General features: G+C 43.2%; 4 protein-coding genes across 8 annotated transcripts in view; 2 read left to right on the top strand and 2 right to left on the bottom strand.

Moving 5' to 3' along the window:
* LOC129820891 (dual specificity calcium/calmodulin-dependent 3',5'-cyclic nucleotide phosphodiesterase 1A-like) overlaps positions 1 to 34,740 on the top strand; it is a 66,114-nt gene extending 31,374 nt beyond the window's left edge. For 2 of the 3 annotated variants that reach the window (XM_055877972.1, XM_055877971.1), the window contains 14 exons: positions 14,196 to 14,309; positions 16,585 to 16,767; positions 18,312 to 18,378; positions 18,824 to 18,940; positions 23,819 to 23,959; positions 24,103 to 24,203; positions 26,078 to 26,203; positions 29,739 to 29,840; positions 31,957 to 32,077; positions 32,372 to 32,453; positions 32,740 to 32,860; positions 33,415 to 33,608; positions 33,770 to 34,051; positions 34,404 to 34,740. In XM_055877972.1, the coding sequence (XP_055733947.1) occupies positions 14,196 to 14,309; positions 16,585 to 16,767; positions 18,312 to 18,378; positions 18,824 to 18,940; positions 23,819 to 23,959; positions 24,103 to 24,203; positions 26,078 to 26,203; positions 29,739 to 29,840; positions 31,957 to 32,077; positions 32,372 to 32,453; positions 32,740 to 32,860; positions 33,415 to 33,608; positions 33,770 to 34,051; positions 34,404 to 34,459 (1,807 nt within the window). In that variant the 3' untranslated portion in view covers positions 34,460 to 34,740. Of the gene's footprint in view, positions 1 to 2,464; positions 2,583 to 14,195; positions 14,310 to 16,584; positions 16,768 to 18,311; positions 18,379 to 18,823; positions 18,941 to 23,818; positions 23,960 to 24,102; positions 24,204 to 26,077; positions 26,204 to 29,738; positions 29,841 to 31,956; positions 32,078 to 32,371; positions 32,454 to 32,739; positions 32,861 to 33,414; positions 33,609 to 33,769; positions 34,052 to 34,403 lie in introns of those variants that run through there. The other variant, XM_055877973.1, reaches the window with a different exon arrangement.
* Positions 34,741 to 35,024: 284 nt separating this feature from the next.
* On the bottom strand, positions 35,025 to 48,466 carry LOC129820892 (protein phosphatase 1 regulatory subunit 1A-like). Its single transcript, XM_055877974.1, has 6 exons — positions 47,987 to 48,466; positions 46,926 to 46,992; positions 39,939 to 39,970; positions 39,632 to 39,698; positions 36,469 to 36,642; positions 35,025 to 35,910 (listed from the first exon to the last, which is right to left on the bottom strand). The coding sequence occupies exons 1-6, from the start codon at positions 48,170 to 48,172 to the stop codon at positions 35,822 to 35,824; spliced, it is 615 nt and encodes a 204-aa protein (XP_055733949.1). The 5' UTR covers positions 48,173 to 48,466; the 3' UTR covers positions 35,025 to 35,821.
* A 1,474-nt stretch (positions 48,467 to 49,940) lies between these two features.
* LOC129820890 (protein ITPRID2-like) lies at positions 49,941 to 115,042 on the bottom strand. 3 transcript variants are annotated; one of them, XM_055877968.1, is made up of 18 exons: positions 114,952 to 115,042; positions 94,300 to 94,574; positions 93,987 to 94,029; positions 89,064 to 89,113; positions 86,434 to 86,487; positions 76,608 to 76,650; positions 76,380 to 76,475; positions 75,809 to 76,017; positions 68,790 to 69,529; positions 68,128 to 68,188; positions 60,022 to 62,375; positions 59,733 to 59,795; positions 59,097 to 59,227; positions 58,347 to 58,491; positions 57,946 to 58,002; positions 55,623 to 56,120; positions 54,516 to 54,649; positions 49,941 to 54,215 (listed from the first exon to the last, which is right to left on the bottom strand). In XM_055877968.1, the coding sequence occupies exons 2-17, from the start codon at positions 94,505 to 94,507 to the stop codon at positions 54,533 to 54,535; spliced, it is 4,869 nt and encodes a 1,622-aa protein (XP_055733943.1). In that variant the 5' UTR covers positions 94,508 to 94,574; positions 114,952 to 115,042; the 3' UTR covers positions 49,941 to 54,215; positions 54,516 to 54,532. The 3 variants fall into 3 exon arrangements, with proteins under 3 accessions (XP_055733943.1, XP_055733944.1, XP_055733945.1); XM_055877969.1 differs by lacking the exon at positions 114,952 to 115,042 and adding an exon at positions 95,015 to 97,597; XM_055877970.1 differs by lacking the exons at positions 89,064 to 89,113; positions 93,987 to 94,029; positions 94,300 to 94,574; positions 114,952 to 115,042 and adding an exon at positions 88,661 to 88,690.
* Positions 115,043 to 122,296: 7,254 nt separating this feature from the next.
* On the top strand, positions 122,297 to 126,757 carry LOC129820889 (neurogenic differentiation factor 1-like). The gene is made up of 2 exons (XM_055877967.1): positions 122,297 to 122,460; positions 123,123 to 126,757. Exon 2 carries the CDS (start codon positions 123,132 to 123,134, stop codon positions 124,194 to 124,196), a length of 1,065 nt encoding a protein of 354 aa, XP_055733942.1. The 5' UTR covers positions 122,297 to 122,460; positions 123,123 to 123,131; the 3' UTR covers positions 124,197 to 126,757.
* Positions 126,758 to 144,179: the final 17,422 nt, after the last annotated feature.

Raw genomic sequence — 144,179 nt, 5'->3', positions numbered from 1 at the left:
TTGTTTCATTTGTGGATTTGCCCTTTAAACAGCTGCATATTATCAAGACATCAAAGTGTGACCAACAAAAAGGTAAACCATTGGCATTTAGCAAATGCAGGTTATGGCATACATTTTTCACATGTAAATTGCACTTTTCAGTGAATAGTACTATACTTTATGCTACTTCAGTGCTCAAAGCATGCCATTCCATGAGCGCAGCATTTATTTTTCATCTCGAATCAACGAGCCCAATCAGTCCTCCATGACAACAAAATCCTAAACAACAGAGTAGGGCTGGCTAATAAGTCCTTAGTTTTGGGGTTATGCTCAGGTAAAACAATACTTCCATATTTAATTGTATTATTATATGTAGTATAAAGCAATGGGTTAGAAGAAGCCTACATAACCAACCCATAAAGTAAAATGTAACATCCATGTATGGCCAGTTATGTATTTTTGTCTTCTTCTAATGCCTCTTAAGGGGAAAGTAATCTAAAAGTAACAGAATGTAATCAGATTACGTTACTGAGTTTGGGTATTCCAAAAGTTACGTTACTGATTTACAATTTTGGACAGGTAACTGTTTTAAAGCGCACCCACTCATTAGAACACCTCGATATGTGTGGGAAATAGTGTTGATTTACCGACTGAGGAATTGTGACAAAATACGTGTTGTTTATGGCCGTGTTGTTTTCAATTTGTAGTGTAAAGTTGATTCACTTGAATGACTTAAATTTTTTGGCATAATCATTTTGGTTTGGCAAGCTCATTTTGAATAGTCAAAATAATATAATCAATCAGTATTTGAGTGACAGACTAGTTGGAACTTGTCTGATTTTGTGCACTACAATGTATTTGTCAATGAGGGTATTTTCCTGAAGTTGAGACTTCTTGTTGGACTGTTGCTTGCTTTTACCCCAAAACCCACATTTCTCTCTCTGTGTGTGTGTGTGTGTGTGTGTGTGTGTGTGTGTGTGTGTGTGTGTGTGTGTGTGTGTGTGTGTGTGTGTGTGTGTGTGTGTGTGTGTATGTGTGTGTGTGTGTGTATGTGTGTGTGTGTGTGTGTGTGTGTGTGTGTGTGTGTGTGTGTGTGTTTGTGTCTGTGTCTGTGTCTGTGTCTGTGTCTGTGTGTGTGTGTGTGTGTGTGTGTGTGTGTGTGTGTCAGGGTTGCCTTCCATCACATGATAGTGTTTGAGTGTTTGTTTCCACCTCCAGGAGGAATGGCATTCCCAGAGTCCCAAATGGCACCATATTCCCTATAGTGCACTACATTTGACCAGGGACCATAGGGCTTTGATCAAATGTATTGCACTATGTAGGGAATAGGGTGCCATTTGGAAACATCCCCACTGTTGGTGATGTTTATCATCAGTTTCCTCCAGCTGGGTTGGGGTGAGAAAGCGTGCCTCAACTTCACATACAGTAAGTTAAACAACCATATCTTCTGTTGATTAAAGCACCGCAGGGCCTCCCGCCGCTCTGTGGTCCCCCCTACACACACACATACATACGGACACACACACTCCAAACTCCCTTACTCTACTCTACTCTACTTTCCTCTACTGTACTTTACGCTACTTTACTATACTTTACGCTACTTTACTTTACGCTATTTTACTTGACTGTACTGTACTTTACGCTACTTTACTCTACTGTACTCTACACTACTTTATTCTACTGTACTTTACACTACTCTACTGTACTTTACTCTGTATTGCACCATCCACACATCATCCTGGCAAAATAAAAGATATTGTGATTTAATGACCACGTCTTGATGTTTAGCCAGCCCCTCTGACCAGCCTCTATCCATCTTCATTAATTTCTATACAGAACATTTGCTTAACAACTTGTTTTAAAAAATCTGCTCACACGGGACACCTTGAAGTTGAGGCAGCGGACCCCAAAACATTCTGTATGTGATGAAGTTCGGTGATAAGGGGGCTGCTGCAGGGTTCTAAATCTCTCGATGGACAGGAGAGATTGTTTGTACTCACACACACACCCACACACACCCACACACACACACACACACTCACACACACACACACACACACACACACACACACACACACACACACACACACACACACACACACACACACACACACACACACACACACACACACACACACACACACACACGAGTCCAGAGGTATCTGTTTGGGATTGTTTGTGGTTATGTTGGATACTTTTGGGTTCTTTTGATGACCTGTTTGTGGTTGTTTGGGATTGTTCCCCTGGCTCTCTACTCCTCTCTGTCTGAGACTAGGAGAGCAACACTGTGATGTGTCCTCTATGGCCTTTCTCATTGGTCTGTTAGAGAGAGCATAGAAAGGGAGTAGAGAAAGGGAAAGAGAGAGGAGAGCGAGAGAGAGGGAGAGGGCAGGACCATGGACTAGGGGGACTAGCAGGGACCAGGCAGGACCAGTTGTCTCAGAGCAGCACAGTGCAACGTGAGGAGAGGAGCAGCTGGGGACAGCCCAGCCTCACACAGAGCTCCCTGCTCCTATCCCCAACCCAGCCCAGCCTGGGCTCACACTTTAAATGGAAGAGTATGTCACGATCAAGAGGAAGCTTCTCCACAGACCCGTCTTCAGGTAAGACAGAAAGAGCAACTGTCCGTCCCCAGGAAACTACTACTAATAGGTCACTACCTACTGTACCTGCCTCTCTTCTGCTTCTCTTTCCTGTGCTGCTCTTGTTGAGGGTGAAGGCTCATATCAATCTACAAGTGTGGTTGGTCTACCTACCTGCCTCTCTCCCTATCCTGCCTGTCTTCTCTGTCTTGCTCCTGCTCCTGCTCCTGTGGAGTGTGAAGGATCATAATAAAGGCTGTTTCACCTGCCTACTCTTTCTGCCTGATGATCCGGACTGTGTCAGTTCCGTTGGTATAACTACACTAGCTATGTTGTTGCAGTAATCATAGTCCTACCTCATGGCTGGATTATAATTCCCAGAGCTCTCTCTCACTGTTATAGCACACTCTCCAATATCTGTGTGTGTGTGTGTGTGTGTGTGTGTTCTAAGGAGTAGGAAGTGGAGTGTACTAACTACTCCTGTCTGTCTCTGTTGTGGTTCGACGGTCATTAAAAGCAGAACATTGTGGCATGGTTCATTGGCCCTGACGGTTATTAGACGCAGGTTGCTAATAGCTTCTTAGCATGTAAAACAGGAGGGAGGGAGGGAGGGAGGAAAGGAGGGAGGGAAGGAGAGAGGGCTGGTAAAGAAATGCAGCGGTGTAACAGGTCCCTCTCTCTGCTCTGCTCTTACAGAGTTAGTTAGGGCACATCAATATTTAGCAGCTACTTCGCTTCATGAACTGCTGTTTTAAAGATGTTTTAAAGCACTTGTTTCTCAGGGGTAGGAAGTGTTCTCACATTGTTCAGAATTAATCTGCGCTGAGTCTGACATAGTCTGACAAAATGAAAGCACGTGTTTCTCTGGACTATGAGGGGAGGCGTTGTCACATTGTTCAGGATGGATGCCTCTGCTCTGTCAGTCAGGACTGGGTTTGGAAAAAGCTGTCATTTCCCAAGTCACCTCTATGAATAGATTCCACCATGGAAATGAATATAGACTGTAATCTGAGTGGTATTGTTTTGATGTTTCTTCTTCTCCTTGATCTACTGCGGGCGGTCCAGCAGGGTCCTGTGGGGGTGTCCAGTCCTAGTTTGAGAACATCAGTAATTTCCCAAATACTTCTACGTCATGGTCATAATCAAAGTGTATCTGGGTGGTGTTTCTTGGATTGTTGAGTCCTGAGCCCATACTGAACTAGTGACCCCATAAGATCGAGGGGGACTCTTTTCCTTAAGTTTTGTGGGGCCTGTGGGTTGCTGTGGGGTCTTGTGGAGTACTGGGGTCCCCTGGAGTCCTGTGGGGTCTTGTGGGTCTCATGGAGTCCTGTGGGGTCTTGTGGGTCCTGTGGGGTCTTGTGGGGTTGTCATGTTCCTTAGTCAACCTATGGTGCTCTAATCCTCCGCTAGCCCCCCGAAACCTTTCCAGGCTTTGATACTGCTGGGAAGACTGTCTGCATGGGAAGACTTGTTTTCTGACTGATACACACATGCACACACACATACACACACACACATATACGCACACATGTTCACACACACACTCTCTTTGAATCAAGCCATGTCTCTGGACTGTAAATGAGGCACACTATCTTATGTTTACAGTATTACAACTGAAAAAGAAAAGGAGATGCGCAGACTCTAGGAGCTCAGATACAATAATTGAATAACCATCGTTTCGACAGACAAGCTGTCTTCATCAGGGTATAATGACAAACACTGCGGGTCACTAGTTCATATATTTTGAAAGGACACACAGGTGTCTGTAATCATGGCTGGGAGTGGCTTGATTTACAGATATAAATAGAACATATAAAAAGCATGAATGGATAACCTACGATCATAGATACAATTTGGCTACATAGGCCTATAAACATTTACAATGAATAGGAAAAGCACAATAATCACAAGAATGGCTTCAGATCAAATTCTACGTTGAGACTGAAGTGAGCAAGGGTCTGTAAATTAAAGATCCAGGCAGCCTCTCGTTTTAACAATAAATTGTCATGGTCACCCCCTCTCCTAGACGATGCTGAAATAGCGAAGGGACAAAATAGAGTGGTTTGCTTCCAAAAAGTGGACCACAACTGGGTATGTCGGGTTATTGCACCTGATGGTGCTACGATGCTCAGAGATCCTTACTTTTAATTCGCGCTTCGTTTTACCCACATACTTTTTACCACAAGGACAAGTTATAAGATAAATAACTGCCTTAGTGGAGCACATGATAACACCTTTTGATTTGGATCTGTTTCCCTGTTTGAGGGTGTTTGAAGGATCTACATTTGTAGGTGCCTTTGCATTGAGCACAGCCATTACACTTGTAGTTTCCATCCGGTAGAGGCGCAAATAGACCTTGTGTGGTGGTATTTTGGTGTGGTAAATCAGAGTTTACCAATTGATCTCTGAGATTTCTGCCAAGTGAGTATAGTACAGTATAACAACTGACATCCCAGGCTGCACTTCAATTCCCAGTGGATAGACAGAAAGAGTAGAGGGACTAGAGGGGCAACATGACATCTGTACTGGATCATCATGGCTGAATATGTGTATCCCAAATGGCACCCTATTCGCTATATAATGCACTAACTTTGACCAGAGACCATAAAAGTAGTGCACTATAAAGGGAGTAGGGTGCCATTTGGGACGTGACCCAGATGAATAAATAACATGATGTTTACTGTGAGACGAGAGGGACCAAACAAACATGTTGGTCAGGATATACACATACACACACACACACACACACACACACACACACACACACACACACACACACACACACACACACACACACACACACACACACACACACACACACACACACACACACACACACACACACACACACACACACACACACACACACACCAAACAGCGGTGACCCTTTGTGACTGCATCCTGGGACTAAAGGGGTGTAGGGTTCAGAGCTACAGAAAACAGTCCACGAGATCGACACTATCTCAAACACCAAGGTAGATAAGCTTGACCAAGATCATATTAAAACTATTTTCTCAGCACAATTCACAAAATTAGAGAAAACAATAGAGTATTGTTTTTTGGCAGGTCTTCAAATCACCCTTTGCTGCAAAACTGTAAAACAACATTGATAATTTTATTGAATTAAGTTTGTTATTAGTTCCTTAATTTATTCAGGGACAGAGCTGAGACTGATATCATTCTTTGGAGATTTGAAAGACGAAGAGCGAATAGTTTCCCCTCTGTGGTTAGAAACGTTCAGTTCAGGCTCCACTTGAGATGATCATGGTTTATGCCTGTACTAAACCTAGCACACACGAAGCACATTTTGCTCTGCTATTGTATAACAGAAAACAGCTGTCTGGTTTCCCCTTGTCGTCAGGCCTTGTGTATCATCTGGGTTGGAAATAAAGTACCAAAGTATATAACAACGCCAACTTCTGACCTACTTCTGCAGCCAGCTGTAACTTCTTGTGAGTCTCGGCTGTGGCTGTGGAATTGCGAGCCAAATATGATCTACATAAATGTACTTCCCTGTCCATCGCAAATGGCTACAGTCTGACCATCACAGTTAGGAGATCTGTGTGTGTGTGTGTGTGTGTGTGTGTGTGTGTGTGTGTGTGTGTGTGTGTGTGTGTGTGTGTGTGTGTGTGTGTGTGTGTGTGTGTGTGTGTGTGTGTGTGTGTGTGTGTGTCTGGTGTTATGATATAATTCACCTCAGCTGTCAGGAAAACGTCTAGCAAACAGTTAAATGACCTCTCTCCATCTCCATCAAAGATGACTACAGAGGGTTTTGAGCCGAGAGAGAGAGGCCTCTGACTTTCCCCAGAGAGAGCATTATCTGTTTTTCATATGGCCGTTTGTGTGTGTGTCAACTCTGAAACCACTGACCCCATGGCCTGCTCTTCGACTTACAGTACAGCCAGCACCCCTCAGAATAGTCATCTGCTATAATGGGATTATGGGGAACTGCTGTTTGTGTGTGTGGGTGTTTGACGTGCCAGGATTTACAGTGTACTTTGCAGTAGGTTATCCTTCATGTAATGAGAGTTTATGGAGTCTTAGCCCTCCCATTACATATAGAACAAAACAGAACAGGAGGTTGATAACACAGAGGTGAGGGAGGGCTGGAGGGAGGAGGAGGGGGAGGGCTGGAGGGAGGGGGAGAACAGGATGATAACAGAGAGATGAGGGAGTCTGATTTATCATGTATCACCCAGGAGACTGGTGTAATTAACCTCTAGTCACACCGACTGAACTAAGATGTCACCATACACCAGAGGTGGAACCAGGGATGGTGAGACTATGGAACCTCTGTTGGCCCTGTGAGAAATTGAAATCTCTGTTGACTTGTAGGATGAGATGTCCAACAGAGATACTGTTCAGAGTGTAGGACTTTGTCTCTGTCTGTTGTGCCAAACTAGGAATAGAACAGACGTGAGATCCATTTAGGGACCACCCAAGAGGCCAGTTTACAATTCAGAATAAACCAGAAGCGTGTTATATGGGTTATATTATCTAAAATGAAGTTATGAAAAATGTGGCAAGCCAGAGAAAATACCCTTTTGTTTAGTTATAACTGCCTGGTCTCATTAGAATGTCAAAATAGTGACATTTAACTATTCTAGCTATATGTCACATAATAGATGCTCCCTCCTCCCTCCATCGCCTCTGACCGTTCTACCTCCATTCTCCTGCCTCCATTCTCCTGCCTTAACCCCCATACTTTTTGATATTGTTCAAATTGTTATATCTAATCTTATTAACTTAAATGTGTTTATTGTATGTGTAGCCTATGTGTTACTGTAATTCAGTCTTTTAGTTGCCAAAGTAGCCAACAAGGTGAAAATATTGTCGGTGTGACCTTGAGCAAGGCACTTAACCCTAATTTACTCCAGGGGTGCTGTACTACTATGGCTGACCCTGTAAAACAACACATTTCACTGCAGCTATCTGGTGTATGTGACAATTAATTTCCTTTAACTTTTTTTTTACACATGAAATAAACCATTATCCTCAAACTGACATATTACTTATCATAACATACTAGTTAGCCTATATGTCACATAGCGTGGATAGGGTTAGAGACAGGTTAATGGTAAGGGTTATGGTTAGGGTCTGCAACATTTGTCTGCAACATACATCGGATGTAAATTGCTTTTTGTCGGCTTGTTTTAAACCCCGTTCCTGTGAACATGTTTGAGTTGAACAGTCCCTGTTTCAGTTAGAGAGTCTGTCTGTCCCTATACTGAAATCTATAGGGCTGTCAAACATACCACTACCAACACCAGATTTCTTTTGTCGGCAAGGTTTTACCAGAGATCCTGTGAACATGTTTGAGTTGGAGAGACCCAGTGTCAGTTAGGAGGCCTGCAGGTCTGTAGAAAGCAGAAAGTAGGCCCAGGCTCAGACCAGTGTTAACACAACACAACAAGGCCCTGTCCTCACCAAGTGTGTTTATAGGCCAGTGAATGACCGTTTTTTAAAAGCTTGAGCATCTGAATTGGAAAGTCACCAAGAGCGCTGGAACCACTCACTTGTCAGAATGATGGAGCCTTGAATGGTAAGCCGGTTGTAAAACTCACCAGCTTACATCGGAGTTTGGTTTGTTTCCCATACAAAGTGTTATTTAAAATGAAATAATTGTACAGCAAAAACATTCCAAAGTATAATGTACTGTAGGTCGTTTGGATTTCATGGATCAACACATTAAATTACACATTAACAAAATTTCTGTTTTGGTAATAGCCTGTATCATACAGGGATGTTATTTTTATTGCCATCAATAGATCCCCTCTGTGAGTCCATGTTGTTGACAATCTGAAAGCATGGGAATTAGTTTATTGAGGAGCCATTAAAGACAACCACCCAAACACAGTGACAGTATCCCAAATGACCCCATAAAGTAGTGCACTAAATAGGGAATAGGGTGCCATTTGGATTTCTTAGCAACATGAAAAGCATTCTCGTTTAGCCTCTGTGTTCCTGGGGCACCACCAGGGTACAGATCTGTTTATTTGTTGAAATAAATGATGCACAAAACCAGTCTAGTTCACAGTCAGACAACATACTGCAGAGAGTCTGGACTTTTTCTGGACTTTTTCTTTTTTCATACATGAAATGTAGTAGCAATCATCCACCGCTGTTTCTTGGAAATGGGTCGTTATCGGGTCATAAAGTAGTCCTGTGGGTGCCATCTTCAGGGGTGAGGAATGATGGATCAGTCTGTCTGAGAGGTTGGCAGAGCAGGCGGCAGAGAGGAGCAGGGCAGGGTGCCCAAACTCTATTCCAGCCCTGTCACTGTGCCTTCTGGGGCCCCAGTCTGGGCCCTGGTGACGGCATCAGCCCCTTCCAAGGAGGAGGACACAGTTAACTCATGGGAAAATGCTCTCTGTAGGTCTGACATGTCCCGTTGGATGCAGCTCAAATCAGACATCCCCCTATGTCTTTGTTTGTACTTCTTGGAGGCCCAGCTCAGAAAGAAGTTCCTGAAGGCGATACAGTTTCACATAAGGCCTATTTTAATCTGACCCTGGCAAATTGTTAACTTTATTCATTTTCATTCTTTAAAAACCTCACACAGGTCCCTAAGGGTCCTCTTACAGTATGTACTGTAGTCTATATAGTTATATGACGAATATACTCAAAATATTTCATAGTCACAGTAAGAGGATAATATATGTCAACACATGGAGTTAGTTTCTCATTATATTGAGCTCTGAGTTGAAATCCTGGACAGCAAAGATAAGGCTATGGTTGTGTACCAAATGGAACCCTATTCCCTTTACAGTGCACTACTTTTGACCAGTGCCATAGGACTGTGGTCAAATGTTGTGCACTGCGTAGGGAATAGGGTGTAATTTGGGATGCATCCTGCAGCTGTAGGATCTTAATTTGATCCAGTTTGCTACAGCAGGAAAATAATCATGCAGCAACAGGAAATGTGAATTATTATGTGCATTTTAATTGATGGGCATTTTTTGTAGGGGTTGATACATTTTACATGTTAGGGCAAATCAAATCTGACATTTTAAAGTGGAAATTACAAACTTTAGAAGCCTTTTTAAACCTTGAATATACTACAAGTTTGCATTTCCTGCTGTACAGGAAAATTCTCATCAACAAAATAGTTCCTACATATTGGTACTGTACAACATCATCTGAGAGTTGTCCAGATGTCTTAGGTTTTCTACTTGACCAAAATGTCAAACAAAGATTCCAAGAGCTCATGTGAACTCTGATAAGCAACCCAGTTGTTGAGAAAGATATGGCACGTGCTTATACAACTGAACTTGTTGTAACATGTTTGACCTGTCTTTAGTCCCTTTACCATTGTAAAGTCCATGTTTTTTCTATTTCTTAAGAAATATCTCAATACTGCTACCTTTGTGGCTGTTTCAACTATTAATATACTGCCACTTTATTCAGAATCTTTTATCATATGCTAACCTATACTGAAACATACTGAAATCACATGAAAAGTAGTTTTCGCTTGCTTCCAAAGACAAGGTTGTGTTATTGTGACCCAGATAGATCCACCAATCAGGGCCACTATTTATATTTATCTGCTGTGTGATTGGTCTAATCCGGGGTGTGTGAGATGGAAGACATCAGGCCAGTGCTGTGGGGAGTGACAGAGGAAAAGGTCATATGATTGATAAACCTACGGCTGAAAACACTGTGGGGGAATAGCCCTGTTGTTATTCCCCCACCCACTACACATGAACTATTCCCATGGTTTCAGTGGTTTCAAACTGTAGTCTAAACGCTGTGTCTGTGACAATATTCACAAAGAGTTTCAGAGTAGGTGTGCTGATCTAGGATCAGTTTAGCCTTTTAGATCATAGTACATATGATTATATAGACAGGGGGGACCTGCCCTAGCACTCCTACTCTGAGACACTTTTTGAAATCAGACCCTGGTCTGTGGAAACCTGTTGCTACTGAATGTGTGATAAGTGAGTTGGAGAGACAGTTGTTTTGAGGGACTGTTGCCAACTCTCACCCTGGCTGCATCTCACTCTCATCCAAAGTGCACCAGATACTATATCAGGCTAAATGCAACAGTAGATGTAATATCACAGGCAGTTGACAATGTGGAAGAGATGTGGAAGAGTGGAAGAGTCTTCAACTCTTCCAATGTGGAAGAGTCTTCAGCTTGATTATGCAAGGCAAATGTTTACTTTCTGCATTCTCATTAGAGTCATGTATTGAAATATTTTGATATTACAGACCACTATTAGGTGCAACAGGTGTCACTATTTACGGTCACGTCAATGTAGGCTGAGTTCACCATGTTTGAGCCGCTCCTAGGTGTTTGTCTTGTTGTAGCTTACAGAACAAGCTAATGCTGGGGGTGACAGTTTGCCAGTAGTAGTCAGTCAGATTTTCAATTAACACTGAGCACAATATAATACACAGGAGGCTGGTGAGGGGAGGACGGATCATAATAATGTTGGAATGGAGTGAATGGAATGGTATCAGCACTAGGAAACCATGTGTTTGATATGTCAATGCCATTCCATTTACTCCATTCCAACCATTTCTATGAGCCTGTCCTCTTCAATTAAGTTGCCGCCTGTGATAGAAAAGTATAGACTTGGCACATGGCTCACTCATCTTGACTGGCAGAGCGGTATCCTGCTGTGTTTCCCCTCTGAAGACAGAAGAAGGAAAGACTAGAGAGAAGGAAGACAAATGACTAGATAAGGCAAACAAGCCCACAGTAAAGGCACCATAAAGTCCAAGGCTTATCAGTCTCTCTACTACATACATTCTGCTCACTTCGTAAATGGCTTTCCCCTGCTCACTTTGTATGCAGATGCGTTGGTTGTTTTCCGTACTGTATTGTGTGTGTGTGAGTTTTCTGTATTGTATCCTGGCTTTCAGTCAGTTGATCCTGTTGTTTTGACAGCTTGGGTTTTAGGATTATGTGTTCATATAAAACCATATGTCAATAACACTTCAATACTTCTGAATCCTCCTCTGTTACAGATTTTCACATAATAACACCTCAGATTGAAAACAGATGCTCCTCTTATGGTCTTGCCTTGCAGCAGGGATCTTACAGTAGGTTTGCATCCCAACTGGCACCCCCTATCCCCTATATAGTGCACTACAGGCCCTCTGGTCAAAAGTAGTGCACTATCTGGGGAATAGGGTGCCCTTTGGGACACATCCCAAGTCATTTTGCTGAGGGTTGGTTGGTCGGTTGGGCGTCTGGTGTTTGGTGATAGTCTGTGTGCCCACCGAGGCGAGCCATGGCACAGTGTCAATCCCCTGTTGTTTTTAATGATGCACTAGTCCCGTGGTAAATATTTAAAGATCTGGGCCTCCCGGGTGGCGCAGTGGTCTAGAGCACTGCATCGCAGTGCTAACTGCGCCACCAGAGTCTCTGGGTTCGCCCCCAGGCTCTGTCGCAGCCGGCCGCGACCGGGAGGTCCGTGGGGCGACGCACAATTGGGCTAGCGTCGTCCGGGTAATGGAGGGTTTGGCCGGTAGGGATTTCCTTGTCTCATCGCGCTCCAGCGACTCCTGTGGCGGGCTGGGCGCAGTGCGTGCTAACCAAGGGGGCCAGGTGCACGGTGTTTCCTCCGACACATTGGTGCGGCTGGCTTCCGGGTTGGAGGCGCGCTGTGTTAAAGAAGCAGTGCGGCTTGGTTGGGTTGTGCTTCGGAGGACGCATGACTTTCGACCTTCGTCTCTCCTGAGCCCGTACGGGAGTTGTAGCGATGAGACAAGATAGTAATTACTAGCGATTGGATACCACGAAAATTGGGGAGAAAAGGGGATAAAAATAAAAATAAAAAATAAAAATATATATATATATATATTTAAAGATCTGTATGAGACCAAAACCAAAGGCTTCACTGACTTTATGGGCTTTGTTGATCAGGCGGTTGGAGTTCAGTGGTGCTATTTCTCTGGATGTCTAACACACACACACACACACACAAATAATGTTTACATACTGTTTTACCCACTTCATATGTATATACTGTGTTCTAGTCGAGGCTCATCCTAAAGGGCCCTTGGTCCTTTGTAGCTCAGTTGGTAGAGCATGGTGCTTGTAACGCCAGAGTTGTGGGTTTGACTCCTGGGATCACCCGCACATATATCTGTGAGTGCTTTGAATAAAAGCATCTGCTAAACATTTTTTTTTTTTTCGAGCCCCACAGTTGAGATGTCATAATACCGATAAAACCTAGCGGTAAAACAGGGAAATTGTTCCAATCGTTTTTAACCATGCATTTTTCCCATGGGAGATTTTAGGAACACTTAAAATAAGGGCTATGTTTCGTGTAGGCTTACCCTGGCCTGACGTTTTGATAACTGTGAATCTTTCTTCGACAAGGTAACTTTTATCAATATATTCAGCCCCATTAACTCTCTATTCAGCCCCATTAACTCTAATTAGCAAATGCTAATTAGCGTCAAAGTAGACATCATGCAAGACTACAAATCCCTGCAAACTCCTGCACGTCATCTCTAGCTGACACCTTTGTTAACAGTTTGTGTCAGTTTAAAACTTGCACAAGACTGATCACAGAATTGTCCATTTAAGCCAATTTATGAATTACTACTTTTAGTTAACATTAGATAGTTAATGCAGAGATTCTTACCTTTGCCTCGATTCGGCAGTCTTGTCCAGATCATCATGGCATTTGTAGTTCTTTATGATAGCCACTTTAGCATTTAATTTTGGGTGGGGGGGTAAATCCAGGTGAATAAATTGATGAAAGTCGCCTTGTCCGAGAGAGATTTACACAATTATCGAAAGGTCACACCAGGTTAAGCCTACATGACACACAGCCCTTATTTTATGTGATTCTAAAATCCCCTATGGGAAAAATGAATGGAACCATTACCCTGTTTGACTGCTAGGATTTATGGGTATTATGACTCATACTGTGGTGCTCTATATAACTAATGCTGTACACACCTTTTCTATAAATGGTATTGTCCATACTGTCTATTTCACACCATTATATACAGTGCAGCAATACTTAACAATGCAAAACAATACACCCCCCCCCCCCCTCCCCCCCAAAAAATAAAAGAAATGTAAGAAATATATACAGTACCAGTCAAAAGTTTGGACACACCTACTCATTCAAAGGTTTTACTTTATTTTGACTATTTTCTTCATTGTAGAATAATAGTGAAGGCATCAAAACTATGAAATAACTTATATGGAATCATGTAGTAAACAAAAAAGTGTTAAACAAATCAAAACATATTTTAGAATCTTTAAAGTAGCCACCCTTTGCCTTGATGACAGCTTTGCACACTCTTGGCATTCTCTCAACCAGCTTCATGAGGTAATCACCTGGAATGCATTTCAATTACAGGTGCGCCTTTGTTAAAAGTTCATTTGTGGAATTTCTTTCCTGCCTATTGCATTTGTAGGGGGATTTGTGTGTATTGTTAGGTATTACTGCACTGTTGGAGCTAAAAACATAAGCATTTAGCTGCACCTGCGATAACATCTGCAAAATATGTGTACGCAACCAATAACGTTTGATTTGACTAGACCAGCTTAGAGACTGTTGAGTTGTATCGACATACAGTACTGTTCTCCGTGTACTATGTATTATCCAGTGTTCATGAGCTCATATATGAAGATGAAATTTGAATCCAACTTCCTCTTTGCAGATTGAGATGCCTGGTGAAGCAGCTAGACAAGGGAGAAGTGAATGTGGTGGACCTGAGGAAGAATATAGAGTATGCAGCCTCTGTTCTAGAGGCAGTCTATATTGATGAAACCAGGTGAGTGCATTTCAGCTGAATTCAATTCTATGACTACATCAAATATTTTGCACTCTGCACCCCTTTAAAGGTATGGGAAATACCTGCACAAATACAACTCACATAAAATATGGTACTCATAGATAGTAAAATATTCTGATGATCAAATTCCTTGACAGATCGAGTGCTGTACAACCAGTAGAGTACCACACGTGCAGTACTATTTGTTTTGGTGCCTTAGCTCAGACAGTTTGAAAATATACTTTTTCTATGCAAACTGTGTCTTTGTGTCTGCTGATCAAAGTCCTTCAGTTCTCTCTGGGTGTCTCACTTCTCTCTGGATGTCTCACTTCTCACTGGATGTCTCACTTCTCTCTGGGTGTCTCACTTCTCTCTGGGTGTCTCACTTCTCTCTGGGTGTCTCACTTCTCTCTAGATGTCTCACTTCTCTCTGGGTGTCTCACTTCTCTCTGGGTGTCTCCCCCGTCATGGGGGAACGTCCGATTACTCAAAGGAGCACTCCATACTTTACTTCTTAAACTCCATGTGTGAAGTTTTCCATCTCTCCATGAGGAGACTATGAAACTAAAGTCTTACTGAGCCACACATCCCTCTCAGTCTGGGTCGTTGTGGCTGTAGTTGTTGATACAGACTGCAGAGTGAGTCAGCTCAGTTGGGCTCTCCAGTGATAAGCAGGTGTTGCATAAAATATGGTACTCATAGATAGTAAAATATTCTGATGATCAAATTCCTTGACAGATCGAGTGCTGTACAACCAGTAGAGTACCACACGTGCAGTACTATTTGTTTTGGTGCCTTAGCTCAGACAGTTTGAAAATATACTTTTTCTATGCAAACTGTGTCTTTGTGTCTGCTGATCAAAGTCCTTCAGTTCTCTCTGGGTGTCTCACTTCTCTCTGGGTGTCTCACTTCTCTCTGGATGTCTCACTTCTCACTGGATGTCTCACTTCTCTCTGGGTGTCTCACTTCTCTCTGGGTGTCTCACTTCTCTCTGGGTGTCTCACTTCTCTCTAGATGTCTCACTTCTCTCTGGGTGTCTCACTTCTCTCTGGGTGTCTCCCCCGTCATGGGGGAACGTCCGATTACTCAAAGGAGCACTCCATACTTTACTTCTTAAACTCCATGTGTGAAGTTTTCCATCTCTCCATGAGGAGACTATGAAACTAAAGTCTTACTGAGCCACACATCCCTCTCAGTCTGGGTCGTTGTGGCTGTAGTTGTTGATACAGACTGCAGAGTGAGTCAGCTCAGTTGGGCTCTCCAGTGATAAGCAGGTGTTGCATAGCCTGTAGTCTGATTGCAGAGCTCATCTCTCTCTCTCTCTCACTTTCTCCCCCCCCCCCCCCCCCCCCCCCCCCCAAATGGCACCTTATTTACTATGTACACTCTTAGGAAAAACCTAAAAGAGTTCTTCAGATGTCCCTGTAGATGAACTCTTTGGTTCCAGGTAGAACCTTTTTGGGTTCAATGTAGAACCCTTCCCCTACATCTGTGCACATGGGCTTTGTGCACTATAAAAAGATTAAGGTGCCATTTTGGATGCAGACTTTGATTGAATCATATTTGTGTAGTAATTGCATTTCCCATCATCATAATATATTATCATTTATTTTCACGGTAGCTCGGTTTTACAATTTCAGAATAATTACTTGCAGAAGGAAGTCCTGCACCCTTATCGTGATTCCGTAAGCCTCATTTCCTTACGTTAGCATCTAACCTAATGTTGACATTCTAAAATCACAACATTCAAAATATCTGTCTCTCTTTTCCTTCATTGGCCACATTTTCTTTCTCATTACAGCTGAGGATCTGTTTTACGGTTAATAATTCACCAAGGCTATTTCCTCAGCTAAACAAATTGCAATGGAAAGAGAGCCTGTCAGTTAACACTTAAGAAGTCCATTCAGACTTCAGAATGACATTTACTGGGGATCACATAGTGAGGATGATGGTTCAGGGGCTCCATACCAGGACAGGTAAACAGGCATTTACAAGACCTGGCCTCTCATCTCATCACATCACAGTCAGCAATGGAAACAAGTTACACTTTAATTAGCTACAGTATTAGCTATTAGTGTAAGTGACATTTCGCATACTTTTGCAGGAAATGTAAGCTATACTACTTATGGGTAAAACGTGAATGACAGGGAATGTGACACTGTTACAGGTGGGTTACAGGTATGTAACAGGTGAATATCAGGTAGTATGGGACTGTTACATTTGTGTGTTCCGAGTGACCTGTAGTATGACTGTCCCTTGTCCCTCCCCCTCACAGGCGTCTTCTGGACACTGAGGATGAGCTCAGTGACATCCAGACGGACTCTGTCCCAATGGAGGTGCGGGATTGGCTGGCCTCGACCTTCACCAGGAAGATGGGCGTGGTCAGGAGACGACCCGAGGAGAAACCACGGTTCAAGAGCATCGTGCATGCCGTGCAGGCTGGCATCTTTGTAGAGAGGTACAAACATATACATAGATACGCACGCACACACACACACACACAACAAACCACAGTCTTCTTCGTCAAGAGGTACTGGAGGATGTACTCTTGTGATATATGGGAAAATAAACAAAGAATTACAGTAGGCTATCTACATTGATAAGTATGCAGATACATTTAAGTATAGATAAGTAAAAAAAAAACATACCATCAAACCATTAACACTTTTGTTAGAAGCTCCTATGAATTACTTCTTATGTTGCTCTTAAAATAAACACGTAACTGTCATTCTGCCTTAGAACAATTGTTATTTTTAAAAACCTTCCAGTAAGTGTGCACAAACATGAATACATAAATAATATTGAGCAATGTGCTTCCCTCAATTGCTTTCGCTTGTAGTCTAATAGTATTAATTGTCATTCTGCCAGTCAATAAAAATGGTCAATAGTGAATTCTTACTTACAGTGGGCACTAACATGAATACATAAACATCATATTCAGCAATGTGTCTCAAGTCTTCTCAAGAGCTGTTGCTATAGCCTGTGTCTCACTTTTATTTCCATGGCAACTACTAGGCTACAGTATCTCCTGAAATGAATATTCCAAAATGGAATCCACAATGCAGGCATTCTCAGTTCGACAGTTGGAATGTACATTGCTTAGTTTATTATTCAAATTTGTCAAACAACAGGTTTGGATGGTTTCTTCTTTTGTGGACAACATTAGAATTTGAGTTATAAAATGTGTGTCCATATTCCATAGTAAGATCTGTCTTTACAGTTGTTGTTTTTTGTCTTTACACATACAATATGTCTGTGTCAGAGAGTATCGTCTCTTCAGACCAGATTCCCCTGAGAAAAATGAACTGGTCTATGACTGAAAACACTCTCAGAGGAGACGAGAGAAGAGAATACAGTCAAAGCCCATTCTGGCAGATTCTCCTTCTCTTTTATAAACTAGATGTAGGATGCATCCCAAATTGCAACCTATTCCCTATATAGTGCACTATTCTTGACCAAGGCCCACTTAAAGAACAGAGATAACTTGGCTGGGTTTCCGACATGTCACACCTTTCTTTGTTGTTGTTGCCAAAGCCCAAATACAGTCTTTCTTTGGCCTTATTTAACAGCCCTGTCTCATCCCTTCCCTCACCCCTTTCAACATCCAGCCTTTGGTTCGGTTCTGTCCAGTGCCAAAATATTCGTAATCTGCAAAGAATGCCTGCTCAAAAGCCTTTAATCTTTTTTAAAATTCAATTACTGTTGATCCCATTACTGGTAATCGTTGAAAACTGAGGCATTGTGGCATTATGTGACTGTAGCATTTTGATACCATAATGGGAAGAATACAATTGAAATCATCAGCATGGGGTTTGTTGTCTGTGTGTACAGTTTTCTATGTATACAAAGTACATGTACAGGAGCTGCCCCAGTGGGCAAAACTCATTGAAATGAAATCATTACAAGCAGTGTTCATCATAACATTATTTCAACCCGTTTTGCCCGCTGGGAGCATCGCAGTTCTATTGTCTAACCACCTAATGGTTGTGTACCTATCTTCAGGATGTACAGACGGACATCTAACATGGCTGGATTGACGTACCCTCCAGCTGCCATCGCTGCTTTGAAGGTACATATTACTATTACTATAGTATTACTATTACTATTATACATCATACACTAGGGACTGGTTTCCCAGATACAGATTCAGCCTAGTCCTGGACAAAAAAATCTTGCTCAATGGGGAATCTCTTGTCTTGCTTAATCTGTGTCTGGGAAACTGGATTTATGAGAAATGAAAGATGATATCAGTCAAGCTACACTTTGAGATAGGAATGATGACATCCTAAAACATTAAATAGATAAACTGTCATATCATGCATAATCATTGCAGAATAAAGGCTTTATACATCTGTACAAGATGTACCCGATTTTACAACTATTTTAGACTTCATCATAACATCATATTCTGACATTCATAGCGATGATAATCAATATGTGTTTTATTATAGAACACAATGTGTGTTCTATTTAATTCTGTGCTGTCATCATCCCTGACATCTTATTGTTTACAGGATGTAGATAACTGGTCCTTTGATGTGTTTGTGCTCCACGAGGCCAGCAGTGAACACGCATTAAAGTTCCTGGTCTACGAACTGCTCACCCGATATGACCTGATCAACCGCTTCAGGGTTAGTCTCTATTCAGTCTCTCACTCTAACATCAGGGTGTGTGAGTTTGTTTGTTGACTAAGTGTTCTTCCTAATCACCCCCTCAGCCTGTTCTATACCCTAAGCCTGTGTGTGTGTGTGTGTGTGCGTGTGTGTTACTCTGTCCTCTGTTCTACACCACAGGCCTCTGGTCTGGGTACCTCAGAGGAAGACATATGCACTCAACCTCACACTGTTTCTGTTCTGTTCTCTGTCCTCATCTCTTTGTCTGGTTTTATACCTGAGTTTCTACATGTCCTCTGTTAGATGAGTGGTGAGATTATCACAAACACATACAGTTACTGTGCTTTGATCTGAATGTCAGGATTATATTTTAATCCTATGATAATATGGTTACACTTTACTTGAAGGGCTACATTCACTCTTAGAAAAAAGGGTTCCGAAAGGGTTCTTCGGCGGTCCCCATAGGAGAACCCTTTTTGGTTCCAGGCAGAACCCTTTTGAGAGGGAACCTAAAAGGGTTCTTCCTATGAGGACAGCCAAATAACCTTTTTAGGTTCTAGATACACATTTAGAAAAAAAGGTGCTAAGACTACGTAACATGACATAACATAAGTGTTTTGCAAATTTTATACGATTCAACAAATTATGCCATGGATAGAGAGAAAATGTTACAGTTTTAATGCTATATTCCTTGCCGTTCCACACATTTTGCCATGATTTATGCCATGTTCATGTAATATCTGAGTGGGAGTGTCTAACAAAATCAATGGGGCCCCCTGGAGGTCAGAGCCCCTAGGCATGTGCCCTGTGTGCCCGGTCAACTCAATCGTCACGTTTGCAGACGACACAACAGTAATAGGCCTGTTTAACAACAATGACAAGACAGCCTACAGGAAGGACGTGAGGGCTCTGGGAGTGTGGTGCTAGGAATATAACCTCTCACTCAACATCAACAAAACAAAGGAGCTGATCATGGACTTCAGGAAACAGCAGAGGGAGCACCCCCCTATTCACTACGGGATCACAGTGGAGAAGGTGGAAAGCTTCAAGTTCCTCTGCGTACACATCACTGATAAACTGAAATGGCCCACCCACAAAGACAGTGTGGTGAAGAAGGCGCAACAGCGCCTCTTCAACCTCAGGAGGCTGAAGAAATTTGGCTTGGCGCCTAAAACCCTCACAAACTTTGAGGCACAATTGAGAGCATCCTGTCGGGCTGTATCAGCGCCTGATACGACAACTGCACCGCCCGCAACCGCAGGGCTCTCCAGAGGTTGGTGCAGTCTGCCCAACGCATCACCGGGGGCAAACTACCTGCCCTCCAGCCCACCAACTACCCGAGCCATTGCCTGTTCAATCTATCTGTCACGTTCCTGACCTGTTTTCCTTGTTTTTGTATGTGTTTAGTTGATCAGGGCGTGATTTGGGGTGGGCATTCTATGTTTTGTGTTTCTATGTTGGGTTAAATGTGTTGCCTGATATGGTTCTCAATTAGAGGCAGGTGTTTGACGTTTCCTCTGATTGAGAACCATATTAAGGTAGGCTGTTCTCACTGTTTGTTTGTGGGTGATTGTTCCTGTGTCTGTGTCTGTTGCACCACACGGGACTGTTTCGTTTGTTCGTTCGTTTGGCTAGTCTTTCCTGTTCGTGCGTTCTTCGTGTCTATATGTAAGTGCTCAAGTTCAGGTCTGTCTACGTTGTTTGTTGTTTTGTAGTTTGTGTAAGAGTTTTCGTGTTTCGTCTTTCTTTAATAAATATCCATTATGTCTGCATACAACGCTGCGTTTTGGTCCGACCCTTACTCCTCCTCCTCCTCATCCGAGGAGGAGGCATTAGACAGCCGTTACACTATCATCCAGAAGGCGAGGTCAGTACAGGTACATCAAAGCTGGGACAGAGAGACTGAAAAACAGCTTCTATCTCAAGGCCCTCAGACTGTTAAATAGCCATCACTAGCACATTAGAGGATGCTGCCCTTTATACATAGACTTTCAAATCACTGGCCACTTTAATAATGGAACTCTGGTCACTTTAATAACGTTTACATATTTTGCATTACTCATCTCATGTTTATACTATATTCTATCTTAGTCTATGCCTCTCTGACATTGCTCGTCCAAATATTTATATATTCTTAATTCCATTCCTTTGCTTTAGATTTGTGTGTATTGTTGTGAAATTGTTACATATTACTGCACTGTTGTAGGTAGAAACACAAGCATTTCACTATACTCGCAATAACATCTGCTAAACACGTGTATGTGACCAATAAAATGTGATTTGATTCTAATTCGGACATGATTACTACTGTACAGTGTTCAGATAGCTGGCTTGTAATGTATATGCTGGGAGTCAGGAAGCATGTCCAGAAGGTGAGTTTAATAATAAGAATCTTGAAGATAAACAAAACAGGAGAGGCGTACAGAATGTGAACAAAACTGCCTAATGACTGAGGCTACTGAGGGCTAAAGAAAGGGAGAGTAATCAAGGTGATGATGAGGTCCAGGTGTCGTAACGATGGTGAGCAGGTGTGAGTAATGATGATTGCCAGGACCGGTGGTTAGTAGACTGGCGACGTTGACCGTCGAAACGGGAGTAGGTGTGACATGGCTAGACTAACTTACCTAGCAATCTATAAAATGTTAGCTGACATGGGCTAATTGATTGACTGTCAGTGACTGACATAACAGGAGGAAAACTGCTGAAGTTCTACCAAATTGCCAAGATTGTGTATACGAGCCAGCTGCGTAACACCCTGCATTGCACTGCTGGCTTGCCTATGAAGCAGAGCAGGGTTAGTCCTGGTCGGTCCTTGGATGGGAGACCAGATGTAAGTGGTGTTGGAGGGCCAGGAGGTCCCAATGTCCCATGGCAGTGAAGGGGACATTGCCCTGCGTAGGGTGCGATCATTCGGATGGGACGTTAAACGGGTGTCCTGACTCTGTGTGGTCATTAAAAATCCCAAGAGTAAGGGTATTAACCCTGGTGTCATGGCTAAATTTCCAACATGGCCCCTAATCATCCCCCTCCTTCCTAATTGGCATATATCCCTCTCTAGCTGATGTGTGATTAGTGTTCTGGCACAAAAATGGTCGCCATGCATCACCAATGGTTGGTGCTACACATTGGTGATGCATGAAGTGGTTCCGACTACTATGTAAAGCGCTTTGAGTACCTCAGTTGGTAGAAAAGTGCTATATAAATCCAATCACTTGTTATTCTTCCATGCTATCGCTCAACAGTCAGTTGGAAGGCCCTGGCCTTGTCACGTGTGCATTTTGTCATTCACAGCCATACTGTTCCTAGAATCAATGTGACAGCTAGGCTTTAAATGGACACTCAAATATCCGGAGGAGCTCAGCTCTTTCATTGTGAATGTGAACGTGTGTGACGCATGATGCTCATATTTTGATTTAGGAAGAGCGGTGTTCTGGGCCCTACTCTGCTCTTAGTCTGATTAAACTAAAGGAGTTAAGCTTACACATAAGCTACAGTACACATGAAGCCCCCCACACGTGTCTCTCTCGGTCTCTCCAACTTCATTGGAGAAAAGATAACTCCGGCACACAGGACAATTTGGACAATAAACAATGTGCCAGATGTAATATCTTGCAGGAGTGTGCAGGAGTTATCTTTTCTCTAATGAAGTCAACTCTGGGGATGTAATTCCCTGCACTACAAAATGAGAAAATAATTTGGTGTGTGTGATAGCATTTCACAATTTGCATACCGCCCCAACAGATCCACAGGTGATGCATTCTCTATTGCACTCCACACTGCCCTTTCCCACCTGGACAAAAGGAACACCTATGTGAGAATGCTATTCATTGACTACAGCTCAGCGTTCAACACCATAGTGCCCTCAAAGCTCATCAATAAGCTAAGAACCCTGGGACTAAACACCTATCTCTGCAACTGGATCCTGGACTTCCTGATGGGCTGCCCCCAGGGGGTGAGGGTAGGTAACAACACAGCCGCCACGCTGATCCTCATCACAGGGGCCCCTCAGGGTTGTGTGCTCAGTCCCCTCCTGTACTCCCTGTTCACTCATGACTGCACGGCCAGGCACGACTCCAACACCATCATTAAGTTTGCTGATGACACAACAGTGGTAGGCCTGATCACCTACAATGACGAGACAGCCTATAGGGAGGAGGTCAGAGACCTGGCCGTGTGGTGCCAGGACAACAACCTCTCCCTCAACGTGATCAAGACAAATGAGATGATTGTGGACTACAGGAAAAAGAGGACCGAGCACACCCCATTCTCATCGATGGGGCTGCAGTGGAGCAGGTTGAGAGCTTCAAGTTCCTTGGTGTCCACATCACCAACAAACTAACATGGTCCAAGCACACCAAGACAGTTGTGAAGAGGGCACGACAAAACCTATAAAAAAATAAATATAAAATAAAAAAGCGGTACCGGAGCGCCAAGTCTAGTTCCAAGAGGCTTCTAAACAGTTTCTACTCCCAAGCCATAAGACTCCTGAACACCTAATCAAGTGGCTACCCAGACTATTTGCATTGCCCCCCCCTCTCTTTTACATCACTGCTACTCTCTGCTGTTATCATCTATGCGTAGTCACTTTAAGAACTCTACCTACATGTACATATTACCTCAACTAACCGGTGCCCCCGCACATTGACTCTGTACCAGTACCCCCCCCCCCCCCCCCCCCCCCGTATATAGTCTCACTATTGTTATTTTACTGCTGTTCTTTAATTACTTGTTACTTTTATTTCTTATTTTTTTAAACTGCATTGCTGGTTAGGGGCTCGTAAGTAAGCATTTCACTGTAAGGTCTATACCTATTGTATTCGGCGCATGTGACTAATACGATTTGATTTGAGATACCAGTGTCATCTCTGATGTTCTAACCGCCCTGTTTTTCCCCAGATACCAGTGTCATCTCTGGTGTCCTTCGTAGAGGCTCTAGAGTTGGGCTACAGCAAACACAGAAACCCCTACCATAACCTGATCCACGCTGCCGACGTCACACAGACAGCACACTATCTGATGCTCCACACTGGCATCATGGTGAGTCTCACATGCACACACATGCAGGTTGGTGCAATAGGGATGCAATGAATCCCCCCCCCCCCCCCCCAGCATAATAGACAGATCAAAGGACAGAGGATTCTGATTGTGTTTCTTGTTACATTTACTCTCTGTCTCTCTAGCACTGGCTCACTGAACTGGACATCCTAGCCATGGTGTTTGCTGCAGCTATCCATGACTTTGAACACACTGGGACAACCAACAACTTTCACATTCAGACCAGGTGTGTGTCAGTATTATTCCTGAAGTTTCCTACGGACGGTGCAAACTTCTGCTTCTTTCAGTAGCCATTTTTATTCCTGAAGTTTGACACAACACTTAGCTACTGTACCTAATGGACATATTATTTATTTCCATTTTCATTTATTCCATCCTACCAATACTAATGTTAAACTGAAGATGTCCTTGTATTGTACAGCTTTTGCCTCCTAGACAGACAGACAGACAGTTCAGTCAGTCTGACCCTGACTAATGAATGCCAATGGAGCCTTAAGAAGGGAACATGGCCATATAAAGAGCCCATTTAAGTGAAGGCACCCATTTAAAGAACCCATTAAAATGAATTGCACAATGAGAATAATCAAAATTGCAGCACTGACCTCAGTGATGAGAGAGAAAGAAAGAGAGGGAGAGAGAGAGAGAGAGAGAGAGAGTGAGAGAGAGAGTCCTTTAGTTTAAACCCTTCATTACCTCCGCATGACTCTCTAGTCTAATAAAAATTGATCAGAAAGGCTACTCGTATTTTAGAAATGAGGGGTTGTTGTGAAATGGACAATGAAGGTATTTAGTAAACTTTCCCTCTCTGATTACTTTCAATCTCCAAACTGTCCTAGCACTGAAATAAAGTACTACAAACTGCACAAGCACTGGAGTAAAGTACTACAAACTGCCCTAGCACTGGAGTAAAGTACTACAAACTGCCCTAGCACTGGAGTAAAGTACTACAAACTGCCCTAGCACTGGAGTAAAGTACTACAAACTGTCCTAGCACTGGAATAAAGTACTACAAACTGCCCTAGCACTGGAGTAAAGTACTACAAACTGCCCTAGCACTGGAGTAAAGTACTACAAACTGCCCTAGCACTGGAGTAAAGTACTAGTAACTGTCTCATTTATTTTTTTCTCATTTTACTTATAATAAAATGTAGAAAATTAAATAAAATATTATTTGTCGGGGTCTCCCTAATGGCACAGTGGTCTAAGGCACTACTTCGCAGTGCTAGCTGTGCCACCAGAGACTCTGCCACCAGAGACTCTGGTTCGAGCCCAGGCTCTGTCGCAGCCGGCCGTGACCGGGAGGTCCATGGGGCGACGCACAATTGGCCTAGCGTCGTCCGGGTTAGGAGGGTTTGGCCGGTATGGATATCCTTGTCTCATCGCGCACTAGAGACTCCTGTGGCGGGCCGGGCGCAGTGCACACTGATCAGGTCGCTAGGTGTACGGTGTTTCCTCCGACACATTGGTGTGGCTGGCTTCCGGGTTGGATGCGCGCTGTGTTAAGAAGCAGTGCGGCTTGGTTGGGTTGTGTTTCGGAGGAAGCATGGCTCTCGACCTTCGTCTCTCCCGAGCCCGTACGGGATTGTAGCGATGAGACAAGACAGTAACTACTAACAATTGGATACCACGAAATTGGGGGTAAAAAAATATATATATATATTATTTGTCTCAGAACAAATACTTTCTGATGTGGCCCTGTTCTGCATTAGGAAAATCTGGAATTCTCATTTCGCTCCCATCACATTTACATTTTAGTCATCTAGAGTGACCTACAGGAGCAATTAGGGTAAAGTGCTTTCCTCAAGGGCACATCAACAGAATTTGCACCTTGTCGGCTCGGGGATTCAAACAAGCAACATTTCGCTAGGCTACCTGCCACCCCATCTCAAATATCTACCATCACTATCGTATCATAATTTCTGTTGTAATTTCTAAACTGGTTGAAATTAAATCATTTCAACCAGTTTTGCCTGCTAGTTACTGTTGCTATACAGGATGGCTACCTGGTAAAGTAATCTCGCCTGGTAACCGCCATGCAGCACAATGACTAATCACACGGTGATCCACACCTTCTCTTCCCCCTTCTCTTCCTCTCTCCAGGTCAGAGGTGGCCATCCTGTACAACGACCGGTCAGTCCTGGAGAACCACCATGTCAGTGCTGCGTACAGACTTATGCAAGAGGATGAGATGAACATACTGGTCAACCTGTCAAAAGATGACTGGCGGTGAGTTAAGAAAGTCAAAAGTGCTTTATAATATACATTTGATTAAGAGATTGAGATCACCACTTCAAAGAACGAAGGGGCTAGTACTGTAACATAACCTAGATACTTAGCCTTGACTTTAGGATTGGATACGAATGTGGTGTGGTGTGGCATGTCAGGCCTAAATCCCTGTCATTTGCGTGACGAGAAGATGGAGAAAAAGAGGACAGAGGTCGGGCTGCCTTCTGAGAATTCGTAGGTGATCAAATAAACCCCCACTGCCTTCAGTCCTACTAGCTAACATCCAATCATTGGAAAATAAAATCGACAACCTACACGGAAGATTAAACTACCAACGAGACATTAAAAACTGTAATATTTTATGCTTCACGGGAGTCGTGGCTGAAAGACATTATCAACATACTCTGTATCGGCAGGATAGAACAGCGATGTCTGGTAAGACAAGGGGGGGGGGGGGGGGTGGACTAAGTATATTTGTAAACAACAGCTGGTGCATGATATCTAAGGAAGTGTTGAGGTTTTGCTCGCCTGAGGTAGAGTATTTCATGATATGCTGTAGACCACACTGTCTACCTAGAGATTATCTGTATTTTTTGTAGCTGTCTACATACCACCACAGACCGATGCTGGCACTAAGACCGCAATGAGCTGTATTCCGTCATAAGCAAACAGGAAAACGCTCATCCAGAGGCGGCGCTCCTAGTGGCAGGGGACTTTAATGCAGGGAAACTTAAATCCGTTTTACCAAATTTCTATCAGCATGTTAAATGTGTCACCAGAGCGAAAAAAAACTCTAGACCACCTTTACTCCACACGGAGACATTTACAAAGCTTTGACTCGCCCTGCATTTGGCAAATCTGACCATAATTATATTCTCCTGATTCCTGCTTACAAGCCAAAATTATAGCAGGAAGCACCAGTGACTTGGTCAATAAAAATGTGGTCAGATGTAGCAGATGCTAAGCTACAGGCCTGTTTTTCTAGCACAGACTGGAATATGTTCCGGGATTCTTCCGATGGCATTGGGGAGTACACCACATCAGTCATTGGCTTCATCAATAAGTGCATTGATGACGTCGTCCCCATAGTGACCGTACGTACATACCCCAACCAGAAGCAGGATTACAGGCAACATCCGCACAGAGCTAAAGGCTAGAGCTGCCGCTTTCAAGGAGTGGGACTTTAACACGGAAGCTTATAAGAAATCCCACTATGCACTCCGACGAACAATCAAACAGGCAAAGCATCAATACAGGACTAAGATCGAATCGTACTACACCGGCTCCGACGCTCGTCGGATGTGTCAGGTCTTACAAACCATTTCAGACTAAAAAGGGAAGTACAGCCGAGAGCTGCCCAGTGACACGAGCCTACCAGACGAGCTAAACTACTTCTAGGTTCGCTTCGAAGCAAATAACACTGAAACATGGATGAGAGCACCAGCTGTTCCGGACGACTGTGTGATCACGCTCTCCGCAGCCGATGTGAGTAAGACTTTAAACAGGTCAACATTCACAAGGCCGCAGGGCCAGACGGATTACCAGGACGTGTACTGCAAGCATGTGCTGACCTACTGGCAAGTGTCTTCACTGACATTTTCAACCTCTCCCTGTCCGAGTCTGTAATACCAACATGTTTTAAGCAGACCACCATTGTCCCTGTGCACAATAACGCTGAGGTAACCTGCCTAAATGAATACTGACCCGTAGCACTCACATCTGTAGCCATGACGTGCTTTGAAAGGCTGGTGATGGCTCACATCCACACCATTATCCCAGAAACCCTAGCCCCACTCCAATTTGCATACCGCTCTAACAGATCCACAGATGATGCAGTCTCTATTGCACTCCACACTGCCCTTTCCCACCTGGACAAAAGGAACACCTATGTGGGAATGTTATTCTTTGACTACAGCTCAGTGTTCAACACCATAGTGCCCTCAAAGCTCATCAATAAGCTAAGGACCCTGGGACTAAACACCTCCCTCTGCAACTGGATCCTGGACTTCCTGATGTGCTGTCCCCAGTTGGTAAGGGTAGGTAGCAACACAGCCGCCACGCTGATCCTCCCTACAGGGGCCCCTCAAGGTTGCGTGCTCAGTCCCCTCCTGTACTCCCTGTTCACTTATGACTGCACGGCCAGGCACGACTCCAACACCATCATTAAGTTTGCCGATGACACAACAGTGGTAGGCCTGATTACCGACAACGTCGAGACAGCCTATAGGGAGGAGGTCAGAGACCTGGCCGTGTGGTGCCACGACAACAACCTCTCCCTCAACGTGATCAAGACAAAGGAGATGATTGTGGACTGCAGGAAACCGAGCACGCACCAATCTCATCGATGGGGCTGCAGTGGAGCAGGTTGAGAGCTTCAAGCTCCTTGGTGTCCACATCACCAACAAACTAACACGGTCTAAGCACACCAAGACAGTTGTGAAGAGGGCACGACAAAACCTATTCCCCCTTCAGGAGACTGAAAAGCTGCACCATCGAGAGCATCCTGACTGGTTGCTTCTCTGCCTGGTATGGCAACTGCTCGGCCTCCAAGACTGCAAGGCACTACAGAGGGTAGTACGTACGGCCCAGTACATCACTGGGACCAAGCTTCCTGCCATCAAGGACCTCTATACCAGGCAGTGTCAGAGGAAGGCCCTAAAAATTGTCATAGAGTGTTCTCTCTGCTACCGCACGGCAAGCGGTACCGGAGTGCCAAGTCTAGGTCCAAGAGGCTTCTAAACAGGGTTTACCCCCAAGCCATAAGACTCCTGAACATCTAATCAAGTGGCTACCCAGACTATTTGCATTGCCCCCCCCCCCCCCCCTCTTTCACACCGCTGCTACTCTCTGTTATTATCTATGCATAGTCACTTTAATAACCTACATGTACATATTACCTCAATTATCTCGACTAACCGGTGCCCCCACACATTGACTCTGTACCGGTACCTCCTGTATATAGTCTCGCTATTGTTATTTTACTGCTGCTCTTTAATTACTTGTTCTTTTTCTTATTCATATTTTTTAAACTGTGTTGTTGGTTAGGGGCTTGTAAGTTAACATTCACTGTAAGGTCTACACCTGTTGTTTTCGGCGTATGTGACTAATACAATTGGATGTCAACGCAAGACTATTATATAAACTATTTCACATTCACTCTATCAGTGATTATGGAAAGTTCCACAGGCTCACACCCATCATTAGGTACTGTAAAGAAATGCAATGCTTGATGTTGTTGGAAGTGGAAGTGGTGCTAGACATCACACTGTGTTCTTGTCTTGGAGAATCCAAGACCAGCTGGAGTGGAGGCTAGGTGGAAACGGACTTTTTTTTGTTTTTTGTTTTCACTTTTCCTGTGTTTTCAGAGAGGTGTGGACCCTGGTGATTGAGATGGTGATGAGTACAGACATCCTGCCATTTCTCTCTAACCTGTCTGTCTGTGTCTGTCAGAGAGCTACAGACCCTGGTGATTGAGATGGTGATGAATACAGACGTCCTGCCATCTCTCTAACCTGTCTGTGTCTGTATCTGTCAGAGAGCTGCGGACCCTGGTGATTGAGATGGTGATGAGTACAGACATGTCCTGCCATTTCCAGCAGATCAAAAGCATGAGGAACGCCCTGCAGCAGCCTGAGGGGTGAGTGGACTGTCTCTGGACCCTGACCTATGACCCCTAACCCCTGAACCCTTACCCCTAACCCTGGCTCTCTGGACCATGCCTTTCTTTCAAGTTTTTATGTCACATGCACAAGTACAGTGAAATGCCTTTCTAGCAAACTCAAAGCCCAACAATGCAATACTCATAAACAATGTAATACTAGAAAAAACTAACATGAGAAATAAGAAATATAAAGTAAGCATACTATATACAGTACAGGAAATATTTTAAAAGTCAGTTCCTATACCATAGTGTATGTTCATGTTTTTTGTATTGAACCTTTATTTAACTAGGCAAGTCAGTTAATTAAGAACAAATTCTTATTTATAATGACGGCCTAACCCGGACGACGCTGGGACAATTGTGCGCCGCCCTATGGGACTCCCAATCACGGTCGGTTGTGATACAGCCTGGAATCAAACCAGGGTGTCTGTAGTGACACTTCTAGCACTGAGATGCAGTGCCTTAGACCGCTGTGCCACTCGGGAGCCCATGTGTAGGGATACAGGTGTGATGGAGGTAGATATGTATAGGGGTAAGGAGACTAGGCAACAGGATATAAGAAAATGGTTAGCAGCAGCTTGCATGTGAGTGGATGTGTAGAGTCAGTATAATGTATGTGCATATTATGTGTGAGTGAGTAAATTATGGAGTGAGTGTTTGTGTGTGTGTGTTTGAGTGACAGTGTGAGTGTGTAGGGCCCTGTCAGTGTGCAAAGCTCAATATAGATATAAGGTAAACTCGGTCTGTGTAGCTATTTTGTTTGCTATTTATCAGTCGTATTGATTGGGGATAGAAGCTGTTCAAAGGCCTGTTGGTGTCAGTACCTCTTGCCATGCGGCAGCAGAGAAAATTGTCTATGGCTTGGGTGATTGGGGTCTTTGACAATTTCCGGGCCTTCTTTTCACACTGCCTGATATAGAGGTTCTGGATAGCAGAGAGCTCGGGCCCAGTGATGTACTGGGCTGTCCGCACAACCCTCTGTAGCGCCATGCGATCGATGGGCGGTGCTATTGCCATACCAAGCAGTGATGCAGCCAGTCAATATGCTCTCAATGGTGCAGCTTTAGAACCTTTTCAGGATTTGAGGGCCCATTCCAAACTTTTTCAACCTCCTGAGTGGGAAAAGGCACTGTCACGCCTTCTTCACAACTGTGCGCGTGTGTTTGGACCATTTTAAGTCTTTAGTGATTTGGACACCAGGGAACTTGAAGCTGTCTACATGCTCCACTGCCGCCCCGTCGATGTGGATGGGAGCGTGCTCGTCCCCCCGTTTCCTGTAGTCCACAATCACCTCCTTGGTTTTGGTGACGTTGAGGGAGAGGTTGTTGCTTCAACACAACACTGTCAGGTCACTGACCTCTTCCCTGTAGGCCTACCAACGTCGTGTCGAAAGCAAACTTGATAATGGTGTTGGAGTTATTCGTGGGTGAAAGGGGAGTACAGGAGAGGACTAAGCACACACCCTTGTGGCGCCCCTGTGTTAAGGCTCAGCGTGGTGGAGGTGATGTTGACTACCCTCCCCATCTGGGATCGGCCCATCAGAAAGTCCAGGATCCAGTTGCAGAGGGAGGCGTTCAGACCCAGAGTACTAAGCTTGGTGACGAGCTTGGAGGGGATAATGGTGTTGAACACTGAACACTGAGTCAATAAACAGCCTTCTCACATAGGTATTCCCCTTATCTAGGTGGGTGAGGGCAATGTGGAGAGAAATTGAGATTGCGTCAATGGATCTGTTGGGGCGGTATGCAAATTGGAGTGGGTCTAGGGTGTCTGGGATGGTGGAGTTAATGTGGGCCATAACCAGCCTCTCAAAGCACTTCATGATTACAGATGTGAGAGCTAGAGGGCGGTAAACCTTAGAGTTCTTCGGAACAGGGATGACTGTGGTCATCTTAAAACATGTGTGGATTACAGACAGGGACAAGAAGAGGTTGAACATTACAGTGAATATGCCTGCCAGCTGTTCTGCGCATGCTCTGAGACCGTGCCCTGGAACGTGCCCTCAATCCTATATGTTTGTGTGTGTGTGAGTGTGTCACTCTTTCTCAGTGTATAATTCTGTGTGTTACCTGATGTACCATTGTATCTACAGAGTAGACAAGGCTAAAGCCCTATCTCTGATGCTGCATGCAGCTGACATCAGCCACCCAGCCAAGGCCTGGAAGCTGCACTACCGATGGACACAGGCCCTGATGGAGGAGTTCTTCAGACAGGTACAGTACCAACATAGTCTCACCACTACAGTGTATAGTCACTGACAGAAACCATGGAAGAGGGAAACTTGAGTGTTTCAGCACTGTTTTCTGTATGTATCTCACCTAATGAAACTTGTATTATTAAGGAGATGGGACACCATTCTGATAGCTTCAGTAATATCTTCACTTGGATGAACTGGTTATGTTATACAGAGCATTATGGGTATTGTAGTACACAATACTACAGTATACAGTAACCTGCCATTCTACATTGGTATGGTTACCAAGGCTGGTGTTGTTGATTTCTTACAGGGCGATAAAGAGGTTGAGTTAGGGCTGCCATTCTCTCCTCTGTGTGATCGTAAAGCTACCATGATCGCACAGTCACAAATAGGTGAGCATCACACCCTGTTATTGGCCTCACTGTGAGTGGTTTCATTCAGGATGGGTTTGTAATCTCCGACAGGCCATAGCTCAAATGGGCCACCATGTGGACATTTGAGAAAGTATTTAATATTTTTCCCTTGATATGATAAAGCATGGGAATCTACACTGCCTGTCCTCATAAATTATTGTGACATCACACACACATTTTTTTCTCCTGTTTCTCTGAAAACTATAATCGTCAGTGTGAGCGAGTCATGCCTGTTTTTCTTCTCAAATGTTTGTCTGTCTCGCAGGGTTCATTGACTTCATAGTGGAACCCACATTCTCTGTGTTGGTGGACACGACCGAGAAGATCATTACCCCTCTAATAGAGGATACCTTAAAGTCACATGACACTGGCGTCCGCAGGTCAAGGTATGACACATTCCTAATATTATACACACTATGACCCTGCTGGTCATCTATGAACATTTGAACATCTTGGCTATGTTCTGTTATAATCTCCACCCGGCACGGCCAGAAGAGGACTGGCCCCCCCTCATAGCCTGGTTCCTATCTAGGTTTCTTCCTAGGTTCTGGCCTTTCTAGGGAGCTTTTCCTAGCCACCCTGCTTCTACACCTGCATTGCTTGCTGTTTGGGGTTTTAGGCTGGGTTTCTGTACAGCACTTTGTGACATCAGCTGATGTAAGAAGGGCTTTATAAATACATTTGGTTGATTGATTTGAAATCACAGTTTTCCCAGTTTAACATGTCTGACAGAATCAACATGCCTACCAGTATCATCAGTAGGCTTACCACTTTCCTGATGTTCAGTCTCTATGGTCGATCGAAGTTGTGGAATAAGCAACCAAGTCTTACTCCAGTATGTTCTGTTCTATTTAATTGATGTCCATATTAGGACAGCCTCACAAGGAGTCGTGTCATATATTTGACAGAATAGACCGTGTTTATATTCTATGTTGCTCAGTTTGACGGGTAGTGGGTCGGTGACGGTGGTGGAGTCAGTCCAGAAACATAGTGGTCGAGGATCCAGCCAGGGGGTTGACCAGGGCCTTACTACAGACTATAGCCTGACTGGCATCGACCTGAAACGGGTCAGACACACACTGGCAGAGGTCATCCAACACAACAAAGACCGATGGAAGGAGCTCTCTGTACAAGGTATAGTTGTCTTTTTGTTGTTGCTCTTCTTCGTCTTTTTCTTCCTTGTCTTCTTCAGTCTCCTGAATACCTTTCCTTCTTTCAGTGTTATGTTCTTTCCATTGTCAGAAGTCTATGTATGACATTAGATGTTCTTTTTGCTTGTGTTCTTGTTTCCTCAGAGTTGGCGAGTAAAGAGCGAGCTGAGTTGAACACTGACCCAGAGGAGATGGAGGAGTCCCAGATGAAAACAGAGGTTACGTTGACTCACACCAGCCCTGAGAGACACAGCCAGGAGCTCCAATCAGAGCCCTTCAATGAACTGATGAACAACACACACTCCAATAACTCTTCCCAGGAGGACTCAGAGCTGGACCACCATCCTCACAGTTCTCTGTCCCCGTGTGAGGATAAAGAGACAACATCACCTGGCTCCATCTCTCCTGAATGCCTACCATGGAACGGTAGGAATGTTAGCTAGCGATATGATGTGGTACAATATGATATGATATACAATAAGGTATATGACACTATATACAACACGATGTACAATACGATACAACAACGCAAAAATAATGTAGTGCACCGTAACAGAACAGTACAATATCACAGTGAAACCTATCAATGTCATGTCTTTTTATAATTCTGTGTCCTGTCAGTAGGCTATAGCTATGTAGTATTTCTCTCATCTCTATAATCGTATTGTCAGTCACGACGATCTGTGACCAAGTGTCCAAGAGATAACTGCGGAGTGGGGGTTGTCAAGGTTACAACTGTGTGATGCTGTGTTGTCATGGTAACTGTTGTTGCTTACAGGAGCAGGCCCTGGGGCAGTCCTTGAGTCAGGGGAGGAGTCTCTTCAGAGCCCTTGATTCTGATAAGCTACCCAACAACGCTGCCACTTCCTGATTTTTATTCTACTTTACCTTTATTTAACTAGTCAAGTCAGTTAAGAACAAATTCTTATTTACAATGATGGCCTATCCCTGCCAGCCCCTAACGACACTGGGCCAATTGTGTGTCGCCCCTGATTCACCATATTTGTTTGTTAGCTTTTTTTATTGTATTTGTTCTGATTGATTTTATTTCCAGTCTATTATTGTATTGTTATTTATTAAATATGGGGATCTTCTTGCTCCTCTTTGCACCGCAAGTAGTTTTTGTCTATATTCATTCTCTCTTCTCTTTCAGATGGGTTTGTATGGTACACTAGGACGATCACGGTACTTAATTGCAACAGTGTGTGTTCTCTCTTGATTTCATGCTAGACAAACATATTTTACCCTAGAGTAGTACTGGAATGGTTGCCGACAGATACCCACACTATGAGTATGATTGGTTGTGCAGTGCCTAATATTACCCACTTGGGGGTGCTGTTTTATTCATTTCTTATTGCAATGTAGTTAATGTAGACACAATAAATACACTGACTACATGTAGGAGTAAAATGTTTTATTTTGTGTTATGAAATCTTTCCACGATTAATTTGAGATAACAATTAGCCTACTAAAATAATGCTGCCTGAAATTGAGAGGAGAGGGTTTGGCATTATTTGCAGGTGATGTTTCTCTGCTACATTATATGTCCACAATGCGTTAGACATCTGAAATGTTCAGGTTTTGCCAACAGTTCATTCAATAATGAACTTTATATTTGGTCACATGTGCAATGCATCAGCCTAGGACTCAGACACTCCAAACACCAGTGAGTGAAAAAAATGTAATAAATGGTAGGACTCCTTTGTTTGTGCAGTACCGTAGAGTGGTAAACAAGTCTAACAATTCTTACTTAGCCCAGTTTCTGTATAAAATACTACAAAAATATCAAGTCAATCTATGTGAAATATGTTTTTACATGATGAGACTGACACAATGAGATGCATTATGATATTTTCTGTTTAAAGAACACAAAAACCAGTATATTTCCAGATATAATTTCACTGCATAACAGCCAGTATTGCTGTTCAACTTTCTCATATATACTCTCTTATTACAATATCTAACAACAATTAACCATACATAACCAACTAAGAGTTTGAGATACAGTACAGACAAATGAATGACATTGTCCTTTCTTGATCTCAACAACGCATGGCTGAATAAAATGGATTCCCAGGTTAGAAATGATAACCTGATAGTTTAGCATCATCTCTTACCAAGAGTTCATTACCCATTCATGTGTTTGAATGAAACATGGCCAACAGTTTGTCTGCTCCTCACGCTTCACTTTGGATCCTACTTCTTGGTATCTTCTTCCTCCTCCACCTCCTTCTCTTCCTCCTCAGGAAAGGAGATCTTTGATTTGCTCTTGAGCAGCTTGACCCCTGGGAATTGGACAGACAGAGTGCTGTAGGGTCATATCAGAGAGATCAATAACTAAGAAACAGTCGTAGTATGTTCTAACAGCTCCTGACACAGACACACACTGTGTCCTGTTCTAATACGCTACAAAGGATGATGATGTGTGTGTGTGCAAGTATGATGCTGTTTGTGTCAGCACAGTGGTCAAATGTAATCTGTCCTGTGACCAGACCATCTGTTAAGGTGTCTGGAACACTCCTCCCTGCAGCTAAGCAACAGCACAGAGAAGACGTCCATGTGTATGGAGATCTTTAAACGCTTTAGTCTATATCCGTTAACTATGACCAACATCAAGCCATTGACAGTAGTGTGACCAACTAGATTTGACAGTGTGAACTGATTCGCCCTCACAACCTAAACCACAGTGGTGAGCTGTATCTGTAGCTTTACATGTTCTGTAAAGGAAACAGCACCACCCTGAGCCAGGCCCACATTATTTGACTGTAGCCTTCCACATAAGCTACAGTCCAGTTCGACTAGACTTTCATATCAGGTACAGTGTGTTGCTGTGAGGGCCTTACCTGGAGTGAAGGGAGGCTGGTGCTGGTAGGGGGTGTCTTTGCGCCTCGGTGTGTCTGCCAGTCGTGGCAGGGCCCCTGATAGCTCCTCTGCTAGGGCCAGCGTGTCTGTGTGAGACTTGGCCAGTCTGGTAGGAGGCAGGCTGTCTCTGTCCTCATCATGGCCTCTAAAGCAGTCTGTGTACACACAGTATGGAACCATAATAAATGGTGCTATAATACTTAACTTTAAAAAGTCCAATGCAGCCATTTTTATCTCAATATCAGATCATTTCTAGGTAACCATACTGTAATAATTTTCAATTCAAATCGTAAAAACAAACAAAAAATCTTTTTAGCAAAGAGCAATTTCTCAAACAAGAATTTTGCTAAGACTGTCGGAGGGTTTGTGTGGGGAGGGGAAAACAGAAAATGAGCTGTTATTGGCAGACAGGTCTGGAACTCTCTTATTAGTGGATTTAACTAATTTAGCACATGGTGAGGTCACCATGGAAGGCCTAAACTCCCTGCCACCAAAACCGGCAGAAATTTCAGGCGGTTTTTCAATCTCCAAAGCCGATGTGAGTAAGACCTTTAAACAGGTTAACATTCACAAGGATTACCAGAACGCTTACTCAGAGCTTGCGCTGACCAGCTGGCAAGTGTCTTCCCTGACATTTTCAACCTCTCCCTGACCCAGTCTTTAATACCTACATGTTTCAAGCAGACCACCATAATCCCTGTGCCCAAGAAGCCAATGCTTTGAAAGGCTGGTCATGGTTCACATCAACACCAACATACCAGACACCCTGGACCAACTCCAATTTGCATACCCCCCTAACAGATCCACAGATGACACAATGTATATTGCACTCCACACTGCCCTCTCCCACTTGGACTAGATGAACACCTATGACTAAAGCTCAGGGTTCAACATAATAGTGCCCTCCAAGCTCATCACTCAGGTACCTGGGACTGAACACCTCCATCTACAACTGGATCCTGGACTTCCTGACGGGTCGCCCCAAGGTGGGGATGGTAGTCAACAACACATCCGCCACGCTGACCCTCAACACGGGGCCCCTCAGAGGTGCGTGCTTAGTCCCCTCCTGTACTTCCTGTTCACAACTGCATGACTCCAACACCATCATTAAGTTTGTTGATGACACAACGGTGGTAGGCCTAATACGATGATGAGACTGCCTATAGAGAGGAGGTCAGAGACCTGGCAGTGTGGTGCCAGGACAACAACCTCTTCCTCAATGTCAGCAAGACAAAGGAGCTGATCATGGACTACAGGAAATGGAGGGCCAAGCACGCCCCCACTCACATCAACGTTCCTCGGTGTCCTTATAACTAAGGATCTATCATGGTCCAAACACACCAACATAGCCGTAAAGAGGGCACGACAACGCCTCTTCCCCCTCAGGAGGCTGATAAGATTTGGCTCGGGCCCTCAGATCCTCAAACATTTCTACAGCTGCACCATTGAGAGCATCTTGACTAGCTGCATCACTACTTGGCATGGCAACTGCTTGGCATCCGATCGCAAGACGCTACAGAGGGTAGTGCGAATTGCCCAGTACATCACAGGGGCCGAGCTCTCTGCCATCCAGGACCTCTATACCAGGCGGTGTCAGAGGAAGGCCCTAAAAATTGTCAGACTCCAGCCACCCAAGTCATAGACTGTTTTCTCTGCTACCACACGGCAAGCAGTACAGGTGCACCAAGTCTGGAACAAACAGGATTCTGACAGCGTCTACCACCAAGCCATAAGACTGCTAAATAGTTAGTTAAATTGTTAACCAAATAGCTACCCAGACTATAATGATCTTTAAAAAAAACAACATTTTATTAATTTAGCAGACACTTATCCAGAGTGACTTACAGGAGTAATTAGGGTTAAGTGCCTTGCGTAAGGGCACATCGACAGATATTTCACCCAGTCGGCTCAGCGATCCGAACCAGTGACCATCCCAACGCTCTTAACTGCAAGGCTATCTGCTGCCCTATCTGCATTAACCCTTTTTGCACTAACTCTTTTGACTCATCACATACGCTGCTGCTACTGTTTATCTATCCTGTTGCCTAGTCACTTTATTCCTAGTTATATGTACAGTACATATCTACCTCAATTACCTCATACCCCTGCACATCGACTCAGTACTGATACCCGTTGTATATAGCCAGGTTATCTTTACTCATTGTGTATCTATTATTACTTTATTATTATACTTTATTATTACATGTTATTACTTTTCTGTTATCTTCTCTGCATTGTTGGGAAGGTCCCATAAGTAAGCATTTCACTGTTAGTCTCTACACCTGTTGTTTACAAAGCATTTGACTAATATAATTTGACTTGATGATTTGAACAGCTTTTACACTAAAATGGCATTATCATAATTTTCACAATTTCATAGTATTATTCCAACCTCATAGTATGGAAATATAGAAAATATAGAAAATCATGTTTTTGACTGGACTGGGGCTTTAATTTATTTGACCATCTGTTACAACAGAACATGGTCTTCTGCTGTGCTCTGAACTGGAGCATATTCAGCATTCAACTGAATTCAAGGCCATTGAGCCTAAAGGCTTTTGGCCATTGGATATTGTTTGGCCATGTTGTTGTTAAAGGGCGGTGAGCCATGTTGGATATATTCTAATCCACACCCTAATTAACAAGCGAAATGTGTAATGAAAACTGCAATAATTACTACAATAATATAGTTGCTATCTAATTGGACCAAGAATAGGCTGCTGTGTTCAAATTAGTTTATTCTGTGCCCATAGTCCTTGTTGCACCACCTGACTAGTGATTATCCATTTGAGAGATGGGATGGTGTAGCTCTCTTTGTGCATTATCTGACTATCCATTTGTGAGACTTATAACAGGAGGATGATATAACTCTCAGTCAATCAATATCTAATGAAGATGTATAGTGAGTGGCCATGGCCTTTCCAGGAATTAGCTACCTCTATGAGCCAGCAAGCATGGTCAGTCACTCTGTCACACGCTTCACTAGGCTCTGTTTAAATATAATGCTGACCACAGACAATACACCCAGTGTTTCCTACTCTCCAGAATAAAAGGAGAATATGAACCAATGGCACCTGTGCTGTCATGACGCAGAGTTTGTGAATGCAACTGTTTGTGTTGAAAAAATGGTATGACGACCTGTACCTTTCATGGTGGGCGGAGTGTAGACGCTGTGTTTTCTCTGAGCGGGAGATGCCGCTGCACTCTGGGTCTGGTGTAGAGAGATGGAGGGGGAAAAAAAGAACCGCATGAGAACCAACAAGCAGAGATCCCATTTCACTGAAGCTATTTCAGGAGCCAGGCCATCTCAGGTAATCAATGACAACTGCATCAGATAGACATGCTACCTCATAGAACCATAGACTGCTGCTAAGGAGCATCCTGATAATGTTGTTCTTTTGACTTTTATTTCTGCTTTTAAACAGAGCAAGGTAAACAGAGTGTGAACTACCTCTCCTGGATGACTTGTAGTCTGCTTGTCATCTGTGTGAGAGAAAAGCAGAAATTAGTTATAGTACATTTGTCAGTTTAGCTAAAATTGTCAGCCTAAAAAAAAGGAAAGGGGGAAACCTAGTCAGCTGTACAACTGAATGCATTCAACTCAAATGTGTCTTCCGCATTTAACCCTCTGAATCAGAGAGGTGCGGGGCGCTGCCTTGCTCAGGGGCAGAATGACACATTTTTACCTCAGCTTGGGGATTCGATCCAGCAACCTTTCGGTTACTGAACCAGCGCTCTAACCACTAGGCTACCTGTCGCCCCAAAAAAGAGCTATTACTCAACCCCCGGTTAGAATCTGTGTGCTGAGGTTCTGCTGGAACATTGTATTTCACCTGTGTGATGTGACTACAGTGGGAGAGCTGTACTGTTTATCACGATGAGCTCATGGCTGAGAGAGTGTATGGTTCAGTGTCCAGATCACTGCTAACCTCCGGCTGTAATGGCTGACTGGTTTGCTCTAACTTCTCCTCCATTAACATTTCTCTGAATTGAAATTGATCTTAGAAACGACAACCAGGGGTGATTCATATCACCATGAACATCACAGCTGGAGAAAAACACCAATAAATTATTGAATGAATGGCACTGGACAACAGACGTAGCCTGAAAATCCAGACTGAATTCAGCTCCATCACGTCTGTAGTGCATTAACGGAAGATAGCACAAACATGTGAACCACATTAACGTTACTATTTTGTTGAAAGGATAGCATGGGGCAACACACGAGCCCTGTATTATACAGATGCTGGATCACTCTTTTGCTGCTAAGAATTTTCCTGCACCTCAGGAAATGCAGATGAGCTTTGTGATTTACATAAGCTCACTGAAAACCCACACTAACACATGGTTATGTTAAGAGTATTGCATTTTTGTGTATCCTACCTTTGACCAGCTAATAGCCTAACCACCGATCAAGCAACATTCTCGACTAAATGTTCAAATCCTGTTGCTGTAGGATTGTTTTGCCGTGACAATATACAGTACCAGTCAAAAGTTTGGACACACCTACTCATCATTCCAGGGTTTTTCTTTATTTTTAATATTTTCAACATTGTAGAAAAATAGTGAAGACATCACAACTATGAAATAGCACATATGGAATCCTGCAGTAATGAAAAAAAGTGTTAAACAAATCTAAATAAACATTACCGTTCAAAAGTTTGGGGTCACTTATAAATATCTTTGTTTTTTGAAAGAAAAGCAAATTTTTTGTCCATTAAAATAACATTGATCAGAAATACATAATTAGAGAACCCTTTTGCAATTATTTTACCACAGCTGAAAACTGTTGTGCACATTAAAGAAGCAATAAAACTGTCCTTTAGTCCTAGTTGAGTATCTGGAGCATCAGCATTTGTGGGTTTGTCCTTTCCTTTGAGCTTGTAATCAAACCTGTGCTAACATAATTGCAAAAGGGTTTTCTAATGATCAATTAGCCTTTTAAAATGATAAACTTGGATTAGCTAACACAACGTGTCGTTGAAACACAGGAGTGATGGTTGCTGATAATGGGCCTCTGTACGCCTATCTAGATATTTCATAGAAAATCAGCTGTTTCCAGCTACAATAGTCATTTACAACATTAACAATGTCTACACTGTTTTTCTAATCAATTTCATGTTATTTTAATATTTTAATGGACAAAAAAAAGGTTTTCTTTAAAAAAATACAAGAATTTATAAGTGACCCCAAATCTTTTAACGGTACTGTATTTTATACTTGAGATTCTTCAAAGTAGCCAGCCTTTGCCTTGAGGACAGATTTTCACATTCTCAACCAGCTTCATGAGGTAGTCACCTGGAATGCATTCAATTAACAAGTGTGCCTTGTAAATTTGTGGAATTTCTTTCCTTCTTAATGCGTTCGAGCCAATCAGTTGTGTTGTGACAAGGTAGGGGTGGTATACGGAGAGACCCTATTTGGTAAAAGACCAAATCCATATTATGGCAAAAACAGCTCAAATAAGCAAAGAGAAATGACAGTCCATCATTACTTCACGACATGAAGGTCAGTCAATACGGAAAATTTCAAGAACTTTGAAAGTTTCTTCAAGTGCAGTCGCAAAAACCATCAAGTGCTATGATGAAACTGGCTCTCATGAGGACCGCCACAGGATAGGGAGACAGATTTACCTCTGTTGCAGGGGATAAGTTCATTAGTTACCCGCCTCATAAATTACAGCCAGAATAAATGTTTCAGAGTTCAAGTAACAGACACATCTCAAAATCAACTGTTCAGAGGAGACTGCGTGAATCAGGCCTTCATGGTTGAATTGCTGCAAAGAAACCACTACTAAAGGACACCAATAATAAGAAGAGACTTGCTTGGGCCAAGAAGCATGAGCAATGGACATTAGACCGGTGGAAATCTGTCCTTTGGTCTGATTAGTCCAAATGTGAGATTTTTGGTTCCAACCGCCGTGTCTTTGTGAGACACAGAGTAGGTGAACGGATGATCTCTGCATGTGTGGTTCCCACCATGAAGCATGGAAGAGGAGGTTTGATGGTGTGGGGGTACTTTGCTGGTGACACTGTCAATAATTTATTTAAAATTCAAGGCACACTTAACCAGCATGGTTACCACAGCATTCTGCAGCTATACGCCATCCCATCGGGTTTGTGCTTAGTCGGTCTATAATTTGTTTTTCAACAGAACAATGACCCAAAACACACTTCCAGGCTGTGGAAGGGCTATTTGACCAAGAAAGAGAGTGATGGAGTGCTACTTTAGATGACCTGGCCTCCACAATCACCCGACCTCAACCCAATTGAGATGGTTTGGGATGAGTTGGACTACAGAGTGAAGGAAAAGCAGCCAATAAGTGCTCAGCATATGTGGGAAGTCCTTCAAGACTGTTTGAAAAACATTCCAGGTGGAGCTGGTTGAGAGTATGCCAAGAGTGTGCAAAGCTGTCATCAAGGCAAAGGGTGGATACTAAAATAAAACATATATTTGGATTTGTTTAATTAACACTTTTCTGGTTACTACATGATTCCATGTGTGTTATTTCATAGTTTTGATGTCTTCACTATTATTCTACAATGTAGAAAATAGTTTAAAAAATTAAGAAAACCCCTTGAATGAGTAGGTGTGTCTAAACTTTTGACTGGGACTGTAGGTTAAATTAAGATCCTACATCTGTATGTAGTTCTCTGTGGCCAACACTGTACATGAACTGACATGAACGTACATCAAAACATGTGGAGCACATTAACATGACCAAGGGTGTTGTATGAATGGCATGGAACAACAGACAAGCATTGGATGTGACTACAAACATCTACACATGCAGAGCACATGATATGTATTGGACAAAAATGCAACCTTGTACTGTAGGCCTATGTTGTATTCTAAGGCCAACACAGTGCATGAACTAAAGGCAGCAGCAAAACATGTGAACCACATTATCAGCATGTTACTACCATATAACACATCACCTCACAACAATAGCTGAATGAAGTCAGTGTGTCTCGGACCATCAAGCCTACGGGCATGGGAGGGTGATGATGTCATAGTCTCCGCTGTAGTGGGCAGGGGAAAAGACTGGCATTCCCTGGGGTCATGTAAGGCTGCTATGACACTTTACAATGCATCTATAACACTATACATCCTCTGTGACACCCTTCAATCCAGCCACTGTTATAGGACACCAGCCATACTACTGGTTCTGCGTCCAAGGAAAATGACCAGCTGTTTTTACACAAGAGGAGAGAGTTGAAGAGCTGATGGCAAATCAGCAGTGAACCTTATAAAAAGCTAAAATGGCCAGAGGGAGAGTCTTATATTAGCTATCTCCAGGTCCATGGGTTTCACACATTATCTCTGTTAGGGAGAGTGTTAAATTAAAGCCATGGGCACTGCAGCTCAAAATATCTTGATAGCACCTCTGGTTCTCAATGATAAAATTCTAATTCAGAACACCCGATAATCCAGAGACACAATACACAACACTAAGTAAGATCCAGTATTAACCTTCAGAAGTGGCCTCTCTCCAAGAGACATAGTTTGGATGACATTCACAGGGAAATATCAGCAAGACAAAGATCTGCTTGTAGCTGAAATAATGGCTGTGAATGAATAGGGTCCCACGCACACCACCTACAGTATGCAGCTCACATACACAGACAGAGTTGAGCAAAATAAGTTTCACTCGACTACACCATCCATTCTCCTTCACAGCACACAGTCAGTAGCTCCCAATGGGATCTCTCAGGATAATGTAATGGTAAAAGGCCAGATAGCATAAACACTATCAACTAAGCAAAGAGTTTGACAAGACAACTAGGCTGGAGGAAACTGTCCATACGCCCATGGAGACATATAGAATAGAGGGATAGAGGAATGGAGAGATGGAAGGAGGGATGGAACCAGGGTCATGGTGGGAACAGAGCTGTCACATTGGCAGTGGTTACCTACGCCTGCCATAAAACACAGACCTGGCACTGAGGAGACAGAAATACATGCACCCAGCCAAGGATAAAGAAATCAATGTATAAAAAGAAAGGGTGGGTCTGTGATGTAAAACACACACATTCATACATTCTGACAATGTAATGCCTCTAAGCTGGCTCCTGGATGAAGATCCTGCGACTGGCTTCTGTCAGACAATTTAATTGCCACCCAGTAGATTTGGGTTAGCTGGTTTGTCACAAACAAGAACGTCCCAAATAGCACCCTACATGGTGCACTACATTTGACCAGATCCTTGATCCTTATGGGCCCTGGTCAATAGTAGTGCACTATAAGGGAATAGGGTGCTATTTGGGACGCAGCCAAGAACACCCCCTACTCTCTGCCAAAAACTCTCTCTGAGGAGAATATGGGCCAGCACACCCTCCATCAATTAACAGTAACAACCCTTTCCCTTCCTCTGCACAATGGGATAAATCAAACCTGTACGTTCATACTGATGAATCAGTACAATGGGTTAAATAAAACCTGTACATTCATACTGATGATTCAGTACAATGGTTAAATAAAATCTGTACATTCATACTGATGATTCAGTACAATGGTTAAATAAAATCTGTACATTCAAACTGATGATTCAGTACAATGGTTAAATAAAATCTGTACATTCATACTGATGATTCAGTACAATGGTTAAATAAAATCTGTACATTCATACTGATGATTCAGTACAATGGGTAGAAATTCACCCTGTACATACTGATTATCTATCAAACCTCTCTTTCCAGACATGCACATACGCGCGTGCAAGGCCTGCAAAAATCCACCCAGACACAAACACACTGTTCAGGCCGCACCCCACCTCACAGAACACACACATGCTCACATGCACACAAATACACACGCACACACAAACGGATGATTTATCAAACCCTGTGTGCTGTAAGATATGTGGCCAGCCAGGCTGTGCCAGGTTATGACATGAGGAACAGCGGTCAGATACAACAACACTATCTCATGTCATGACATAACGGTAATGATAACCATTCACATCCTGTTCCCCTCAGTGATGTGATGTTGAGTATGACCGTGATGCCTGACTGCTTGCATGACTTTCTGTTCTGTACTGGGCAGCCTGAACAGTGTGTGTTTGTGTGTCTGGGTGGGTTTTTGCATGCCTTCTGTACTGGGCTGTACAGCAGGCTGGGACGTGGTGGGCAGCTGGGCGATGCGTGTGGAGATGTATGTTTGTCCATGATCACAGAGTCAAGTCACATGGGGTAAAGGTCAAGGTCACCAACAGGGTGTTGATGAGGCTAATGAACCAAGCTTTACCCTGGAGGCCAGAAATATCTGATCTCACTGCATTCCAGACGCAACATAAGGAAATGGTTGATAGATTGGTGTGTGTCATGTGGTTGAAGGTTGAATCTCTGCTATCTATCAGGTTTGAACTGTAAAACGTACCAGTGTTTGATTACAGACAGATACTGTACTCTCTTTTACAGACCAACCATCTCTTATTTGGTCCTGCTGGTCTCTTCTCACTGTCTCAGAGTCATCCACAGCTATACCTGTGGAACTTTCTTTGGCACAGGTTCTCCCAGTCTTACTCTATAATGACCTTTCAAAAGCAGTGGGGAGGAAGGCCAGAGTGTGGACAAGGCAGCCTTTGCTATGACTGTGCTGCAGCCTGCTAGGGTATGGGCTGTGACTGTGGCTTGGTAGCAGGCTGTGCTGGAGGCTGAGCTGTAAGCTGTGGCTGTGTTGTGACTATAGCTGTGCAGTGTTGCAGTCTCCATATGCTGACGCCACAGGGAAGGTATTTGTGCTGATATCACATTGTGACCCTCCATGTTCTGGATCTCTCACTCAAGGTTAGATTCCACTCTCACTCTTTCATGATGACACAACAAAGATAAAAACACACGCCTTGCCGCCTCCTTTTTAACACTCTTCTCGTTACTCCCATTCTCCAGGGCTGATATCACCCTTCGATCCATCATTCCCCCCTTAGACATCTTGTAGTTTAACACTCCATTTTGTGTAGCCCACAAGAATAGTCTTCGAGCCCTCATTCAACCCATGTTTACGTAACTCCTTTATATCCCACAGCTCTTCATTAAATGTCAACAGACAGATCTGAAAGAAAGCACTTAGATGATTTACATAAATGAGAGCGAGCCAAATCTCGTTTGTGTTTCTCATTATCAATAATGAGCAAGTTGGGAACAAACAAAAAGTCTCCAAATTCAAACGACCCTCAAAAACCAGCATAACAAATCAAAAACCAAACAATTGTCATATGAAGACACACATACTTTCCATGACAGTTTAGAGTCATGTTGAGTGTAGCTTGGCAACATCCAGACCACACATTCCATTTCAATACAGGAAACTACCGAAATTCCATTTTCACTGCTTTTCATTGAGGGCAATTGGAATTGGAATGTCTATTTCCTGAATTGAATGAGATTAAATTTAAATTGACCCCAACCCTGTTTCTCACACAGGAGAAGTATCTTACTTGCTGCAGTTAGGTCTGGTGGAAGATAGATGGCATGAGTGGCTGGTGTAGGTCTCCTCTTACGGATCTGTTTGGGAGAGACAGGACAGGGCGGGATAGGATAGGGGCGCAGGTCGGGACAGGACAGGGTAGAGCAGGACAGGGCAGAGAGACAGGACAGGGCGGGATAGGATAGGGGCGCAGGTCGGGACAGGACAGGGTAGAGCAGGACAGGGAAAAGTGGTGTTAAAGTGTGGCGCTGAGGATAGCTGGAGACAGACAACAAGCACCAGTCACTGCTGTGTGTGCATGTTTTACAAAGTGATAGACTAGAGTTCAGTGTCAATAAAATCACGAGTATAGGTTAGGGAGAGGGGTGGGTGTGGAGGTGGTGGGTGGAGTGGGAGAGTTTGGCCAAAGCTTTGGATGAAGCTATTTTTCTATAACCACTATGGTGACAAATAAGGATACAATGGAAATAGTTTAGTCTGGCACTATACTTTTCCCCAAGCAATATTCACTTAAGGCACTAAGACATTGCAATAAAGTCTAGAAAACTAAGATTGTGACAAATAATTGCAGAAAGTGGAGGGGGAAAACAAGCCTTCACTCATCTTACAAGGAGTTCACCATCATCCATGACATAAAACAGGTTTCCCACACATGCATAACATGATCAAAGTAAAGCTTCTTCTGCCAGTCAGTGTCAAGAGGAGCTAGTCCTTTTAACTCTGTGAGATTCCCTGGTTGCAAAAATGCAACAGGTCCTAAACTCATGTCTAACACTACATAGAAATACATCTTAGTCTACGGAGATGAACTAAGTAGCATTTGTTGTGTGTCCTGTCTTCTCTACGATGTGATTATGTAGAAGAAAAAATAAATTGAGAAAACATTCTGAGCAAGAGCAGGAGGAATTTCATAAGTGTTGCAATTTTTGGGGGGCAAAAATGCTTTGGTCTCACAGGGATAAGCCCCACACTCTTTCAGTGAGCCCACCATCACAATATCATTCCATTACCATGTCATAATGGTAATCACATTTATTAACATATCATGTAGAAGTGGATGTTTTTACTTACATGCTCCGATGCCTGAGGGTCCAGCTGACTCTGTCGGACAGGTACAGAAAACTGGATCTTCTTAGGACTGTTGGGCTCCATGTTGGGCTCCATGTTGTGAGAAGATAGAGAGAAAGAAAGATCGAGGAGAGAGGGAAAGTAAGAGAAAGAGAGGAAGAGGGGACTGTGTTGGGAGCAGCTGCACATACTGTCGCAGCAGCAGCCTCTTTTCTCTTCTGTTCCTCCCCCCTTCCTTATGAGCCCTGTGATAGCTTTAGTGCACAGCCCAGCCTGCCTCTCCCCTGCCCCCGTCAGAGAAAACGAGAGAGAAAAAGAGAGATGCACTCCACCTCACACACTCCTCTAATGTCCAGTCCACTATAGCAGCCACAGCCAGTCTCCCTTGTCCCCCAGCCCTCAACTCAGACAGACCAACAGCATGCTCTTTAGCCTCTGCTGGGTCAAGTGTTCTATCTTTGATGAAAGCCAAAGGCCAGTCTGAGTCTCCGATATCTCTCTCCCCCTCCCTCCATCTCTCTCTCTGAGTATCATGACATCACGGCCCAGAAGTGCAATATAATCCCCCGAAGGGACCAGGCAGGCACAATGTTAAATATTGATAACCCAAGTTCAGGAAACCACTGCCCCCTGCTCTCTCTATCTTCCTCCATACTTCTTTCTCTCATAGACCTCGTGGTTGCTTACTCCCCTCTCGCTCCCTCTCCTTTCCTGAGTGGTATGTGAACCTTCAGACAGTGGATTTGTCTGAAAAATGACTAATATGCTCAACCCCGCAGGCATGTCGTAGTTTATAAATTAGTATCATTTAGATTTTCTCACTGATCTATATATACACACACTACCATTCAAATATTCGGGGTCACTTACAAATGTCCTTGTTTTTTAAAAGAAAAGCTAATTTTTTGTCCATTAAAATAACATCAAATTGATCAGAAATACAGTGTAGACATTGTTAATGACTATTGTAGCTGGAAACGGCAGATTTTTTATGAAATATCTACATAGGCGTACAGAGGCCCATTATCAGCAACCATCACTCCTGTGTTCCAATGGCACGTTGTGTTAGGTAATCCAAGTTAATCATTTTAAAAGGCTAATTGATCATTAGAAAAGCATTTTGCAATTATGTTAGCACAGCTGAAAAGTGTTGTTCTGATTTAAGAAGCAATAAAACTGGCCTTCTTTAGACTAGTTGAGTATCTGGAGCATCAGCATTTGTGGGTTCGATTACAGGCTCAAAATGGCCAGAAACAAAGTCCTTTCTTCTGAAACTCGTCAGTCTGTTCTTGTTCTGAGAAATGAAGGCTTTTCCATGTGAGAAATTGCCAAGAAACTGAAGATCTCGTACAAAACTAGATGTTGAATTGACGTCTGTGCCCAGTGGGCAACTTTTATAGTATTTTGTTTTGTCGCAATTTGGAAAATTGACCAATAAATGTGTTATTTCCACCAGGCCTGTTGATTTTTTTTCTTCAATATGTAGTTTAATCGCATAAAGTTTGGCTGGAAACCTGGTTCATGTTAAAGAAATGTATTTGTGCATATCGGGTCAGAGTGGGAAAACCCTGTGTCCATTTCGGAATGGGATACTGACTCCCATCACCATATATCCTCATATTTCAGATCAGGGGGTTGCGCTAGCTTCCAAATTCAAAAGTCTGCATTTTCAAACCACAGACCCTCCAAAAATCTGCGTTCTAACTAAACAGAGATTTTTAATTCATCGTTCCACTCAGTGCTCTAGTCTAGAATGCAGGAAAATACAGGTCAGTTCAAGAGGTTGCCATGTTAAAACAGTTTTCTTTACCCCACATTTTTATAAAATCACATACAATAGTTATTACATTAATCCAAACGATATTATAGCCTTATATGCTTGAATTGGACAGCGTTGATGAAATACCAACGCTATAATAGGTGTGTTGGAAAAACGACCAGCTTCCGACACCCATAATTCATGAATTAGATTTATTTGATTTCATTCATCATTAATGTAACCACAATGTTCAAATACATACAAATAAATAACATGTTTATTTGTGGATGATGCAAGGACTGACCAAAACTTCAATTTAAGTGAAGTGGCAAAACAACAACATTCTGACATGCAGTCCTCAATGAGGACTTTGATGACCCATAAATAGCCCATAAATTACCCATAAATGACCCATTTCTCTGTGTCTGGCATCTGTCTAGGAATGGCAGATGATCCAAGCTAGAATGAGAAAACAAAACACAGTACGCTGATGTAATGTTCACAATGTGTCAACGTGCTGTACACAGAGAAACCATAATAAACAATATAAAGGAGCGCTTTAGAGAAAAGTAATAACCTCAGCAACACAGACCTGTTATTTACACCACGCCAAGTCAAACTGAGTGACACACAAACAGGCCCACAGTCCCAGTGCCCATGGTTGGGGCAGTTCTGCGTCTCAAATGGCACTTTATTCCCTACTGCACTACTTTTGACCCTGGTTAAAAGTAGTGCACTATGTAGGGAATAGGATGCCATTTGAGACGCAACCAGTGTGTTTTCGCCTTGCCATCAATGGTGCCCATTTATGCTTGGGGATCATTCTGTGCCTCTAAACACGTACGACCTAGGAACACCTAATACCTCTGGAGGAAATACCAGAGAATTAGAGGCAGGGGCTGGAGGTGTGGAGCGGGCCAGACAAGCGACTGGGTGTCACCTCAGGGGTGATAAACAGTTCAGAAAATAGGGGAAAAGAGATGTTATAAGTTGCATGTTTGTCTGTGCTTGACCATTAGTAAGTACAAGTAAGCTACAGGTAAGTACAGATCAGCTATGTAGTAAGTGGGTCATTCCACGAAATTAGTCCCTTTTGCATTCCTTCAATATTTTAGGTGCACCAATATTTAATTTTAACATAAACATTATGTACATAATTTGTCCAAACTGGAAACGACAAGTTTAATTGGATTGCATCAACTACTGCTTTTGAAAAGCACCACTTTAATGTATGCATTATATTCATTTCACACCTTTGTCCTGGGTTGTGTTCATTAGGGTAACACTGGAAAACGTCATTTCAAAAAAAATCTACAGAAAGTAAGTCCAGTTAGTCCCTCCACGATTCAATCAATTTTCCTCCGTTTGGGGCCTAATGAATACGACCCAGATGCGTGTTTTCGTTAGTGTCTCATATTAAAAACAAACAAAAATTCATACCTGTATTTCTTATCTTAAATAGACGTTAAAACCACTAAATGTATTTGTCCTGAGATATTTTCTTTAAAGGGGTAATAAAAAAGAGAGATAGAGACAGACAGGTGGCCTGAACTGGAGAGTAGAAACACAGTAGAATTAACAGTATCTTGTCTGATAGAGCTCTATATAGTCTTTCTACTAAGGATATTTTAGGTTTTGGCCTTTCTAGGGAGTTTTTCCTAGCCACCGTGCTTCTACACCTGCATTACTAGCTGTTTGGGGTTTTAGGCTGGGTTTCTGTACAGCACTTCGAGATATTAGCTGATGTACGAAGGGCTATATAAAATAAAATTGATTGATTGATTGATTGATTGATATTTTCAAGTTCAGAGACAGTGAAATGTATTGCATAGTTAGTTCCAGACCTGAGTTCAAATACTTTATCTGACCTTGCCTGGCTTAATGAGCCATTAGAATAGTCCCAAAACGGTAAACCCTGCCCACCTGGCACTACAGGCAAGCTGAGCAAACAATCAAAGTATTTAAAAGACTTTGCTCTGATTAATTCCTCATAGAGATGGCATTAGAAGAGGGCATGGTAATTTACAGCTGACACTAAATTTACATACAACCATAATCATCTTCTAACTCTATTTTTCAACTTTAGGACAAGAGACGCACCCTGATCCACATCTATGTGCTTAAATACAACCCATACACAACGTCAGGATCATATCATAACATAATAACAATGTCACCAACAACCAGAGATGGAATTGGAGAAAAGTCACTCTGGGAACTCACTGATCCTAGAATTTACCTTAAAGTAACTACCCAGTGAAAATCGAACTTTTAAAAGTTCATATTCTGTTAACTCATATCCCCCAAAAATAGTTGACTCTTGACTCATATGTTGCCAGCATTAATTGAAAAAAATAAAACACAAAAATGCTTGCCATTTCCGCATAGAACATGATGTCATCTCCATGAGGAGGAGGAGGAGATAGCCAATCAGCGGTCTACTAGCATTAATATTTTTAAATACCGGGTATATGCCCACACCATTCTGTTGTTGGGGTACACCTATAACATTCCAACACAGAAAAACAGCTTTTTAACACACTTACTAAAAAATAAAAATAAATACAAGGAAAACTATTTAGCTCATATTGTAAGTAATTATAGGTCATGTTTCACAGAAATCTGGAAACACTGGGGAGTTACTTAAACACATTTTGTACATGTCAAAATAATTTTACTTTGCGAACTCTAGTTCCCCTCCAATTCCACCCCTGTGGACAACACGAGTAATGCAGTAGTTAGTCATTCTGAGTGTTTGAAATAGGACGGTTAAGACAGAGAACAAGACAGTTCACTATAACAGCAAGTATACAGCAGCATTAGTGTCTCCAAGGAACACAGCATACAGGTCTAAAGATACAAGGGAACTCATTTATAAACCTTTGGCAGGAACAAAATATATCCCAAAAAATGTGTGGGCCAATTTTCACGCAAAAGTTGGCATTTATAAAAACTGAACCTGATGTAAAAACGTGCTCGCCTTCTCGCAGACTTTAGACAATGCTTATGCAGATTCTAGTGGTTGAAATATTGTATTGCAAGCAGGCAAGTACATTTATATTTTGTGCAAATGGAGGATATGGACATGCATATGCATAACAATAAACAGGTTAATAACAAGATGCAATCATTTTCCCTTAGTGAGTAAAGCCAAAATATATTTAGTTTATCCTTGGATTTAAAAATATTTAGACAATCATCTATATCCCTGGCTATTATATATTATTTATTTCCATGATCATTGCATAATAAATTCCTCACCTTTTCTGTGATGGTGTCATACTCACGAGGTAGCCTATATAAGGCAACAACAAGGACACCATTCATCTCAGGTCTCCTTTAATTGGACCCACTTCACAGTAGTAAATAGATAAGCTATATCAAGTATTTTGCTCTATGCCATCCGATCCAGAGCGCAGTTGTATTAACGGTGGAACAGACGGGTTGCAGGTTACTTCTGTAGCCGACATCTGAATACTGTAATTTAACATTTCTTGAGTAGACAATATTGCATTTATACACAATACATCTTTTCACAACTAATTCTTCACCTTTTCTGGACATTATTGGTCCAAATTTCTGAAGTAATCATAGCCTAAAACAAATTACCATGCACATCATTCATTTAATTAAGCCTATTAGATAAGCTATTATTTCAAGTATTTTGCTCTATGCATCAGAAAGGAAGCAGGTTAATAACTAAATTAAAATTTACCAGGTGAACAGGTGCATTGTAGTGTGCATTTCTACCACTTTAAGTATAGAAGGTTTCAGAATTCGAGGGCAGTGCACCATCGTTTCGAGAAAAAGCCAATGCAAAACATTAGGCCCAATTAAAATCAAACGGTCTGCTTACAGCTCAACAGCAATTTGCAATAGTTGTTGTCTTTCATAAACTTTTTGTCTATCAGTTAGCCTAGGCCTACAGCAAATGTCATTGCAAAAGTATAACATTCTGCAATCACCTCCAAAGACATTTGATCAAGTTCGCTATTGCCATTTCCTTTAGAAAACTGCTCGAATACTTCCAAAGTATACGTTTTTTTTTGTCACCATAAAAGGTGAATGATGGGCGTTTTTCAGACAGAGTACTGATGCTCTTTCACTCACGCAGTTTCAGGATGGGTGTATGGTGTGTGCCAAGTTTATAAATCTCAATATTTTTGTATGTATGCAGTCTTTTCAGAAATGGCACACGCAGATATTCAGATATTTAGTGTGAAATTTACACAACGGTTATAAATGAGGCTCCAGAGTATCTGTCAGTCAGCAGATTACTCCGGAGAAGAAACCATAGAAATAAAAAAACTCTACCTATATGGTTGAAAACACAGTGTTAAGGTATCTGCCATCATCAGACTCTCTGGAAATAGTAGAAACAGTGGTACAAAGGTTGTTGGGCTGTTCAGTGTATGGTTTCACCAGTGTTCAGGTTGAGTAGAATTGGTAGACTTCACCAGTGGTTATCTTCAACTGCAGGAGAAAACAACAACACTCTTTACACATTGAGAAATAGGGGTGCTAGCCGAAAGCTATGGAGGTGCCAGCGGATGGCTGAATCGCAACAGGTCTATATGGCTCGAAGAACCAATTTGTACAAGTGTATGAAATGAGCTGAGCTCCGCTGGATCAGGTATGGTGGATTGCTACAGGGATTCTGGTTACGGCAGGGTGTAGATAACATGAAAGGATCTTTATGGCTTAGTGAAGAAATAGAGATTACTTTCAGTATGAACAGATAGCGTCTCTACCCACAGAATGACAGACACTCACCTCAGATGTAGGACCTGTCAACAGTCTAACAGGGGGTGTTCTCTGGCCAACACAGGTGATCGTCGTGGAGATACGGCCGCCAGGAGCTCGCTGGCTATCTCCTGTCGGATCTCATCAGCAAGGCTCTCTTTGATCTGAGGTAGAGGACAGAAGTTACACAGAGAGACTAATCAATTAATCAATCAATCAATCGTCTCTTTGATAGGAAGGGACATAATAACTCATTGACTACACTCAAACAGAAGGAAATGCTCAGAAACTGAGTGAAACAAGGAGGTGCTACAGTATCAGAACTCGCCCAATAAGAAATGCTGGTTTTTCGTTGCATAACGTTTTGCCACAGAGTGCTCTAATGAACACAACCCAGGATTGGCAGTACACCCTGTTCTATTGGTGTAATAAGGGCTTCATAAATAGTTGATTTTAAACTTAGATCTCTCATCCCTCAAAATAACTAAAGCTGGAATCCTTAATGGTGAAACTGCTATTTTCCTTTGCAACATTACAACAACAAGTTACTCCACACAACGAATGCTGTTTTTTCTCCTCGGACATCAATTTTCGCACAATAAAAGAGCACAATATATACAGAATTTGTTTTACCATGCAGCACAACGCTCCTCAGCCTGGCAAAATAAACAATAACAACGGCAGTCGGCAGGCCAGTGGTGTCGTTTCCCCTTACTTCAGATTCCATCTTTAAAGCCCTGCCAAACACTGACATCAGGCCACTGACTAAGAAGTAGTCCTAAGTTATATCCATAGGTTCCTGTGGAATCCCAATTTCCTTTTGAAGCTTCAAAATGTGGTCCATGCCAAGCGCTTAAATCAGCTCAGTGAATGATTTTTCCTGAGCGGAATCGTCTTTCAATATGGATGTAGTAACCTTGTCCGTTAGCCAAGGACATAATAAAACATGTCCTGGGCGATATTGGCATTGTTATTGCACCTCAAACACAAATACTGGCAGGCACCGGGCATGGTCCAATTTGAGCACTCATAGTTCAGTGAAGGACAAATCTTAATGTTGTCCCGTATTCTAAAATACAATCTCAATGTTGACCTTTATTCTAAAATAGAATCCTAGAACACACTGAGCTCACTTACCTCCTTGATGAGCTGCTGTAGCTGGGGGTTGTTTGCCCTTCCTACACCTAATCTTCCTCCTCTTCCTCCCTCCCTACCCCTCTCCTCTAGCAGGTGAGGGTCTACAGCTGCCCCTCTTCCTCCTCTGCCCTCTTCCTCTCCTTGCGCTCGATCTTCTGGATGTTGCTCTCCTGTCAGTGCCTGGTCTATGGCATGGTCCTGGGCATCTAGAGGACTGATCTGGCCCTGGGAGAACCCTGTGGAGGCACCAGGCCGTGGAGGGGGGGCTGGGGTGAGGGAGATGGACGCTCGGTACACCTCTGTCTTCTGGGGGCCTGGGAGGGGCAGCTCTGGGGTGTGGGAGGAGCCTGGGTGACATCCGGAGGACCTCATTGGACTGGCTGACCTGGAGGAGCGGCCTGAGCTCGGGGTGGGTGCCATGCTTGGTCTGCTCTCTGCCCCACCCTCGTAGCCCAGCTCTGTCTGCAGGTACAGCGGTTCCATCAGCAGGTTCGACATCTGGAGGGAGAAACCACACAAACCACAAGCATGACACATAGTGAAGTGCGACAAGTAAAACAGTCGGAAAGTATTTAGACCCTTTCCCTTTATTTTTCATTTTCTCACGTTACAGTCTTATTCTAAAATGGATTAAATTTTAAAAAATCCTCAACAATCTACACACAACACCCCACAACGACAAAGCCAAAACAGTTATTTTTTTACATTTTTGCAAATGTATTAAAAATAAGTATTCAGACCCTTTGCTATGAGACTTAAAATTGAGCTCAGGTGCATCCTGTTTACATTGGTCATCCTTGAGATGTTTCAACAACTTGAATGGAGTCCACCTGTGGTAAATTAAATTGATTGGATATGATTTGGAAAGGCTCGCACCTGTCTATATAAGGTCCCACAGATGACAGTGCATATCAGAGTAAAAACCAAGCTATGAGGTTGAAGGAATTGTCCGTAGAGCTCCGAGACAGGATTGTATCAAGGCACAGATCTGGGGAAAGGTACCTAAACATTTTTGCAGCATTGAAGGTCCCCAAGAACCCCTCCATCATTCTTAAATGGAAGAAGTTTGGAACTACCAAGACGAAGACTGACCGCATGGCTAAACTGAGCAATCGGGGGAGAAGGGCCTTGGTCAGGGAGGTGACCAAAAACCTGATGGTCACTCTGACAGAGCTCCAGAGTTCCTCTGTGGAGATGGGAGAACCTTCCATAAGGACAACCATCTCTGCAGCACTCCATCAATCAGGCCTAAGTAGTAGAGTGGCCAGACGGAAGCCACTCCTCAGTAAAAGGCACATGACAGCCCGCTTGGAGTTTTCCAAAAGGCCCCTAAAGAACTCTCAGACCATGAGAAACAGGATTCTCTGGTCTGATGAAACCAAGATTGAAATCTTCAGCCTGAATGCCAAGCATCAAATCTGGAGGAAACCTGGCACCATCATGTCTGGAGGAAACCTGGCACCATCCCTACAGTGAAGCATGGTGGTAGCAGCATCATGCTGTGGGGATGTTTTTCAGTGGCAGGGACTGGGAGACTAATCAGGATCCAGGGTAAGATGAACGGAGCAAAGTACAGAGAGATCCTTGATGAAAACCTGCTCCAGAGCACTCAGGACCTCAGACTAGGTCGAAGGTTCACCTTCCAACAAGACAATGACCCTAAGCACACAGCCAAGACAACGCAGGAGTGGTTTTGGGATGTCCTTGAGTGGCTCTGCCAAAGCCTGGACTTGAACCGGATTGAACATCTCTGGAGAGACCTGAAAATAGCTGTGCAGCGAAGCTCCCCATCCAACCTGACAGAGCTTGAGAGGATCTGCAGAGAAGAATGGGAGAAACTCCCCAGGTATGCCAAGCTTGTAGCGTCCTACCCAAGAAGACTCGAGGCTGTAATCGCTGCCAAAGGTTCTTCAACAAAGTACTGAGTAAAGGGTCTGAATACTTATGTAAATGTGATATTTCAGTTTTTTCTATTTTATCAAATGTGCCCAAAAAACCCCAACCTGTTTTTGCTTTGTCATTATGGGGTATTGTGTGTAGATTGATGAGGGGAAAAAACATTTAAATCAATTTTAGAATAAGGCTGCAAAGTAACAAAATGTGGAAAAAGTCAAGGGGTCCGAATGCACTGTAGAATTAGAATTCCAAGAACAGACATTCCTATTCATGTGAATGCTCTGTGACGGTTGGACGTGCAGCCATATTGACGATAACAATACAAGGAAGTGAAAGCAAGTTCATTATATTTCTATTAATAGAACACACACCATTACAGGAGGAACAACCTAGAAAATAAAAGCCCAGACCCACTGCAGGTACTCACCGGCTCCATAGCTCTCAGAGCAGAACTGTTAGACAGGCTGTACATGCTGTGACCGCTCTTCATACCGTACAGGAGAAAGGAGAGATAAATATCAACCACACTAATGTTACATTAAAGAAGAGGTACGGGATGATATGATGGGTGGCTAAACAACAAACACAAGAGTAGTGATGTACATGCAGCCTGATGTCATGTCAAATGAGAAGAACCCAGAGGAACCACAGTAGGTGCCATGAGCAAACTGAGTTATGACAAACCATTTATCCAACATGTTTAGGAGTTATGAGTGAGAGAAAGTGCGAGAGAGTATCAGTCGGTCCGGTCTGTGTGTGTGTGTGTGTGTGTGTGTGTGTGTGTGTGTGTGTGTGTGTGTGTTTCCAGGTGTAGTTTCAGGTACCGACCATGCGGTGGCGGTAGAGACTGTGGTAGCTGGCAGAGCGGAGCTGTTCGTTCAAGGTCAGCAGCCGATCCTCCAGCTGGAGCTCTAGTTCCTTCAGCTCCTGTCTCACTGCTGACCGCAGGCCCTGCAGCTGCTCCGCCTCCTGCCTGGCAATCACATACAGAAAGAGACCACTGTTACCATGTGTGTACAGGTAACTGGCAAAATAATGGAAAAACTTAAGTGAGGGATACAAAGTATATTGAAAGTAAGTGCTTCCACACAGGTGTGATCCCCAAGTCAATTAAGCAATTAACATCCCATCAGGCTTAGGGTCATGTATAAAAATGCTGGACAGGCCATTAATTTTGCTACCATGGCTATGCCTGTATAGGATGACAATGCCCCCATCCACAGGACACGAGTGGTCACTGAATGGTTTGATGAGCATGAAAATGATGTAAACCATATGCAATGACCGCCTCAATCACCAGATCTCAACCCAATTGAACACTAATGGGAGATTCTGGAGCGGCGCCTGAGACAGCGTTTTCCACCATCATTAACAAAACACCAAATGATGGAATTTCTTGTGGAAGAATGGTGTCGCATTTGTCCAATATAGTTCCAGACACTTGTAGAATCTTTGCCAAGGAGCAGTGAAGCTGTTCTGGTTCGTGGTGGCCCAACGCCCAATTAAGACACTTGCATGTATGCATGTCTGTCTGTCACAGACTCTGCTAACATCCGTGTCCGAGGGCCTCTAGCCTACCTCTCGTCGTGACTGAGGTGCTGGTAGACTAACGCCTGTTGTTTCATCAGGGACACTTCTAGATCCATCATCTGGGTCCGGAACACATTCAGACTCCTTCTCTTAGCCTGCAGCTCCTTCTGGAGAGAGGTCTGAGGATAGGAGGGGGGGGGGAGAACAACGAAGAAGATTACTTTATTGTCTATTGTCACAGAGACACAGGGAGATTTTCATTTGGGCAAAAAACTGTCTTCTGTAGTCTCTCCTCCGCGACCCAGAAACAGATAAGTGGTCGACGAGTGTCACACGAACGGAAGACTGTCCTCCCCTCTTCGATAGCCACCTTCCATCAAGGACAGTAATATGTAATCTACCTGAGTCCTTCATGGAAGAGTTTTGATATCTGCCACGCCCCCTTTGAATCAGCTTTCATTTTGTCAGAGGAGAAAAGCATGCACAGGTTTAGAAACAATATGCTACTTATAATTGTATCTATTATATGTCTTGCACAACTAACCTCATTTGATTTTATCACTTTACACATTTACTTTGGGATCCACTCCTGTAAACATGTGCCTTATGAAGTGCGAATGGAGAATGAGAGTCATTTCATACAAGTGCATTTCTTTAAGAGTGGCAGGTCAGGTGAGTGAATACCTCAAACAGTGGCTGGGCAGATCTCTGAGGATTGAAAATGTCTGCTCTGCATTCTGATGAATTCTGTTGAGGGCAGAGAAACCACAGATCAAATACTTAGTCACTGATAAACTAGCGTGCAAATGTCTCTGCTTGCATTATGGGTGGGATGGCTAGTGTTAGTTGTTAAAACTCCATAGAGCCTTGCAGAAAGTTATAGAACAAATATGTACTACTATACTATATTTGCCATTTAGCAGATGCTTTTCTCCAAAGCAACTTACAGTAGTGTGTAGTTGTTTTGTCTCACCTGAGCCAAGTTCTGTACACTTCCTCTGATGTCATGAAGGACCCGTCTGAGCTGCATCTCAGTGGTAGACAGGGCTGGTGGAAGGTGGGAATTAGGGGCTGCCCCCATAGGATCAACTCCATGGGGGTAAGGAAACAGATGACGGTGGCCAGGGAATGGAGTACTGTATGGTTCTCCATAGGGGGCAGTAGAGAGATGTGGAGGCAGTTTGGAAGGTGTGTGTGATGGGTTAGAGTAAGAGCTATGGGCAGTATAATGAGTGTTGCTGTGTAGGTAGCTGTAGGACCCACTATATGGGTTACCGTGGTAGTTATAGTAAGGTGAACTGAAAGGGTCGCTATGGGGCGGGGTATTATAGGAGGAGCTGTACGGGGAAAAGGGGTAGTGTGTGCTGTGTGGAAGGGTGTTGCCCATGTTGTTAGTGTAAGCAGGACTCTGGTGAGCATGGTTAGGGGCCATATGATGGGGTAAGTTGGGGGCTGTGTGCTGTGGGAGGTTAGGGTTATTGTGTTGGGCTAGGTTGTGTTGTGTGAGGTTAGAGTTAGGGTTACTGTGCTGGGTGAGGTTAGGGTAATTGAAGTGCGCCAGGTTAGGGTTGCTGTGCTGGGTGAGGTTGAAGTCAGGGTTGCTGTGCTGGGTGAGGTTGAAATCAGGGTTGCTGTGCTGGGTGAGGTTGAAATCAGGGTTTCTGTGCTGAGTGAGGTTGAAATCAGGGTTTCTGTGCTGGGTGAGGTTGAAATCAGGGTTTCTGTGCTGGGTGAGGTTGAAATCAGGGTTGCTGTGCTGGGTGAGGTTGAAATCAGGGTTGCTGTGCTGGGTGAGGTTGAAATCAGGGTTTCTGTGCTGAGTGAGGTTGAAATCAGGGTTTCTGTGCTGAGTGAGGTTGAAATCAGGGTTTCTGTGCTGGGTGAGGTTGAAATCAGGGTTGCTGTGCTGGGTGAGGTTGAAATCAGGGTTTCTGTGCTGGGTGAGGTTGAAGTTAGGGTTGCTGTGCTGGGTGAGGTTGAAGTCAGGGTTGCTGTGCTGAGTGAGGTTTAAGTTAGGGTTGCTGTGCTGAGTGAGGTTATGGTTATTGAAGTGGTTCAGGTTAGGGTGGTTATGCTGTGCCAGGTTACGTTGGGTGAGGTTAGGTACGCTGCAGGTGCTCCAGGCACGGTGGTGCTCCACCAGAGGTCTCTCTCCCCACTCAGGAGTGGGGCTGTGCAGTGAGATGGTTGAGCGGGTCAGGTGGCGGGGGATGGCCAGGGGGTAAGGGGGAACTCTGCCTTGAAGCTTTCTCAGATCCCCATCTCTCTGTAGCCCGGGGCCCTGAGATCGCTCGGCCTCTCTGTTGATAATTAAAATAGAGCAAAAGCTGCCTCTCCTCTGAACCCCCTCCTCCGCAACCTCCTCTTCCACAATGGACCCCACCTCCAGCTCCACCTGCTCCTCCACCTGCTCCTCCTCCTCCACCTGCTCCTCCTCCTCCACTTCTGGGGTGTATTGGTAGGAAAAGACCGTCCGAGTGCAGTGCCTGACTGTCTCCTGGCCAAACTGGATCCTGACAGAGGAGACCGCACGGGAAGGGCTGAGGAGCGAGGTAGGCAGGGATCGGGACCTTGTCAGGGGGGCTCTTCTCCTGAACAGATCCCTCACTGTCACCTTCCCCTCCATGCAGGCGCCCTGGAGGCCTGGGGACATGGCCCTCTGCTGGGCCCTGTAGAGGGCCCCGTGGACCCTGGCTGAGGCATTGAGGATGGGGCAGCTGGGGCTAGGGCTGGAGAGCCTGGCTTCCATCTCCACCCTGTCAGGCACACCCTCCCTGGCTGGGGCACCAGAGGAGCTGCAGTCAGGGGCCAGGATGGAGCCATGGTCTTCTGTAGGACCAGGCACTGTAGCCGTATCAAGCTCAGCCTCAACAGTATGGCAAGTCTCAGGAGTCTCAGAGGCAGGATAAGAAGCAGCTTCCTCAGCAGTGCTATGCTGTTGGTCCTGCTCCAAGTCTTGGGCCACTCCTCTATCTCCTGGTTTAGGTAACTGGTGGAAGGTGTACTGTGGCACCTCCTGCCGCTGCTCCTCCTCCCCAATAGGGCTCTTGCTCCCCCTCCCGTCCTCCTCAAGGTGTTTCTGTAGGACAGAGGGTGTCTGCACATCCTCCTCCTCCTGTTCCTCCTTTAACTGCAGCCTCTCAAAGGCAGGGTGTTCAAGGGCTAGAGGAGTGGTCACCTCCCCAGCGTAGGACATCAGCATGGTCTCACAATCACAGCTGTCAGCGCTCTCCTGTACCTTTAAATTGTTAGCTGAGCCATCAGTAGAGGGGCCCTCTGCAAAACCACTACTGTCTGACTGCTGGCTGGTTGTTCTCAGTTGTTGTTCTGTAATGGAGATAGGGAGAGAGAGATCAAACAGGCAAAGCGTCAATACAGGACTAAGATTGAATCGCACTACATCGGCTCCGACGCTCATCGGATGTGGCAGGGCTAGTGCGTACGGCCCAGTACATCAATGGGGCCAAGCTTCCTGCCATCCGGGACCTCTATACCAGGCAGTGTCAGAGGAAGGCCCTAAAAATTGCCAAAGACTTCAGCCACCTTAGTCATAGACTGTTCTCTCTGCTACCGCGCGGGCTGCCCAATTGCAGGACTCCCGACTGTAGACTAACAAGGCCTATGCGCTCATAAATGTGACAAAACACAATCTACAGCTATTTTTTATGAATAAGCTATTGATCCTCTGTGGCTAAATTATGCTGGTGTAGTATTTTCATTCATGTCATTTATTTATAGAGACAAGAGTAATTGTATAATTTGGCAAATGTATTTCAATTCATCTGCAGCACTTCCAGCACCCCTTCCTGCAGCACTGTTTTCTTACATTCGTTGTGCTCTCGCCAAGGCCAAATAATCAACACTATTATTAATTAAATTGATTGTGGTCAGTAACCCCTTTAGAATGGCTTACTGGTGCTCTTCCATGCCGTCCCTAGGAGGGGTGCGTCACTTGAGTGGGTTGAGTCACTGACAAGGTCTTCCTGTCTGGGTTGGCGGAGATCTTTGTGGGCTATACTCGGCCTTGTCTCAGGATGGTAAGTTGGTGGTTGAAGATATCCCTCTAGTGGTGTGGGGGCTGTGCTTTGGCAAAGTGGGTGGGGTTATATCCTGCCTGTTTGACACTGTCCGGGGGTATCATTGGATGGGGCCACAGTGTCTACTGACCCCTCCTGTCTCAGCCTCCAGTATTTATGTTGCAGTAGTTTATGTGTCGGGGGGCTAGGGTCAGTCTGTTATATCTGGAGTATTTCTCCTGTCTTATCCGGTGTCCTGTGTGAATTTAAGTATGCTCTCTCTAATTAATTATCTTTCTCTCTTTTGGAGGACCTGAGCCCTAGGACCATGCCTCAGGACTACCTGGCATGATGACTCCTTGCTGTCCCCAGTCCACCTGGCTGTGCTGCTGCTCCAGTTTCAACTGTTCTGCCTGCGGCTATGGAACCCTGACCTGTTCACCGGACGTGCTACCTGTCCCAGACCTGCTGTTTTCAACTCTCTAGAGACAGCAGGAGCGGTAGAGATACTCTCAATGATCGGCTATGAAAAGCCAACTGACATTTACTCCTGAGGTGCTGACCTGTTGCACCCTCGACAACTACTGTGATTATTATTATTTGACCATGCTGGTCATTTATGAACATTTGAACATCTTGGCCATGTTTTGTTATAATCTCCACCCAGCACAGCCAGAAGAGAACTGGCCACCCCTCATAGCCTGGTTCCTCTCTAGGTTTCTTCCTAGGTTCTGGCCTTTCTAGGGAGTTTTTCCTAGCCACCGTGCTTCTACACCTGCATTGCTTGCTGTTTGGGGTTTTAGGCTGGGCTTCTTTACAGCACTTTGAGATATCAGCTGATCTAAGAAGGGCTTTATAAATACATTTGATTTGATTTAGAGCTTATGGTGTAGGAGGCCTACTGTTACTATAATATTTTAAATTATCAGCAAGTAACCTAGCCTACAATTACAAAAGAGTAAATTCAGTAAATCAATGAATCCAATAGTTGTTTCAGCTATATTGTTATTGAAACAATGTAGGCCTTATGACCTTTGATGACTTGTATTCGCATCAGTAGGCTAAGTGTCTGAAATGCATCAGAAAAGTATTGGAAAGTTCAGGAAATATCAGGGAAGCTCATCAGCTAGGCAATAGGCCTAATTATGTGTGTGTAGAGAAAATCTGCATTGCTTTCATTTGCTTAACTAATGATCATGAGCACTCACCTCAATGTAGCTAACATTTGCCAGCCTAATTGTGACCAAATATCCAAACAGAGATTCACTGAAAACAAAAATCTGTCCGTGATTGATTTATCAAGATGAGTTTCCATGCTTGTCGCAAAGCAGCACCATGACGCTGTCCCAATTATCAGTTGACCACACATGTCAATTGCTTTACATTTATTATAACCAGTGGTGTAGTGCTGTTTGTTTAGGTAGCCTACGGGAACGGCGTTTTATTATTATTATTATTAAACTAGCATTTCTGAATGAAAGTTGGTACTGACATGAAGCCTATTGTTGAAATTATTTTAGAATATACAGTACCAGTCAAAAGTTTGGACACATCTACTCATTCAAAATTTTTCTTTATTTTTACTATTTTCTACATTGTAGAATAATAGTGAAGACATCAAAACTAAATTTCGTTCCTTCTTAATGCGTTTGAGACAATCAGTTGTGTTCTGACAAGGTAGGGGTGGTATATAGAAGATAGCCCTATTTGGTAAAAGACCAAGTCCATATTATGGCAAGAACAGCTCAAATAAGCAAAGAGAAACGACAGTCCATCATTACTTTAAGACATGAAGGTCAGTCAATACGGAAAATTTCAATAACTTTATGATGAAACTGTCTCTCATGAGGACCGACACAGGAAAGTAAGATCCAGAGTTACCTCTACTGCAGAGGATAAGTTCATTAGAGTTACCCGCCTCAGAAATTACAGCCCAAAAAATGCTTCACAGTTCAAGTAACAGACACATCTCAACATCAACTGTTCAGAGGAGACTGTGTGAAATCAGGCTTTCATGGTTGAATTGTTGCAAAGAAACCACTACTAAAGGACACCAATAGAAGAACAGACTTGCTTGGGCCAAGAAACATGAGCAATGGACATTAGACCGGTGGAAATCTGTCCTTTGGTTTGATTAGTCAAAATTTGAGATTTTTGGTTCCAACCTCCGTGCCTTTGTGAGACGCAGAGTAGGTGAACGGATGATCTCCACATGTGTGGTTCACACCGTGAAGCATGGAGGATGAGGTGTGATGGTGCTTTGCTGGTGACACTGTCAGTGATTTATTTAGAATTCAAGGCACACTTAACCAGCATGGCTACCACAGCATTCTGCAGCGATACGCCATCCCATCTGCTTTGCGCTTAATGGGACTATCCAGGCTGTGTAAGGGCTATATGACCAAGGAGTAGAGTGATGGAGTGCTGCATGAGATGACCTGGCCTCCACAATCACCCGACCTCAACCCAATTGAGATGGTTTGGGATGAGTTGGACCGCAGAGTGAAGGAAAAGCTGCCAACAAGTGCTCAGCATATATGGGAACTCCTTCAAAACTGTTGGAAAAGCATTCCAGGTGAAGCTGGTTGAGAGAATGTCAAGTGTGTGCAAAGCTGTCATCAAGGCAAAGGGTGGCTACTTTGAAGAATCTAAAATATATTTTGATTTGTTTAACTTTTTTGGTTACTACATGATTCCATATGTGTTATTTAATAGTTTTTATATCGTCACTATTATTCTACAATGTAGAAAATTGTAAAAATAAAGACAAAACCCTTGAATTTGTAGGTGTGTCCAAACTTTTGACTGGTACTGTACATACAATGCATCATCCAAATTGCATGATTGCCAATGCCTACACATACTGTAAATGGCTAAAGGAAAATGTAAATGTAAAAAAATCTAAAACACCAAATTAGGCCTACCTTATCATATATAATGCCATCATTAATGTAAATCGTGAATCCTAATTCTTCACGTTTTACAGGTGAAACGGCCATGCTGCATGCATGCCAACCAACCATTTGATCCCAACCAGTTTCATGGGAATATGCATTTGGATCTTCTTGAATGGCGCAAGGGTGGCTACCCAGCCGAACTAATCACATTTTAGAGCAGATGGAGTTAAACACAGCTCCGCATGAGAAAAAAATCAACATTTCAGCACAATCATCCTAAATTGTCATAAGAAATGACATGGTGTTTTGGTATAACAGTAGCCTGACATTATGCTAGCATATTCGGTGTGTTATGTAGATGACTAATTCATCATTAAGTGATCTTGCTAGACAGCACCATTCTGAGAAGTGCTGCGCTCCAGCAGCACTACAACCCTGATCATAACGGCTGGATGACTTCGGGAGATTCATTTAACCACAGCTCTATGAATTAAGTGGCGCATTAAGTTCAGTATATATATATTTTTACACCTTTGTGTAACAGTTCAACTTTAGTCCGTCCCCTCGCCCCGGGCTCGAACCAGGGATCCTCTGCACACATCAACAACAGTCACCCACGAAGCATCGTTACCCATCGCTCCACAAAATCCGCGACCCTTGCAGAGCAAGGGGAACCACTACTTCAAGGTCTCAAAGCGAGTGACGTCACCGATTGAAACGCTATTAGCGCGCACCACTGCTAACTAGCTAGCCATTTCACATCGGTTACAATTGCAGCAGCGCAAAATATTCGGGGCTGACCAAAAATCGTAGCCAGGTCCCGGTGACGTCCATGAGGACCATCAATCTGGGTTTAAACAAAATAAGTAATCAACATTGTCATAGGAATTACGAGACACATTGTACTGAGTAAAAAAAATCTGTGTTCCATTGGTATCTTTGCAACACAGGGATATGACACACTTGCATTGCATCTACAATAGACGGGTTTGCTGACAACGCCATGAAAACTATGCGCACGTGTCAATGGGGCTGAAGGCCGTGTGTTGTTATGGTTCTGTATGGACAGATAGCTAGCTAGCAACAATCACAAGAAACGGCCATGTGGTGAACCATAAGGGGCTCGTTTGATCTTGTTCTTGATACCATGTCTTGTTTTGAGATGTTCTGACTGATGTCATGTCTATGCTAATATGGCTAAAATGTGCTAGCCTGCGAACCACCTAACCAACAACTGTAACGACTGTAACGATGTATTTGAGATGTATTTGAGACAAGTGCTCATTCTGCAACTTTATGTTTTCAACATGTTATCAACAATCTAAGCCAACCCCGTCTGTTTTGCCCCCATAGTGGCGCAAGTGTCTGTTTTGTTGCTAAACAACCAACCCATCTCTACAACTTGTATTATACACACATTTAAAAAAGTACAGAGTTACCCACCAGAGGGCAGACGTCATCCATTTAGTTAACTTCAGCTCCATGTATTTTGGGTTATAGTGATTCCCTGAAGAGCACATCCCTAAGGCTCCATGTTCTAATATATCATGGTCAGTAGGAAAATAAATATACTGAGTCATTATATAAGGTTTTATCTAATAAAACATGTATAAGTTCCAGAGGAAAGCGGCCAATTGTTTTAGATGGGTCACTCAATTATAATGGATTGTCACGGGTCCATGTGTTCTAAGTAGCAATTTTCTTAGAAATAATAGATAAATTAAACCATTCGATCACTATCCTCAAAATGCTCCCTAAATATCTGCTCTCTTCTTCCCTGACATCGCTAATCTAAAACCTGTGCAACAATTAGTTGACGGTCGACAAAACTGTCCAGGATATACCTGTGTCTTTTTTGTCTAAAAGGCCAATATGGAAAATTCCATCAGAGTACACCACAGTAGTATTTAAATACTTTGTATAAGACAACAAAATGTTAGTGAATATTTGAGAGATGGTGATTATGCCAGTTAACTAATTTTACTGATCAACAACAGAACATATGGTTTTGTAACGTAATAAAGTGATTGATCATATTAGTGGATATCCACGTTGGAAAGTTTGGTAACACCTTACATCCATCTGAAAAGTATTATGACTTGTTATAAGCATGTATGAGCCTTTATAATGTCTTATAAAGGTGTATAACATGCAGGCCAGACTCACCACTGCCAGCTCTAGAGAGGCTGCAAGTTCCAGGTAGAGCGTCATCCTCATTACTCTGGACCTGAGAGGATAGATAAACATTTTACTTTTTACTTACTTAATCCTCTTCATTCCTACAGTATGTGGAACATAAGGCTTCCACAGTTACTTCTATTGTGTGGTGAAACAAAGCCAAACAGAAAAACACTTGGGGCAACTTCTACACTGACACAATTCTGATGCATACAGCCCCCTCCCTCCAGTTACTGTAACTATTACCCCATTCTGCTAGATCTGGAGAGAGAGGAGGGACAAACTGCAGATGGAGTCACAATAATAACTTGGTCTCCAGGGTCCTCCATATGCTCTCTCTTACTGTTCTTACTTATTTATAGACGCAAGATTGTGACCTTAGCTTTTCACAATATCTGCTAAGACAGCTAAAACCAGGGTTTTAAAAAAACAGCCCAGTGTGAGAACCAGGAGATGAAGATAAGAAGAAAACTGTATATTGAACTGGGAAGGCAGTATAGCGAAACTCAGTCAAGAATTGAACCCCTCTCCACAACTCTGTTTCTACGGACGGTCCTACCTCCATCTCAAACTGGAGGGAGTAGTGCAACAGTACAACTAAGCCAAGATTTGAACCCCCCTCAACCCGTGTGTGAGTATGGTCCTCCTACCTCTTCCATCTCAAAAGAATCCTTGGCCTGCGTGTGGTGGTGGGCGATGTGAAGGTTGGGCATCAGGCTGTAGTTAGGTTCCTCGCCTGGGGTTGATCGGATGGCCCTCTGGCCCATCTGATGGATTTCCTGGTGCTTTTTCTCCAGGTCAGCCTCGCTGCACAGGCTCAGGTCACCCTCCTGGGCCTCCTCAGGGACAACACTGACAGTGAACGAGATGTGATTTTCTCCACTTCCTGTCAACGCCAGGCCATTTCCATTTAGCTTGGGACTGTCTCCATTCACTCCAGGGTGGTGTCCGTTGATGCTCAGGGGGGCTTCAGTGCTGCCTCTAGAGTGGCTGTCCTCAGTCAACATAGCCGGAGAAGTAGATTCCTTCTTCATGAAGGCCTTCTGCTTGAGCTCCCCCTTGTGGTTGGAGTCAATAGTGATGGCGCTGTCCCCTGTACCTGGACTCAATTGGTCTGCTTGTTTCTCTATGGTAGTAGACAGGGCTGTGGGGCTATGAGAGACTTCCTCTGCTGCCCCACCGAAAAGGTTATGCTTGGTGATGGTCTTCTTTAGGATCTTGGCTGCGTTCAGGGCTGAGTTGTTCCTCTTCAGAGGAGAAGGAGTGACGATGGTAAGGGGTTCCCCATCCAGGCTGCAGATCTTTTGGACGGGCTGGCCCGACACCTGGGAGTAGAGATGGAATAATTCGTTGGCCACTGTGGTCAGGACCGCGATCTGACGGAAACGACCTTTAGGGGGAAAGAAAGAGAGAGGAAACTGGAATTAAAATACAACTTTTAGTTTAGGGGAAGAAAGAGGGAGTAAACTTGATAAACTAAGAATCAAAATAGAAACAATGAGCTCCTGAGTTCTTTGACCCAAGGCTCTAGCTAGCTAGTCTACAGAAAGCCTGTTTATATTTGTCTCTCTTAGCAGCAGATTCAGCCCTCATGGGTGCAGTTCATTTGGAGGATGATGAAAGCGAAAGCTGCATCATAACAATAAAATCAGCTTTCCAGCCACAGAAAGGCACAGGCTGTCACAGCTCACAGGGCAACCATAATTCCAATGATCAGTATGCTGTACATTAAATCAACACGGTTATGAAACAGAAACAGCAAGACCTTCAGTTAGTGGTGGGGCTGCTGCAAATCAACAACAACTCAAAAGGAAGACAAAACCTCTCACAAACTTAACTGGGAGGAGTGAAACTTCAAAAGGGATTTATGAGAGAGTCTCATCTCTCCCTTTAACGTGCTAATCTAGACCAGATCAAGATAAAACTGACTCGAGAGCTGCTACAACACAGCATTTCTTACTGGGCCTCGGTCCAGCAGTTTACAGACAACAGGCCATGTTCCACACACACCTCTCTCTGTCCTTTCCTGTTCTTCTCTGGCTGGCCAGCCATTGTGTCCCTTCCTGTTCCTCTCTGGCTGGCCAGCCATTGTGTCCCTTCCTGTTCTTCTCTGGCTGGCCAGCCATTGTGTCCCTTCCTGTTCCTCTCTGGCTGGCCAGCCATTGTGTCCCTTCCTGTTCTTCTCTGGCTGGCCAGCCATTGTGTCCCTTCCTGTTCCTCTCTGGCTGGCCAGCCATTGTGTCCCTTCCTGTTCCTCTCTGGCTGGCCAGCCATTGTGTCCCTTCTTGTTCCTCTCTGGCTGGCCAGCCATTGTGTCCCTTCCTGTTCCTCTCTGGCTGGCCAGCCATTGTATCCCTTCCTGTTCCGCTCTGGCTGGCCAGCCATTGTGTCCCTTCCTGTTCTTCTCTGGCTGGCCAGCCATTGTGTCCCTTCCTGTTCCTCTCTGGCTGGCCAGCCAATGTGTGGTGTGTCATCCATTATTACACCACCTACAAGACTACCACATCTTAACCTACCCCTACCCCACCACCACATCATACCCCACCCTCACATCCTACCCCACCACCATATCCTACCCAGCAACCACAATCTACCCAAAAGCCACCACCATATACTACCCCGCCACCACATCCTACCCCTACCCGCGACATCCTACCCCACCACCATATCCTACCCCTACCCCACCACCACCGCAGCCTACCCCTAAGCCACCACCACATCCTACCCCTAACCACCACCACCACATCCTACCCCAAACCATCACCACATCCTACCCCAAACCACCACCACATCCTACCCCTAACCACCACCACATCCTACCCATAACCACCACCACCACATCCTACCCCTAACCACCACCACCACATCCTACCCCAAACCACCACCACCACATCCTACCCCAAACCACCACCACCACATCCTACCCCAAACCACCACTACATCCTACCCCTAACCACCACCACCACATCCTACCCCTAACCACCACCACCACATCCTACCCCTAACCACCACCACCACATCCTACCCCTAACCACCACCACATCCTACCCCAAACCACCACCACATCCTACCCCAAACCACCACCACATCCTACCCCAAACCACCACCACATCCTACCCCAAACCACCACCACATCCTACCCCAAACCACCACCACATCCTACCCCAAACCACCACCACATCCTACCCCAAACCACCACCACATCCTACCCCAAACCACCACCACATCCTACCCCTAACCACCACCACATCCTACCCCAAACCACCACCACCACATCCTACCCCAAACCACCACCACCACATCCTACCCCAAACCACCACCACCACCACATCCTACCCCAAACCACCACCACCACATCCTACCCCAAACCACCACCACCACATCCTACCCCAAACCACCACCACCACATCCTACCCCAAACCACCACCACCACATCCTACCCCAAACCACCACTACATCCTACCCCTAACCACCACTACATCCTACCCCTAACCACCACTACATCCTACCCCTAACCACCACCACATCCTACCCCTAACCACCACCACATCCTACCCCTAACCACCACCACATCCTACCCCTAACCACCACCACATCCTACCCCTAACCACCACCACCACATCCTACCCCTAACCACCACCACCACATCCTACCCCAAACCACCACCACATCCTACCCCTAACCACCACCACCACATCCTACCCCTAACCACCACCACCACATCCTACCCCTAACCACCACCACCACATCCTACCCCTAACCACCACCACCACATCCTACCCCAAACCACCACCACATCCTACCCCTAACCACCACCACCACATCCTACCCCTAACCACCACCACCACATCCTACCCCAAACCATCACCACATCCTACCCCAAACCATCACCACATCCTACCCCAAACCACCACCACATCCTACCCCTAACCACCACCACATCCTACCCATAACCACCACCACCACATCCTACCCCTAACCACCACCACCACATCCTACCCCAAACCATCACCACATCCTACCCCAAACCACCACTACATCCTACCCCTAACCACCACCACCACATCCTACCCCTAACCACCACCACCACATCCTACCCCTAACCACCACCACCACATCCTACCCCAAACCATCACCACCACATCCTACCCCAAACCATCACCACATCCTACCCCAAACCACCACCACATCCTACCCCTAACCACCACCACCACATCCTACCCCTAACCACCACCACCACATCCTACCCCAAACCATCACCACATCCTACCCCAAACCACCACCACATCCTACCCCTAACCACCACCACATCCTACCCATAACCACCACCACCACATCCTACCCCTAACCACCACCACCACATCCTACCCCAAACCACCACCACATCCTACCCCTAACCACCACCACCACATCCTACCCCTAACCACCACCACCACATCCTACCCCTAACCACCACCACCACATCCTACCCCAAACCATCACCACATCCTACCCCAAACCACCACCACATCCTACCCCTAACCACCACCACCACATCCTAACCACCACCACCACATCCTACCCCAAACCATCACCACATCCTACCCCAAACCACCACCACATCCTACCCCTAACCACCACCACATCCTACCCATAACCACCACCACCACATCCTACCCCTAACCACCACCACCACATCCTACCCCAAACCATCACCACATCCTACCCCAAACCATCACCACATCCTACCCCAAACCACCACTACATCCTACCCCTAACCACCACCACCACATCCTACCCCTAACCACCACCACCACATCCTACCCCTAACCACCACCACCACATCCTACCCCAAACCACCACCACATCCTACCCCTAACCACCACCACCACATCCTACCCCTAACCACCACCACCACATCCTACCCCAAACCACCACTACATCCTACCCCTAACCACCACTACATCCTACCCCTAACCACCACTACATCCTACCCCTAACCACCACTACATCCTACCCCAAACCACCACCACCACATCCTACCCCAAACCACCACCACCACATCCTACCCCAAACCACCACCACCACATCCTACCCCAAACCACCACCACCACATCCTACCCCAAACCACCACCACATCCTACCCCAAACCACCACTACATCCTACCCCTAACCACCACTACATCCTACCCCTAACCACCACTACATCCTACCCCTAACCACCACTACATCCTACCCCAAACCACCACCACCACATCCTACCCCAAACCACCACCACCACATCCTACCCCAAACCACCACCACCACATCCTACCCCAAACCACCACCACCACATCCTACCCCAAACCACCACCACCACATCCTACCCCAAACCACCACCACCACATCCTACCCCAAACCACCACCACATCCTACCCCAAACCACCACTACATCCTACCCCTAACCACCACTACATCCTACCCCTAACCACCACCACATCCTACCCCTAACCACCACCACATCCTACCCCTAACCACCACCACATCCTACCCCTAACCACCACCACATCCTACCCCTAACCACCACCACATCCTACCCCTAACCACCACCACATCCTACCCCAAACCACCACTACATCCTACCCCTAACCACCACCACCACATCCTACCCCAAACCACCACCACATCCTACCCCAAACCACCACCACATCCTACCCCTAACCACCACCACCACATCCTACCCCTAACCACCACCACCACATCCTACCCCTAACCACCACCACCACATCCTACCCCTAACCACCACCACCACATCCTACCCCTAACCACCACCATATACTACCGCTACCCCACCACCACATCCTACCCCGCCCCCGCCACCATATCCTACCCCTAACCACCACATCATACCCCTAACCACCACATCCTACCCCTAACCACCACCACATCCTACCCCTAACCACCACCACATCCTACCCCTAACCACCACCACATCCTACCCCTAACCACCACCACATCCTACCCCTAACCACCACCACATCCTACCCCAAACCACAACTACATCCTACCCCTAACCACCACCACCACATCCTACCCCAAACCACCACCACATCCTACCCCTAACCACCACCACCACATCCTACCCCTAACCACCACCACCACATCCTACCCCTAACCACCACCACCACATCCTACCCCAAACCATCACCACATCCTACCCCAAACCACCACCACATCCTACCCCTAACCACCACCACCACATCCTACCCCTAACCACCACCACCACATCCTACCCCAAACCATCACCACATCCTACCCCAAACCACCACCACATCCTACCCCAAACCACCACCACATCCTACCCATAACCACCACCACCACATCCTACCCCTAACCACCACCACCACATCCTACCCCAAACCATCACCACATCCTACCCCAAACCACCACTACATCCTACCCCTAACCACCACCACCACATCCTACCCCTAACCACCACCACCACATCCTACCCCAAACCACCACCACCACATCCTACCCCAAACCACCACCACATCCTACCCCTAACCACCACCACCACATCCTACCCCTAACCACCACCACCACATCCTACCCCAAACCACCACTACATCCTACCCCTAACCACCACTACATCCTACCCCTAACCACCACTACATCCTACCCCAAACCACCACCACCACATCCTACCCCAAACCACCACCACCACATCCTACCCCAAACCACCACCACCACATCCTACCGCAAACCACCACCACCACATCCTACCCCAAACCACCACCACATCCTACCCCAAACCACCACTACATCCTACCCCTAACCACCACTACATCCTACCCCTAACCACCACTACATCCTACCCCTAACCACCACTACATCCTACCCCTAACCACCACCACATCCTACCCCTAACCACCACCACATCCTACCCCTAACCACCACCACATCCTACCCCTAACCACCACCACATCCTACCCCAAACCACCACCACATCCTACCCCTAACCACCACCACCACATCCTACCCCAAACCACCACCACATCCTACCCCAAACCACCACCACATCCTACCCCTAACCACCACCACCACATCCTACCCCTAACCACCACCACCACATCCTACCCCTAACCACCACCACCACATCCTACCCCTAACCACCACCATATACTACCGCTACCCCACCACCACATCCTACCCCGCCCCCGCCACCATATCCTACCCCTAACCACCACATCATACCCCTAACCACCACATCCTACCCCTAACCACCACATCCTAACCCCAACCCCCCACCAGCACCCCACTCCAACCACAACCCTACCACCATTTTGCATTACACCACCTACCATCCCCACCATACCACCTATCCCACTGCTACTCTGCACTCCAGGTGACACTCAGAACCACAACTCATTATTTTCATCACTACCTGTACGTCTGCATGTATGTACATGCCAGCACATGGCTGTATGTCTGGACCATTTTATGACAGCGAACAGTGATACGATCAGTGTTTCCAGGCCATACAGTGTTTTCACAGCTCGAAGGAAGAGGGTGGGATGGAAAAAAGAGAGTGCGAAACCAAGGGAAAGAGAGCGAGATAGAGAGAGAGAGAGCCAATGCATGCATGAACAAGAGAGCAATAGAAAGACAAAGCAAGACAGTTGGAGGCAAACAGAGAGTGTTAACATACTTGTCAGGGCATAGTTGGGTTTTTCCATCTCTGTGCGTTGTAGATGGGCTTCCAGGTAGACCTTGAGATCGATGCCCTTAGCACAAGAGGGGCTGTTAAAGAAGCGCAAGGGGATCTTTGAGGCGATATCCAGCTCCTCCCGGCCAAACCCCAGGTTATACAGGATCTCTTCTGGATCCTCTTCATATAGGTCCAACAACTCAGACACACTGGAGACAAAGTGAATGCATGAATGCATAGAAAATACACTGTTGAAATAATGCAGTGCTGAACCATCAATGAAACAATGAAAAGTCTGAGATAAAACAGAGATACTTCCAAACTTCTTGGCTAACTAACTTCAGAAACAGTATTTTATTAAACTTGATATAAATGTACCAGCCTTTAGCTCTTTCTTGGGACCTGAAATGTTCTGGTTACCATACTAATAATGAAGTGCTGTAATATATGAATGAACCAGAGCACTCTAAACCTTATTTGGCTGGCTTCAGTTCAAACCCAGAAGGGCAGAAACCAACCACAGAGCTTGGCTGAGGCTCAGGGCCTGCCCATCTGAGTGTCTACTACTCACCTGGATACACTGGTGCTGCTCTTCCCTGAGCCTATTGAGTTCATACTCCTGTTCTGTAGGAACTGGCTCCTCTTGTCCTTTGCACATATCCCATAGCTGGGGAGCAGAGTGAGCAAGTATTCACACCACAGCTACAGAGAGTAAGACTACTGCTGGGACTGAACTGAGGGGGTGAGGGGTGGCCAATAGCAGAAGCGGGGGGGGGGGGGGGGGGGGGGGGGGTCTTACCGGGGTGTCTCTGCTTTGGCACTGTTGGGCTGAAGGTGGTTGGCTGCAGGGAGGAGAAAGAAAGAAATTAATACAGGAGCTTTGCACACTGCTCTGTGCTTTGGTAAGCTTGCTCTGTATAAAATAATAATAATCACAAATTTCTCTTCAAAGTCCATCTGTCATAATTAACTTGTTACACTGTAGAAAATACTGATATAGAAAAAACTAAAATTTCTACTTCTGTAAAACATACAATCAAGGTGACTGCTGTCAAGCATTTGTGATCAAGGACAACAGATATGAAACATCACAGAATGGTTTGTTTTTGCAGTGATTCCAAGTCAACCATTTCTAAAAATATGAATCCTTCCCTTTCACACATATAACATAAGCAAAAGAGGCCACTGTCGAAATGAGAATCCCCAGAACCAAATCCTCGTCTTTGAGACAAGAGGAACATAATGACGGAATGATGGTTTGGAAACAGACAGTAAAGAGGGTCCTCCTGAAGTCTGGACTAGCCTCATCTGTCAGGAAAAAAAATCCTGCTCCGAGTCTGATGGCTTCTTCCAGGCCACCTTAGTGACGCAAAGAAAACGTGGATGTCTGACTGTCTCAACCAGGACCTGGGTTCAAATACTATTCTAAATATTATACCATTTTAAATTCCTTATCTGAGCTTAATTGAGCTTTCTTGGCGTGATCGATCAATAGAATAGTCCCAAAACAGTAAACTCCCATCTGGCAGTCCAGCAGGTTAGAGCAAACACAAAGTATTTCAAACACTTTGAATAGTATTTGAACCCAGGTCCTGGTTGAGACAAAGACAGGAGAGTACACAATGTCAGTTGTCTGCCTGGAACTGAACAAACACAAATCAGCCTAACAGGTTCTTTAACCTCAAAAAGCAGGATAATCATCAAAGCATGTGATTCCATTGAATTACTCTTAATTCTCTTGTTGTGTTTGAGCATTAACAGTAGCAATACATGGTGATGTTTTTCTATATGCATCCATCTATCCACATCATTGTCACTCCCTGATGGAGTGGATTGGTGCCAGAAGGGTGAAGGGCCCTCATACAGGTGTCTGTTGAGACTTGTACCTTCTAGATCCGCTAGGCCGGAGATTGAGTAAGATTGACTAATCATGGGGCGTTATGACATGGACACAATGGAACACTGATCTCAGGTTTGACTAGGGCCCCTTGCTTTGCTTCAATGTATGGGTATGTCCCAAATAACACCCTAATACCCAAATTGGCTCTCGTCAAAAGTAGTGCACTTTATAGGGAACAGGGTGCCATGTGGGACACAGCCTGATACAAGTCAGAGCAGACCTTAACAGGAGCCAACCTTAGCACAACACACTAGCTACCACCCACCGTTTCTGGTCTGCACAAACACAATAGTAATGTGTGGAGTGCAACCATGCGTACAAAATCTGACTGACCCCATCTCTCAAAGAGACCAACATACAGTAGCACATCAGAGAGCATGCATCACTACAGCTGTTGAGCTGAGTGGAAGAATGAGAAACATGTAGTTTAGTCACAGCTTTGACAGAACCAACCATGCACTACCAACAATAAACCTCAAAGCCATTCCATACAGGTCTGATGGAAAACTAAGCAACAACAAAAAAACATCCCTTTTTCAGGACCCTTTCTTTCAAAGATCATTCGTAAAAATCCAAATAACTTCACAGATCTTCATTGTAAAGGGTTTAAACACTGTTTCCCATGCTTGTTCAATGAACCATGAACAATTAAGGAACATGCACCTGTGGAACGGTCGTTAAGACAATAACAGCTTTCAGACGGTAGGCAATTAAGGCCACAGTTATGAAAACTTAGGACACAAAGAGACCTTTCTACTGACTCTGAAAAGCACCAAAAAAGAAAGACGCCCAGGGTCCCTGCTCATCTGCGTGAACGTGCCTTAGGCATGCTGCAAGGAGGCATGAGGACTGCAGATGTGGCCAGGGCAATAAATTGCAATGTCCGTACTGTGACGCCTAAGACAGCGCTACAGGGAGACAGGACGGACAGCTGATCATCCTTGCAGTGGCAGAACACATGTAACAACACCTGCACAGGATCGGTACATCCGAACATCACACTTACGGGACAGGTACAGGATGGCAACAACAACTGCCTGAGTTACACCAGGAACGCACAATCCCTCCATCAGTGCTCAGACTGTCTGCAATAGGCTGAGAGAGGCTGGACTGAGGGCTTGTAAGCCTGTTGTAAGGCAGGTCCTCACCAGACATCACCAGCAACAACGTCGCCTATAGACACAAACCCACTGTCGCTGGACCAGACAGGAATGGCAAAAAGTGCTCTTCACTGACGAGTCGCAGTTGTCTCACCAGGGGTGATGGTCGGATTCGCGTTTATCGTCGAAGGAATGAGCGTTACACCGAGGCCTGTACTCTGGAGCGGGATTGATTTGGAGGTGGAGGGTCCGTCAGAGTCTGGGGCGGTGTGTCACAGCATCATCGGACTGAGCTTGTTGTCATTGCAGGCAATCTCAATGCTGTGCGTTACAGGGAAGACATCCTCCTCCCTCATGTGGTACCCTTTCTGCAGGCTCATCCTGACATGACCCTCCAGCATGACAATGCCACCAGCCATACTGCTCGTTCTGTGCGTGATTTCCAGCAAGACCGGAATGTCAGTGTTCTGCCATGGCCAGCGAAGAGCCCGGATCTCAATCCTATTGAGCACGTCTGGGACCTGTTGGATCGGAGGGTGAGGGCTAATGCCATTCCCGCCAGAAATGTCCGGGAACTTGCAGGTGCCTTGGTGGAAGAGTGGGGTAACATCTCACAGCAAGAACTGGCAAATCTGGTGCAGTCCATGAGGAGGAGATGCACTGCAGTACTTAATGCAGCTGGTAGCCACACCAGATACTGACTGTTACTTTTGATTTTGATCCCCCCTTCGTTCAGGGACTCATTATTCCATTTCTGTTAGTCACATGTCTGTGGAACTTGTTCAGTTTATGTCTCAGTTGTTGAATCTTATGTTCATACATATATTTACACATGTTAAGTTTGCTGAAAATAAACGCAGCTGACAGTGAGAGGACATTTATTGTTTTGCTAAGTTTATGAAGGACTCTATTTAGCAAGTATGCAAGTAACTACCCTCTTTGATATTATTGACATTTCAAAATAACGAATACCAAAACACACTTCCTATGAACAACCTGGGCAAAATCATTTAAAATACTTTAGTTGGCCTTGATTGAGCTCACCTGGTGCAATGCAACCAACATGTAAAGTGTTGGTCCCATTTTTTATGAGCTGAAATAAAAGATCCCAGAAATGTTCCATATGCACAAAAATAGTATTTCTCTAAAATATTGTGCACAATAACATCCCTGTTAGTGAGCATTTCTCCTTTGTCAAGATAATCCATCCACCTGACAGGTGTGGCATATCAATAAGCTGTTTAAACAGCATGACAGCTTGTGCTGGGGACAATAAAAGGCCTCTCTAAATTGTGCAGTTTTGCCACAAATGTCTCAAGTTTTGAGGGAGCATGCAATTGTCCAACAGAGCTGTTGCCAGAGAATGTAATGTTAATTTCTCTGCCATAAGCCTCCAATGTCATTTTAGAGAATTTGGCAGTGCGTCCAACCGGCCTCACAATCACAGACCACGTGTAACCAGGCCAGCCCAGGACCTCCACATCCAGCTTCTTCACCTGAGGAATCGTCTGCGACCAGCCTCCCAAACAGCTGTTGAAACTGAGGAGTATTTCTGTCTGTAATAAAGTCCCTTTGTGGGGAAAAACACATTCTGATTGGGTGGGCCTATGCCCTCCCAGTCCCACAAATGGCTGCGCTCCTGCTCAGTAATGTGAAATCCATAGATTTCGGCCTACTTTATTTATTTCAATATACTGATTTCCTTATATGAACTGTAACTCAGTAAAATTGTTGAAATTGTTGTATGGTTCTCATCGACGGGGCTGTAGTGGAGCAGGTTGAGAGCTTCAAGTTCCTTGGTGTCCACATCACCAACAAACTAGAATGGTCCAAACACATCAAGACAGTTGTGAAGAGGGCACGACAAAGCCTATTCCCCCTCAGGAAACTAAAATGATTTGGAATGGGGTCCTGAGATCCTCAAAAGGTTCTACAGCTGCAACATCGAGAGCATCCTGACTGGTTGCATCACTGCCTGGTACGACAATTGCTCGGCCTCCGACCGCAAGGCACTACAGAGGGTAGAGCGTACGGCCCAGTACATCACTGGGGCTAAGCTGCTTGCCATCCAGGACCTCTACACCAGGCGGTGTCAGATGAAGGCCCTAAACATTGTCAAAGACCCCAGCCACCCCAGTCATAGACAGTTCACTCTACTACCGCATGGCAAACGGTACCGGAGTGCCAAGTCTAGGACAAAAAGGCTTCAACAGTTTTTACCCCCAAGCCATAAGACTCCTGAACAGGTAATCAAATGGCTACCCGGACTATTTGCATTGTGTGTCCCCCCCAATCCCTATTTTACGCTACTGCTACTCTCTGATGATCATATATGCATAGTCACGTTAACCATATTTACATGTACATACTACCTTAAATCAGCCCGACTAAATCAGCCCGACAGTGCCTGTTATAGCCTCGCTACTGATATTTTTCACTGTCTTTTTACTGTTGTTTTTATTTCTTTAATTACCTATTGTTCACCTAATACCTTTTTTGCACTGTTGTTTTGAGCATGTAAGTAAGCATTTCACTGTATGGTCTACACCTGTTGTATTCAACGCACGTGACAAACACACTTTGACTTGATGTTGCGTTTAGATTTTTGTTCAGCATATTTTGTTCAGTATATTTTTGTTCAGTATAATTGTAGCAAAGGCACAAAGACATCTGGCACTCCAGACTGGCTAAAGCAAATGCAACAAATATTTGAACGATTTAAAAGACCATCTAAACCCAGGTCTGCAAGTGAAACACAACAGGACCTTTGCTATTGTAATACAGTATGGCATGTGTCACTCGTCTTCTCAGTTCGTTGCAGCTAGCACCTGGAACGGGCTGCAACAAACACTCAAACTGGACAGTTTTATCTCAATCTCTTCATTCAAAGAATCAATCATGGACACTCTTACTTACAGTTGTGGCTGCTTTGCATGATGTATTGTTGTCTCTACCTTCTTGCCCTTTGTACGGTTGTCTGTGCCCAATAATGTTTTTACCATGTTTTGTGCTGCTACCAGGTTGTTGTCATGTTGTGTTGCTACCATGCTGTGTTGTAATGTGTTGCTGCCTTAGGTCTCTCTCTATGTAGTGTTGTGTCGTCTCTCTTGTCGTGATGCGTGTTTTGTCCTATATTTTTTTTAATGTAAAATAAAAATCTCAGCCCCTTTCCCCGCAGAAGGCCTTTTGACTTTTGGTAGGCCGTCATTGTAAATAAGAATTTGTTCTTAACTGACTTCCCTAGTTAAATAAAATAAAACGGTCCTTGAGAAGAGGGAGTGTTTTAGACGGGCTAGTAAAGACTAGCTACAGAGCAGTGCCAGAGGACATTAAAGTAAATGTATGTTCTTATCTCGATCTGCAGATAAATCCCTTTCATTATTTATCCTCCTCTCTTCCTCTCCTCCACCAACAGGCAGGTCACTCAGAGATAGATACAGTCGGAGGTTTACATACACCTTAGCCAAATACATTTAAACTCAGTTTTTCACAAATCCTGACATTTTGGATTTGGTCAGTTAGGATCACCACTTCAATTTAAGAATGTGAGATGTCAGAATAATAGTAGAGAGAATGATTTATTTCAGCTTTTATTTCTATCATCACATTCCGAGTGGGTCAGAAGTGTACATACACTCAATTAGTATTTGGTAGCATTGCCTTTAAATTGTTTAACTTGGGTCAAATGTTTCAGGTAGCCTTCCACAAGCTTCCCACAATAAGTTAGGTGAATTTTGGCCCATTCCTCCTGACAGAGCTGGTGTAATAGAGTCAGGTTTGTAGGCCTCCTTGCTCGCACACACTTTTTCAGTTCTGTCCACAAATCTTCTATGGGATTGAGGTCAGGGCTTTGTGATGGCCACTCCAATACCTTGACTTTGTTGTCCTTAAGCCATTTTGTCACAACTTTGGAAGTATGCTTGGGGTCATTGTCCATTTGGAAGACCCATTTGCGACCAAGATTTAACTTCCTGACTGATGTCGAGATGTTGCTTCAATATATCCACATAATATTCCTGCCTCATGATGCCATCTATTTTGTGAAGTGCACCAGTCCCTCCTGCAGCAAAGCACCCCCACAACATGATGCTGCCACCCTCGTGCTTGACGGTTGGGATGGTGTTCTTCGGCTTGCAAGCCTCCCCCTTTTTCCTCCAAACATAACGATGGTCATTATGGCCAAACAGTTCTATTTTTGTTTCATCAAACCAGAGGACATTTCTCCAAAAAGTAGGATCTTTGTCCCCATGTGCAGTTGCAAACCGTAGTCTGGCTTTTTTATGACAGTTTTGGAGCAGTGGCTTCTTCCTTGCTGAGAGGCCTTTCATGCTATGTTGATATAGGACTCGTTTTACTGTGGATATAGATACTTTTGTACCTGTTTCCTCCAGCATCTTCACAAGGTCCTTTGCTGTTGTTCTGGGATTGATTTGCACTTTTCGCACCAAAGTACGTTCATCTCTAGTAGACATGCATCTCCTTCCTGAGCGGTATGATGGCTGTGTGGTCCCATGGTGTTTATACTTGCGTACTATTGTTTGTACAGATGAACGTGGTACCTTCAGGCATTTGGAAATTGCTCCCAAGGATGAACTAGACTTGAGGAGGTCCACCATTTTTTTTATGAGGTCTTGGCTGATTTCTTTTGATTTTCCCATGTCAAGCAAAGAGGCACTGAGTTTGAGGGTAGGCCTTGAAATACATCCACAGGTACACCTCCAATTGACTCAAACAATGTCAATTAGCCTATCAGAAGCTTCTAAAGCCATGACATAATTTTCTGGAATTTTCCAAGCTGTTTAAAGGCACAGTCAACTTGGTGTATGTAAACTTCTGACCCACTGGAATTGCGATACAGTGAATTATAAATGAAATAATCTGTCTGTAAACAATTGTTGGAAAAATTACTTGTGTCATGCACAAAGTAGATGTCCTAACCAACTTGCCAAAACTATAGTTTGTTAACAAGAAATTTGTGGAGTGGTTGAAAAATTAGTTAACCTAAGTGTAAGTGTATGTAAACTTCCGACTTCAACTGTATGCCATCTGATCACAGACACACACACACACACTGCTCGTCTCCTTTCCTTTTGAACTGGGAAACCTGTGTGTGTGTGTGCGCATGTTCATAAGATGAAACAAATCTGTTGATGTGCCCTTGAGCAAGGCACTTAACCCTAATTGCTCCGGAAACGCTGGATAATGGTGATCCTGGCCGTGACCCCACTCTCCGAGGGTCTCTCGGGGGGTTGGGATATGCAAAAAAAACACATTTCCAATTCACACATGCGTATTAATACATGTGTGAAATTAGGACAAATAAACTCAGCAAGAAAATAAACATCCTCTCACTGTCAACTGCGTTCATTTTCAGCAAACTTAACATGTGTAAATATTTGTATGAACATAACAAGATTCAACAACAGAGAAACTGAACAAGTTCCGCAGACATATGACTAAACATGTGTAAATATTTGTTTGAACATAACAAGATTCAACAATTGAGACAAACTGAACAAGTTCCACAGACATGTGACTAACAGAAATGGAATAATGTGTCCCTGAACGAAGGGGGGGGGGGGGGGGGGGGGTCAAAAGTAACAGTCAGTATCTGGTGTGGCCACCAGCTGCATAAAGCACTGCAGTGCATCTCCTCCTCATGGACTGCACCAGATTTGCCAGTTCTTGCTGTGAGATGTTACCCCACTCTTCCACCAAGGCACCTGCAAGTTCCCGAACATTTCTGCAGGGAATGGCCCTAGCCCTCACCCTCCGATCCAACAGGTCCCAGACGTGCTCAATGGGATTGAGATCCAGGATCTTCGCTGGCCATGGCAGAACACTGACATTCCGGTCTTACAGGAAATCACGCACAGAATGAGCAGTATGGCTGGTGGCATTGTCATGCTGGAGGGTCATGGCAGGACGAACCTGCAGGAAGGGTACCACATGAGGGAGGAGGATGTCTTCCCTGTACGCACAGCGTTGAGATTGCCTGCAATGACAACAAGCTCAGTCCGATGATGCTGTGACACACCGCCCCAGATTCTGACGGACCCTCCACCTCCAAATCGATCCCGCTTCAGAGTATAGGCCTCGGTGTAACGCTCATTCCTTCAACGATAAACACGAATTCGACCATCACCCCTGGTGAGACAAAACCGCGACTCGTCAGTGAAGAGCACCTTTTGCCAGTCCTGTCTGGTCCAGCGACGGTGGGCTTGTGCCCATGGGCGATGTTGTGATGTCTGGTGAGGACCTGCCTTACAACAGGCCTACAAGCCCTCAGTCCAGCCTCTCTCAGCCTATTGTGGACAGTCTGAGCACTGATGAAGGGATTGTGCGTTCCTGGTGTAACTCCGGCAGTTGTTGTTTCCATCCTGTACCTGTCCTGCAGGTGTGATGTTCAGATGTACCGATCCTGTGCAGGTGTTGTTACACATGGTCTGCCACTGCGAGGACGATCAGCTGTCCGCCCTGTCTCCCTGTCTTAGGAGTCTCACAGTACGGACATTGAAATGAACTGCACTGGCCACATCTGCAGTCCTCATGCCTCCTTGCAGCATGCCTAAGGCACGTTCACGCAGATGAGCAGGGACCCTGGGCATCTTTCTTTTGGTGCTTTTCAGAGTCAGTAGAAAAGCCTCTTTAGTGTCCTGAGTTTTCATAACTGTGACCTTAATTGCCTACTGTAATTGCCTATTGTAAGCTGTTAGTGTCTTAATGACCGTTCCACAGGTGCATGTTCCTTAATTGTTTATGGTTCATTGAACAAGCATGGGAAACAGCGTTAAAACCCTTTACAATGAAGATCTGTGAAGTTACTTGTATTTTTACGAATGATCTTTGAAAAACAGGGTCCTGAAAAAGGGACGTTTCTTTTTTTCTGAGTTTATAAGCACCCACCAAATGATTTAGTATTATGTCCGCTCGTAAGAGCAGCAACAGCAGGGAGTACCTTTTTGTAGCTTTCGTAAAAACTAAGCACTCCTACAATGAGAAGCTTCTAGCTCTTAATTGTTTGGCCACACAGATTTTCTGTCTCTCAAATTGCACCCTATTCCCTATATAGTGCACTACTTTTGACCAGGGTCCAGCCTAAAGTAGTGCACTATATAGGGAATAGGGTGCAATTTGACATTCAACCCTAGTCTCTCTAGAAGGCTCATTAACAACTGAAACTGCCATAGAGGTAATGTGGTCCTAGATCAGGGATTGGCAACTTGCGAGCAAAACATTTTAGCGACCCACCTTTGACAGCGTAGAGAAAACAATTTGGGGGCCCCCCCGTTCGGTAATTGGACCATGATTACTACAAGTTTAGATAGCTGGCTAGACTAATTTACATTGGCAAATTGAGTGACTATCAGTGACTGACATAACAGAAAAACTGCTGATGCACAACCACATTTCGAAATTGCACCTTGTGTATTCTACTAATCTAACTCTCAACAGTAAATTGAGAACCAGACTGAGTTCCCCCCCATTTTTTTTTTTTTTTTTCTTCTTTTAATTTATTTTATTTGGCAGACAGGGCCCTCTAGTTGCCCATCCCTGTCCTAGATTGTATTGATCTAATGACCCCCCACACACACCCCTCCCCCCAAACACATCTTGTCACTTACCCTCAGCTCCCAGAGAAAAGTAGTCTTCAAAGCTGCAGCCATTCTTTAGCACTCCTGTAAAGTACAGTTAGTTAAATCGTGTTTGTGAGTGTCATCTTCCATAGAGGGGTCATATTAGTTTGTAGGCCAAACCATTCAAACGCAACAGATGTTTTCCTTAGAAGACCAATTTTAGGGATGGTCTGACAAACACTACTGTAGGCCTGCAACCTTCCGCTGCAAACGTGGAAGACTGACACCGGCAGATGCGGTACAATGAGCCCATGCAAAAAACATACTGTATCTCTAGCATAAACAGACGGATTTTGATGTTTTATTTATTATGCTAATTAGATTTCCACAGGACATCAGCTCTAGCGGTTTAAGCACACAGAACTGTTTGTTTTATTTTTATTTAACCTTTACTTAACTGGGTCAGTTCAGAACAAATTCTTATTTACAATGACGGCCTACCCCGGCAAAACCCTAACGACGCTGGGCCAATTGTGTGCCGCCCTATGGGACTCCCAATCACGGCCGGTTAAGATACAGCCTGCAATCGAACCAGGGTCTGTAGTGCTGCCTCTAGCACTGAGCTGCAGTGCCTTAGGCCTCTGCGCCACTTGGGAGCCTGTATGTATAGTGCATTCGGACTCCTTGATTTTTACCCACATTTTGTTACGTTGAAAATCCTCAATCTACACACAATACTCCATAATGACGAAGCAAAAACATGTTTTTAGACATTTTTGAAAATGTATTAAAAATAAAAAATAAAAATACTTATTTAGATAAGTATTCAGAACCTTTTCTATATGACTCGAAATTGAGCTCTGGTGCATCCGGTTTCCATTGATCATCCTTGAGATGTTTCGACAACTTGGAGTCCACCTGTGATAAATTCAATTGATTGGACATGATTTGGAAAGGCACACACCTGTCTATGTAAGGTCCCACAGTTGACAGTGCATGTCAGAGCAAAAACGAAGCAATGAGGTCGAAAGACATTGTTTGTAGAGCTCCGAGACAGGATTGTGTCGAGGCACAGATCTGGGGAAGGGCACCAAAACATTTCTACAGTATTGAAGGTCCCCAAGAATACAGTGGCCTCCATCATTCTTAAATGGAAGAAGTTTGGAACCACCAACACTCTTCCTAGAGCTGGCTGCCTGGCCAAACTGAGCAATCGGGGGAGAAGGGCCTTGGTCAGGGAGGTTACCAAGAACCCAATGGTCACTCTGACAGAGCTCCAGAGTTGCTCTGTGGAGATGGGAGAACCTTCCAGAAGGACAACCATCTCTCCAGCACTCCACCAATCAGGCCTTTATGATAAAGTGGCCAGATGGAAGCCACTCCTCAGTAAAAGGCACATGGCAGCACACTTGGAGTTTGCCAAAAGGCACCTAATGACTTTCAGACCATGGGAAACAAGATTCTCTGGCCTGAATGCCAAGCGTCACATCTGGAAGAAACTTGGCACCATCCCTACGGTGAAGCATGGTGGTGGCAGCATCATGCTGTGCAGATGTTTTTCAGCGGTAGGGACTGGGAGACTGGTCAGCATCAAGGGAAACATTAACAGAGCTAAGTACAAAGATCCTTGATGATAACCTGCTCCAGAGCGCTCAGGACCTCAGACTGGGGCAAAGGTTCACCTTCCAACTGGACAATGACCTAAAGCCCACAGCCAACACAACGCAGTAGTGGCTTCGGGATAAGTCTCTGAATGTCCTTGAGTGGCCCAGCCAGAGTCCGGACATGAAAATATCTGTGCAGCGACGCTCCCCATTCAACCTGACAGAGATTGAGAGGTTATTCAGAGAAGAATGGGAGAAACTCAGCAAATACAGGTTTGCCAAGCTTGTAGCGTCATACCCAAGAAGGGTCTGAATACTTATGTAAATGTCATATGTTTTTTTTTGTGCATTTTTTTTTTAAATGTTTGCTTTGTCATCATGGGGTATTGGGTGATGAGGGGGAAAAAACAATTTAAACAATTTTAGAATAAGGCTGTAATGTAACAAAACATGGAAAAAGTATAGGGGTCTGAATACTTTCTGAATGCAATGGTATACCCTACAGTAGACTACATAACCATTCAAATAAAAACCTTGGCACGTGCCTGTAAAAAACGTTTTACATGGTTGACCGAACGCATTTTGAACAGCCTACTACAGACAAACGCTTCAAACCAAGACAAATATTTACCGTCAAATACTTTCCTAGCTGGTTGGTTGGTAAATCTTACCTACTGTAGATAGCCATTGATCAAAGGGCACCAGCAGCCCATGTAGTTTGCATTACCAGTTAGACAAGGCAAATACAGGGAATCCAAATGTTATTCCTTTTAGCTCAGGATACTTGTATCATGCCTGAGTCTGTTTCTTACTTCGATTTAGAAGCACAATAACAGTTTGACAAAGCTACCAACTGGTAACTGGAGTGAGTGTGGGTGTATGAGTACAGAAGCTGGCTAGTATGCTTCAAAGTACACTATGGCTCCAAGGTGGGGTGTGGTGAGACAGTTGCGAAATGCTCCACAAACACCCCCTTGGCGCACACACACACACACACACACACTCCTCCACATGATCTTTTTCCATATGAGAGTTAGTTTTATAGAATAGGACTGATAGTAGAGGGGAATTCACCCTTGGACTGAGTGCTGCTCTGTTCATCCAGAGAGGCCCCAAGAGGAGTCCTGTGAAGAGACACACATACACCGTTAGGCGGGAACAAACTCAATATACTTAAAAATTACCAAAACATAACTGAAACTGTGTAGAAATAATGGACCTATATTCATACAGAAGACTGAATGCGTCCCCCGGGGCTAAATGAGTTCAACACCCCTGGTCTCTAGTGTCCTCCTAACACTGTGCTGGCTCATTTCCTCACACAAGAAGACCCATACACAAACACTACAACCGTTTCATCTTTTTGTCAACTACCCACATATCAGCAGATCAAGTCACACCCAATCCTACTGTACAGTAGCACTATAGTTACTGTATCATGCAAATCTTGTTTGACATAAAGATCCCACACAGAACAATGCTCTCGTTGGCTGGCCCTTGCTTCATATTCGTCGCCAAACCCACTGGCTCCAGGTCATCTATAAGTCTTTGCTAGGTAAAGCCCTGCCTTATCTCAGCTCACTGGTCACCATAGCAGCATCCCCCTGTAGCACGCGCTCCAGCAGGTATATTTCACTGGTCACCCCCAAAGCCAATTCGTCATTATAGGCCGCCTTTCCTTCCAGTTCTCCCCTGCCAATGACTGGAACGAATTGCAAAAATCACTGAAGCTGGAGACTCATATCTCCCTCACTAACTTTAAGCATCAGCTGTCAGAGCAGCTCACAGATCATTGCACCTGTACATAGCCCATCTGTAAATAGCCCATCCAACTACCTCATCCCCATATTGTTATGTATTTTTTGCTCCTTTGCACCCTAGTATCTCTACTTGCACATGCATCTTCTGCACATCTATCACACCAGTGTTTAATTGCTAAATTGTAATTATTTCGCCACTACGGCCTATTTATTGCCTTACCTCCTTAATCTTACCTTTTTTTGCACACACTGTATATTGATTTTTTTTCTATTGTGTTATTGACTGTACGTTTGTTTATTCCATGTGTAACTCTGTGTTGTTGTTTGTGTAGCACTGTTGTGCTTTATCTTGGCCAAGTCGCAGTTGTAAATGAGAACTTGTTCTCAACTTGCCTACCTGGTTAAATAAAATAAAAATAAAAACATGTGCTACATTGCTATTGTTTGCCCTTAGACTAGAGCAGGGCTCTCCAGTCCTGTTTCTGGAGAGCTCCACTCTTGTAGGTTTTCAAATCCAACCCCAGTTGTAACTAACCTGAGTCAGTTTATCAACCAGCTAATTATTAGAATCAGGCACGCTAGATTAGGGTTTGAGTGAAAACCTACAGGCCGGTATCTCTCCAGGAACAGGGTTGGAGAGCCCTGCTCTAGTCTAAGGTAGCACGTTACATAACATCCCTAACCCTACTCTAGCTGGCTCCTAGGTCACTACCTCACCTCTCTGTCAATAGACCAAACTCCATATGGTCACTATCCCAGACCTATGCTTTCTGATGTGACCTACTGTATTCAAATCTTACTGTACTTCTATAATGAGTCAGTCTGACCAACTCAAGTCTATATGCTAATTGTTCATGTAACATCTAGGTTAACTAAACTTGGAACAGCTGTCTGTAGGCCTATACCAGCGCCCTGTCGTAATGAAGATTTCATAAAAAGGACATTATTGACATTGTGTAAAACCCTCAACAGCATGTGATTTTCTGTTTGCTCTCTCCCACTATCTCACTCTGTCTTACTCATGGACGTAGGTTCGTGGGGGATTTTCAACCAACTAGAATATTTGACTGAATAAATGATTCTAAGTTCCATGGTAATGTTTGTTTAGCCTGTGCACTAAAGTACAGCGCTAAACCCAAATAAACATGACCCAGACTATTAGTAAGGAAGGAAATTCTTCCGGGAGCCATTTAACCTGTCACGCAGGCAAACTCAAGCGGGTATTTTTTATATATACTTAAATCATACTTCATATTTTATGTGTATTTAATATTATCAAATTGGAACAATTTTAAATACATTTAATGTCAATTTGATTTGTATTTTATTCGTACTTAAGTATGTTAAATATATTTAAAATGATATAAATTGGGACTTTAAAATGTACATAAGTATTTTCTAGGTATATCAGATGAAGAGCAAAACAAATATTCTTTGAATGCACATTAAGTACATTTTATGTCATAAATTAGAAATATACTAAAATTGTATTGTGATTAGAATTCCTATATTTTCTTTGCAAAAAAGGTGTATTTATAATGTGTTTCAAGTATACTTTTACAAATACACTTCGACTCATTAACCACATTAGCTATTGTAATTGAGCCAATGTTATGCCAATGTCAACATCCTATTTACAATTTACAAGTAAGACTTTTGAGAACTGTGCACCATTTTTTTATTTTTTTTATTTCACCTTTATTTAACCAGGTAGGCTAGTTGAGAACAAGTTCTCATTTACAACTGCGACCTGGCCAAGATAAAGCAAAGCAGTGTGACACAGACAACAACACAGAGTTACACATGGAGTAAACCATAAACAAGCCAATAACACAATAAACAAGTCAATGACACGGTAGAAAAAAGAAAGTCTATATACAGTGTGTGCAAAAGGCATGAGGAGGTAGGCAATAAATAGGCCATAGGAGCGAATAATTACAATTTAGCAGATTAACACTGGAGTGATAAATGAGCAGATGGTGATGTGCAAGTAGAGATACTGGTGTGCAAAAGAGCAGAAAAGTAAATAAAATAAAAACAGTATGGGGATGAGGTAGGTAGATTGGGTGTGCTATTTACAGATGGACTATGTACAGCCGCAGCGATCGGTTAGCTGCTCAGATAGTTGATGTTTAAAGTTGGTGAGGGAAATAAAAGTCTCCAACTTCAGCGATTTTTGCAATTCGTTCCAGTCACTGGCAGCAGAGAACTGGAAGGAAAGGCGGCCAAATGAGGTGTTGGCTTTGGGGATGATCAGTGAGATATACCTGAGATATACCCGATTGGTATTTAACACTTTAGTTGTTCACATTAAGGACCCAGGCCTTCCTCATTAACATTTCAATAAATTTGTAATATGTAATGTATAATTAAAAGTAGAACATTATTCAGTTTGAAAATTAACATCAAAACATTTGAATTAACTAAATATGAGGAACAATATCATATTATAAATCAAAACTTCAACTGCAAAAAAGGATCCTATCATTTTCAACTTTTGCTGCACTCTTCTGAACAGGAATTCAGAAAGTACTTCAAAACTCATTATTGGCAGTGAAACTACAGTAACTTGCAACATAATTCATACCCCTTGGATTTATTCAAATTTTTTTGTTAAAAAGTGGGATTAAAATTGATTTAATAAAAAAATAAATCTACACAAAATACTATATTAAAGTGGAAGATATCTATAAAAAATTTGTTAAAGATTGCTAGAAATTAAATAACTAAAATATAGTAATTGCGTAAGTATTCAGCTCCCTGAGTCAATACATGCTGGAAACAATGTTGGCAGCCATTACAGATGGGAGTCTTCCCGGGTAAGTCTCTAAGATTATCTCTTTATTCTTTTCATAATTCTTCAAGCTCTGTCAAGATGTTGATGCTCATGGCTACACAGAAATGTTCAAATCTTGCCATAGATTTAAGCAGATTTAAGTCAAAACTTTAGTGCCTTGTTTGTTAAATACAATATTTATGTTTTGGAATTCTGAATATTTGTATTCTTATTTTCATTCTGTCATTTAAATCATTATTGTGGCGTCACTAAAATGTTGTTGATCCATCCTCAGTTTTCTTCTATCACTGACATTCAACTCTGTAACTATTTTACAATCACCAATGGCCTCATGAGCAGTTTCATTCCTGTCCTGCAGCTCAGAAGGATGACCATCTTTGATGTGTCTGGGTGGTTTAATACATAATCCACAGCATACAGTAGTTATTAACTTGACCATGCTTAAAGAGATATTCAATGTCTGATTTGATATTGTTACCGATCTACCTATCACTGCCCTTTTATGAGGCTTTCGAAAGGCTCCCTGGTCTTTGTAGTTGGATCTGTGCTTGAAATTCAATACTTGACCGAGGGAACTCACAGATGTATGTATGGAGGACAGAGGAACCATTAGTCATAAAAATATTGTGTCAACCCCTATTGTTTCACACAGAGTCCATGTAACATATTCTGTGATTTGATAGGCCAAACACTCCTGAACCAATTTAGGCTTGCCTAAACAAAGAGGCTGAATACTTATGCAATGACTATATTTTAATTATTATTTAATTGTTTTCTTCCACTTTGACATTAGAGTATTTAGAGTTCATTGTTGACAACAAATTACAAATAAATAAATTTTAATCCCACTTAACACAAAATGTGAAGAAATCCAAGGGGTATTAATACTTTTGCAAAGCACTGTATCGCTCAAACAGTTTCCTTTAAAATAAAATCTATGCTTCAACTTAAAAACAACTCCAAGTGTATTTTGAAATGTGTTGAAGTTTGAGAATATATTTATCGTACGAAAAAACAATGATAATAAAGTACACTTTTAATAAGTGTGTTGAAGTGTAGTGATATTATAGTTATACTTAAGATATACTATAAAAATACATCTCATATTTGAAGTATATTATTTTAATGTTTAGTATATTTAAGTATACTAAACAAGCTGTGAAAAGTAACCAATAGTCATACCAAACAATGACTTTCCTGAGAAGCCAGCCATCCAGTTCCATTTAACCACAAGTCTTTATTCAAATGATATCTAACTACATGTCTTTGAGGATAGCCTAGAAGTGACAATGACAAAATAGTAAGTATTTACTTTCCTGACTATGCTGACTGAGCTAGTCACTAGGAATTCCACACCAGCCTCCCTGATATACAGTGACAGTCAGGAGTTTTATTTACATGCAAATGTAAAGGTTTCATTATAATGCAACACTACAATACCTGCAGTCCTTGAGCCAGCTCGCAATCTTCTTAGGGACGGGCCCTGAGAGAAAAAAAACGGAGCAATTCAAAGCCATGTACAACTGTTCAGTTGTCTATAAACGCAATTTAACATTCAATCTACAATGTAGATTACAACTGGATAATTAAAAAAAATAATAATCTGTTTGCTGTTGCAGGATTTTATTCCCTTTTGGGCTTGGTAATTATACAGCAACAAGACCTTAAGTATTGTTGTGACTTCCATGGAGCTGTAAAAAGCCAAACTATAATTATTTCTGCCTGCTGCTCCCTGTAGCTCATCCCAACGTACCTGGCTCCTCGGCCGGGACTGTCTTCTCCTCCATAGTGGGATCTGGACACAGTGTCTTCTCGCTGGAACCCTCCTGATCCTGGGTGTCCTGGCTCTCAGAGAGGCCCTGCCAGGAGTCTCTGCTCTGGATCCAGGCCTTCCTCATTATTGTCGCTGCCTTCCATGGGTGATCTATGCTGGGGCTCGCAGCAGTTTCACACTGCTCCATGGTCCGCTCCTGGATCCACAACTCCTCCTCTCCCCTGGCCTGGTCGCTACAGCAGGGGGCAAATCACCTGGAGCAAATAGGAGGGGATTGTTATGAGACTAGATGGTAGCCACACACACACACACACACACACACACACACACACACACACACACACACACACACACCTTGCACAAACAAGCCTCATTTCACTATACAAAGGAAAGGTATGAAAACATGCCTATGCCTGTAATATAACATCATCCTGCATGATAACCATGTATGCTCACAGAACAGAACAGCGTTGAGCTGTAAATTAGCAAATGTCCAATAATGGAACTGACTTTGGAAAATAAGTTGCTATATCATACAAACAAAGATAAAACAAGACTACACACAATGTGTTTCTTTCCATAACTTAGATGGCTAAATTAATTACGACCAGAACACCAAATTAATAAATGTGACAACCTCTTCAAGAACAAGAAGCAGAAGAACACAAAACAATCCGCACAACACTAATAATACCTGGTGGCAATTCCTCCTTCTGCCAGAAATATTATCCTAAGAATTCTTCCAAGAATACTAAGATTACTTCCAAAGCCATCAAATGTAAAAGTAGTTCCCACTCAGCCAGGCAGAGATGTGGGACAGAGGCAGGCAGGGTGGATGGATGGATACAGTGAGGAGCTACAGAGAGTAAGAAGTCCAACTGACAACAAGTGGAGCAGAAAATGTCGGTTTAGTTGAAAGATTGCGTGCTGGTGCCGAGTCATTTCCTGTTGTGGATCAGCTCTTTTCTGAAGGGAGGATAGAGGGATAGACAGAAGGAGGGAGGGAGTTCTCACTGGAGTGTATAGGCCAAACCTCGAGGGACAAGAGGAGGCGGCTATTATTATGTTACTTCTATTTCCAGAGTAATCATCTGAAATAAGAAGGAATGTAAATAAATAAACAAACACAAAACAAACACTTTGCTCTCAAAACATAAAACAATGGCGGTGACAGACAGCTATCTAAATGTGTGGGAATCTAAAAAGGGGTAATTAGACAATCCTATTTGTTAATGGTATTTTCTATTTAAATGAAGTACAGTGAGACATCTTGACGATACAAAGAGTGTCGATGAACTTAAAACACTTCTGCAGATAATGAACTGATATTCACGTGACAGTTTGTGCTGCCATTTTGTGAAGAGGGAGCATATAAGGATGGAGACGGGTTGGAGAATTTAGCATTTTTCAAACAACTGAAGCATCATACCCAAGATTTTAAGCATTTTTTGTCAATTGTGTATCTACAGTGCATTCGCAAAGCATTCAGACCACTTTACTTTTTCTATATTTTGTTACGTTACAGCTTTATTTAAAAAATGTATTTGTTTCTCATCAATCTACCCACAATACCCTATAATAACAAAGCAAAAATAGTTTAGAATTTTTTTGCAAACGTATTTAAAAAAAAAAACTGAAATATCACATTTACATAAGTATTCAGACCCTTTACTAAGTACTTTTGTGAAATACTTTTGGCAGCGAATACAGCCTGGAGTCTTCTTGGGTATGGTATGATGCTACAAGCTTGGCACACCTGTATTTGGGGAGTTTCTCCCATTCTTCTCTGCAGATCCTCTCAAGCTCTGTCATGTTGGATGGGGAGCATTGCTGCACAGCTATTTTCAGGTCTCTCCAGAGCTGTTTGATCTGGTTCAAGTCCGGGCTCTGGCTGGGCCACTCAAGGACATTCAGAGACTTGTCCTGAAGCCACTCCCACGTTGTCTTGGCTGTGTGCTTAGGGTCGTTGAACTGTTGGAAGGTGAACCTTCATACCAGTCTGAGGTCCTGAGAGCTCTGAAGCAGGATTTCATCAAGGATCTCTCTGTACTTTGCTCCATTCATCTTTTCCTCAATCATGGTCTGAGAGTCCTTCAGGTGCCTTTTGGCAAACTCCAAGTGGGTGGTCATGTGCCTTTTACTGAGGAGTGACTTTCGTCTGGCCACTCTACCATAAAGGCCTTATTAGTGGAGTGCTGCAGAGATGGTTGTCCCATCTTCACAGAGGAACTCTGGAGCTCTGTCAGAGTGACCATTGGGTTCTTGGTCACCTCCCTGACCAAGGCCCTTCTCCCCCGATTGCTCAGTTTGGCCGGGCAGCCAGCTCTAGGAAGTGTTGGTGGTTCCAAACTTCTTCCATTTAAGATGATGGGGGCCACTGTGTTCTTGGGGACTTTCAATGCTGCAGAAATGTTTTGGTGCCCGTCCCCAGATCTGTGCCTCGACACAATCCTGTCTTGGAGCTCTACGGACAATTCCTTCGACCTCATGGCTTGGTTTTTGCTCTGACATGCACTGTCAACGGTGGGACCATACATAGACAAGTGTGTGCCTTTCCAAATCATGTCCAATCAATTGAATTTACCACAGGTGGACTCCAATCAAGTTGTAGAAACATCTCAAGGATGATCAATGGAAACCGGATGCACCTGAGCTCAATTTCGAGTCTCATAGCAAAGGTACTGAATACTTATGTAACTAAGTTTTGTTTTTTTTGCAAAAAAATCTTAAAACCCGTTTTCGCTTTGTCATTATGGGTTATTGTGTGTAGATTGATGAGCGTAGTGTGTACAGCCCAGTACATCACTGAAGAGCTACCTTCCTGTAGGTTCACTCCAACCCCAGTTGTAAATAACCTGATTAATTTTATCAACCAGGTAATTATTAGAATTAGGTGTGCTAGATTAGGGTTGGAGAGAGAACCTACAGATTAAGAAATTACAGAAAACCTACAGATTAGGGTTGGAGAGCCCTGATATAGGGAATATGGTGCCATTTGGGATGCAGCATGAGAGACAGAGGAACAGCGGAAGTAATCTACTGTACCAGCTTAAATCATCTGAGCCCAAAGACACAAAAAATTAGGGGTTTAACAAGGGTTCTTCTAAGATCTCAAAGTTCTTCAGAGAATCTTAGGGTTCTTGGCACTGAATTGTCCTCAAAAGGTTCTTCCACGAACCCCATAGGAGGTGGGGTTCATCGAGGAACCGCCTTAGGTTCCTGCAAGAACCCTCACCAACTAACTGCCAAACTAAACTGTTTGAATTTGAAAGGGCCGCATGTGCAGGCATTTAAACGAAAATGTTTAAGATCTCCTCAATTTAAGGTAAGGTTTGTCCCTTATATGATCTAAATTGCTATTGTTTTGTGATGATACCATCTAGCTTTTAATATTTGTGCAAATATTTCTAAAAACAGAAAATGGACACAATTCAATGGATATCAATCAAAGAGGTAAGAATATGTACTGTATGCTATAAGAATATGAAGGCTAACTTTTATTTATTTAACGAGGCAAGTCAGTTAAGAACACATTTTTATTTACAATGATGGCCTACCCCGGCCAAACACGGAATACTCTGGGCCAATTGTGCGCCGCCCTATGGCCTGATGTGATTCGGCCTGGATTCGAACCAGGGACTGAAGTGATGCCTCTTACACTGAGATGCAGTGCCTTAGACTGCTGCGCCACTCGGGAGCTGCATAGGGTGCAGATGACTGAACTGCTCACTTTTGTGTCGGTAGGTATACAGATGAGGAGGCATACAAGGGTATGTCTATTGGTATGTTATGGAGATCACATGTACCACCCTCCTCCCTTACATCTTCAATGAAAACCCCATAGGCCTCTACAATATGGATAAGGTATGTGCATTCACATTTACCACAAAAACCAAGGTATGAATACTGTTGTTGTGGGCATGTTTAGTTAAACATCTGTATAATCACTATTTTTGCTGGCTTTGCTGGGAGTTTACCTCACATTTGGATTTTTTTTATTCTGCTTTGCCACTAAAATCATAATAAAACACTGACAACTAAAATAGTGTTATGCGTATTATTAATATCATAATAACAACAATAAAATAAAAGGTTAAGAACAAATTCTTATTTACAATGACGGCTTAAGGAGGTCTCAGATGCAGATGGAATGTTGGATAAAAGAGTGTGAGAAAGGGAAGAGGGAAAGAGAGATTAGTGTAATGTGAGTGGAGGCTTTATTATAGCAGCTGTGTTGATAATCACTCTTTGCACTTACAGGCCTATCCACCGGATCAGACACTCAGACACTTACACCACTCATACTGACTAACAAACCCATTTGGGCTTGCATCCCAAATGGCACCCTGTTCCCTATATAGTGCACTACTTGACCATATCCCATGGGTAGTATTGCACCATGTAGGGAATAGGGTGCCATTTGGGATGCAAACCATGCATCAAGCCAAAATACGACTATTACGTATAAGGGTGTGCTAAGCCAGGCAATTTGAAGGTGCTGCCTCTGGTCCATACCTCCTTATAAATATTTTGAAAGTGCTGATACTGCAGAACAATAGTGGATTACAGAGCAGACTCTTTCCTTTCCCTGCCTGAAATGCAGCCGAACCAACCACAGCACAGAGACTGGAGGGAAACTGAAAGGCAGCCAAACCAACCACAACAGTAGCCTCGTCGCGAACCAGGGAAGTTCCATGGCAGAAATTAGTTTGGCCCCCGGCCAAACTGAGCAAATGGGGGAGAAGGGCAACGGTCAGGGAGGTGACCAATTTACACACAGAATGTTAACCTGTTTAAAAAAGGTCTTACTCACATCGGCTACGGGGAATGTGACCACACAGTCGTACGGAACAGCTGGTGCCCTCACACATGGGTCAGTATTGCTTGCAGTTGGGTTTCCCTTTGTAATCCGTGATAGTTTGCAAGCCCTGCCACATCTGTTGAGTGTCACAGCCGGTGTAGTAAATTTCAAACTTATTGTCAGATATGCCAAATGGAGGGCGAGGGAGAGCTTCGTATACGACTCGGTGTGTGGAATAAAGGTGATTTAGAGTTTTTGCCCCTCTAGTTGCACATGTGACATGCTGGTAGAAATTAGGATATATGGATTTCAGTTTTTCAGAATTCAAAATCACCAGCCACTAGGAGCCCCACTCTTTTCTTATTTTTTTATGGCCCTATACAACTTGTTGTGCTGCCAGCATCAGTTTGTGGTGGTAAATAGACAGCTACAAAAATATAGATAAACTCTTGGTAAATAGTCTGGTCTATAGTTTATAATGAGGTATTCTAACTCTGGCGAGCAGAACCTTGAGACGTCCTTAATAATAGAGATTGTGCACCAACTGTTGTTAACAAAAAGACAACACCCCCCTTGAGCCTACCCGACGCTGCCGCTCTGTCCTGCTGATGCATAGAAAAACCAGCTAGTTGTATATTATCCATGTCCTTGTTCAACAAAGTTTCAGAGAAACATAGTATATGTTTTTCAGGCCCGTTGATAGGATAGTCACGTACAGAGCTCGTCCAGTTTGTTCTCCAGTGATTGCAAATTCGCCAATAGAACAGAGGGTAGTGGTGGTTTATTTACTCGCCACCGTAGTTGCATCAGGGTGCCCGCAAGTCGGCCTCTATATAGTCGTCTCTTTCTCTTATGAGAGTTGGAATTAGGGCCCGGTTCGGGGTGAGCAGTATGTCCTGCGATGCTGACCCTTTGAAGTAGAAATCTTCATCCAAATCGAGGTTAGCGATTGCTGTTCTGATTTCCTATGACTGAAAAGAGCTTCTGGACATGGTTGTGGAAACATTATTTACAAAATAAATATTTAAGAACAGCAAAAGAAATTTATAAAAAAGGAAATGGCAGAATTGGTCAGGTGGCCGTAAACCGGCCGCTATATATTCCAGCACAATTTCAACAGCTAGCAGCTCAATTGAGTTAGCCTACAAAGTGGCCTAATGTACAGTATCAAGCAAGCTAATAATATATTGCTTAACATTTGAAAATTGTTTTTACTTACTTGAATAGATTCTCCCGCTGCCTCTGTTTTGGGTCCTTACCAAAACAAAATAATGGGCAATCTTAAAGGTATTTTCGGGTGGTAGCAAAGCACAGCCAGCATCGGATGAATGGCGACATGGAAAAATTCTCGCTCACCTGAGCGCTTCAGAACATGTTGTGACGTTTGACTTTATCAGCGTACTCCTTTCAGTAAATATTTTTTTGTTGTTAAAAAAACGCAGACTGTCAGCCACACTTAAAAACAGTGATGAACATAACACACAGCACCCCCATGTGGGGGGAGGGTTCTTGAAATGTAACATCTGGGAGCCAGGGGACCATTCAAAACGGTTTTGCAATACAAAATTCTCCAGACCTCCAAGGGAGGCGTGACAACGATGTGATTTGAGGTATAGCAATGCGAGACTAGCTTAACATTGACCAAAGAAAATACCTGGCCTGGTCAAGACCTAGAGAACTATGAGTGTCAGTGTGTGTGTGTGTGTGTGTGTTAGAATACATTGTTTATTTATGTCTGTGTGTGTGGGTGGGTCTGTATCCAACACCACAGCACGTCTATGCTGCTGTCCAGCTTGGTCAGAATGAACACTGTTCAGCTGTTATCATGCCCATCAACATCAAACTCCCTTGCGACCAAACATGTTGTAAAGAGGATACTTATATTTATACAGAACAAAAATATAAATGCAACAATTTCAAAGATTTTACTGAGTTACAATTCGTATAAGGAAATCAGTCAATTGAAAGAAAGTCATTAGGCCCTAATCTATGAATTTCAGATAACTCATAATACAGATATGCATCTGTTGGTCACAAATACCTTAAGACAAAAGGTAGGGGCATGGATCAGAAAACAGTCAGTATTTGGTGTGACCACCATTTGCCTCATGCAGCGTGAAACATCTCCTTCGCATAGAGGTGATCAGGCTGTTGATTGTGGCCTGTAGAATGTTGTCCCACTTCTCTTCAATGGTTTTACGAAGTTGCTGGATATTGGTGGGAACTGTAACGCTGTTGTACGCGTCGATCCAGAGCATCCCAAACATGCTCAATGGGTGACATTTCTGGTGAGTATGCAGGCCCTGGAAGAACTGGGACATTTTCAGCTTCCAGGAATTGCGTACAGATCCTTACGACACGGGGCTGTGCATTATCATGCTGAAACATGAGATGATGGTGGCTGAATGACACGACAATGGGCCTCAGGATCTCGTCACGGTATCTCTGTGCATTCAAATGACAATTGATCAAATGCTATTGTGTTCGTTGTACGTAGCTTATGCCTGCCTATACCATAACCCCAACGCCACCATGGGGCACTCTGTTCACAACGTTGACATCAGCAAACCGCTTGCTCACACGACGCCATACACGTGGTCTGCAGTTGTGAGGACATGTTGCCAAATTCTCTAAAACAACAATGGAGGCGGCTTATGGTAGAGAAATTAACATTCAATTATCTGGCAACAGCTCTGGTGGATATTCCTGCAGTCAGCATGCCAATTGCACGCTCCCTCAAAACTTGAGACATCTGTGGCATTGTGTTGTGTGACAAAACTGCACATTTTAGTGGCCTTTTATTGTCCCCAGCACAAGGTGCACCCGTGTAATGATCATGCTGTTTAATCAGCTTCTTGATATGCCACACCTGTCAGGTGGATGGATTATCTTGGCAAAGGAGAAATGCTCACTAACAGGGATGTAAACGAAATGAGAGAAATGTGCGCGTATGGAACATTTCGGGGATATATTACTTAAGCTCATGAAACATGGGACCAACACTTTACATGTTGCTTCTATATTTTTGTTCAGCATAGGTCCCAGTCTGCACCCCTTTCACACACCAACCTCCTGAACCCTGACCCTCTAACCCTTTTCAGCAGAACTAAAGATGCCCAGTTTCCACATCATCCATCAGTTAAATCGTGACTGCCACCACATCCCAAAGACACACAACCAGAAAGGAAATACTCTGAACGGTGGAGGTAATGGAACGGGGAGGTACTTTCTGAACTTGTGTTTAGTTGCAAAATGTTTTGCTAGTGTGCGCTACTGAACACCAAGTCCCACCCCAAAACAAAGCACTTAGTAAGAACTCCATTCAGCCAACAAGTAGTTTAAAATTGTAATAAAGTTGTCACGTCTTAAGAGAAAATATATTGGGAAAACTCATTACTGAACTTAAGAGTATAGGCTACAGGAGGTTGGTAGCACCTTATTTGGGGAGGAAAGGCTTGTGGTAATGGCTGGAGTGGAATGGTATCAAATAATTGACATGTTTCCATGTGTTTGATGCAATTCCATTCATTCAGGCCATTATTATGAGCCATCCTCCCCTCAACAGTTGTGTAGGCTTACATAAGTTATTTAAGAGTTCTTCCAACCCCTTTGGGTTGTGCATTACATATGTGGTGTGTCTCGGGGGGTTGGTTTGTAAGTAAAAATACAAATTGCCTTTAATCAGCAAAGAAAATGCACAAATACAGTATCCTCCATTTAGCTTGTCAGGGATCTTGCCTCTATACGGACATACGTAGTTTTTCTTAACCAGCTATCGGTTATGACCTTCTAAAACAAACAGCACAGTAGCACTACTGTGATGGTTTCTGTTTTTATGCAGTGTCGCGTAGATAGACTAGTCAAAATGGGTCAACCACAGTATCCAATCCTACTACAGCTCTTAAAAAATACATTTTCTCTCAATAAGATTACCTTACAAATAAAGCTTAAATGAAAAAATATAAATAAAGGCAACTTCTTTTGGGAAAATAGGCCTTCTATATCAGTGCCAACAAGGGCCTTTCGTTATGCCAAACTTCTTTCATAAAGTCCAGTTCAAAATCCCAAATGGCACCCTATTCGCTATACACTGCACTACTTTTGACCGAAGCCCTAAAGGCTTTGGTCGAAAGCTGTGCAATATATGGGAATAGGGTGCCATTCAAGAATTAATGCCGGGGTTCAGAGCTGCAATCTGGCTATCTGAACCACGACTGATTTGTCTAGAGCTGTAACAGAATACCTTGGCCTGCCAGCCATCCCACTGCTTTGTCACGTACACACATGCACGAACACACACACACGTCCTTTTCTACTGACATTGTGCAGTCAGCTACCACAGCAGCACACTGCCTGACACAAACACACTCCATTCTTCATTGTGATGTTTCACAGAGCAATGTAGCGCCAGGGGGTTACCTTCCTCTGCTGTGTCCTCTCTGTAAAATGCACTTCAAAATCCTAATTAACTTGAAGCTTACAAACTTGGATGCAAGTCCTGAAGAAACACATACAAATTATTAAAAGCCCAAGGCAGTCAAAAATGTGAATTACCTGCGTTTCCTATACACTCGGTGGACAGTTTATTAGGTACACCACCCCGTTCATGAAAATGGTTTGGTCTTACTGACAGTCACGTGGCCGTGGCTTGCTATATGAAGCAGGAAGACAGGCATCGAGGCATTCAGTTACTGTTCGATTGAACATTAGAATGAGCAAAACGAGTGACCTAAGCTGCTTTGAGCATGATCGTTTTTGCCAGGCAGTGTTTAGGGTTTACGATGGTGCGACAAACAAAAAACAGTCAGTGGCAGTCCTATTGGCAAAAACAGCTCGCTTATGAGAGGTCGAAAGAGAATGGCAAGAATCATGCAAGCTAACAGGCGGGTAGCAGACCAGCATCTTGGAACTCACAACTTGTCGGTCCTGGTCACGAATGGACTATTGCAGCCGACTACCACACCGGGTTCCACTCCTCTCAGCTAAAAACAAAAAGTAACGGCTCCAGTGGGCACGCGATCACCAACGGTGGACAACTGAGGACTGGAAAAACGTTGCCTGGTCTGACGAATCCCGGTTCCTGTTGCGTCATGCTGAAGGCAGAGTCAGGATTTGGTGTAGGCAGCATGAGTCCATTGCCCCATCCTGCCTGATGTCAATGGTACAGGCTGGTGGCGGTGGTGTAATGGTGTGGGGAAGGTTTTCCTGGCACACGTTAGGTCCCTTGATACCAATTGAGCAAGGTTTATATGCTCCGATGAATTCAGGCAGCTCTGAAGGCAATGGGGTTCCGACCCGGTACTAGTCGCACAAAATGGAATACAACTTTGCGGATAAATTTCATCTGTACAACATCTAAAGCCCTGCATCACTATACTGAGAGCTTTGACATTTCTATAAGGACATATTTGGGTGAATTTGGAGCCTTTGTTCATATTTCTTCAGGGCCCCCATACTACATAATGAGGATGAAGAATTTGCTGTTTGGGGTAAGTTTCTCAAAAACGTGATATCACAAAAAAAAGTTGTATGGACCCTTCTATAACATGCCATTTACATCCCTTCTATAACATGCCATTTACACCCAAAAATGAATTGATATAAATATGGCTGCATTGGACCTTTGAGTTCTACCAAATAAAGCTGAAGCAATATCATGTAGCATTAGATCCCAAACAAGCCTGAATGACCCACGTACTGTCAGACCTGACAAGTCAAGAAGAGTCTCAAACTCTCACTAAATATTATATATCCTGGATATGTCAAACAGACTGGGTTCCAATCCAAATAAATCGAAAATGTAAGACTACGTTTTATTTAAGAACAAAGTGACATTGCTTATGATAGCATCACTTTTGGTATTTTTGTGAAAGTCTCATTCCGACAGGGTCGAGCTTAAGCCTAAGTTTCCGTTTCAATTCAAACAGAGCGTCGTCGAGGCGATGTGAAGTTAAGATTTATCCCAGATTTATCCTGAGGAAGAAGAAACTGTGCTTGACCTAAAGAGGCTCCAGGACTGACAAAGCACACCCACACGTGTCAGTGTGTTCCTGATTGGATCCAGCCAAAGGTTTCACACCTCTGGTACCCCTGCCTCTCTGTGAATATTCTCACCACAACCTATAAAATGTGTCACTTCAACCCTTTATTCCCTCGTAGAGGCAGGTAGACCAGGGGTGACCCTAATGTGTGTCCCAAATGGCACCTTCATCCTATATGTAAAGGGCCTAGCGTGCCATTTGGGATATAGCCTATGCCTAAATCACAGTGCAGTGGTTTAGAGAGTGACCTATCAAAAATGATTGCTGTTGGCAAACTTGACCATGACCCAGGTTATATAAACATAAAAAAGGGCAGGAGAAGTTTAGTGTGTCAAGTTCAACCCATGTCTATCACTTTCACAGCTGGGAGCTGAAGAAGAGAGAGATGCTAAGTTGGGTGACAGAATGACGATTTGTGGCGTCATTCTTTAACCAAACTTTGCATCTGCACTGTTCTTCAAGCAAATGTGTTTTTGTACAATTTGTTGTGGTATTTGTTAAAAGTATAGTGCATAGCTGTCTGGTATATTTAACTTCACAATTGGTTTGTTTAACATTATCATTGTTTTTGTTTGACATACAATTTAAAGTGAAACATCTGAGTATCAAATCAGATCACATTTTATTGGTCACATACACATAGTTAGCAGATGTTAATGCGAGTGTAGTGAAAAGCTTGTGCTTCTAGTTCCGACCATGCAGTAATATCTAACAAGTAATCTAACAATTGCACAACAACTACCTTATACACACAAGCGTAAAGGAATGAATAAGAATATGTACATATAAATATATGGATGAGTGATGGCCGAACGGCATAGGTAGGATGCAGTAGATGGTATAGAGTACAGTATATACATATGAGATGAGTAATGTAGGGTATGTAAACATTATATAAAGTGGTATTGTTTAAAGTGACTAGTGATACATTTATTACATCCAATTTTTTATTATTAAAGTGGCTAGAGATTTGAGTCAGTATGTTGGCAGCAGCCGCTCAATGTTAGTGATGGCTGTTTAAAAGTCTGATGGCCTTGAGATAGAAGCTGTTATTCAGTCTCTCGGTCCCAGCTTTGATGCACCTATACTGAGCTCGCCATCTGGATGATAGCGGGGTGAACAGGCAGTGGCTCGGGTGGTTGTTGTCCTTGATGATCTTTTTGGCCTTCCTGTGTCATCGGGTGGTGTAGGTGTCATGGAGGGCAGGTAGTTTGCCCCCGGTGATGCATTGTGCAGAACTCACATCCCTCTGGAGAACCCACATCCCTCTGGAGAACCTTGCGGTTGTGGGCGGAGCAGTTGCCATACCAGGCGGTGGTACAGCCCGACAGGAAGCTCTCAATTGTGCATCTGTAAAAGTTTGTGAGTGTTTTTGGTGACAAGCCAAATTTCTTCAGCCTCCTGAGGTTGAAGAGGCGCTGCTGCGCCTTCTTCAAAACGTTGTTTGTGTGGGTGGACCATTTCAGTTTGTCCGTAATGTGTATGCCGAGGAACTTAAAACTTTCCACCATTGTCCCGTAGATGTGGATAGGCGGATGCTCCCTCTGCTGTTTCCTGAAGTCCACGATCATCTCCTTTGTTTTGTTGACGTTGAGTGGCAGGTTATTTTCCTGACACCACACTCCGAGGGCCCTCACCTCCTCCCTGTAGGGCGTCTCGTCGTTGTTGGTAATCCGCATCACTCTGTTACCTTGGAATTAGCCACAGGACTGGACAGTGACTGCAACGCTGCCAAAAATTGTCTGTGGACATTGTCCTCTGTGCTCACCTCCTGAGCCTGTCTGCCTGTCTTACTACTGAGTGATTAACCGAAATGTTGGTTTATTTCTGTTTTTTTTTAAACAACTAATTGACTGACATCGGTTAAATTATTTGATAAATCAGATCCAGCTTGAACTGTACGATGTAGTGGGGAGTATATTCTACATAATTACCAAATTTTATGCGCTAAACTAACTAAAATTAGCATAATCCATTGCGCATCTACTTGTCCGGTCTATTTATTTTATGCCTGCTACGGAAGAGAGAAGAATGTGTGATCGTGAGGTGATAGAGAGCAGATGTTGCTTCGCGATGTATCTCTACCTGAAAATACATGATCTAAGTGATTGATCGTTGGTATTTAGCAGTCATAAAAGTATGCCTTATTTACTTTGAGAAAATCACAATTTTGTAGTTTTTCAGACAGCATAGGCAGCAGCTCTATAGAGATTAAATAATAAAGTCATCAAATAAAACAAATGTAATATACACAACTGAAATATTTTGTTAAAGTAATGTAATGTTAATAAATTATGGTTATGTGATAAGCGGTAATTGGCAGTTATTAACATTACTTTAACAAAATATTTCAGTTGTTGTGTATATTACATTTGTTTTATTTGATTAAGGGTTAAAGAAAAAAAAGGGACTAACATACATTATTATTATTTATTTTTTTAATTTTTAATTTTTATTTAATTTTACCCCCTTTTCTCCCCAATTTTTGTGGTATGTTTGCAAATGTATTGAAAATGAAATAAAGAAATATGTAATTTACATAAGTATTCACACCCCTGAGTCAATACACGTTAGAATCACCTTTGGCAGCGATTACAGCTGTGAGTCTTTCTGGGTAAGTCTAAGAGCTTTGCACACCTGCATTTTACAATATTTGGCCATTATTCTTTTCAAAATTCTTCAAGCTCTGTCAAATTGGTTGTTGATCATTGCTAGACAACCATCTTTATGTTTTGCAGTAGATTTTCAAGCAGATTTAAGGTAAAACTAACTCGGACACTCAGGAACATTCTTGGCAAGCAACTCCAGTGTAGATTTGGCTTTGTGTTTTAGGTTATTGTCCTTCTGAAAGGTGAATTAATCTCCCAGTGTCTGATGGAAAGCAGACTAAACCAGGTTTTCCCCTACGATTTTGCCCGTGCTTAGCTCCATTGTTTATCCTGAAAAACTCCACAGTCCTTAACGATTACAAGCATACCCATGATATGATGCAGCCACCACTATGCTTGATAATATGGAGAGTGGTACTCAGTAATGTATTGTATTACCCCAAACATAACACTTTGTATTCAGGACAAAAAGTTAATTGCTTTGCTACATTTTTTTGCAGTATTACTTTAGTGCCTTGTTGCAAACAGGATGCATGTTTCGGAATATTCTGTACAGGCTTCCTTCTTTTCACTCTGTCAATTAGGTTAGTATTGTGGCATAACTACAACATTGTTGATCTTTCCTCAGTTGTTTTCTCCTATCACCACCATTAAACTAGAGTATGTAACTGTTCTAAAGTCACCATTGGCGTCTGTGAAATCCTTGAGCGGTTTCCTTCCTCTCCAGCAAGTGAGTTAGGAAGGACGCCTGTATCTTTGTAGTGACTGGATGTATTGATACACCATCCAAAGTGTAATTCATAACTTCACCATGCTCAAAGTGATATTCAATGTATGTTATGTTTTTTACCCATCTACCAATAGTTGCCTGCCTTTCTGCGAGGCATTGGAAAACCTCATTGGTCTTTCTGGGTGAGTCTGTCTTTGAAATTCACTGCTCGACTGAGGGACCTTACAGACAATTGTATGAGTGAGGTACATAGAAAATGACATGAAACAGTATTATTGTATGTGTGAGGTACATTGAAAATGACGTGAAACAGTATTATTGCACACAGTTTGAGTCCATGCAACATATGTGACTTGGTAAGCAAATTTCTACTCCTGAACTTATTTATACTTGCCAAGGTTGAATAATTATTGACTCAAGACACTTCAGCTTTTCATTTAATTAATTTGTAAACATCTCTAAAAACATAATTCCACTGACATTTTAGGGTAGTGTGTGTAGGCCAGTGACAAAAAAAAATCTAAATTTTATCAATTTTAAATTCAGGCTGTAACAGAACAAAATGTGGAAAAAGTCAAGGGGTATGAATACTTTCTGAAGGTATATATTCAACCATTTTCCATCCTAAAATTTTGGAATAAGCAAAAGCTTTGATTTCTAGTCAAACAGGTGGAAAATGGTTTTAGAAGACAACTACCAGAAAACGTCTTAAAAAGGTAACAGATAAACATTTAAATACAATCATTCTGAAGTAGAGACCCCTGCCATCTTATATCAACATATTTTGTTAAGGATGCATTTTTTTGTCTCCTGTAAGTTTAAGAAACATTGCCTTGTGCCTTGAAATTCCATTACCAAGTAACAAGTAAAGGTAGACCTACCAATTAGTTTGTTTTTTACTGACATACATTTTGTTCATGAAGTGATAAAAAAGATTCTCGGTGACAGAATTTCTGTCATGTTTAGCTGATAACTGTTTTCTTTCTCCATCTGTCATCTGGTGGTTAAAGCAAGAGTGTGAAACGTCTGGACAAGTCCTCCCTACACCGAACATCAATTGACGTTGAAAAGTAGTTTAAATTTGGTCAGTCCACCCTGGCATTGATTTCAACGTCCACTGGCCTAGTTTTTTGGTCCGGTCTGTACCAACCTTGATTTCAACATCCACAGAGGTCTTGACCAGCCATCATTTGGCCCAAACATAGATGTCCATGATTGGTTCAGATTTGGTCTGGCCCAGACCAAATCTTAACCAATCATAGATGTCTATGTTTCACTAGTTTGGACAACACACTACATTAGAGTACAGTACATTACAGTAAAGAAAATTAGAGTATAGTTCAGTACAGTCCAGTGCTGTACAGTACAGTAGAAGAGGAGTTCTGTGCATCGCAGAGCGCACTAGAGTTGAGTACACTATAATGTACTGAACTCCACCGTGCTGTACTTTGATGTCCAAACTTGTGACACTTGGGCTGTGTTTAGACAGGCAGCCCAATTATGATTATTTGAAGAAAAAAAATGGACAATCAGATCAGCTAAACAAAGTCATAGACGTTATAATTGGTTTCAATTTGGTCCGATCCTGACCAACCAAATTTGGTCTTGTTTAGTGGCGGAGCGCATTAAAATAATAGCCGGAGTAGAATAATACAGAAATATGCATGCAAAGGAGGATATTGCATATTTCTACCTTTGCGTACCTATTTAGGATACATAACCATGAAGAGAATGCCATTCATATCCATTTCTGTGTAGTACAGCTCAAGGACCCATGATTAAATTCCATTACTGCAATTCTGTTACCGGATGTAAAGCCACTTAATTTACTGTAGTTCAATAAAATAGAATAATCCAAATCAAAATATGGCATGGGTGACTCTTCATGAAATCAGGACAAAAAGCATTGAATCCATACAATGGTCCTTAAGAGGAATTATTGTTGACAAACTGTACAGTCATGGCCAAAAGTTGTAGGAATGACACAAATATACATTTTCACAAAGTCTTCTGTCTCAGTTTGTATGATGGCAATTTGCATATACTCCAGAATGTTATGAAGAGTGATCAGAGGAATTGCAATTAATTGCAAAGTCCCTCTTTGCCATGCAAATTAACTGAATCCCCAAAAAACATTTCCACTGCATTTCAGCCCTGCCACAAAAGGACCAGCTGACAGCATGTCAGTGAATCTCTCGTTAACACAGGTGTGAGTGTTGACGAGGACAAGGCTGGAGATCACTCTGTCATGCTGATTGAGTTCGAATAACAGACTGGAAGCTTCAAAAGAAGGGTGGTGCTTGGAATCATTGTTCTTCCTCTGTCAACCATGATTACCTGCAAGGAAACACGTGCCGTCATCATTGCTTTGCACAAAAAGGGCTTCACAGGCAAGGATATTGCTGCCAGTAAGATTGCACCTAAATCAACCATTTATCGGATCATCAAGAACTTCAAGGAGAGTGGTTCAATTGTTGTGAAGAATGCTTCAGAGTGCCCAAGAAAGTCCAGCAAGCACCAGGACCGTCTCCTAAAGTTGATTCAGCTGCGGGATCGGGGCACCACCCATAAAGTGCTTGCTCAGGAATGGCAGCAGGCAGGTGTGAGTGCATCTGCACGCACAGTGAGGCAAAGACTTTTGGAGGATGGCCTGGTGTCAAGAAGGGCAGCAAAGAAGCCACTTCTCTCCAGGAAAAACATCAGGGACAGACTGATATTCTGCAAAAGGTACAGGGATTGGACTGCTGAGGACTGGGGTAAAGTCATTTTCTCTGATGAATCCCCTTTCCGATTGTTTGGGGCATCCGGAAAAAAGCTTGTCCGGAGAAGACAAGGTGAGCGCTATCATCAGTCCTGTGTCATGCCAACAGTAAAGCATCCTGAGACCATTCATGTGTGGGGTTGCTTCTTAGTTAAGGGAGTGGGCTCACTCACAATTTTGCCTAAGAACACAGCCATGAATAAATAATGGTACCAACACATCCTCCGAGAGCAACTTTTCCCAACCATCCATGAACAGTTTGGTGACGAACAATGCTTTTCCAGCGTGATGGAGCAGCATGATATTGACTCTTTGCATCAACTTCATGTTATTGTCAATAAAATCCTTTGACACTTATTAAATGCTTGTAATTATACTTCAGTATTCCATAGTAACATCTGACAAAAATATCTAAAGACACTAAAGCAGCAAACTTTGTGGAAATTAATATCTGTGTCATTCTCAAAACTTTTGGCCACGACTGTATATTTGACATTTTTATCTAAAAGCATAATTGAGAAATTATTTATCAAAGTTGTGATATTTATGACATCTTGGCCTTTCCCAGGCCCAGGGGTGTTGTGCTGCTTGTTAAAGAAAGTTTTGATCATAGTTGAATCAATGTCTCACAAGAACACTTAATGATGAATTTGTATTCTACATTGGTCTAACATTCGGTGCATTCGGAAAGTATTCAGACCCTTTGACTTTTTCCACATTTTGTTTCGTTACAGTCTTATTCGAAAATGATTAAATAAATACAAATCTTCATCAAGCTACACACAATACCCCATAATGACAAAACGAAAACAAGTTTTTAGAGATTGTAGTAAATGTATTAAAACAAATCTGAGCAAAAACCAAGCCATGAGGTCGAAGGAATTGTCCGTAGAGCTCTGAGACAGGATTGTGTTGAGGCACAGATCTGGGGAAAGGTACCAAAACATTTCTGCAACATTGAAGGTCCCCAAGAACACAGTGGCCTTCATCATTCTTAAATGGAAGAAGTTTGGAACCACCAAGACTCTTCCTAGAGCTGGCCGCCCGGCCAAACTGAGCAATTGGGGGAGAAGGGCCTTGGTCAGGGAGGTGACTAAGAACCAGATTGGAGCTCTTTCAGAGTAACAGAGTTCCTCTGTAGAGATGTGAGAACCTTGCAGAAGGACAATCATCTCTGCAGCACTCCACCAAAGGCCTTCATGGTAGAGTGGCCAGATGGAAGCCACTCAGTAAAAGGCACATGACAGCCCGCTTGGAGTTTAAAGGACACTCAGACGATGCTTGCTAACACAATCTGCTCTAAAATTTGCTCAAATAGTAGTTACTTACATAATTCAGGAAGATCTAAATGCATATTTCCATTAAACTAATTGAGATCAAATAGTTTAATGCAGACGCAGCTGGACGTTTCACCCATAAAAAATGAATAATTATAATTTATGATTGACAGTGATGATAATTTGGTGTTCGAGGTTAAAGGGGGGCTGAACTGACTGATTTAATCCTCCTCATTAGGATATGCAACTGAGAACGAGATTTGGGTCTTGGAGGCATGCTTTGATGTGGGTGTCTCTTGTGTGTTCGCACGTGGGTAGGGCTGTGAAAGTCATGGAATTTTGGATGACGGTAATTGGCCAGTCAAATGACAGCGGTCTCCTTAATTTTGACTTTTTTTTCTCTCTCTCCTCCGCGCCTGAATGCATACGCTGCCATAGAAATAGAATAAAGCCTGTTCTATTCATTCTATTTCTGTGTGTGCCGCTGCTGCATTGTATGGGGCTCGTTTGACACAACACCTTGCTTGTTTCATTAGGGAGCAACAAAGTTTCATCACGTTGTTAAGAGTCCATGTTACCGGAGAAACGGACTCAACCGCACTAATCATAGCCGCAGGAAGTAGGGATGCTGAGGGTGCTGCAGCACCCCCTGAAAAATGTAACATCTTCCTGCGGCTAAGGCACGAATGCCCGGCCATCACGTCCTTCAGTCAGCAGTTAGTTCCAAAAATACACACATATTTGTATTTATTTTAAAATGGTTTACAACAGTTATTTTATTGTCATGACGGCCTTCATCCATAACCTTTGGTGACATGGTTATACGGTAATATACTCTACAGGCATATCAAAGTTCCATAGTGGGATGTCTGCTACTTTTAGAGATTTATGATTACATTTGTAAGCATTACCAACAGATTGAACGTGAAAACAGATTCAAAATGGTCGCCCTCTGCTGGTGAATTGCAGGACGTGCAATGATAGAAGTAAAAGGAGGGCTGTGATTGGTTACATTGCCTACTATGTCAATTTCTCTGTGTAAAATGGTTGATTACTTCAAAAACTAGCAGACACTGGAACTTTGATATCCCCATAGAGTATATTGTGTTCAACAATATATTGAAACATTTGCCAAATCAACTACTTATATATTTGTGTTTATATTTGTCAATTCATAAATTAAACTAACAAAAGTGTTATTGAAATCAAAATAACACTCATCAGGGACCCTACCCCGCTACTGTACTTCCTTGCCCATCCAAATAAGATGAAATATTGATTATTGATTTGACCAAGACGCACACTGACAGGAAGACCATCCTTAAAGTTTCACTTAAAAACGCTCCTTTACCAACTGTCTCAGACCACTCATAGAATAGCAAAGTGCTCATTAGATCATTTTTTCCCCTTCTGCGTCAACTAATACACAGAACATCTCCACTAAACACATAATCAATATGTTTGTCTGTCTCTCTGTGACCCTGATAACTTCAAAACAAAGTTGACTAAAGTTGCCAATGTCTTTGCAATTGTTACAAACAGATAAAAGTAGCATATGCTTCTAATGAAAACCTAGATAACTGCACTAAAATATACTGGAAATACAGTAGGCCTATAGCCTGCAATGCTATATATTTCAATCATACTGGCAACTGTCTATAATTGTTTTACTTTATTTTGTGCATTTTTGGGGGTAATTAGAATAAGCCGCAACAATATTTGCAACAGTGGGTGATATAGCCCTCTAGAAGCTGATGAGTCTTCAGTATTGTGGAATAATTAGAATGGTAAAGTATGATTTGAATGGAGAAAGCTAATCCGAGAGCAGCGCTGCTTTTATTTCGATCCTACAGAGCGAACATTCTCCCTGCGTGCTGTTTTTGGAAACGCACGTTGTATCTTCGACCGTTGTAGGGACCACGTAAAGTTAAAACACTCGTAAACCTAAAATCCATCGCTATCGGGAAACTGGGACTAGAACAGTCTAAAGATAATACGGATGAAATCCAAAGCAGGACAAATGCTGCTAAAACAGGTAGGCCACAGTCAGCAACGTGTCGGGCGATATCTCGCAAGCTGTCAATGACGGTTTATTAATAAAAAGGTGTCTAAAGTCGAGCTAGTCTCTCACCTGAGATGTCCCTATCCTAAACTATTTTTCCAAAGGCTATTCGTGTCTTACACGGCCATATCCTATGTATTTACATTGTTTTCTGACTTATATTTGCCGTGTAAATTTCCCCTTGACATAAAAGCTGTTCATTTGTATCCCAAAAATTACGAAGAGGCTGGAAATCAGTGACAACTGAGGTCCATGTGAATTGCATCAGGCAAAGTACGCCACAGTAAAAGTTTAGCATCAGATTTCTAAACATCATCGTATGTAATGTTTCAATAAACACTTATGCCTACCATTGTGTTGTGGTTTGGAAAGGAATTTGAAGCGTTAAAAAGCAGCTCAGTGGAAATGGAATCTGACAAATTTTGTAGAACTTAATTTACCCTAGTCTTCCGCTTCCGGGCGGGGTAAAGTAACAGAACAAAGGGCGCGCAGCATCTGTTTTCATAACTGGGATGAGATGAGTCTTCCACAAAGATATTTTGTAACCTGCTTGTGTCATATGTGTAGTGCAAACATCAGTGAAATACAGTAGGCCTATTGTTGCCCAACGACTAATCCTGAAACTCTACATACATTCAGTCTGAAACTGCCAACCAAATAGTTTGTTGTGACTTCAAAATGAGGGGCGTTGTACAAAACTAATTCATCAGGGATTGGATCATCTCTAACAAATCTAACCAATCAGAATATCAAAGTTCATAACATCATCATGTAGGCCGGCTCTGGCCCAACCCATTGGTTTCTGGGACCAATTAGAACAGTCAGAAGGTGTTTGCGTTCTCGAAAATGTCAGGGAGGAAAGCAAATTCGGACTCATTGTGGAGAAGAAATGCTAGTTTGTCAGGAGCGATGTCTATGGGCAGTCAGGCTAGGCCTATTATAGTAGGTCACAGTATTAGTGAAATATTGGAATGTACAGGGCATTCGGAAAGTATTCAGACCCCTTGACCTTTTCCCACATGTTATTACGTTACAGCCTTATTCTATTATTGATTCAATGGTTTTACCCCCCTCATCCATCTACACACAATACTCAATTGTTGTTCAAGTCTGGGCTCTGACTGGGCCACAGAACATTCAGAGACTTGTCCCGAAGCCACTCCTGCGTTGTTTTGGCTGTGTGCTTAGGGTCGTTTTCCTGTTGGAAGGTGAACTTTCGTCTCAGTCTGAAGTCCTGAGCGCTCGGGAGCAGGTTTTCATCAAGGATCTCTCTGTACTTTGCTTCGTTCATCTTTCCCTCGATCCTGACTAGTCTCCCAGTCCCTGCCACTGAAAAACATCCCCACAGCATCATGTTGCCACCACCATGCTTCACCGTAGGGATGGTGCAAGGTTTCCTCCAGACGTGACACTTGGCATTCAGGCCAAAGAGTTCAATCTTGGTTTCATCAGACCAGAGAATCTTGTTTCTCATGGTCTGAGAGTCCTTTAAATCCCTTTTGGCAAACTGCAAGTGGGCTGTCATGTGCATTTTACTGAGGAGTGGTTTCCATCTAGCCACTACCATAAAAGCCTGATTGGTTGGAGTGCTGCAGAGATGGTTGTCCTTCTGGAAGGTTCTCCCATCTCCCACAGAGGAACTCTGGAGCTCATTCAGAGTGACCATTGGGTTCTTGGTCACCTCTCTGACCAAGGCCCTTCTCCCCCGATTGCTCAGTTTGGCCGGGCAGCCAGCTCTAGGAAGAGTCTTGGTGGTTCTGAACTTCTTCCATTTAAGAATGGTGGAGGCCACTGTGTTCTTGGGGACCTTTAATGCTGCATAAATGTTTTGGTACCCTTCCCTAGATCTGTGCCTCGACACAATCCTGTCTCAGAGGTTTACAGACAATTCCTTTGATCTCATTGTTTGTTTTTTGCTCTGACATGCACTGTCAACTGTGGGACCTTATATAGACAGGTGTGTGCCTTTCCAAATCATATCCAATCAGTTGAATTTACCACAGGTGGACTCCAATAAAGTTGTAGAAACATCTCAAGGATGATCAATGGAAACAGGATGTACCAGAGCTCATTTTTCAAGTCTAATAGCAAAGGGTCTGTATACTTATGTAAATAAGGTATTTCTGTTTCTTATGTTTAATACATTTGCAAAGATTTCTAAAAACCTGTTTTCACTTTGTCATTATGGGGTATTGTGTGTAGATTGATGAGGAAAAATAATAATTTTATTCATTTTAGAATAAGGCTGTAACATAACAAAATGTGGAACAAGTCAAGGGGTCTGAATACTTTCCGTATGCACCGTATTTGATTTTCCTCAGAGCAGCACCTGTCAATAGAATAGCATACAATAGGATAAGCCTTGTGTAGAGTAGATAGAATGGAATAACTAAAAAAAAATCCAGAGTGTAGGAGTCAGGTTTGCTTATAGGCCTATGTTGTTGTTTTGTTGTGTAGTGGATTATAGTTTGTCTATGTATGTTCTACTTAATTTGCACACAAGGCTCAGGGCACAGTTTTTCAAAATGTTTTATCTGGATCAGATTGATCCAGATTCTGTAATCCATGTTTTGCTATCCAGGGGGATCAGATTGATCCAGATTCTGTAATCCATGTTTTGCTATCCAGGGGGATCAGATTGATCCAGATTCTGTAATCCATGTTTTGCTATCCAGGGGTATCAGATTGATCCAGATTCTGTAATCCATGTTTTGCTATCCAGGGGGATCAGATTGATCTGGCTGTTTTTGAGACGATTTTTCAGAAAATAATTGGATAGGATCATGCCATCTACTAGACAGGTTGTGGTACTACCTCTACACTGTCTTAACAGAGATGAGTAGACTACATGAATAGTGGTAGAGCTACCTTGATTAAAAATGATAGGGCTTGCATATCACTTCTAAGTAAGTAGATGCATTTATTTGACAATTCTCAATATAACAATTCACCACATACCTATAATTCAGTCAATATATATGAAGATGTGAAATCCCACCTGTGCTAGAGTGGTTATCAGGAACGTTTGACTAGGTCAATTAATTGCAGTAACATTTATACTTTTTAGATGTTCATAATCTAAACAATTTAAAAACTTTATGGAATAGTTTAAAGATTAAAAAGTAGTTCCTATAGTTTAAAGCTTCTCCTATGGGCCCAGTTTTTCGACATTTTTCTAAACGGATTTTCGGCAATTGTGGATTAAATGCTCGAATTTAGTATTTTAAAACTGAAAATGTGATTATGATTCTTCTGATTGGGTAATCCAATCCGACCTGTGTTAATTAAATGTTGTTTTTGCGTTTCTCAAGACTCAAAGGGAGTGATTAGAATAGTTTTTATTCCCGAAAATCAGCATATTCTTGATCCGACTGGAAGGGATGATTTAGATAGGCGAAATGCACTACAACCGAGATATTTCAATGAAACTAAGGTGGGGTGGTTTAAAAAACGTTCTTAACTCTGAAAACCAAAGCTTCATGATGTTAAATTGACTGCAGTATAGGAATGTGGTCAGCTCTTATATTAAGAAGTGTCAAACAAATGCATGTAGCCTAGCAACCTACCTACTTAAGCGAAATGCAGGGGCTAATATAATTTATTTTATTATCTTTACCTTAATTCATGTAGTTTACTAATTTCTGCTTCACCATGACAGTGAACTCGTAGATAGCTGTCCAGTACTAGGCGGCAATGAGTAGGCCTGTTTAATGCAATGAAAATACGGTTTTTGTGATCTTTATATTTTGGTATTTGGACCTGAATGACCCTATCCGATTATTTTCATAAAATTTGATCCTGGATAGCGAAAAAGAGCATTATAGACTAACAGTTTTGAAAAAGCCGGTCCTGGTGCCTCCGACATAATGTTTCATATCCACCACAAGACGACGCCATACTACCGCATTCAGCTGCATGCATCCGTCCAAGACAAAACATTAAAACAATAAAAAGATCTTGGTCTGTTTTGAGAAAAGTGACTCAGTCTCACAGTCCTACTCACCAGCGCAAAACTCTAATATTCTGGACCTCATTTTGACAAATAAACAATGAAATGTGCTGATTTCATCACATTCGAGTGCAATCTCAAGTGCCACCCCTGTTTCTTAATTATGAAAACAAAAGTTATATTGTCTAGCTTAGTTATGAGTGCCTGTTCGAAGAATTTAAAACAGATCGGGAAGGATGTAATTGTGATCTATGGGTGACTGTTAGGATATGTGTGTTTTAAAAGAAAAACAACAAAATTAAAGCTAGAATCCTTAATTGAAACAGTAGCTGAGGGATGGGCCTGGATAAATGTTACCACTCAAATGTATAGACAGATCTATAGATGCAAGGACTGACCATCCATGATATCAAGCATTTCGCTACACTCGCATTAACATCTGCTAACCATGTGTATGTGACCAATAACATTTGATTTGATCAACTTTATAGTTTTAACCATGTTTTGAGGCTATACAGTGTTTGTTTACATTTACATTGTTTACAAACATTGGAGTAAACCAGACTTATATTTTGGGTTCTGATGGGGTACGACAGTTGAACTAAGCGGATGAGGCATTTATAAATTATATTCTTCAAGAATAAATGGGTATAGGCCTCTATATCATTACTTTGTAAGTCAAAAACTGTATGTATATCAACTAAGGATTTTAGCTTTAAAGTTCCCAACATTTTACAAAATGTATTGTCTTAACTAAGTGATGCGTTTTTGGCTAAAAATATAAGATTAATATTTGTTCGTCAATAAACAAAATTATTGGACATCATTCGGAGGCCCCGGCAAATAATAATACTTGTATGATACTTACATTGTTATTATTAAAAGTTTAGTAGGTATTGTTATATTACAACAGTGTAGGCCTTATATGTTAATATTTGTATTAGGCTTCAACAGAGTAATAATAAGAACATTATGATTATTATTATTTGATATTTATTCTTAGCCCATTGGTGTTATTGTTAATATTATGCATTTCCCTAATAAGATATTTAGGTCATATATTCACTCCACACAGGGGTGAGATAGACACGTGCATGCAGCAGGTGGTCACCTGCAATATGAACGCGCCGGAAGGGTTCCATATCCTAGGCCTATTATTGAAACCAAAACCCATCGCGCAATACACAGCTGGATTTCGAGCCAGGACTTTATATCCGCGTCCAAAATTGTGATTTATAACACGCCAATACCAAATAACTAATCAGTGGTCTAACTAATTAATACACATTTGCATTTTTGCATAAGCAATTAGTGCGATGAAGGTGCAATGAAATGCTACGCGGAATTAGTTCAATCTAAGCGTCCATTCAAGCGGAAGGGCATTGGTAGGAGACTAGGAGTAGGGACTCAGTATGTATTCCCTGCTCTGGGACAAGGGCTTCTAATTAGTGCTAGAGAATAGGTCAGATCATCATATTCAAATAGATACGGTGGGTTTAGGATGTTTGCAACCAAACACCAAATTGAACACAATGCACCCCACTGTGCACTCTCTGGTTGGACCAACGTTGTTTCCACGTCATTTCAATGAAATTAAGTTGTACCAATGTGGAATAGACGTTGAAATTATGTCTGTGCCAAGTGGGATGTTCTGTAAACTTGGTTTATCTTTTTTGCATTTAAAATAGTGTTTTACGAGCAAAACAGTAAAGTATCATATTGTTGAGCACAGAATAAACGAATAATGTTTGCAAAGACATGTTACAATATTACTACAATATGAAGCCAATATCGGTGTGAATTATGTTTAGACATAGGCAAGTCTAAAGCAAATTCACGTTTAATCAGTGCATTTTCTTTAGGAATTAGTTATATGTTTAGCCAATATGTTTAACAGATAGACTGGTCTTACTGTGTATTATTTAAACCAAAGTTAGCCTAGTAATTATGAGCTGTTAAATACATAAACAAATTGTTTTGTGAAGTCTATCCTAAAATCATATGTAGTTTCTAAGAGAAGTGTGATGTATTCCAATTTGTACGTGTAGCTGTCGGTGGTGCTGAAAGCCTCGACCACGTGTGTCTCCTGCTAACACAGTTTACATGGTAACAGAAAGATGTAGTCCGGGAAGCTGCGTGCGCAGCTTGTTCTCGTAGGGGACTTTCGACTGACACAACTTGTCCCGGTTTTATGAAAGAGTCAAGATAAGGTGTTCTCTCTCAGGCAGCACTTTGAGGCGACCAGGTTATGTGGCCACTTGACGGTTACCTACATCACGGAGCGGCCCCGAGCTCTGCGTTGCTCCGCCGGGCCATTAGCCTAACCGATGCTGTTAAATATATGATTCAGAGCTGAGCAAACAGTATGAATGTGGGGTGTTTTTTTCGGGATGTCCGTTCAGACACTACCGAGTTGAAATGTTGAAAAAAAAGAAGCTTTTTTAATGGACGTTTACAAGTTTAAAATGTTATGATGGCTCATCATTTCGGCAAAATTGTTTTAATTTAGACTTTTTGTTTAGCATAAATAATTTAGTTATTTGCGCAATTATCCATACACGTAGGCCTAGGCAACTATAGGCTATATCAATAGGTTTATTTAAAGATATTGATAATTCATCCCAAATTATGTGCTTATGGGTGTATTTACATTTAGGACTACCCAAATGCCCAGTCGTTAGATTTTAGGCTATAGGCCTAGAGTTACTCATTTTGTGAATGACCAGACAGTCTGTATGGTTTTAGTTCGTGTAGCAGATTGCCTTTCTCATTCTAGGCCTATGGACTAATTTTGTAGCCCCACTCTATAACTATTCTGCTTAAATATTCAATCGTTGTCTCGTGGTTCAGTTCTGTCTTGATTGTATGTTGTTACCCCCACTTGTTACGCTGTCTGTCCAACGGTCAACACGTAGATTTTTGGGGCATTATTGAACAGAAGATAACAGATTTTGGTCGTTGGATCGAGGCAGTGAGCCGTGAAACAGGCTTTTGTTAGTGCGCGTGCGACTCGCGTGCCGACCTGCAGTTTGAAAAGAGAGGGAGACTCGATGCTCATTACTTCAGCAGCTCGAGCTCGGTCCAGATTGTACAACCACTGTTGCCAATCAACATCACGCACTGTTAGAGATGGGGACAATAACGCTTACAGATGAGCACTGATGCAGTCAGCAATGAGCAAAAAAAGAAAGGCAAAGTATGCCTTTGGTCTAAATTAACTTTTTTTTTGTTATGAAGGGCCAGAATGGGGCCTTTAATATTGCCAGCAAGGGCCTTATTCTTTCCTTGGTGACTTGACGTGTTTATTGGGCTTTGTTAGGTGTGTTCAATGTCCCCAAAGTAGCCTAATGTGCAAAATGACATTATTCCATAATTATGAGATTCATGATTAATAAAAATCAAACCATGTAAAGAGGACACACGTGGGGAATGGGTTGGGCTTGAGTATTGGTAGTGATTGAATATGTCTTACGCACCAAAGGGTTAATCCATCCTGCGGGTCCACACAGGTCTATGGAGTCCCTAACTGGTGACAGATGGCCACTTTCTTTTGGCCACAAAGGAGCGGAATACAGAGCGCTGGCGAACACAAATGGTCCCATATCACGTGACACTTGAGGCCGTTTTTGCCTGACGTAGATGGACCATATGGCGCGTGCCGGGAGTAAGGCCTGGGTGGGTGGAGCCTGTTCCTGGCTGTCATTGGGTAACGCGATGGTGATGGTATTAGGGATACAGCCATATAAACACACAGGTTCATCTCTCTCTCCGTCAGTCACTCGCAGCATCAGCAGCAGCGCTATACAACCCGAGCATCTGTCGGCGCAGCCACATTACAATCCATCCACCGGACCTCACACTTCAGGAGGGGCATGCCAGAGTCATAACAAGATAATTCTGCAAAACATAGGTATTTATTTCTCAATCTTATAATGCAATAACGTATTCATGCAAATGCTTTGGGTTAAAGTAATTGCATGGAGTGCTGTGTGCTGTGATTTATCTGTTACATTGCCATAAAGTATAGTTATTTAGCAGTTAAAGATTTTCTGAATAGGCTTGAATTATTTATTGATACAAACCTGCTCAGATGAGAGGTGATGTGACCATATGTCACCTGTTTAAAAAGGAAACAGGGATTCAGATATTCTGATTGAACTCAGCGATTACATTTCATAGATGTTTCAACTGACTGGAGATTTAAAATAACGTAATTGCAACAATTATTTTTTTATCAAATTGTGGACTCGTTATGTCAAGCTATTAGGTGATAATTGAATACTTTATGTATTATGCTACTATAATGTTTTTGGTTTATCCTGACCACAAAGTACTTTTCTACATTTTGCTCTCAAATTCATATGACGTTTATGATTGCCTATATAATCATCGGTGTTTCAAACGTAATATTGGTTCTTCTGATACAACATTATTTTTGTTTGACTTAGAGTGAAAAAATGTGTATAGCATAATGAACATTTTCCAAAACGAATTCCTGCTGAATAGGCTATTAGTCAAGTAGACAATTATGTCCTAAGTGAGTCTGCTCACGGTTGTCTTTTTTATTGACAGATTTCCAATATGACTAAGTCCTACACGGAAGAAACCATGATGTCATCAGACCCCCACGATTCTGCGACCTGGACTGATGAGTGTCAGGGCTCCCAGGACGAACAGGATATGGAGAAGAAAAACGGCGCACTCGAATCCATGCACGGGGACCTCGAGGATGACGACGAGGATGGGTTAAACAGACTGGATGAGGATGATGATGAAGAGGAAGATGAGGAAGAAGAAGGCGACGATCAAAAGCCTAAACGTCGTGGACCAAAAAAGAAGAAAATGACAAAAGCCAGAATGCAGAGGTTTAAGATGAGGCGCCACAAGGCGAACGCGCGCGAAAGGAATCGTATGCACGGACTCAACGACGCGCTCGAGAGTTTGCGTAAAGTTGTGCCATGTTACTCCAAAACCCAAAAGCTCTCAAAAATTGAGACTCTGCGTCTGGCTAAAAACTACATCTGGGCCCTGTCAGAGATATTGCGGTCGGGTAAGAGCCCAGACATCATGTCATTTGTACAGGCCCTGTGTAAGGGCTTGTCTCAGCCCACTACTAATCTAGTGGCAGGCTGTCTCCAGCTCAACCCCAGAACTTTCCTCCCGGAGCAGACACAGGAGATACCATCTCATATGCAACCAGCAAGTGCTTCCTTCGCCGCGCATCCCTACTCCTACCAGACCCCGGGTCTTCCCAGCCCTCCATATGGTACAATGGACAGCTCCCACATCTTCCACGTCAAGCCCCATTCATACGGAAGTGCGCTGGAGCCGTTCTTTGAGACCGCGCTGCCGCTTACAGACTGCACTAGTCCATCATTCGACGGACCTTTAAGCCCACCACTGAGTGTCAACGGGAACTTTTCCTTCAAACACGAGCCTTCGTCTGAGTTCGAAAAGAACTACGCATTTACAATGCACTACCAGGCTGCCGCGGGACTGGCGGGTCCACAGGGACACGCGCCCCTTTACGCGAGCTCTGCGCAGCGGTGTGAGATACCGATGGAAAACATTATGTCATACGAAGGACACACTCATCACGAGAGAGTCATGAATGCTCAGCTTAACGCTATATTTCATGATCCGTGAATACATTAAACCATCAAAGACTGATAAGAGTGCGTCATGATATGATATCCTAGTGCCACTGATGCAAAAGAGCAATTTATTATCCTCTTGATTCTATCATGTAGCCTATGTATTTATTGTTGTTACTGCCTTTAGGAGAAGTGCGGATACATATGCATATTCTCTTTCACTTTATGTATTGTATTCTATAGCGCTTCTATAGGTCACATTGTGGAAATAGTGGTGACTATACTCAGAATGTGTTGATTATCCATGCTACAAAATCACAAGCAATAATTTGGAAAACTATGCAATTTTTAAACGAATACTTGGGCCAATAAAATAAATAATAAAGATTTCTATATTTTTCAACCAGTATTGTACATCTCCCATACTGAATTATTTTGTTGTGATTTTGTACAGAATTATGAATAGCTTTTTTATAAAGTCGAGTCGTATTTCATTTCACACAACTCCATATTGTTAATCTTTTATAAAATAGTGTTATGTCATGTTTATATGATACAACCGTTTTATAAAAAAGTTATGTATACAGAGGCTAGTGCTAATTCAAATCGGTTGCCTTAGCAATTATTTAGCCTACTGCAAATCATGCAACGTTGCACAATATTGATAATTTCATTTTCCCCAAAACATTGATAGCCTACTTAAAAGTTTGATAATGCGTAGGGGCCTACTACTTGCAAAGTATCCTAAACGCCTAACTGTGTATACAACGCTTCACCTGTAAATGCTCATTGCATAAAACGAAGTAGGCCTACTTATTATTTCATTTCAAAATTCAACCGTGGCCCATCTTCAAATTCATTATCAGTGCAGCACATTTTGGAACATACCAGGCACCTTCTTATTGCGCCATTGCATGCATGTCCAAATCAGTGCAGAAGAGCTATTTGCAGCATGATGCTTATCTTCAATGTGTGCCGACTGTATATTGTTTGTAAACATTTTATAATGTAGGATGTTTTCAGGACGCATAGGGACTGAGTGCCATGGAGTTATGCTCATATGTTCGTTATTTGCATTTAGTTTTTAGTTTTAAACTCTCTTCCGATGTGATTCGAGTGTACATAAGTCAGTGGAGATAAATGTATATCTCATGAGGCGCACTCAATTATTATTGTAAAATAAAGTGAATGAGTAGCCTACAATTTCTTTAATTATTATCTGGATCTACAGATGTAGGATCTTAGTTTGATCATTCCTTTGTTGCTGAGAATTTCCTACACAGAAAATGCAAACCTGTAGTCTATTTTAGGTTTAAAAAGTCTTCTTAAGTTTGTAATTTCCACTTTGAAATGTCAGACTTTGCCCTAACGAAAAATGTATCAACCGCTACAAAAATGTCCATTAATTATAATCCACATAATAATTCACATTTCCTAATGCTGCAGGATCATTTTCCTGCTGTAGCAAACTGGCTCAAATTGATATCCTACATCTGCATTGACAATGACGGAGCTAAACAGAAATAGCAACTTTTGAGCAGGACTGATTTGGCCAACATTACGTTGACAGGTGTGGCTCAATCATCGACTATATGGTTCTTTATAATGATAAAATTGCATAAAAACCTAAACGAAAACGTATAGCCTATGACTAAATCTGTCAAAACCCAAAGTTAAGGCACAATTCGTTTCAGTGGCTTTCCCCTCAGTCCCTCAGCCTGGTCGCAAAATAACCTTGACTTCGTTGAGACCCACTTTCGACACTTCTTGGATGTCCAAATTATTGACACATTCTCTAAAATATAGGGTTCCGTCAAATCTTTACGCATGGAGAGTGACTATTTCTCTGCCCATAAGGATAGGCTACTAAATCAATATACTGTATCATATATTGTCCTAGGCTATATTATGAATTGTAGATGCATGAAATTAAAAGCATCTTGATATGAGAAATATTAAGACATCCATTTGTGATGAACATTTAGGCCTAGGCTATATGAGTGAAAATGAGCACATCCCCTTAGCTAGCATTTATTTACCTAACGTTGTATATCAAATACTGAAGGACAAAACGAGCGTTTTTCTCCCATGTCACGAATAGCTGCAGTAAGTCAAGGGGCATTCACATGCCACCATGGTTTCTTCCCAAAATGACACCCTATCCCCTATATATAGTGTACTACTTTTGACTGGAGCACTATGAGCCCTGCACAAGTATAGAAGGGTATAGGTTGCTATTTGGTACGAACACCATCTCGTATGCAAACCGAGCAAGACACAGATGTTACTTCTGCTAGGGAGGTTTTTAATTTATGAAAATGATCTTGTTTATGCATGAACACACTGGCTGCATCTATAACTCAATACTTATATCATAAGGGAAAACACCATGCAGCGAGCCAACTTTATGATAGACATTCTGAATGGTGCTTCTTTATTCACTGGTCATGTTGAATAACCATTAGAGATGTTTCCTTGGATATCCGTCCTTCCTCAATATCAGAATCTTCACTGAACCGTTTAATCATTTGATTATAAGCATACATCTTAGATGGAAGTAAACACTTACAGCATGCTTTAAACTGGAATAATAAAATGAAAAAATGAAATCAATATATGTACTCGTGAAATCTGTATATCATGTGTCCCCAAAATACAAATGTATTATTTCATAAATGCACAGAGTTTTTTATTTATTTGAGAGACATCCTGGTCGGTTGGCTGTAAACTATGTCAAATTGGGAAACTGGAATCCCTGTGTCATCTGTAACTTTATGAATGGGTACGCAGGGTTCCTTTGTTAAATCAGGAACTGTCCATGGTGCTGCTAAGGATATTGGTGCATTAGCCTTGTCTAGGTAAATAGGCCTATACCCGTATTACTCAGTAGGATATTACTTTTGTTAGTTCGTAAACCTTCAACATTGAGGTAAAGTCAATGACAAAATATAAATCCATTCCTGTGCGTAACTCAAACTTTACGCACCAGCTCTTTGGATTCGGTGCATAGACCAAGCATGTAAACGAATTTAGAAATTAACCATAGCATGATACAAATGATGGTCTAATGACTGGCAAGTTGGCTGCCTGAAATATAAACACACCATACGTTATATCCTATAGGCTCTTGACAGAGATTTTATTTTGAACTTTTCTTGCGGGCGTGTGCCCGGGAGGAACACTTCACGGGCTGCGCTCCGTCTGGTGACTTCAAGTAGGCAGAGGGGTCATGGCTCGATTGATTACAGTTTATGTCACATTTACGTCAAAAGTTAACATTTTTGCATTTTAGCTAACCCTAACCATTTTCCTAACCTTAACCTAATTCTCATAACCTGCTACGTTAATTATCCCAACCTGCAGCAACAGTTAATTCTGGTCAATTCTGACATAAACTGTATACCATGTAGTCATAACTACATAACTAGGCAGAGTGGGAAGTTTCAACTGTTGGACCTGCCATAGTAACCTTACCATCGCGGGCACGCGCCCATGTAAGCGATCCAGTAATAGCCTACAAAGCAGGCACCATTGTGGAATAAGACTTTACCGTTAACGTTTTTAAATGTTTGAGTCCCCTCGAAAATATTATTAAATATTAAATATTGACAACCAAAAAAACGTTATAAAATGTATTTTTGTTATAAAACAAAGTATATTTGGTCAATTTTGCATAGGGCTATACTATAGACTACATATAGCCTATTATTCGCACAGTATGTGATGTAGGCTTATAGGCCTATTGACTGTTACTAAACCTATTATAACAGTTTGCTTTTTAAACCTATCAATATTCAAAACGTTATTGTTTGATATTTTATTTATTTGGTCTTCAAACTATGTTACACAGCACTCTAAATCACTTTCAGTCTCCCTTGTCAATGGTGACATAAATGGGAGGGAAACTCAATGGCCAGCCCATGCTGTAGGGTAAATAAAAAGAAATGGTGAAATGATGTAGGTCTAGGTTACCAAATATTATCCTGGAAGAAGCAGACAGATCTTACTTTGTCTCGTGTTATATTGCTGTAAATAAATTATATTATGTGCTGCCTCTTGAAGAGCTTAGCCAGCCAATAGCCTAATAAGAATTCTTTATTTATTGTTGGCCGCTCAGCCAAAGTATACTGAAGATAAAATCACTAAACCAGTTAGGAAAAATGTAGAAAGTGCCTGTTGCCAGAAAGTCATGTGTAACAGATGTGTCGGTAATAGACCCCGTCTCTGACCGGCCGGCTGGCCGACTATTGTGACCACCTAAAGCAGGGCATCTGGCGCTCATGTGGACAGTTAGTCTGCGTACCAAATGCCACCCTATTCCCCTCATAGTGCACTACTTTTGACCAGCGCCATATATACTGTAAGGAATAGGGTGCCATTTGGGGAGCAGACCTAGAACATGTCCAAGTAAATGATACTCACACATCGCCATCTGCATCTCCACACTGAAGGATGGATACATGGGACAACGTGTGATCATCATGGGCTGGTATAGGAGGCCCTACTTGCCTTATCAGTTTCAATGGAGAGGGGGGTGGGGTTGTAGCCATGTTTCTTGTGCACAGACTTCAAACATAGAATCAAATGTGTCCAAATGGTTGATCAGATGAAACAGTTCCATCAAAACAAAATGAAAAAAAGGAAACATATGGAGAGTTTGAACTAGATATCCATCCCTTTCATATTTTTTTTGTGTTGTTGTTTTGTACAGTATATATCTCTCAAAAGCATCAATTGCTTAGTGCAAAACAGATTGGGTTTCATTTTGCTTAATAATCTTTACAGGCAATACTTTTTGGTTATGTGTGATCCAAGCTAATGTTATTAAGCCAGCACTCTCATTACCCAGAAAGCATTAGTCTAATAACCCCCTATGGCCACTACCAAATGCTCCAACAAAACTGCCAAAAAACCACAGGCACATGTCTGATTCGCTGGAGGCTGTCTATTTGACTGGGTTTGAGATTCTGTTCTGCCCAGGGATAGCAGATCAGATCTGTACAGTGGTCTCAATTTCAATCAGCATTTGAAATATGACTCACAGTAGCCTATATATTTGACATGCTGAGGTTATGCCAATGTTCAAAGAAATGCAATGTTATGCTGTTTTGATAGACAGAAATTAATATTAAGTTATAACAGGTATTCTTTAGGTACTGAACATATTCAAGTAGCTATAATATACTAAATTCTTGTACTTATTTATCTGATGCTCTCATATCATTGAGAGGCAATACTTTTAATATCACAGTTTCAAACACTAAATGCATCAACTCACCACAGATAATATTCATAGTGAATTAAAATTTAATGTAAACCTACTGAAGCGTTGTTTGCCCAGAGGCTCCTACAATAGCTTGACCTTGAGACCCCTGGCTTTGCTTTCGTTGGCCTTGTTTACTGTGATTGGACCTTGGACTGAGGATACTGTCTTTAATACGTGTATGTGATTCCTGCTGGGATTGAACCCACAACTTTGTCAGTACTAGGTGTCTTGACCTAGGCAAGGAGAACAGTAGAGGTTTATTAAATCTGTCTCCTGGCCACAGCATTTAAACTAGATAGCATGTTAAACACTTTTATTTGTCAAATGCCTCTTATTGGATGGATGTCTAAGAAAACAACAAGATTTAGATTGACACACAGTGAATGTTTACAAAATGCAATTTAACTTCATAAAATGTTATGCTCCCTTTTATTTCACTCTGTCCTAGATATCCTTCCATGAGGTTCAGTCCCTGTGAGAGGGATATGACTTCTCTGGCCAGTTCACTTGTGGGTTGTTAGATGTAGGGTGTTGAAGTGTTAATTTGATGTTCAAAAATATCCTGTTTTCCCAAGACTCTGAGACTGTGAGGCAGATCTTGGCTCGTCAGGTCCTCTGTCACTGCTACTTGTCAGTCTGTCCTCAGTTTTTGGGAATTAATTGCACCACAGAGGTTCTTGGGTCTACAGTGCATTCGGAAAGTATTCATACCCCTTGATTTTTCCACATTTATTTACGCTACAGCCTTATTCTAAAATAGATTAAATTGCTTTTCCCACCTCATCAATCTACAAACAATACCCCATAATGACAAAGCAAAACCACCTTTTAGAAATTTTGCAAATGTATTACAATCTAAAAACGGAAATATAAAATGTACCTAAGTTTTCAGACCCTTTACTCAGTACTTTGTTGAAGCACCTTTGGCAGCGATTACAGCCTCCAGTCTTCTTGGGTATAACGCTACAAGCTTGGCACACCTGTATTTGAGGAGTTTCTCCCATTATTCTCTGCAGATCCTCTCAAGCTCTGTCAGGTTGGACGAGGAGCATCGCTGCACAGCTATATTCAGGTCTCTCCAGAGATGTTCAATCAGGATCATGTCCGGGCTCTAGCTGAGCCACTCAAGGACATTCAGAGACTTGTCCCAAAGCCCCTCCTCCCGTGTTGTCTTAGTTGTGTGCTTAGGGTCGTTGTCTTGTTGGAAGGTGAACCTCCGCCCCAGTTTGAGGTCCTGAGTGCTCTGGAGCAGGTTTTCATCAAGGATCTCTCTGTACTTTGCTTCGTTCATCTTTCCCTCGATCCTGACTAGTCTCCCAGTCCCTGCCGCTGAAAAACATCCCCACAGCATGATGCTGCCACCACCATGCTTCACCGTAGGGATGGTGCCAGGTTTCCTCCAGGCGTGAAGCTTGGCATTCAGGCCAAGGAGTTCAATCTTGGTTTCATCAGACCAGAGAATCTTGTTTCTCATGTTCTGAGAGTCTTTAGGTGCCCTTTGGCAAACTCCAAGTGGGCTATCATGTGCTTTTTACTGAGGAGTGGCTTCCGTCTGTCCACTTTACCATAAATGCCTGATTGGTGGAGTGCTGCAGAGATGGTTGTCCTTCTGGAAGTTTCTCCCATCTCTACAGAGGAACTCTGGAGCTCTGTTCGTTGTTACCATCTGTTCATTGTTACCTTCTCCTCCGATTGCTCAGTTTGGCTAGGGGACCAGCTCTAGGAAGAGTCTTGGTGGTTCCAAACATCTTCCATTTAAGAGGATGGAGGCCACTGTGTTCTTGGGGACCTTCAATGCTGCAGAAATGTTTTGGTACCCTTCCCCAGATCTGCGCCTCAACACAATCCTGTCTCAGAGCTCTACGGACAATTCCTTCGACCTCATGGCTTGGGTTTTGCTCTGACATGCACTGTCAACTGTGGGAATTTATATAGACAGGTGTGTGCCTTTCCAAATCATGTCCAATCAAATGAATTTACCACAGGTGGACTCCAATCAAATTGTAGTAACATCTCAAGGATGATCGATGGAAACAGGATGCACCTGAGCTAAATTTCAGGTGTCATAGAAAATGGGTCTGAATACTTATGTAAATAATGTATTTGTTTTTTAAATAAATTAGCCAAAGGCTCTGGGTATCACTTTTATGGTAGTTCACTCGTGACAAGTTCTCAAAACATTGATATCAGCTAATTGTTAGCATAAATCTCAAGAAAAAGGGATGAGGCTTGACGGCTAATGTAACATGAGCATTTGTAGGCTACATACGGGTTGAAATATGAGCGTGTGTAGGCTACATACGGGTTGAAATATGAGCGTGTGTAGGCTACATACCGGTTGAAATATGAGCATGTGTAGGCTACATACCGGTTGAAATATGAGCGTGTGTAGGCTACATACCGGTTGAAATATGAGCGTGTGTAGGCTACATACCGGTTGAGAATATGAGCGTGTGTAGGCTACATACCGGTTGAAATATGAGCGTGTGTAGGCTACATATGTGTGTAGGCTACATACCGGTTGAAATATGAGCGTGTGTAGGCTACATACCGGTTGAAATATGAGAGTGTGTAGGCTACATACCGGTTGAAATATGAGCATGTGTAGGCTACATACCGGTTGAAATATGAGCATGTGTAGGCTACATACCGGTTGAAATATGAGCGTGTGTAGGCTACAGTGTACATTCAGTGCCTTCAGGAAGTTTTCAAACTCCTTGACTTTTTCCACATTTTGATGTGTTACAGCCTGAATTTAAAATGGATTAAATTGAGATTGTGTTACTGTCCTACACACAATACCCCATAATGCCAAAGTGGAATTATTATACATTTTTTTATTAATAAAAGGTGAAATATTTTGAGTCAGTAAGTATCCAACCACTTTGTTAACGCAATAAGTTCAGGAGTAAAAATGTGCTAAACTGTAACGATGTACGCTGAGAGTCGGGAAGCAAGTTCAGGGAGTGAATACTTTTAATAAATAAATGAACAAAACAAGAAACACAAACAGCACACCAACATGAAACAGAAACAATGACGACTGGTGAAGGAACCAAAGGGAGTGACATATAAAGGGCAGGTAATCAAGGAGGTGATGGAGGCAGGTAATCAAGGAGGTGATGGAGTCCAGGTGAGTGTCATTATGCGCGTAACGCTGGTGACAGGTGTGTGCCCTAACGTGCAGCCTGGTGACCTTGAGGCCGGAGAGGGAGCACACGTGACAGTACCCCCTCCCCAACGCGCGGCTCCAGTTGCAGGATGCCGACCAAGATGATGATCCCGGGGATCAGGAGCGGACCGGTCACCTTTGCTAAGGCGCTGGAACCTGTCGATCCGGCTGAGGTGCAGGAGCATGACGACCTAGAGCGCCGGAGAAAGAGCATACTTGACAGTTCCCCCTCCCCGGCGCGTTCGGCTCCAGCCGCAGGTCGCCAACCACAGGGACGATCCCGGGGATCCGTAGCGGACTGGTCGCCTCCGCTGAGGAGCAGAAACCAGACGAACCAGCTGAGCAATGAGAGCCTGATGAGCCGGCTGAGACTTCCCCTGTTGCCTCGGTTGAGGCACGGGAACCTGTTCACCCAGCTTAGGCATGGAAGCATGTCCAACCCGCGTATTCATGGGAGCCTACAAACCGGCTGAGGCCTCCCAGGTAGCTCCGGCTTGAACACCCGGACCCGACATCACCTCCAACACATAAAAAAATATACACTCCCTGATGCTTCCCTTTGTTGTAACAATGTACGCTGAGAGTCGGGAAGCAAGTTCAGGGAGTGAATACATTTTATAAATAAATGAAAGAAACAGAAACAGCGCACTGACATGAAACAGCAACAATGATAACTGGGGAAGAAACCAAAAGGAGTGACATATAAAGGGCAGGTAATCAAGGAGGTGATGGATTCCAGGTGAGAGGTGTGGGGTGCACAGGTGTGCACCCTAACGAGCAGCCTGGTGACCTAGAGGCTGGAGAGGGAGCACACGTGACATTAACAAGTCACATAATAAGTTGCATGGACTCACTTTGTTTGCAATAATAGAGTTTAACATTATTTTTTAATGAATACCTCATCTCTGTACCCCACACATACAATTACCTCTAAGGTCCCTCAGTCGAGCAGTGAATTTCAAACAAAGATTCAACCACAAAGACCAGGAAGGGTTTCCAATGCCTCGCAACGAAGGACACTTATTGGTAGATGGGTAAAAATGTATAAAGCAGATATTGAATATCCCTTTAAGCATGGTGAAGTTATCAATTACACTTCGGATGGTGTATCAATACATCCAGTCACTACAAAGATACAGGCGTCCTTCCTTACCACTCTTCATATTTTTAAGCATGTTGGTGACTGCATTATGTTATGAGTGTGCTTGTCATCGGCAAGGACTAAGGAGTTTTTTATAATAAAAATAAATGGAATAGAGCTAAGCACTGGCAAAATCCTATAGGAAAATCTTGTTCAATCTGCTTTCCATCAGACACTGGGAGACAAATTCACCTTTCAGCAGGACAATAACCTAAAACACGAGGCCAAATATACACTGGAGTTGCTTACCAAGATAACATTGAATGTTCTTGAGTGGCCTGGTTACAATTTTGACTTAAATCTGCATTTAGATCTATGGCAAGACTTAAAAATGGCTGTCTTCAACGAACAACAACCAACTTGACAGAGCTTAAAGAATTAAAAAATAATAATATTGTACAATCCAGGTTTGCAAAGCTCTTAGAGACTAACCCAGAAAGACTCTATTAAGCTATAAACCCTGCCAAAGGTGATTCTAACATGTATGGACTCAGGGGTGTGGATACATTTAAATTAGATATTTATGTATTTCATTTTCAATAAATGTGCAAAACAAAAATCTATTTAATACATTTGGAATTTCAGGCTGTAACACAACAAAATGTGGAATAAGTTAAGGTCTTCAACCAGCTCTTATTTTTCATCTTGAGTTCAGGATTGACAGGGACATCTAACCCCATGCTGATGCCCTATAGTCTGCTAATCTCTCTAACTGCTGATGTGTATATCTGCTCCATATGTTGTGGGTCATGGCTGTATAGGGACCAGATCAATACAACACATCTGTTGACACACAGGGTCATATATGTAACATGAAGTCTCTCCTCTCTAGAGTCACACTACAGATCTACATTATACGTATATCCACTGTCTCCAGAGATCTTATCAGATAGATAGATTAACCTGTGGGGGCTCTTTTTAATGGATTTACATTCTCATCTAGTGCACATATTGGGAATACCTTACAAATAGCAGCCATTCAATTTGTGTTATAATTCAGGATATAAATATTATTTTGAAGAAAGTATTATTATTTTGAAGTTTTTTATTTTTTATAATATCAAAGTCTGTGATATTGATGGAATTCTATCGGAGCCAAAATAATATAATGTGGTGTCCCATAAGGCTCCATACTTGGGCCTATAAGGTTCCTGATATATGTAGATTAAAATTAAAATAATAATAATAAAAACTATGACAGGCACTGTCACGTTCCTGACCTGTTTTCCCTTTTTCTTGTGTTTATTTAGTTGGTCAGGGCGTGAGTTGGGGTGGGAGGTTGTATCTCGTGTCAGTATTGGTACCACACGGGACTGTTTGCGGTTTGTCACGTTTGTTGTTTTGTTATGTATAAGTGTTCGTTCTACGTCAATTAAAGATGACCACTTTCCACTCCGCATATTGGTCTGATCCTTCTCGCCTCTCCTCCTCGTCCGAGGAGGAGGATTACGACGATCGTTACAGGCACTCTGGTCCTTTAGAACAGTTCTGAGATATACTGTATCTTATATACATGTACAGTGCATTCGGAAAGTATTCAGACCCCTTGCCTTTTTTCACATTTTGTTACGCTACAGCCTTATTCTAAAATGGGTTAAATATATATTTTTTCATCAATCTACACATAATACCCCACAATGACAAAGCGAAAACAGGTTTTTAGAAATGTTTGCAAATGTACATATATATAGAAATATATATATATATATATATATATATATATATATATATATATATATATATATATATATATATATACATTATTTACATAAGTATTCAGACCCTTTGCTATGAGACTCGAAATTGAACTCAGATGCATCCTGTTTTCATTGATAATCCTTGAGATGTTTCTACAACTTGATTCAAGTCCACGAGTGGTAAATTCAATTGATTGGACATGTTTTGGAAAGGCACACACCTGTCTATATAAGGTCCCACAGTTGACAGTGCATGTCAGGCAAAAACCAAGCCATGAGTTCAAAATAATTATCTGTAGAGCTGCGAGACAGGATTATATTGAGGCACAGATCTGGGGAAGGGTACCAAAAAATGTTTGCAGCATTGAAGGTCCCAAAGAACAGAGTGGTCATCCTTCTTAAATGGAAGAAGTTTGGAACCACCAAGACTCTTCCTAGAGCTGGCCACCGGCCAAGCTGAGCAATCGGGGGAGAAGGGCCTTGGTCAGGGAGGTGACCAAGAACCCGATGGTCACTATGACAGAGCTCCAGAGTTCTTCTGTAGAGTTGGGAGAACCATCCGGAAGGACAACCATCTCTGCAGCACTCCAGCAATCAGGCCTTTATGGTAGAGTGGCCAGAGGGAAGTCACTCCTCAGTAAAAGGCGCATAAAACCTGGCACCTTCTAGGCAGAGTTGCAAAGAAAAAGCCATATCTCAGACTGGCCAATTAAAAGAAAAGATTAAGATGGGCTAAAGAACACATACACTGGACAGAGGAACTCTGCCTAGAAGGCCAGCATCCCGGAGTCCCCTCTTCACTGTTGACGTTGAGATGGGTGTTTTACGTGTACGATTTAATGAAGCTGCCAGTTGAGGACTTGTGAGGCGTCTGTTTCTCAAACTAGACACTAATGTATTTGTCCTCTTACTCAGTTATGCAGCGGGGCCTCCCAATCCTCTTTCTATTCTGGTTCGAGCCAGTTTGCACTGTTCTGTGAAGGGAGGAGTACACAACGTTGTATGAGATCTTCAGTTTCTTGGCAATTTCTTGCATGCAATAGCCAAAATTTCTCAGAACAAGAATAGACTGACGAGTTTCAGAAGAAGGTTTGTTTAACTTTGTTTACACTGTATTTCGGATCAATTTGATGTTATTTTAATGGACAAAAAATGTCTGTCCACCCGCCTCTTGAGGATTGACCACAAGTTCTCAATGGGATTAAGGTCTGGGGAGTTTCCTGGCCATGGACCCAAAATATCGATTTTTTGTTCCCCGAGACACTTAGTTATCACTTTTGCCTCATGGCAAGGTCCTCCATCATGCTGGAAAAGGTATTGTGCATCACCAAACTGTTCATGGATGGTTGGGAGAAGTTGCTCTCGGAGGATGTGTTGGTACCATTCTTTATTCATGGCTGTGTTCTTAGGCAAAATTGTGAGTGAGCCCACTCCCTTGGCTGAGAAGCAACCCCACACATGAACGGTCTCAGGATGCTTTACTTTTGGCATGACACAGGACTGATGGTAGCGTCACCTTGTCTTCTCCGGACAAGCTTTTTTCCGGATGCGCCAAACAATCGGAAAGGGGATTCATCAGAGAAAATGACTTTACCCCAGTCCTCAGCAGTCCAATCCCTGTACCCTTTGCAGAATATCAGTCTGTCCCTGATGTTTTTCCTGGAGAGAAGGGGTTTCTTTGCTGCCCTTCTTGACACCAGGCCATCCTCCAAAAGTCTTCGCCTCACTGTGCGTGCAGATGCACTCACACCTGCCTGCTGCCATTCCTGAGCAAGCTCTGTACTGGTGGTGCCCCGATCCCGCAGCTGAATCAACTTTAGGAGACGGTCCTGGCGCTTGCTGGACTTTCTTGGGCGCCCTGAAGCCTTCTCCACAACAATTGAACCACTCTCCTTGAAGTTCTTGATGAGCCGATAAATGGTTGATTCAGGTCAATCTTACTGGCAGCAATATCCTTGCCTGTGAAGCCCTTTTTGGTCAAAGCAATGATGATGGCACGTGTTTCCTTGCAGGTAACCATGGTTGACAGAGGAAGAACAATGATTCCAAGCACCACCCTCCTTTTGAAGCTTCCAGTCTGTTATTCGAACTTAATCAGCATGACAGAGTGATCTCCAGCCTTGTCCTCATCAACACTCACACCTGTGTTAATGAGAGAATCACTGACATGATGTCAGCTGGTCCTTTTGTGGCAGGGCTGAAATGCAGTGGAAATGTTTTTTGGGCATTCCGTTAATTTGCATGGCAAAGAGGGACTTTGTAATTAATTGCAATTCATCTGATCACTCTTCATAACATTCTGGAGTATATGCAAATTGCCATCATACAAACTGAGGCAGCAGACTTTGTGAAAATGTATATTTGTGTCATTCTCAAAACTTTTGGCCACAACTGTATACTCTGCTCAACAGCCTGGCTTGTGTCTCTCTCTGTCGAAATATGATTCTGATTTGAAAGGACACGATAGGTACAGCCTTTCATTTGGGGCACAAGAAGGAGCTCAAAGATTAAGCATAGCTGCAGACTTCTAGAAAACTTTATTGCAGCCAGAGGAGACAAGAATCTTCCCAGCACTACTTCTGCTCCTAGCAGACATAGGTGGCACAGCAGCATCATATAATCTACTACAATTCATTTATGATAAAAAAAATACATCCATTTAATCTGACATCCCGAAATGATAATGTTTTCAACATTGTCTGTAATACAAAAATTGAAAGAATATTCTCAGATATGCATTTTTGTTCAAATTTGTATTGTGCATTCATAAATTAGAATCTCTCTGTTGGGTTCTTCTTCATCCAATGTGTTAATGTGTGATCTCAAGTGTGTCTTAGTTCACACTACAACGTGTTGATATTCACTACAGATTTAACTGCTATTTGTCTCATTTCAGCTGTTGTTGTTGATTTTTGTTGTTGTTGGGACATACAGTAGAGTGCTCTCAGTCCCAGATAACTCTAGCTAACATTGTCATGTTGTCAACTGTCCAAGCATAGCCAGTCTGTGCCAGGTCAGTGTAGTGCTCCTCTTTGCCCCCATGTTGTTTGGGCCATGTGGTTCACAGTGTGGCATCTAGGATCATATTTTCCACCTGTGCCTTCAGAGGCCTGCCTGCCGAGACACACACACACACACACACACACACACACACACACACACACACACACACACACACACACACACACACACACACACACACACACACACACACACACACACACACACACACACACACACACACAGCAAAACCCAATATTTACATTTTTATATTGCTGTTGTCAAGCCACCAGGAAGCAAACAAAGCAGACGACAGGGTCTGTTTGTTCCCTTTGTGCAATTAGACTATGACACTGTCTGTCTGTCTCTGTCTGTCCCAAATGGAACCCTATGCCCTATATAGTATACTACTTTTGACCAGAGTCCAATTGACCAGGCCATTGGACTGGTCAAATGTAGTGCACCATATATGGCATATGGTTCCATTTGGGACAGACACAATTATAATCTGTCCCTCTTGTAATACGGAGGGGTCACACACGCTCTGAACCCTCGCTGTGGTTACTGTACTCACTGTACCGTTCAGCTAATTAACTTTGACTGTCATAAATTGTGGAGCAAATATGGGCAGAAATTAGTCCTTTCAATCTGTCATGTGCACTTCCCACAATCATGGCGTATTGTGTTGACTCAGTGGATGAAACTACACACAATAGTATTTCTGGTAATTGCAGTCCATCACTCTAAGCATTTATATCACCACACACACATGCCTTACAGTGAACAGCACAGGTTGTAACTAGGGCTGTCAAATGCTATTACATTTTTTTTTTGAGTGAAACGCAGGATTTGCTGTGATTAATCGCGATTCATCGCAAATTCTGAATTTGCTCAAATTAAGTTGTAAATTAAGATTTTTTCATACAAAAAAACATTACAAGAATATTGACGTTGATTTTGTCTAATGTAACGTTTAGCAAAATTAGGCAAATTGAAAAAACACACTTTCTTTAACCTCATGTTGACTTGTTTTAACATTGCATTGTTGTTTTAAGCTGTATAGATTATGTATTTGGTATGTTTTCAGTGTATTTTGAATGCTTTCAGACAATGTGTTTAATCACAAGAAAATAAAGGCGGCGGCGTCCCATGTTTCCTCTGCGCGCCGGAACCAGTCGTCAACCGCAGGAGCCTCGGTCTGACTCTGATGCCAAGGAGCCAGAACCGGCTGATACCCCAATACACACTGGAAGAGGGAGAGGTTAGTGGAGGAGTGGCGGAGCGAGTTCTGGGCCATCCCTGCCCAGGGCACGAACGCTGCCCATTCCCCCGGCCCGTCCTGGCAATAGGACCTCAGAAATCTACCCACATCCTGGTTAACTCTCTCCACCTGCCCGTTACTTTCGGGGTGAAAACCTGAGGTAAGGCTGATCGAGACCTCCAGACGTTCCATGAACGCCCTCCAGACCCTCGAAGTGAACTGGGGACCCCAATCAGACACTATATCATCAGGCACCCCGTAGTGCTGAAAGACATGTGTAAACAAGGCATCCGCAGTCTGTAGGGCCGTAGGGAGACCGGCAGAAGAAGGAGACGGCGGGACTTAGAGAAACGATCCACAACAACCAGAATCGTAGTGTTTCCCTGTGATGGGCGAAGATCAGTCAGGAAATCAATCGACAGGTGCGACCATGGCCGTTGTGGAACGGGTAAGGGGTGTAGCTTACCTCTGGGCAGGTGCCTAGGAGCCTTACACTGGGCGCACACCGAGTAGGAAGAAACATAAACCCTCATAATCTTTAGCCAAAGTGGGCCACCAGTACTTCCCAGTCAGACAGCGCACCGTCCGACCAATGCCTGGATGACCAGAGGAGGGTGACGTGTGGGCCCAATAGATCAACCGGTCACGGACAGCAGACGGAACATACAGACGCCCAGCGGGACACTGGAGTGGAGCGGGCTCTGCACGTAATGCCTGCTCAATGTCCACGTCCAGCTCCCACACTACCGGCGCCACCAGGCAGGAGGCCGGGAGTATGGGGGTGGTATCCATGGGCCGCTCCTCTGTGTCATACCGCTGGGACAGTGCGTCTGCCTTTACGTTCTGGGAACCTGGTCTGTAAGAAAGGGTGAGCACAAAACGGGTGAAAAACATGGCCCACCTTGCCTGGCGAGGGTTCAGTCTCCTCGCCGCCCGGACGTACTCCAGATTGAGGTGGTCAGTCCAGATGAGAAAAGGGTGTTTAGCCACCTCAAGCCAATGTCGCCACTCCTTCAGAGCCTTGACGACAGCCCACAGCTCCCGGTCCCCCACGTCATAGTTTCGCTCCACCGGGCTGAGCTTCCTTCGAGAAGAAGGCACAGGGGCGGAGCTTCGGTGGCATGCCCGAGCGCTGAGAGAGCACGGCTCCTATCCCAGCCTCGGACTATCCCACCTCCACTATGAATGCCAAAGAGGGATCCGGATGGGCCAGCACGGGAGCCGAGGTAAACAGAGCCCTCCGTTGCCATGAAATAGTGGGGTTATGACAAGCTAACCAGGGTAGACCTAGCACCACTGGAAACGCAGGAGAGTCAATGAGAAAGAGACTGATTTTCTCCGTGTGACCCCCCTGCGTCACCATGCCCAGAGGAGCGGTGGTCTCCCTAATCAACCTTGACCCTAATGGTCAACTAACTAAGGCGTGAACTGGGAAGGGCATTCCTACAGGAACGATGGGGATCCCTAAACTAAAGGCTAATGATCTGTCTATAAACTTCCCAGCCACGCCTGAATCGACGAGCTCCTTATGCTGGGAATGCGGGGAAAACTCAGGAAACGTAACGAACAAAATCATTTGTGCAACAGAGGGCTCTGGGTGAGAATGGTGCCTCGACTTCCAGAGGAACCAACCTGGCACCGACCGGCAGTGTGACGTCTGCGGCCACAGATGGTGCACGAGACGGAACCTCTTCCGGTCTCGCTGAGCGCAGCACCTCCCAGCTCCATGGGCATCGGAGTGGTGGTGCTGGGGGATGGAGCCGACAGACCCCGATCTGGACGTCCGCGGGTAGCCAGCAGGTTATCCAGCCGAATGGACAGGTCCACCAGCTGGTCGAAAGTAAGGGTGGTGTCCCTGCAGGCCAACTCTCGATGGACGTCCTCGGGGGTCCGAAAGGGTCCGAAAGTCCAAAGCGAACTCCTGCGCGCTCCTCGTCCCCTGCCGCAGGTGGAATAGACGCTCTACCCTCGGGCGGGTGGTCGAAGACTGCACGGAAGCGGCGGGTGAACTCCTCGAAGTCATCCAACGCCGTATCTCCTTCTCCCCATACGGCGTTAGCCCACTCCAGAGCTCTCCCCGAGAGGCACGAAACGAGGACGGACACCCTCTCCCTTCCCGAGGGAGCCGAGTAAACTGTGCCCAGGTATAAGTCCAGCTGTAGCAGGAAACCCTGGCAGCGTGCTGCCGTCCCATCATACTCCCTGGGAAGGGAGAGACGCATCCCACTGGGACCGGGTACAGGAGGGATGAGTAGTGGTAACCCTGGTTGGGCTGGTGGGGGCGCTGGAGGAACTCTCTGTCTCTCCCAGCGGTCCATGGTCTGCACGACGCGGTCCATCGCGATGCCAAGATGTTGGATCATCGTTGCTTGCTCCTAGACGCACTCCTCTATCCTCATACCAGGTGCACTTGCTCCTGCTGACTCCATGTAATGGGTGTGGTATTCTGTAAGGGGTGTGTATCTGGTGACAGGGAAGTCAGACGCAGGAGAGCAGAACTTGATAATAGCCGGAGCAGTTTAATAGTAAAACCAAAGGCATAAGAAATACAAAGTATGGGCACAAATAACCTGACGCGCACCAGTCAAACTAAATGTGCACAAGCACAAGCACTTACAATAAACAATACCACACAAAGACATGGGGGGAACAGAGGGTTAAATACACAACACATAATGAGGGAAATGAGAATCAGGTGTGTGGGAAAACAAGACAAAACAAATGGAAAATGAAAAATGGATCGGCAATGGCTAGAAGACCGTCGACGTCGACCGCCGAACACCGCCCGAACAAGGAGAGGCATCTACTTCGGAAGAAGTCGTGACATAACTGAATAACTCTGAAAGCCCTAGTTGTAACATAATGACTAGGTGTTAATAGTAGTAAGTAATCCCTTTTTTGCAATGTCTGCCAAAAAGGGAGGGAAAAATGCACCAGTCTGTTTCACTTCAAAGACTTTAAGAAGATAGATAAAATTGGGAAAAAATTATAATTTCATAAATACTCCACATCCTCTGCAGAATATACAAATACATGAACCTTTTATTAAGTTGCAATTCAATGCCATGATACATCTCTATATATCATTATATTGCCAATGCACAGTGTGACAATACATCCCACCCAAACCAACAATGTCCAAATCCAAAACATTACACTAATTAGTTTCACAGATTCAAACCCCTGCCAAACCCCTAAATAACCCCCCCAAAAAGTTCCAAACAACTCAGCCAACTTTATGAATTGGCCTGTGCCTGAAAGAAGTCACGGGCAGCCAACCACTGTGTATGGAGTTTTTATATGGCGAGTTGCAGCACCTGAAAGAGTTGGCTTGTGCATAAACTGCGAAAACAATTAGCGTCAAGCAGATAAGTCCCCCTATAATCCTGTTTATGGTCGGAATCAGGCAGATGTGCCTAGATTGATCCAGACAGAACAGGGCGCCAGCACCAGTTTACTGTAATCCCCCCTTCCCCCTCTCCTTCCCTTGTACATCACTGTATTACTGGAGGGAAGGAAACGGGTGAGGTGGACTCTCCCCCCTCTCTAAAGCCTCAAACTATCCCCCCTCTTTACCCCCTTTTCTGAGTACCTTTTCCCTTGTACCCTAATATATCACTGTTGTTAATATGGCCCTGTTTGTCATTGGTCCCTGTCTACAGCCAGCTCATTTTGTCAATCGGGGGAGGTTATCTTTATTTCCTCTAAATATATTGGATATTTTTGTAGCAGCCAACATTAGAGTGGGATAGAGGACACACTCAAAGTATTTGAACAATTTCAAATCGGATTTGGACCCAGGTCTGGAAGAAGCCTGATCACCAGGAACAGATGGTGTCAGCCGGGGTGTCCCGCTAAGCTCAGTAATGTGAGAGGATAGATGATAGTTAATGTTCTGAAACACTGTCTGAGGAACAGGCTGGGGACGGGGCTGGGGATCTTCCTAATGAAGAAAGGGTTTCACATGAGGAGAGACAGACTCATTTAGAGTAGAGAAGGAGTCACAGTCAGGACAGTTGGCCATCTTGGACAAAGAACCCAGATCTGTTTAATTGGAGTTGTGTCTGATGTTGATTGTCTTCAGCAGGAGGGCTGAAGACAATCAGTGATGTCACACTCTGTCAACACATTACCCATTAAGAGTTAAAGATCCAATGCAGCTGTTTTTATCTCAAGATCAAATCATTTCTGCGTAACAATTAAGTACCTTACTGTACTGTAATTGTTTTAAATTAAAATGGTCAAAAATAGCTTCTTGTCAAAGGGCAATTTCTCAAGCAACAATTTTTCTGGCATTGTCTAGGGGAAAACTGAAAATTAGCTGTTATTGGCAGATAGGTTTGGAACTCTATTTCTTATTGGTCTATTAACTAATTTACCACATGGTGATGTCATCATGGAAGGCCAAAACTCAATCCCACCAAAACAGGCTGAAATTTCAGGCAGTCTTTTCAAACAGCTTTTGCACTAAAAGGGCATTATCATAATTTTCACAATT

The sequence above is a fragment of the Salvelinus fontinalis genome, chromosome 23 (genome assembly GCF_029448725.1).
Source record: "Salvelinus fontinalis isolate EN_2023a chromosome 23, ASM2944872v1, whole genome shotgun sequence".
NCBI classification, from domain to species: domain Eukaryota; kingdom Metazoa; phylum Chordata; class Actinopteri; order Salmoniformes; family Salmonidae; genus Salvelinus; species Salvelinus fontinalis.
The sequence above is the reverse complement of the archived record's forward strand: the minus strand, read 5'-3'. Positions and strand labels throughout refer to the sequence as shown.

What these genes read in the sequence shown, in the direction of transcription:
- LOC129820892 (XM_055877974.1), bottom strand. Translation starts at nt 48,172, where the DNA reads ATGTGCAGCTGCTCCCAACACAGTCCCCTCTTCCTCTCTTTCTCTTAC. An exon ending in CACTCCGCCCACCATGAAAG is followed by an intron (nt 36,643 to 39,631) that starts GTACAGGTCGTC and finishes GTGTGTACACAG; the next exon opens with ACTGCTTTAGAGGCCATGAT. An exon ending in CCAGCCTCCCTTCACTCCAG is followed by an intron (nt 35,911 to 36,468) that starts GTAAGGCCCTCA and finishes TCCAATTCCCAG; the next exon opens with GGGTCAAGCTGCTCAAGAGC.
- LOC129820890 (XM_055877968.1), bottom strand. Translation starts at nt 94,507, where the DNA reads ATGGAGCAGTGTGAAACTGCTGCGAGCCCCAGCATAGATCACCCATGG. An exon ending in AGCAGCACCAGTGTATCCAG is followed by an intron (nt 76,018 to 76,379) that starts GTGAGTAGTAGA and finishes CTTTGTCTCCAG; the next exon opens with TGTGTCTGAGTTGTTGGACC. An exon ending in TACAGCAGCTCATCAAGGAG is followed by an intron (nt 54,650 to 55,622) that starts GTAAGTGAGCTC and finishes CCTCTACCTCAG; the next exon opens with ATCAAAGAGAGCCTTGCTGA.
- LOC129820889 (XM_055877967.1), top strand. Translation starts at nt 123,132, where the DNA reads ATGACTAAGTCCTACACGGAAGAAACCATGATGTCATCAGACCCCCAC.